Genomic DNA, 120,832 nt, shown 5'->3' on the forward strand with positions numbered 1-120,832 from the left:
GGTGTCCTTATAAAAAGGGGAAACAGACACGTAGACAGCCATGCACAGAGGGAAGAGGATGTGAAGAGACACAGGGAGAACACCATGGGAAAACTGGAGTGATGCAGCCACAAGCCAGAGAACATCTGGAGATTCCAGAAGTTGCAAGAGTCAAGGAAAGATCCTCCCCTACAGGTTACAGAAGGAGCAGGGCCCTGCTGACACCTTGATCTCAGACTTCTAGCCTCCAGAGCTGTGAGACAATACATTTCTGTTGTTCTGGGCCACCCAGTTTGTGTGATTTTGCTACAGCAGCCTTGGAAACTAATACAGACTGTCAGCTTGAGACTCAAAATTATCTACCACAGTAAGGAGCACAGAAATAGCAGAAAATTTCGAATTAGGCATGAGCATGAATTTTAGGCCAGAAAACAGTCATTTTTCAGTGCCTGCTGTAGACAAGGCCCCTTGCAACCTGCAGCATGCTGTCCTTGGAAGGCCATGGGCCCCAGGTTAGAGACCTGGGTTTGGGATCCAGGCTGTATCTCTATTAGGCTGTATGGTCTTTGGCCAGTAACTTAGCTTTGGGCGTCTCTGTTTTTTTAACTGTCAAGTGGGTATAATAATCTACTTAATCGTGAGAATTAAATGCAAATGCATGCATATGAAAATGAGCACCAGTTAAAGTTCTATCTATATGTGCTCTTAGGCTTTGGTATTTGCAATCCCATTTCCTATTCTCCCCATTTTAAGTGATGATGAAACGGAGGTCCAGAAATAGTTAAAAATAAAAAAAAACTTTTTTAGGTTACACAGCACCTTAGAGTGCTCAATAAATATTAATTCCTATTTAAGAGTGACTCTTAAACATGTCATATCATTTATTATTATGCCCATTTTTACAGATGAGGTAACTGAGGCTCAGAGAAGCTAAGTTATGCCCAAGGTCACAGAAAAGTAGAAATTCCTACTCAGATCTGCCTGCTTCCAACACTGCAGGTGACAGTCTGGGCAAATTCAAGAATCTTCAGTCCTGGGCCTGAAGGGAAGAGGGTGAGCACCAGTGATTTCCTAAGGCCTTGTAGGTTCTTTTTTTTTTAAAAAGTATTTATTTATTTATTTATTTATTTATGGCTGCGTTGAGTCTTAGTTGCGGCACGCAGGCTCCAGAGCGCATGAGCTCTCTAGTTGCACCACCTGGGCTTAGTTGCCCTGCGGCATGTGGGATCTTAGTTCCCCGACCAGGGATTGAACCCATGTTCCCTGCTTTGGAAGATGGATTCTTAACCACTGGACCACCAGAGAAGTCCCAGGCCTTGTAGGTTCTTACTCACTGTTATTCAGGTAGGAGCTGTTATCTGCAACTACTTTCATCCAGGCTCAGTGCTTCAGGATAGCGCCTTGGAGAAGCCTAGCTATGGCCTCAGGGGAATTCCCTGGCAGTCCAGTGGTTAGGACTCCATGCCTTCACTGCCGAGGCCTGGGTTCAATCCCTGGTCGGGAACTAAGATCCAGCAAGCTGCTGGTGTGGCCTTAAAAAAATAAATAAATAAATAAAAAAGGCTATGGCCTCAGAAGTCTTAGGTACCAGGTCGCACATCCTTCATCTTCCCATAGATGGGAGAGGGGCACCCCCTGGTTGTGACAAACAAAAAACAAAAAACAAAAAAATCTCCAGACATTGCCAAATGCCCCCCTGGAGGGAAAGGATGTCACTTGGAGAAACTCTGATCTTCTGGAAGAATGAAGGAACAAAATATGTCAGGTGAGATCTGGATTTAAACAGTCCTATATGCAAATTGCAACTCTACCAATTATGATTTTGGGTAAATTACTTCATTTCAGCCTTATCCAGTTTCCCCATGTATAAACAAGGGATATATACCTACCAAATAGGGTTTTGAAAAAGATCAGAAGAAGCATGCCAGGCACTTTGCAGAGTACCTTATATGGTAAGCGCTTAATATATGGCAGCTATTAACATTGTTCCCATAGTTGAGACCGTAAGTATTTCCTCATGTCCTTCACTTATTCATGCAACAAATATTCAGTAACTGGTGTCTGTGTGCCAGGTCTTTCTTAGTAAGCCCTACCTGAATTTTTCTTTCTCAAAACCTTATCTGGTATGTACTATTACCATCTCTATTTATTCTGTGTGAACAGCACTTTTAATGCCAGCATAATATTCCATCACGTCTATTTTGATTCCTGGCCCTGGCCTCCTTTCTGAGGTCCAGACCCATACATCTACCTGGATGTCCCCCAGGAATGTTAACAGCATGTTTGGCCAATTAGCCCAGTGCCTGGCACCTAGCAAGCCCTCCATAAAAATGAGCTATTACTGGCCATCAGTGTCATTTTTAGCCCCTGCTGATCCACCTCCTCTTGCTACTCCTCAGTGGGTTCTCAGAGTCACTTATTTTCTGTCAGCAGTCTTGGCCCTGGGTTAAAGCCCTGATTTGTTGTCCCTGTGGGGAGCCCATAGGAGAATCCAGCCTAGTTTTCCCACCTGCAGGGAAGAACTGAAGCAATGAAAATAGACACTCCCACGCTAATCAGAGTGCCCTAAACAACCAGTTTGGTGGGGAGAATTTGCTAGCAGTAGGCAAGACATAAAGTTCCCCCACGGCAGCCTGGCAGCCTTGCTGAGTGTGCCAGCAAATGATTCCTGGGGCCTGGCTGGTGCTTCACGGGCACCGCCGGGGCCCATGGAAAAGAGCTAATTTATGCTATTAGTATAGTTACAGCAACAGTGTCTGCTGAGTGTTCCAAAACTGTAGTTCATGGTCTTGGGGCCAGAACAGGGAGGAGCAATTTAGAAGCCACCACCAGGGAAGCAGAGCAGAGTAGAGGTAATACCAACAGCCTCCGGGTGAGATAGGCCTGGGTTTGAGTTCCAGCTTTGCCCCTCACTAGTTGGGTGATAGCCAGCAAGTAGCTCTGTCATGCTGAGCTTCTATTTCTTCACCTGTAGGGTTGGGGTGATGCTAATGATAGTTATTTGTGGAATGCTTCTTGATCAACCATTCAGGTATTCAACCATTAAGAGTTATTCAAAAATAGGATTTTTTTTTTAATACACAAAGTTATACTTCCCCACCTCACACACACACACACACACACACACACACACACATCCATATAACCCTTGATGACATTAAAAAAATAAATAATACACGTATATGATCCGAAATAAATTGGAAATCACACAGTATAAAATGAAAAATGCTTTTTTTTTTTGTCCGGGCAGTGGCTTGCGGGATCTTAATTCCCCAACCAGGTATTGAACCCGGGCCCTCCAACGTAAAAGTGCGGAGTCCTAACCACTGGACCGCCAGGGAATTCCCCCAAAATACTTTCATTAAAAAAAAAAAAAAACTACAAAAAGAGCAATTTCATAGGATTCAACCTAATATGACCAGCCACCGTTCTAAAGCTTTATAGTCCTCAACAACCCCATGAAGTAGGAACAACTATTACTCTCTCCCTCGGTAATAATTAGAATTTCTCCTAAAGAGAAGCAGAAGGACTTGGGAGGAAAGTGCCGGCTACCTAAACGGCCTCCACAAGTGATTTGAAAGTTTGAGAAACAGAGGTCAGTACATGTAATTAATTAAGTGCTAAATAGGATTATCCGCCTGGTGTCCGAAACACGATCCCCTGGGGCGCCACACGCGGCGCAGACTTGCTCCGAAGGGCAGTCCCTCGCCGTACCAGGCGTGACCCGTCTCTCTCGCCCCTGCACGAGCCTGTACGTGTTTTCCCGGGAAAGGCGAGCCGGGCTCCGCCGCCTCAACCAGTCTTGCTAGAGTAGGCTTACCCCTGCGAACAAAAACATTCGGAGAGACTGCCGCCTCAGCCAGTCAACGCCGAGCCCAGGCCGGCGCCTCCAATTAGATCTGAACTTCCAATTGGTGAAGTGTTGTTGAAGACGGTGGGACAGAGCGGGAAAGTTCCTCCTCCCTCGGAGTTCTCAGCCAACCGCGGCGTCGGGGCGGCAGCCGCCGAGTTAGGTTGCGCCGCGTGTAGTGATCTAGGGGTCCCGAGGGCGGGGCGGGGAGCAGGCCGGGGGCTGCGGGGAGGGGACGCTTCCCGCGGGCGCGCGGAGTGAAGACGGTGACAGCCACGCGCGCACGTGCGTGCCCGGCTGCAGCGCGGCCCCGACGCCTCCCTTGGCCGCTGAGAAGCGCGCGGGGTCTGGGCCGCCGGCGTCTAGGGGCCCCGTCCCCGGGCGTCACCAGCGTCCCCGGCCCGAGTCCCGGAGAGCCGGGCCGTGCCCGCCCCGTCGGTCCCCGATCGCGATCCCTCCCTGTGGCCGTCAGGGTCCGCCCCCCAACTCCCATTTCGGTTCCCGGGGCAGGGTCCTCGCGGTCCATGCTGGCCGCTAGGGGCCCGCGCCGCTCAGTCAGCTCCCGGGCCGGCCGGCCGGCCACCATGGTGGCCCTGAGGCCTGTGAGGCTCCTCCAGGGAGGCTAAAAGGTCCAGAGCGCAGGCCTCGGGGCGCGAGGGTCCCGAACCTGAGCCCCGCGCCATGGCCGGGGCCATCGCTTCCCGAATGAGCTTCAGCTCGCTCAAGAGGAAGCAGCCCAAGACGTTCACAGTGCGGATCGTCACCATGGACGCGGAGATGGAGTTCAATTGCGAGGTAACTGGCTGCAACGGGCTGCGGCGAAGGGGAGCGCGGCGGGATCGGGCCGGGTGCTGGTCCGGCACCGACGCGGGCGCCCTTGCCGCGGTGACAGTGGAGGTGGAAGCTTCGGGATTCTGTTTATATCATCTCTGGGCAAAGATAGAGTCAACCAGAACTGGAAGGGGCCATCTAGGCCCAAATCCTCATGTTAAAGATAATCGCTGCTTTTTTTCAATGGGGCTTTCGGGTTTGGAAGCACTTCCTGAAGGTTTTCATTCATTGTTACTGCAAGAGTCTGAAAGCATTCGTGGTAGCGAATTCTAGTTTTCAGTGTCACGCTTAAGCTCCAGTTCTATAGAGTTTAAACTTTATTAGATAATATTATGTACCCCAGATAGTATAAGTTGCATCTCGTTTTATTGGAAAGTCTATAGTACTTGTTTCCCTTTTTCACAGCTTAAATTTTCTGGGAAAAAAAAAAAACTTTGAGGAAAGAGACGGTGTCTTAAACTTTCCATACAGTTTCTATCATGATGATAACAGTTATCATTTATTGAATACTTCCTAAATGCCAGATATTCATACACTTAATTCTCAAAACAACTCAATGAGGTAGGTACCCCAAACCATATATCTAGTAAATGGCGAAGGGGGGTTTTGATTCAAGATCTTAGCCAATACAGTACTGCCTCTCAAGTAGTTTAAGTCCTTGCTACTCAAAGTGTGGCCTGTGGACCAGCAGCATTGGCAGCAGTAACCTAAGTCAGGGGTTGGCAAACTTTTTCTGTAAAGGCCCACATAGTAAATATTTTCAGCTTTGCAGGCTTTAGGGTCTCAGTTGCAACTACTCAACTCAGCTCTACCATGGTAGCACAAAAGCAGCCTTAGACAGGATCAACTTCCAGCATGACAGGGTGAGGAACTCCACTGACCTGGTTCCCTGTAAACTGGTAAAACATTAAAAAAAAAAACAGTTTAAACCCTCTGGAAATTGCCCTAAGGGCAAACATCAAGTGAAGAAACAGCTACTCAAGAAAATCTATGAAAATTCGGTAAGAAAGGTAAGAGTTTGTGGTATTTGTTTTTGTTTTGGCAGAGAGGCATAAGGGATATTAGTTCCCTGACCGGGGATCGAACCCACGCCCCCTGCAGTGGAAGCGTGGAGTCTTAACCACTGGACTGCCAGGGAAGTCTCGAGAGTTTGTGGTATTTGAACCAAGACCACTACTACCGTCCCTGCTCCCAGCTCTCGACAATGGCTGCAACCCAGTACACTGGGCTCCCTCTCCCCCTAGCTCCCAGTCAGACAGCTTTCTTCCCAGGAGGAGCATGACTTTAGGGCTTCTCCTGCCCAAGGCTGAGGCTAAATCCTGGGTGAGTGAAGCTGAAAGATGGGGCTTCCTTCCTTCACCCAGCTTCTACTTATGGAATGGGAGCTGTACTCTGGGCATGGCCCACCGAGAGTACTGGGGTCCCAGTTGCTCTATCCCCACCCTCAGTTTGTGAGATGGTGGTACCAGCCAGGAGAGGCAAACTGAGAAGACCTCAAGCTAGTGTGTCTCCCCCTCCCTCCTTCTATCAACTGCTCAGAGATTTTGCCTGGAGGGAGAAGCAGGCTCCTAATCTCTTCCCAAAAAGTAGTGACTTCATTTGCAGTAGAGTGTGGAGAAATTTATGCCTAAGGGTGCTTTCAAGAACTGTGGAGGTTTTAGTGAAAGGTAATTGGGAGGAGATTTGTGGATTTAATAAAGATACAGCCTAGACTGTAAGCCAGCTAGTTTGCAGGAGAGAATAAGACAGCTGGGAAGAGCCTTCCTGGGGTCAGAACAAATATCAAACACTAATCTCAAAAGAGCCACCTTTTGATTGGATTACTTTGTAGAACAAGTTATGCCCCAGGGCATTGTTGAAAATAATAGAACAATATACCACAATTAGTGGAGTTTAACAGTTGGGTGTGACCAGGGAAAGAGAGGGAGAGTCCTACTAAGACCACTGTCATCTTGGGTGACTTTGGGCAAATCCAAAGATATGTCTTCCTGAGGAGCAACATCATAGGCCATAACACTGTGAGAGGGGAAATAGATTTCACTAAAACAGTCCAGCCAGTCACTAAACAAATAAACAAGCAAATAACAGTAACCAGCCCAGTTGGGTGGGGGGGAAGCACTCCCTAGAGTTGCTGTAAATATGTTCACAGAACTGAAAGAAAGCATGATTAAGAAGTAAAGGAAGGTATAATGACATTTTTGCATCAACTAGATAGTATCAGTAAAGAGATATGAATTATAAAAAGAGCCAAATTAAAATCCTGGAATTGGGGCTTCCCTGGTGGCGCAGTGGTTAAGAATCTGCCTGCCAATGCAGGGGACATGGGTTCGAGCCCTGGTCTGGGAAGATCCCACATGCTGTGGAGCAACTAAGCCTGTGCGCCACAACTCCTGAAGCCCGGGTGCCTAGAGCCCGTGCTCTGCAACAAGAGAAGCCACCACAATGAGAAGCCTGCACACCATAACAAAGAGTAGCCCCCTCTCACTGCAACTAGAGAAAGCCCGTGCACAGCAACAAAGACCCAACGCGGCCAAAATAATAAAATAAATTAAATAAATTAATTTTAAAAAATTCTGGAATTAGAAAATACAATGACTGAAATAAAAAATTCACTAGAGGGGCTCAAGGTAGATTCCAACAGGCAGAAGAAATAATTAGTGTTACTTGAAGATAGATTGATAGAGATTATGTAAGGTGAAGAGTAGAGAGAAAAAGAATGTAGAAAAATGTAGAGCCTCAGAGAAATGTGAGGATCATTCAGTGCACCAACATGTGTAATGGGACTACCAGAGGAGAGGAGAGAGAAAAAATATTCCAAAAAAATTGGCTGAAACTTCCTAAATTAATTGAAAAACAATAACCTGTATATTCAGGAAGCTCAATGAACTCCAAGGAGGATAAACACAAAGAGATTCACAGACACATCATAGTAAAAATGCTGAAAATCAGACAGGGAGAAAATCTGGAAAGCAACAAGAGAAAAATGACTTGACACTTATGAGGGAACCCCAAGAAGATTAACAGCTAACTTCTCAGCAGAAGCTGTGGAGGCCAGAGGCAGTGGGATAACATTCAAAGTGCTCAAAGAAAAAACTTATCAACTAGGAAACCTATATCCAACATAGCTGGATATAAATGAAAAGGACATTTCAAAAACAAAGTTAAATAAAGACTTTTCCAGATAAACAAAAACAGACTTTGTTGTTTAAAGACCCACCTTACAAGAAATATTAAAGGAAGCTTTTCAGGCCTAAAGCAAGTGACCCCAGATAGTAATTCAAATCCACGTGAAAAAAATCAAAGAGCACCAGTAAATGTAATTATATAATTATAAAAGTCAGTATAAATGTATATTTTCCTCCTTCTTTTAACTGATTTAAAATGCAATTATATAAAATAATTTGTATATAATATACAATATTTGTATATACTGTATTGTTGGGCCTGTAACATGGAAACGTAATATATGTTTAATAGCTGTGCCAATAACAGTACAAAGGAGGTGGGTGAAAACCAAGCTGTAATAGGCTAAGGAAATGACTACAGATGGTAAAGTAATAACTACAACAATGTATTGCTGGGTTTGTAACTTTAATAGATATAGTATACAATAATTATAATACTATAAAAAAGGGGGAAGGGAACAGAACTATGTAGAATAACATTTCTATATAATCACTGCAGTTAAGCTAGTATAAATCTGAAGCTGATTCTTTTTTTTTAATATATATATATATTTTTAAAATTTGTTTAATTATTTATTTTTTGGCTGCGTTTGATTTTCATTGCTGCGCGCAGGCTTTCTCTACTTGCAGCGAGCGGGGGCTACTCTTCATTGAGGTGCGCGGGCTTCTCATTGCAGTGGCTTCTCTTGTTGTGGAGCATGGGATCTAGGCACACAGGCTTCAGTAGTTGCGGCACGTGGGCTCAGTAGTTGTGGCTCGCGGGCTCTAGAGCGCAGGCTCAGTAGTTGTGGTGCATGGGCTTAGTTGCTCCGCGGCATGTGGGATCTTCTGGGACCAGGGCTCGAACCTGTGTCCCCTGCATTGGCAGGCGGATTCTTAACCACTGCGCCACCAGGGAAGTCCAATATATATATTTTTTGATGTGAACCATTTTTAAAGTTTTTATGGAGTTTGTTACAGTGTTGCTTCTGTTTTGGCCCCAAGGATCCCCAAGGATCTTAGCTCCCCAACCAGGGGTTGAACCTGCATTGGAAGGTGAAGGCTTAACCACTGGACCACCAGGGAAGTCCCTCTGAAGCTGATTCTGATAAGCTGGGATTATGTGGTTAAACCCTAGAGTAACCACTTAAAAAAAAAAAATCTTTAAAAATACAGTGGAAATGGGCTTCCCTGGTGGCGCAGTGGTTGAGAATCTGCCTGCCAATGCAGGGGACACGGGTTCGAGCCCTGGTCTGGGAGGATCCCACGTGCCGCGGAGCAGCTAGGCCCGTGAGCCACAATTGCTGAGCCTGCGCGTCTGGAGCCTGTGCTCCGCAACAAGAGAGGCCGCGATAGTGAGAGGCCCGCGCACCGCGATGAAGAGTGGCCCCCGCTTGCCACAACTAGAGAAAGCCCTCGCACAGAAACGAAGACCTAACACAGCCATAAATAAATAAATAAAATTAAAAAAAAAAAATACAGTGGAAAAATAAATAAATAAATAAATAGTGGAAAAAGCAGTAAGGAAATTTAAATGCTTCATTAGAAACTATTCACTTAATGCAAATCAAGTAGTAAAGGAGGAATAGAGAAGTAAAAAAGACAAGAACAACATAGAAAACAAAAAATAAAATGGCAGTTGTATCCCAAATAATTAGATAACTTAAATGAAATGGACAAATTCCTAAAATGAAACCAGCTACCAAAATTGACTCAAGAAGAAAGAGATAATCTGAATAGACCTATAACAACTGAAAGAGTAAATTAGCAATAAAAATACTACTCACAGTGAAAACCCCATGTTCTACCCACTAGTGGCCCAGGTGGCTTCACCACTGAATTCTACCAAATATTTCAAGATCAATAAATACCAATTCTTCACAAACGTTTCCAAAAAACTAGAAGAGGAGGGACCACGTCCCAGCTCATTTTATGAGGCCATCATTATCCTGATACCAAAACAAGACAAAGATAACACAAGAAAACTAGAGGTCAATATCTCTTATGAGTATGGAAGCCACAATCCTTAACAAAAATATTAGGAATCCAGCAACATATTAAAAAAACTATACTCCATAACCAAGTGAGATTTATCCCAGGAATGCAAGGTTGGTTTAACATCCAAAAATCAATTAATGTAATATATAATATCAATAGAACAAAAAGAAGAAATTACAAGATTATCTCAATAGATGCAGAAAAAGCACTTGACAAAGTCCAACAGCATTTCATGATAAAAGCACCCAACAAAATAGGAATAGAAGGGAACAGCCCAATATCACACTTAATGGTGAAAGACTGGATGTTTACTCTTTAAGATCAGGAATAAGACAAGGATGTCCACTCTCACCACTTCTATTCAACATTGTAGTGCTGGTGCTAGCCAGGACAATTAGGCAAGACATGAAATAAAAGGCATCTATATTGGAAAGGAAGAAGTAAACCTATGTCTATTTACACATAATATTATCTTGTATACAGATATTTAAAATTTTTATTTATTTATTTAACATCTTTATTGGAGTATAATTGCTTTACAATGGTGTGTTAGTTTCTGCTGTATAACAAAGTGAATCAGCTATACATATGCATACATCCCCATATCTCCTCCCTCTTGCGTCTCCTCCCACCCTCCCTATCCCACCCCTTTAGGTGGACACAAAGCACCGAGCTGATCTCCCTGTGCTATGCGGCTGCTTCTCACTAGCTATCTATTTTACATTTGGTAGTGTATATATGTCCATGCCACTCTCTCACTTCATCCCAGCTTACCCTTCCCCCTCCCCGTGTCCTCAAGTCCATTCTCTACGTCTGCGTCTTTATTCCTGTCCTGCCCCTAGGTTCTTCAGAACCTTTTCTTTTTAGATTCCATATATATGTGTTAGCATATGGTATTTGTTTTTCTCTTTCTGACTTACTTCACTCTGTTTGACAGTCTCTAGGTCCATCCACCTCGCTGCAAATAACTCAGTTTCATTTCTTTTTATGGCTGAGTAATATTCCATTGTATATATGTGCCACATCTTCTTTATCCATTCATCTGTCGATGGACACTTCGGTTGCTTCCATGTCCTGGCTATTGTAAATAGAGCTGCAGTGAACATTGTGGTACATGACTCTTTTTGAATTATGGTTTTCTCAGGGTATATGCCCAGTAGTGGGTTTGCTGGGTCGTATGGTAATTCTATTTTTAGTTTTTTAAGGAACCTCCATACTGTTCTCCGTAGTGGCTGTATCAATTTACATTCCCACCAACAGTGCAAGAGGGTTCCCTTTTCTCCACACCCTCTCCAGCATTTATTGTTTGTAGATTTTTTGATGATGGCCATTCTAACTGGTGTGTGGTGATACCTCATGGTAGTTTTGATTTGCATTTCTCTAATGATTAGTGTTTTTGAGCATCCTTTCATGTGTTTGTTGGCAATCTGTATATCTTCTTTGGAGAAATGTCAATTTAGGTCCTCTGCCCATTTTTGGATTAGGTTGTTTGTTTTTTTCATATTGAGCTGCATGAGCTGCTTGTATATTTTGGAGTTTAATCCTTTGTCAGTTGCTTCATTTGCAAATATTTTCTACCATTCTGAGGGTTGTCTTTTCATCCTGTTTATGTTTTCCTTTGCTTGGCAAAAGCTTTTAAGTTTCATTAGGTCCCATTTGTTTATTTTTGTTTTTATTTCCATTTTTCTAGGAGGTGGGTCAAAAAGGATCTTGCTGTGATTTATGTCATGGATTGTTCTGCCTATGTTTTCCTCTAAGAGTTTTATAGTGTCTGGCCTTACATTTAGGTCCTTAATCCATTTTGAGTTTATTTTTGTGTATGGTGTTAGGGAGTGTTCTAATTTCATTCTTTTACATGTAGCTGTCCAGCTTTCCCAGCACCACTTATTGAAGAGACTGTCTTTTCTCCACTGTATATGATTGCCTCCTTTATCAAAGATAAGGTGACCATATGTGCGTGGGTTTATCTCTGGGCTTTCTATCCTGTTCCATTGATCTATATTTCTGTTTTTGTGCCAGGACCATACTGTCTTGATTACTGTAGCTTTGTAGTATAGTCTGAAGTCAGGGAGTCTGATTCCTCCAGCTCCGTTTTTCTTTCTCAAGATTGCTTTGGCTATTTGGGGTCTTTTGTGTTTCCATACAAATTGTGAAATTTTTTGTTCTAGTTCTGTGAAAAATGCCATTGGTAGTTTGATAGGGATTGCATTGAATCTGTAGATTGCTTTGGGTAGTATAGTCATTTTCACAATGTTGATTCTTCCAATCCAAGAACATGGTATATCTCTCCATCTGTTTGTATCATCTTTAATTTCTTTCATCAGTGTCTTATAGTTTTCTACATACAGGTCTTTTGTCTCCTTAGGTAGGTTTATTCCTAGATATTTTATTCTTTTTGTTGCAATGGTAAATGGGAGTGTTTCCTTAATTTCTCTTTCAGATTTTTCATCATTAGTGTATAGAAATGCAAGAGTTCTCTGTGCATTAATTTTGTATCCTACTACTCTACCAAATTCATTGATTAGCTCTAGTAGTTTTCTGGTAGTATCTTTAGGATTCTCTATGTATAGTATCATGTCATCTGCAAACAGTGACTGTTTTACTTCTTCTTTTCTGATTTGGATTCCTTTTATTTCTTTTTCTTCTCTGATTGCTGTGGCTAAAACTTTCAAAACTGTGTTGAATAATAGTGGTGAGAGTGGGCAACCTTGTCTTGTTCTTGATCTTAGAGGAAATGGTTTCAGTTTTTCACCATTGAGAACGATGTTGGCTGTGGGTTTGTCACATATGGCCTTCATTATGTTGAGGTAAGCTCCCTCTATGCCTACTTTCTGGAGGGTTTTTATCATAAATGGGTGTTGAATTTTGTTGAAAGCTTTTTCTGCATCTTTGAGATGATCATATGGTTTTTCTCCTTCAGTTTGTTAATATGGTTTATCACATTGATTGATTTGCTTATGTTGAAGAATCCTAGCATTCCAGGGATAAACCCCACTTGATCATGGTGTATGATCCTTTTAATGTGCTGTTGGATTCTGTTTGCTAGTATTTTGTTGAGGATTTTTGCATCTATGTTCATCAGTGATATTGGCCTGTAGTTTTCTTTTTTTGTGGCATCTTTGTCTGGTTTTGGTATCAGGGTGATGGTGGCCTTGTAGAATGAGTTTGGGAGTGTTCCTCCCTCTGCAATTTTTTGGAAGAGTTTGAGAAGGATGGGTGTTAGCTCTTCTCTAAATGTTTGATAGAATTAGTCTATGAAGCCATCTGGTCCTGGGCTTTTGTTTGTTGCAAGATTTTTATTCACAGTTTCAATTTCAGTGCTTGTGATTGGTCTGTTTATATTTTCTATTTCTTCCTCATTCAGTCTCGGAAGGTTGTGCTTTTCTAAGAATTTGTCCATTTCTTCCAGGTTGTCCATTTTATTGGCATATAGTTGCTGTAGTAATCTCTCATGATCCTTTGTATTTCTGCAGTGTCAGTTGTTACTTCTTTTTCATTTCTATTTCTATTGATTTGAGTCTTCTCGCTTTTTTTCTTGTTGATTCTGGCTAATGGTTTATCAACTGTGTTTATATTCTCAAAGAACCAGCTTTTAGTTCTATTGATCTTTGCTATTGTTTCCTTCATTTCTTTTTCATTTATTTCTGATCTGATCTTTATGATTTCTTTCCTTCTGCTAACTTTGGGGGTTTTTTGTTCTTCTTTCTCTAATTGCTTTAGGTGTAAGGTTAGGTTGTTTATTTGAGATGTTTCTTGTTTCTTGAGGTAGGTAGATGTTACTTGTTTCTTGTATTGCTCTAAACTTCCCTCTTAGAACTGCTTTTGCTGCATCCCATAGGTTTTGGGTCTTCGTGTTTGTTTGTTTTAAAATTTGTTTGTTTAGTTATTTATTTTGTCTGTGTTGGATCTTCGTTGCTGTGCGCTGGCTTTCTCTAGTTGTGGTGAGCTGGGGCTACTCTTCATTTCTGTGCATGGGCTTCTCACTGCAATGACGTCTCTTGTTGCAGAGAATGGGCTCTAGGCACGCGGGCTTCAGTAGTTGTGCCTCACAGGCTGTAGAGCCCAGGCTCAGTAGTTGTGGCACACAGGCTTAGTTGCTCCGCGGCATGTGGCATCTTCCCGGACCAAGGCTCAAACCTGTGTCCCCTGCATTGGCAGGTGGATTTTTAACCGCTGTGCCACCAGGGAAGTCCAGGTCGTTGTGTTTTGATTGTCATTTGTTTCTAAGTATTTTTTGATTTCCTCTTTTATTTCTTCAGTGATCTGTTGGTTATTTAGTAGTGTATTGTTTAGCCTCCATGTGTTTGTATTTTTTTACAGATTTTTTCTTGTAATTGATATCTAGTCTCATAGCGTTGTGGTTGGAAAAGATACTTGATATGATTTTAATTTTCTTAAATTTACCAAGACTTGATTTGTGATTCAAGATGTGATCCATCTTGGAGAATGTTACATGAGCACTTGAGAAGAAAGTGTAATCTGCTGTTTTTGGATGGAATGTCCTATAAATATCAATTAAGTCCATCTTGTTTAATGTATCATTTAAAGCTTGTGTTTCCTTATTACTTTTCTGTCTGGATGATCTGTCCATTGGTGTAAGTGAGGTGTTAAAGTCCCCCACTATTATTGTGTTACTGTCGATTTCCTCTTTTATAGCTGTTAGTAGTTGCCTTATGTATCGAGGTGCTCCTATGTTGGGTGCCTATATATTTGTAATTGTTATATCTTCTTCTTGGATTGATCCCTTGATCATTATGTAGTGTCCTTCCTTGTCTCTTGTAACATTCTTTATTTTAAAGTCTATTTTATCTGATATGAGTATTGCTACTCCAGCTTTCTATTGATTTCCATTTGCATGGAATATCTTTTTCCATCCCCTCCCTTTCAGTCTGTATGTGTCCCTAGGTCTGAAGTGGGTCTCTTGTAGACAGTATATATATGGGTCTTGTTTTGGTATCCATTCAGCGAGCCTCTGTCTTTTGGTTGGAGCATTTAATCCATTCACGTTTAAGGTAATTATCGATATGTATGTTCCTAGTACCATTTTCTTAATTGTTATGGGTTTGTTTTTGTAGGCCCTTTTCTTCTCTCATGTTTCCCACTTAGAGAAGTTCCTTTAGCATTTGTTGTAGAGCTGGTTTGGTGGTGCTGAATTCTCTTAGCTTTTGCTTGTCTGTAAAGCTTTTGATTTCTCCATCGAATCTGAATGAGATCCTTGCCGGGTAGAGTAATCTTGGTTGTAGGTTCTTCCCTTTCATCATTTTAAATATATTGTGCCACTCCCTTCTGGCTTGTAGAGTTTCTGCTGAGAAATCAGCTGTTAACCTTATGCGAGTTCCCTTGTATGTTATTTGTCGTTTTTCCCTTGTTGCTTTCAATAATTTTTTTTGTCTTTAATTTTTGTCAATTTGATTACTATGTGTCTCAGCATGTTTCTCCTTGGGTTTATCCTGCCTGGGACTCTCTGCTTCGTGGACTTGGGTGGCTATTTCCTTTCCCATGTTAGGGAAGTTTTTGACTATAATCTCTTCAAATATTTTCTCGGGTCCTTTCACTCTCTCTTCTCCTTCTGGGACCCCTATAATGCGAATGTTGTTGCGTTTAATGTTGTCCCAGAGGTCTCTTAGGCTGTCTTCATTTCTTTCTTTTTTTAAAAATTATTTATTTATTTATTTTATTTATTTACTTTTGGCTGCATTGGTTCTTTGTTGCTGCACATGGGCTTTCTCTAGTTGCAGCGAGCGGGGGCTACTCTTTGTTGCACTGCACAGGCTTCTCATTGCGCTGGCTTCTCTTGTTGTAGAGCGCAGCCTTCAGTAGTTGTGGCTCGTGGGCTCTAGAGCGCAGGCTCGGTAGTTGTGGTTCATGGGCTTAGTTGCTCTGCGGCATGTGGGATCTTCCCAGACCAGGGCTCGAACCCATGTCCCCTGCATTGGCAGGTGGATTCTTAACCACTGAGCCACCAGGGAAGCCCTGTGTTCATTTCTTTTCATTCTTTTTTCTTTATTCTGTTCCGCAGCAGTGAATTCCACCATTCTGTCTACCAGGTCACTTATCCGTTCTTCTGCCTCAGTTATTCTGCTATTGATTCCTTCTAGTGTATTTTTCATTTCACTTATTGTATTGTTCATCTCTGTTTGTTTGTATTTTAATTCTTCTAGGTATTTGTTCTTTAATTTTTCTAGGTCTTTGTTAAACATTTCTTGCATCTTCTCGATCTTTGCCTCCATTCTTTTTCCGAGGTCCTGGATTATCTTCACTATCATTTTCTGAATTCTTTTTCTGGAAGGTTGCCTATCTCCACTTCATTTAGTTGTTTTTCTGGGGTTTTATCTTGTTCCTTCATCTGGTACAAAGTCCTCTGCCTTTTCATTTTGTCTGTCTTTCTGTGAATGTGGTTTTCCTTCCACAGGCTGCAGAATTGTAGTTCTTCTTGCTTCTGCTGTCTGCCCACCTCCTTATTTATTTTCATTTTGGATGATCTGTCCATTGGTGAAAGTGGGGTGTTAAAGTCCCCTACTATTATTGTGTTACTGTCAATTTCCCCTTTTATGGCTGTTAGCATTTGCTTTATGTATTGTGGTGCTCTTATGTTGGGTGCATAAATATTTACAATTGTTTTATCTTCTTCTTGGGTTGATCCCTTGATCATTATGTAGTGTCCTTCTTTGTCTCTTTTAATAGTTTTTATTTTAAAGTCTATTTTGTCTGATATGAGAATTGTTACTCCAGCTTTCTTTTTTTTTCTTAATAAATTTATTTATTTATTTATGTATTTATTTATTTATGGCTGTGTTGGATCTTCGTTGCTGTGCACGGGCTTTGTCTAGTTGCCGTGAGCGGGAGCTACTGTTCGTTGCGGTGCGTGGGCTTCTCATTGTCGTGGCTTCTCTTGTTGCAGAGCACGGGCTCTAGGCACGCAGGCTTCAGTAGTTGTGGCACGTGGGCTCAGTAGTTGTGTGTTGCAGGCTCTAGAGCGCAGGCTCAATAGTTGTGGCACACAGGCTTAATTGCTCCGCGGCATGTGTGATCTCCCCGGACCAGGGCTCAAACCCGTGTCACCTGCACTGGCAGGTGGATTCTTAACCACTGCGCCACCAGGGAAGCCCTGTCCAGCTTTCTTTTGATTCCCATTTGCATGGAATATCTTTTTCCATCCCCTCACTTTCAGTCTGTATGTGTCCCTAGGTCTGAAGTGGGTCTCTTGTAGACAGCATATGTACGGGTCTTGTTTTTTTATCCATTCAGCCAGTCTGTGTCTTTTGGTTAGAGCAGTTAATCCATTTACATTTACGGTAGTTATTGATATGTATGTTCCTATTACCATTTTCTTAATTGTTTTGGGTTTGTTATTTTAAGTCTTTTCCTTCTCTTGTCTTTCCTGCCTAGAGACATTCCTTTAGCATTTGTTGTAGAGCTGGTTTGGTGGTGCTGAATTCTCTTAGGTTTTGCTTATCTGTAAAGGTTTTAATTTCTCTGTTGAATCTGAATGAGATCCTTGCTAGGTAGAGTAATCTTGGTTGTAGGTTTTTCCCTTTCATCACTTTAAGTATGTCCTGCCCCTCCCTTCTGGCTTGCAGAGTTTCTGGTGAAAGATCAGCTGTTAATCTTATGGGGATTCCCTTGTATGTTAATTGTTGCCTTTCCCTTGCTGCTTTTAATATTTTTTCTTTGTATTTAATTTTTGATAGTTTGATTAATATGTGTCTTGGTGTGTTTCTCCTTGGATTTATCCTGTATGGGACTCTCTGCCCTTCCTGGACTTGACTTACTATTTTCTTACCCATATTAGGGAAGTTTTCAACTGTGATCTCTTAAAATATTTTCTCAGTCCCATTTTTTTTCCTCTTCTTCTTCTGGGACCCCTATAATTCGAATGTTGGTGCGTTTAATGTTGTCCCAGATGTCTCTGAGACTGTCCTCAATTCTTTTCATTCTTTTTTATTTATTCTGCTCTGTGGTAGTTATTTCCACTATTTTATCTTCCAGGTCACTTATCTCTTCTTCTACCTGAGTTATTCTACTATTGATTCCTTATAGAGAATTTTTAATTTCATTTATTGTGTTGTTCATCATTGTTTGCTTGCTCTTTAGTTCTTCTTGGTCCTTGTTAAACATTTCTTGTATTTTCTCCATTCTATTTCCAAGGTTTTGGATCATCTTTACCATCATTACTCTGAATTCTGTTTCAGGTAGACTGCCTACTTCCTCTTCATTTGTTTGGTCAGGTGGGTTTTTACCTTGCTGCTTCATCTGCTGTGTATTTCTCTGTCTTCTCATTTTGCTTAACTTACTGTGTTTGGGGTCTCCATTTCGCAGGCTGCAGGTTTGTAGTTCTCGTTGTTTTTGGTGTCTGCTCCCAGTGAGTAACGTTGGTTCAGTGGGTTGTGTAGGCTTCCTGGTGGAGGGTATTGGTGCCTGTGTTCTGGTGGGTAAGGCTGGATCTTGTCTTTCTGGTGGACAGGACCATGTCCAGTGGTGTGTTTTGGGGTGTCTGTGAACTTATTATGATTTTAGGCAGCCTCTCTTCTAATGGGTGGGGTTGTGTTCCTGTCTTGCTAGTTGTTTGGCATAGGATGTCCAGCACTGTAGCTTGCTGGTCATTGAGTGGAGCTGGGTCTTAGCGTTAAGATGGAGATCTCTGGGAGAGCTTTTGCTGTTTGATATTACATGGGGCCAGGAGGTCTCTGGTGGACCAATGTCCTGAACTCAGCTCTCCCACCTCAGAGGCTCAGGCCTGACACCCGGCCAGAGCATCAAGACCCTGTCAGCCACATGGCTCAGAAGAAAAGGGAGAAAAATAATGAAGGAAAGAAAAATAAATAAATAAATAAAATAAAATAAAGTTATTAAAATAGAAAAAAATTATTAAAAATTAAAAATTAAAAAGTACTAAAAAAAGAGAGAAAGAAAGAAGAGAGCAACCAAACCAAAAAACAAATCCTCCAATGATAATAAGTGCTAAAAACTATACTTAAAAAAAACAAAAAAAACAAAAAAAAACAGAGTCCTAGGACAAATGGCAAAAGCAAAGCTATACAGAGAAAATCACACAAAGAAGCATACACATACACACTCAGAAAAAGAGAAAAATGTAAAAAATATATATGTATAAAAAAAGGAAGAGAGCAACCAAATCAATAAACAAATTTACCAATGATAATAAGCTCTAAATACTAAAGTAAGATAAACATAAAACAGAAACAAATTAGATGCAGAAAGCAAACCCCAAGTCTACAGTTGCTCCCAAAGTCCACTGTCTCAATTTTGTGATGATTCGTTGTCTATTCAGGTATTCCAGAGATGCAGGGTACATCGAGTTGCTTGTGGAGATTTAATCCGCTGCTCCTGAGGCTGCTGGGAGAGATTTCCCTTTCTCTTCTTTGTTCGCCCAGCTCCTGGGGTTCAGCTTTGGACTTGGCCCCGCCTCTGCGTGTAGGTCGCGTGAGGCATCTCTTCCCCACCCATACAGGATGGAGTTAAAGGAGCGCTGATTAGGGGGCTTTGACTCACTCAGGCCAGGGGGAGGGAGGGGTACGGAATGCAGGGTGAGCCTGCGGCAGCAGCGGCAGAGGCAGAGGCCGATGTGACGTTGCAACAGCCTGAGGCATGCCGTGTGTTCTCCCGGGGAAGTTGTCCCTGGATCATGGGACCCTGGCAGTGGCGGGCTGCACAGGCTCCCGGGAGGGGAGGTATGGATAGTGACCTGTGCTTGCACACAAGCTTCTTGGTGGCTGTAGCAGTAGCCTTAGCGTTTCATGCCCGTCTCTGGTGTCTGCACTGATAGCTGTGGCTTGCGCCCGTCTCTGGAGCTCGTTTAGGCAGTGCTCTGAATCCCCTCTCCTCGTGCACCCCGAAACAATGTTCTCTTGCCTCTTAGGCAGTTCCAGACTTTTTCCTGGACTCCCTCCTGGCTAGCTGTGGCGCACTAGCCCCCTTCAGGCTGTGTTTACTCAGCCAACCCCAGTCCTCTCCCTGGGATCTGACCTCCGAAGCCCGAGCCTCAGCTCCCAGCCCCTGCCTGCCCCAGCGGGGGAGCAGACAAGCCTCTCAGGCTGGTGAGTGCTGGTCAGCACCCATCCTCTGTGCGGGAATCTCTCCACTTTGCCCTCTGCACCCCTGTTGCTGTGTTCTCCTCTGTGGCTCCAAAGCTTCCCCCCCCCGCCGACTCCCTGTCTCCATCAGTGAAGGGGCTTCCTAGTGCGTGGAAACATTTCCTCCTTCACAGCTCCCTCCCTGAGGTGCAGGTGCCGTCCCTATTCTTTTGTCTCTGTTTTTCCTGTTTTCTTTTGCCCTACCCAGGTACATGGGGAGTTTCTTGCCTTTTGGGAAGTCTGAGGTCTTCTGCCAGCGTTCAGTAGGTGTTCTGTAGGAGTTGTTCCACATGTAGATGTAGTTCTGATGTATTTGTGGGGAGGAAGGTGATCTCCACGTCTTACTCCTCCACCATCTTGAAGGCGCCCCGTTGTGTACAGATTTTAAAGAACCTAGGGACTTCCCTGGCAGTCCAGTGGTTAAGACTTTGTACTGCCAGTGCAGAGGACACAGGTTCAATCCCTGGTCAGGGAACTCAGTTCCTGAATGCCACATGGCACAGCCTAAAAAATAAATTAAAAAAACAAAGAATCCAGTAAACTATTAGAACTAATAAATGAGTTTAGCAGGGTTGCAGGATACAAGATCAATATACAAAAATTAATTGTAGGGACTTCCCTGGTGGTGCAGTGGTTAAGAATCTACCTGCCAATGCAGGGGACACAGGTTCGAGCCGTGGTCCAGGAAGATCCCACATGCTGTGGAGCAGCTAAGCCCGTGCTCCACAACTACTGAGCCTGCGCTCTAGAGCCCGCGAGACACAACTCCTGAGCCCACGAGACACAACTCCTGAAGCCTGCGTGCCCTAGAGCCCCTGTTCTGCAACAAGAGGAGCCACCGCAATGAGAAGCCTGCACACCGCAACAAAGAGTAGCCCCCGCTCGTTGCAACTAGAGAAAGCCCGCACACAGCAACGAAGACCCAACGCAGCCAAAAATAAATAAACTAATTAATTAATTAATTAAATTAATTGTAATTCTATATACCTGCAATGAACAATCTGAAAAATTAAGAAATTCTATTTATAATAGCATCAAAAAGTATAAAATATTTAGGAATAAATTTAACAAAAGAAGTGCAAAACTTATACTCTGGAAAATTGTAAAACATTGTTGAAAGAAATTAAAGATGATCTAAATAAATGGAAAAACATTCCTTGTTCATGGATCAGAAGACTTAACATTGTTAAGAGGCAATATTCCCCAAATTAATCTACACATTCAATACAATCCCTATCAGAATCCCAGTTTACTCCTGTGTAGAAATTGACAAGCTGATTCTAAAATTCGTATGGAATTGCCAGGGACCAGAATAGCTGAAACAGTCTTGAAAAAGAAGAACAAAATAGGAAGATTTGCCCTTCCTCACTTCAAAAAAATACTACAAAACAACCATAATCATGATTGTGTGGTACTGGCATAAAGATAGACATATAGATCAATGGAATAGAATTGAGAGTCCAGACATAAACCTATACATCTTTGATTAACTGATTTTTGACAAGGGTGCCAATACCATTCATTGGGGGAATGAATAGTCTTTTCAACAAATGGTGCTAAGACAATTGAATAGCTGCATGCAAAAGAATTAAGTTGAACCTGTACTTTACACCATATACAAAAATTAACTCAAAGTGGATTAAAGAGCTAAATGTAAGAACTAAAACTATAACACTCTCAGAAGAAAACATAGGGATAAATCTTCATGACTTAGGATTTGGCATAGGATTCTTAAGTATGACAACACAAAAAGTATGAGCAACAAAAGAATAAAATACATAAACTGGACTTCATCAAGACTGTGTTTTGAAGGACATCAAGAAAGTGAAAAGAAAAAAATATTGGCAAATCATGTATCTGATAAGGCTGTTATGTCTAATATGTATGCAGAACTCATAGCTCAGTAATAAACAGGCAAATAACCCAATTAAGGAATGAACAAAGGATCTGAATAGACACTTCTCTAAGGAAGATGTAGAAATGGCCAATAAGTACATGAAAAGATGCTCAACATCATCAATCAGTCATCAGGGAAATACAAATCAAAAACAACAGAGGGGATTTCCCTGGTGGTCCAGTGGCTAAGACTCCGTGCTCCCAATGCAGGGGGGCTGGGTTCGATCCCTGGCCAGGGAACTAGATCCTACATGCATGCCGCAACTAAGAGTTCTCATGCTGCAATGAAAGAGCCTGCATGCAGCAACGAAAATCCCGCGTCCTGCAATTAAGACTCGGCGCAGCCTAAATAAATTTTAAAAACAAAACAAACAAAACAACGAAATACCATTTTACCATAATGAGAGCCAACCAGTTGTATGACTAGAATCAAAAAGACATATAGGGACTTTCCTGGTGACACAGTGGTTAAGAATCCGCCTGCCAATGCAGGTGACACGGGTTCGAACCCTGGTCCGGGAAGATCCCACATGCCGTGGAGCAACTAAGCCCATGCGCCACACCTACTGAGCCTGCGCTCTAGAGCCCACGAGGCACAACTACTGAGCCCACGTGGTACAACTACTGAAGCCCACGCACCTAGAGCCCGTGCTCCGCAACAAGAGAAGCCACCGCAACGAGAAGCCCGCGCACCGCAATGAAGAGTAGCCCCCGCTCACCACAACTAGAGAAAGCCCGTGCACAGCAACGAAGCCCAATGCAGCCAAAAATAAATAAATAAAATAAATTAAAAAAAAAAAAAGATATAATAACAAGTGTTGGTGAGAATATGAAGAAATTGGAATCCTCATATACCGCTGGTGGTGATGTAAAATGGTGCAGCGACTTTGGAAGAGTCTGGCAGTTCCTTAAACAGTTGAACATAGAGTTACCATATGGTCCAGCAATTTTACTTGTAGGTAGCTACTCAAAAGTGAAAACATGTCTATAGAGAAGCTTGTACATGAATGTTTATAGCAGCATTATTTGTAAAAGCCAAAAGGTGGAAACAACCCAGATGTCCATCAGATGATGAATGGATAAACAAAATGTGGTCTGTCTGTACAATGAGATATTATTTCGCAATAAAAAGGAAGGAGGTAACAATACATGCTACAACATGGATGAACCTTGAAAACATTATAAGTAGAAGAAGCCAGTCACAAAAGATCATATATTATATGATTCCATTCATATACAAGTCTATTGTAGGGATATCTATAATGAAAGTAGATTTGTGATTGCTTAGGGCTGGGAAATTAGGTGCGGGGATAGGGGCACTATAGCTAAAGAGTATGAGGTTTCTTTTTAAGGTGATGAAAATGTTCTAAACTTGACTCTAATGGCTGCACAACTCGGTGACTATGCTAAAAACCATTTACCTGTACACTTTAAATAGGTGAATTTTAAGGTATGTGAATTATATCTCAGTAGAGCTGTTTTTTAAAAAGCAGCCTTTGATAAAATTAAAAAATAATAGACATGACTTTGTTCCAATAAAACTTTCTTTATGGGGCTTCCCTGGTGGCGCAGTGGTTGAGAATCTGCCTGCCAATGCAGGGGACACGGGTTCGAGCCCTGGTCTGGGAAGATCCCACGTGCCGCGGAGCAGCTGGGCCCGCGAGCCACAATTACTGAGCCTGCGTGTCTGGAGCCTGTGCTCCGCAATAAGAGAGGCCGCGATAGTGAGAGGCCCGCGCACCGCGATGAAGAGTGGCCCCCGCTTGCCACAACTAGAGAAAGCCCTCGCACAGAAACGAAGACCCAACACAGCCATAAATAAATAAATACTTAAAAAAGAAAAAAATCCCCACCTCCATCCTACGTGGTGCCCGCCATCATTTAAAAAACAAAACAAAACAAAAAAACCCCCAAAACTTTCTTTATGGACATTGAAATTTGAATGTCATGTAATTTTCACAAGTGAGGAAATGTTATTAAAATTTTGGGGGGGGGGAATTCCCTGACAGTCCAGTGGTTAGGACTCCACGCTTTCACTGCCGAGGGCCCGGGTTCGATCCCTGGTCAGGGAACTACAATCCCACAAGCCGCACAGCATGCCAAAAAATAAAATAAAATAAAAAATTTTTTAAAATTAAAAAAAGTTTTTTTCAGTCATTTAAAAATGTAAAACTCATTCTTAGTTCTCAAACTGCAGTGGGTTGGACTTGTCCTGTGGACCACAGTTTACTGACCCCTGATCGAAGTTACTATTTGATACATGTTGTGAGAGACTGACCCACAGGGAAAGGAATTTTTTGTGACATTTGTTCGGCCATAATTTTGCAATGAAAAACTCTTAGTTTTTCTTCTTTAAACAGACCCCAGGCCCAAAGAGGATGGACACTATTATCAGCAATGTCGGGATTTCTCAACCTTGGCACTATTGACATTTTGGCTGGAGGGTTCTTTGTGGTGGGGACTGCCCTGTGCACCGTAGGATGTGTAGCAGCATCTCTGGCCTCCACCCATTAGATTACAGGAGCACCTCCTACCTTGCCCCAGTTGTGACTACTAAAAAAAGTCTTCAGACACCGTCAACTGTCCCTGAAGGCAAAACACCCTCCTTTTCCCTCCACCCTATCCTCCACCACATTGAGAACCAGTGGAAGGAATAATAGTAGTGATATTCAGAGAGACAGACTGTTACAGCATACAGCCTGTCAAGCTTTAATGTACACATAAATGACCTGAGGATCTTGGTAAAATGCAGATTCTGATTCTGTAGTTCTGCGGTTGACTGAGAATTCTGCATTTCTAACAAATTCTCGAGTGATGCCAATGCTACTGGTCCAGGGACCACACTAAAGTAGCAAAGCAGTAGTAGTAGTAAAAAGTAGTAGTAGAGGGCCTCCCTGGTGGCGCAGTGGTTAAGAATCCGCCTGCCAATGCAGGGGTCATGGGTTCGAGCCCTGGTCCGGGAAGATCCCACATGCCGTGGAGCAACTAAGCCCGTGAGCCACAAGTACTGAGCCTGCGCTCTAGAGCCCACAAGCCACAGCTACTGAGCCCACGTGCCACAACTACTGAAGCCCGCATGCCTAGAGCCCGTGCCCCACAGCCAGAGAAGCCACTGCGATGAGAAGCCCGCGCACCGCAACAAAGAGTAGCCCCCGCTCAATGCAACTAGAGAAATCCCGCGCGCAGAAACGAAGACCCAACGCAGCCAAAAATAAAATAAATAAATTTATAAAAATAAAAAAAGTAGTAGTAGAAAGTGCACAGGCTTTGAAATAAGACAGACCTGGGCTTGAATTCCAGCTAAACTACTTAAAGCTTGAATAAGATACTCAAGCTCTCTGAACCTCAGTATGCACATCAGTAAAATGGAACTACTATTACTGACCCTGCAAGGTTGTTCTAAGGACTCATGGAATGCTTAGTGCTGGGCAGAAAGGAAGGGACTATAGTCGGCCTAAAGCAGGAGGCTTGGGTCACCATTGGCACTGACTGCCCTGTTGTGATTTGTCCAGCCATTGTATCTCATCAAACCTCAAATTTCCAGTGAAAATACCTCTTTGTAAACCATGTTCAAATATTCTGTCGAAAGTAACGGTAGTTTGATTTATGATGATGGAGAGAACTCTGAGAAGCCACTAGTCTTGCTCTCCTGCTCTATTTTTATGTTGTACATTAACTGAGCAAGATGCTAATGCGAGAAGATGCTAATGCAAAGATGCATTTTGAAAAAAAGAGAGATGGTACTTGAGGAATTCTTGGTTTTATTGAGGTCAAATGTAGGTGGCTTTCTAAGAAGGACTCAATTTCAGAACCAGTGGTAGTTAACATATGAATCATGTTAATGATACTAATCATTTCAGACTTTTTTGCTGCAGAGATAGGGGGGAAAATCTCTTTCTTGCACCACTTACTGCATTGCACAATTGGCTTGATGCTTTGGAGGATTTTTCCACTTGAAAGATTTGATAGTTGTCATTTTGAGAAAGTGGGTGCTGAACGTAATTTGCCAGGAGGCAAAACGGTTCTGTTATTTCTTTTCTAGGCAGGAATTTTACTCTAATAATTCAATCTATCAGTAAGAAGAGCCAAATATGAAAAATTTCTCGAAAATGAGTTGTGAGAGATCCTAATACCATCTTATATCAAAACCAAAGCCTCCTTCTCCTGTTTGTTGGCATCCCAAACATTTTCACATACCCAAGCAGAATTATGATTGGATTAAATACCAACATTACAGATCATTCCAGCATACAAGTGGACATACAGTGGTCCATGACGGGTGGAACTTTCAAAAGGAGAAGACAGAAAGAACAACTCTGGTGATTTCAGTAAGATGTTAAATCCTAGACACCCCAAGATCGAGGCAAATGATTCCCTTCCAGGATGTAAACTCCAGGAGGGAGTTCAGACTGGTGTTTGAACCCTGGCTTCTCCGTGGAGCTCTTCTGTGACCTTGGGCAAATCTCTTTTTTCTCCCAGGCCTCAGTTCTTCCACTGTAAAACAGGGGGAAGAACTTGATTTCAAAGGCTCTCAGCTTCGCATCCTATTTTAGGTGATCTGGGCAGAAGAAGCTCGGTGTGCAACTTTCTGTTTCATAGTTCCTTCTTAGGTAGGAAGTCATTTCAGGGTTTGAGCATGTAGGTATGAGAAAATCTGCTAGAGGACAGAACAAATATTGCTTAGGGAAAAGAGCCAGCATCCTGATAGAAGGGGTAAGTTGGCTTAGGTGGAAGGAAGACCCACCACTGCCCCTGTCTCCCTGATTGATCTTAGGCTTACCTCTCTAAACCTAAATACTATTATTCTAAATGAGAATAATAGTATTTTCTTATAGGATTGTTTTAAGGCATGAACGAGGTAGACCTTTACAGGCACTTAGCCCAGGGCCCGACCATAGTAAGCACTTGGTAATCATTAGCTTCGTATCATGAGTTGGGAGTGTGAGAATAAAGAGGAAAGGTCTCATGCTAGAGGCACTGTAAATTTTCTCCTTTAATCATCTCCTTCATTTTCTCTGAATCTTCTTCAGGTTATCCATGGCTTTGTAATTGTAGACCCTCTAGATTCCACAATTAGTCTAAATATAATGAGCTTTACCTTACCTTGCCATATACTTAAGGATCTTTTTTGTAATGTGCTCTATAACTGGTCTCTTTTTAGCTTGATGTCCACTGTGATAGCAGGATTCCTTTCTGATTTCACCATGCTTAATTATTCTCCATTCCTTTGTCCCCCATGTGTCATTTTGAAATTTTTCTCTTTTGTTTTTGATGACTTCTCCAATTATTCATGCTAGTTTTGCATTCTTCTCCAAGAACATTTTTGGTGCTTGTTTATTCTTAATTTCAGAAGTTAAAAAAGCATTTGCGGTCTTAAAAACCCAGAATTGAGCTTTCTCAGAGCTGGTAATCATTTTAGCCAGCTGATGACAAGGCTTCTCTGGTTTGTGACAGGATGATGTGTTCCATCCTCCTGTCTGTGCTTTGTCTGATTTAGATTCTAAGTCCACATGTTTTAGTACTTTTTAAAAACAATTTTTAAATTTTTGGCTGCGTTGGGTCTTCGTTGCTGCGAGTGGCTTTCTCTAGTTGTGGCGAGCGGGGGCTGCTCTTCATTGTGGCGCGCGGGCTTCTCATTGCGGTGGCTTCTTTTGTTGCGGAGCGCAGGCTCTAGGTGCACGGGCTTCAGTAGTTGTGGCTCGCAGGTTCTAGAGCGCAGGCTCAGTAGTTGTGGCTCATGGGCTTCGTTGCTCCGTGGCATGTGGGATCTTCCAGGCCCAGGGCTCGAACCCATGTCCCCTGCGTTGGCAGGTGGATTCTTAGCCACTGTGCCACCAGGGAAGCCCGCTTTAGTACATTTTTGGCAAGCAAAAATTTATTACCAACTTAGTGCTGGCCTCAGGAAAAAATCTTTAATCAAATCTTCAGTCACCTGTGCTGAGTTGAGGCACTTGTCCTAGTTCAGGAATCACTCCAACACCACTAGGTGGGGTCAGAGCACATCATTTCTAAAGGAATTGGCCTTTTTCCTCTCCTTTTTTTGAAGTACTTTTAAATATAAATTACAATTTTCACAGAGTCCAGTGCAGGAGGAGTTAATCCGCTGGGTAACACTTAGTCATAGGTGGTGTTTCAGAGTCTGTTCATTTTACTTCATGTTTAGGCATTTGAAATTGAGCTTTGTGCTGCCAGCACTGAATTTACTATTGTTTCCTATTCTCCTATTCATAGCTCTTCGCAGAGTTCTTATTCTCAGTACTTGAAACATTTGTAATCATTGGTAATTGCTGAATATCAACAGCATGCTTGGTGCTAAAAAACTTGTATTTTTCATTAGCATGACAATCACCATTTTTGTTGCATTAGAGAGTTCATTATTGTAAGTCAACTCCTGATTATTAGTAGTAAGGAACATGATCGCAGTGGCAGTACCTGAGTAAAGGAAAGTAGAAAGCACACAGAAATTAAGTGTTAAGGGTCATTGACACCCCCCAAAATGATTTTAAGATATAGAATGGGATGTTAAAGGATTAAAAGAAAATGATTATAGCAGTGAAAAAAGTACTCCACGGTTTATACAAAACCATCTCAAGCTCGTAGACTCAGAGGGTATTAATCCTGAAAGCCCACTTGATGAGTGTGGAAGCTGAGACCCAGAGAGGTTAAGCGACTTTCCCAACACAGCGGGTTTGGGTGTTTTATAGCTATTTGACAAGGCCATGATTGCCCTCATGTTGTGAGTTAAATTCCAAAGATAGAGATTGTCTTCTTTACTTTGGAGGGATTGCATTGCTTTTATAGCATATAACTATTGTTTCTTTTTGCTTTGTCATCTGTCAGCCAACTTTCAAAGCTTCAAGCCTCTCATCTTTTTTCACAGCATTATAAAATTTGGGCCTTGCACGGGGGCACAATTGATTGACAGGTGAAGAAACTGAGGCGCAGTTGAGCTGCGTGGCTCACCCAAGGTTGTGCGTGGTGGAGGGGGGAGTTTAGGACGCAGATCCCCTCTCTGGGCTCATGGCCGCTGCCAGAACCTGTCTCCACTAAAGCAGGCAACGTGCCAGGAGCTGCAAACATAAGGACTTTTCTCCCCCCAAAAAATCTATAATTCATTTTGTCTTGAAAGACTTCTCAGAGTTTAAAACCTCCGTTTTGTGGCTTGCCGAGGCGCTGTGATCTGTTTCTTACTGGTCTCTTGTTCTGTGGAAATTTTTCTTGGTTGGCTCTTTGAGATTTAGATTTCCTTGCCAAGGTATTTTTAGAGAGTGGAGATCAGTATGTGTCCCCAAAGTGGGGGGGGATATATACCTTCAGGCCCAATTATGCAATTAGAATTTTAATGAGGAGTGTCATAAATTCTTGCTTCATTGCAATCATTACCTAGAAGGCTGTTCTACTCAGAAGGCTCAGCTTAGGTATCATCATCATTATCATCATCATCAGCCAACCACAAGCATTTGTGAAGTGGCCACAGATTATGCAGCACTTGCGTGGGTCCTGGGAGACTTAGAGAGAGAGAGAGAGAGAGAGAGAAAGAGGAAGAGAGAAAGGGAGCGAGAGAGAGAGAGAGTGTGTGTGTGTGTGTGTGTGTTAGCCCTTGCCTTCAAGGAGTTTATGATCTGCAGAATTGCAGGAAGGACAGGAGTCTTGGGGAAAGATAGACACCTCATTTTTCCGTGTATGTAAAGTACATACTAACTCACATATCTGGTATTGTATGCAGGGGAGGGAGACAGTGGTGAGATAAAGAAGGGATCTTAGAAAGGTCTGGTTGTGGGTAACTAGAAGCATGTAGGTTTGCTGACCAGGAAGGGCACAGGCTGCCTTGTAACAAGGCAGAGCAGTTGGTTGGAGGAGAGAGGAAGTGATTGGTGGAGGGCCTTGAAACCAATGATTTAAATAGATTCAGCATACTAACAGCGATGATTGGAGGGCTGGGAGAGGAAAATTACTTGCTGTGGTTGATTATGGCAGAAACTGACAGGGCAAGATTGGAATTGAGTTTTTTGTTTTGTTTTGTTTTTGCAAAAAGGAGGTTTCAGGTTTGTGAGATTTTGTGCAGATTGAGATAAGGGATTCGGGGGTCATGATTGGTAGAGCAAAGAGACGAGTCTCTTTTTTTGGCTAAAATATTGTTTCTATTTGGAGGGTCTCCTTTTCCCTCAGAAATAATGGCTGATTAGGAGTGGTGTGTGTGTGTCCTTAACCACGACAGGAAACACAGACATGAGACACAGAACCTGCTTCCGTGGTATGAGTCGGGGAGGGTCGGTTTTACACCCCTATTACTGCACTCTTTTATCCTCTTTGATTAACTGGAATAGATTTTAATGGGACTCATTATTCACTACTGCACGGCAAAATCATTTTTATAACTCTTTCCATTGTGTTTATCTTGTAAATGGAGGTGTTTGGCATCTGTTTTTTCAAAACAGACCAATAAAAGTTGTATTTAGGTTTGGATCTGGCACATCAGCATCTTAAATTCTCAACTCTTCTCTGAAATCGGTTCTCGTAGGGCAGCCACGACTGCAAAAGTCAATTAGGGGTGAACGTGGAGAGGGGAGATCACAGCCCTCCTTGCTCTCGCATTCCCAAAATCATGGTAAACATGCTACATGTGTCCTGAGTCCGGGGAGGCACGGTTCCTTCTATTGCTCTGTCTGTAAGGGAGCTAACCTTTCAATAGTTTTTATGGAAAATGCTGGGGCAGCTTGTGAACTAATTAGAAGAAACCCTGATAAGTGAATGCCGGGTCTGTCCGTCGGTTCTCTTTCCTCTTCTGTGGAGTAGACAGCCAGTCAAATAGCATCTCTTGTGTGGCTGATAATCCTGTCCCCCAACATCTATGAAATGGGATGTCGCTTCTCTGCTAGCTTCTCCAGGTTTGAGTCTTCTCTGTAAAGCTGAAGTTTCTCTGGGGCTTCTGATTCTCAGGCATTTCACACATGGCAGCCACATTCGGTTCTCTGCACGGCCCAGAGAAAGCAGTGCAAGAAATGCAATGCGAAGGCTGCCAAAGCCAAAAAAACAAGAGGTAGCTTTAGGGTTGTGAGTCTAAACCGGGCCTGTTGTAAGAAGATGTTGCAGACGTTATTCAAAATGCTTCCCCGGTTAATAGACCCTGATCAGTCCTGTAGGTTATTGGTGCCAGTTGCTTCCAACAACAGAAAAGTGCTGCATTCCAGCTACGTTCCTGCTGCAGAGCGTAAGTGCTTAGTGCTATTTCCTTAAAACATTCGAGGTTGATAAATGACAAGCACTTCACTCTGGGTAAAGCTCATAAATCCAGCCCCTACAAAAGATAACAAGCTGACAGCACTTAGTCCTGGTTATAAAGTTCATACACATCCATCTGTGATAGAGGCACGGGATGGATCTGGGAAATAGCACCGCAGCCCGTTAAAGTAATGCAAGAACACAGCCACGATGCAAGACGCGCCGTGCGCCCAGACTCCCTGCCATTTGCCCTGCGCTTCAAGGGCATCTGGAGGCCGAGGCCCACAGAGCCGGAGCCCACATGCCATGGAGTCCGGCTCCTTCCTGCAAATCTCCTTTCTCCCTCCCTCCACCGCTCCTTTTCTGCCTGCAAGATGAGCCCCTGCCTCATCGCCTCCCTCCCTTCGCTGGGCTGAGCGGAGGCGGGGGGGTGAGGGGGTATGTGGAGCAGTGGAACACTTCCCCCAGGGCAGAAGAGATGAGTTCAGGTGAACATTTCATCAGCACCAGGGGCTGTTCTCTTTTTGGCAATCTGTTCAGGAAAAATGACAAACCCTCCAAAAAGGCCTGTAAGTAGCATAAGTGCAAAGCCTGAATGGCTTATGTGCTAGCAGGTGTCAGAAGAGAAAATGTTTTAATAAAAAAAGAAACACGAGACTCATCCCACTGGTCGTGGCTCCTTAGAGACGTGGCAGGTATTGTTCAGGGGGGCCTGGGTGCTCAGAGCAGGGACTGAACGACCCAGGCCCTGAGTGGCCGTGGTGGGTGAGAGCTGTCACACGCGTGGGGCTGAAGCCATGTACTCAGTACCGCACTGAACATTCAGTACTGCAGATAGGACAGTCACGCTGCTTGTCAGATACCAGAAGAGCGCAAAGAACGTTCCTTCACTTGACAACAGCCTGGACCCAAGCGGCAGACATGCTGTTCCCTCCGGCTGGAGTGACCTCTCTTCCTTCAGCCCCTTCACCAGAGGACCAACTGCTGCCTGGCTTTCGAGACCCATCTCAGACAGCATCTCCCCAGGGAAGCCACTCACCCCACAGACCCCCAGGCCCGAGCTGTGTTCCCTCAGTCCTCTGTTCTGTGAGCATTTGCCAGGTTGCACTTTCCTTATCCGTTCACCTGTCTTCCCCATCAGCCGTGAATAGGGACAGCGTCTTGTCCCAGATTCATCATTCATCTCTGGGGCCGAGTGCAGTGACTAGGATGTAGTGGGTGCTCAATAAATATTTGTCAAGTGAGTGATGGTATGGTTAACACGATGAGAATTGATGGTGCCCTTTCTGATCTGCCATCCATCATGCGAGGAGTGGAACACAACTGGAGGCTTTAAACGATGCCACTTGAGAATATAAGAAGAGGCGGGGTTAGAATGAGTAATCACCACCTTTTATTGAGTATTTACTGTGGCACCTTCTTAGGCTTTTCAAATGTATCAGTGCACTTAATCCTGAGATCAATCTGCTAAAACAGGTTCTGTTTATTATCCCTGTTGCAAAGTGCAAGGAAGTTCAATAACTTGCCCAAGGTCACACAGTGGCAGCACTGAGATTCATACCGATGTTGGATAACCACTGTTTCTCTCTGCCTTTTAGACTGGTTCCTGGAAGGAATTAAGCCCTAATCTTCGGAAACATCCATCTTATGTAATGATTTAGCTTCTCTCCTGTACATCTAGAATGTTACGAGTTTTCTTCCATCCTAGGGAAAAAGGAGAAAACAGCCACTCAGACAGCTTTCTGTGGTTCACACAACACGTCAGAGTTAGGAGACAAAGAATTGGTTTTATTTTTATTTTATTTTTATTTTTTATTTTTTTTGGCCATGCCATATGGCTTTCGGGATCTTAGTTCCCCAACTGTGCCCCCTGCAGTGGAAGCGTGGAGTCCTAACCACTGGACTGCCAGAGGATTCCCAAGAATTGATTTTAGACGGTAGTTGGAAGCACAGCAAGTGTTCCCCAGCCTCTGTTCTCCAGCCAGACTGAACTATAATACTGTCATTTCCTACAAGAACCATCTAGACCTCTAGACCTTCGCATATGCTCTTCCCTCTGCTGTAACACACTTCCCTGCTCTCTCCTCCTTCCCCAAGGCTGGTCTTCACTTGGCTTCTCTTTCCCACCAGTTTAGATGCCATTGCCCACCCCTTCAAGATAGAGGGTCCCTCCAGTTCCTGATGTCCCTGTTGTGGCACTGGGTGCTATAGTGCTGACCACCACACCCGGAGTTGATTTGTGTGTGGGGCGAGGGGAATGATTATCTGTTCCTGACAGTTTCACACCCTGGGCCTGTTGTCTTCTGTCCCCCATTTATCCCCTGCACCTCGGCTGGTGCTCGGACACAGCGTGTGTTCACTCAATGTTTGTCGAAGGAGTGGACGAATGGGGGTTCATTTTGCTTTACACTTTTGAGCCTCGGGTTTTTTGAAGTGGTCAAGTCTGTTCTGTCGCACAGCCATTGTTTGCCACGTCTTGTGTGTACACACTCGGCGGGTGCCGTGGGGAGTAGAGAGATGACCGGTGTTGCTCTTGTTCTGAGGCCCTTACGATCTAGGGAGATGCTTAGGTGGTCACATCACCTTCCCACATCAGCACCGCACGGTGGACCAGTGATAGAACTGGAGGCGGGCGTGCTAATGCTCTCGCGAGTCGGCAGCACCAAGGAAGCCCCATCGCAACCCAAGACCTCCCGTCCACAGGGTGTCCCAAGAACCACCAGGAGCAACTGTGACCGGTGGTTCTTGTTTGTGAAGAAGTAGAATCCCAAATTAGGAAGACTAAGCAAGCCTCATACATTTGGGGAAGGCATGCTGAAAAGTGCACCCTCATCTAGGTAACAACACATTGGAGGTTAGATTTAGCCCAAGAGAAAAACTTAATGACTTAAAACTAGAACACTTTATTTTGTAAATAGAGCTAAGACTTAAAATCAGGTGTATTTAGGACATCTCTACTTGGTTTCCTCAGGCACCCTATCTTACTTTGTCTAGAACTTAATTACTCATCTGTTTCCGTCAAAATTTGCTGCTCCTGCTTCTCCTGTCTTCCATCCCTCCTTTACTGGAACCACCTGATGCTCAAGCCAGAAATTCAGGTGTTTCTCTTGATGCTTTTCCAGTTCTCAGGCTTTCTCTCCTTCCCACTGCCTTCATCAAGGCGGGAGTTGGCCTCCCTTCTGCCCTTCTTGATTCCAGGCTCCTTTCCTCCAACCCATTCTCCACCCTGTTGTTAGTGCACATTCTAGAATGCAGGTCTGGTCCCATCATTCCTCTGCCTCAGGGTATATGGAGAGTCCTGGTCCATCCCCACCACGCCCACTGAGTTCAGGCTGTCTGTTTCACCTCTGCCAGATGACATGCAGTTCCCTGTAGAGATCATGATGTTTGTTTTTAGACTTATTTCCTTTTCTCCTTTAACTAATTCTCCGTTGTTCTTTAAAGCTTTTTCTAACCTTGGTCGTTACTTGAGTCTTCGGCAGGGAACATTCTTCCAGAAGTTCACATCCTCAGTGTCTAATATTGCTGGGCACATAGGATGTGCTGCGTAATGCTTGCTGAAAGATTAGCTGAGAGGATGGGGAGTTCCCTGGTGGCCTAGTGGTTAAGATTCCAGGCTTTCACTGCTGTGGACAGTGTTCAGTCCCTGGTCGGGGAACTGAGATCCCACAAGCCTCGAGGTGCAGCCAAAAAAAGGATTAGATGAGTGGAAGCAGAGGCTTTAATTCACATTCAGCTGTAAAGGAGCAATAAATACCTGGCTCTTCTGAAAATGGGTTTTGTTTTAAGGTGGGAGAAGAGTGTTAAGATACCAGTTACTTACTGGAAAAGGTGGCTGGGGAGTGCTGGAGGAGAGCAAGATGAAAGGAACCCCACAGAGCAGAAAAAGAGGCGATCTGGGGGGTTGCCTACCTTAGACCGTCAAGAAAAAGGCCAGTGCCTGCTGTAGCAGGCTGCCAAAGAATGTTTCCTTATACAAGAAGGGGACAGGTCCACTGTAGGTAATTAATTACTCAGACTCATTTCCAATTTGACACCCTACAATTCTTAAAGTTGAATATCTAAGCCAGGCATTCTGAATCGGTGTGAGAATTTTTCCCCTCTCTTCACTTTATTGCAAGCTCCATAGTAGCAAAGACATTGTCTCTGCATTCAACAGAGATAATTTTGCATTTTAGAAACAAGGAAGTAGAAAACTGCATTAATATGAGATTATGTTTGAGAATTTAAGCTCCCAAGTCAGGAAATCCACTCAGCATTCTCTTGGTAGCTCTCGTTTAGATACACCACACACCCACTTGCAGACAGCCCCTTCGTGCCAGAGCCTGCCCTGCAGTGGCTGTGGGTTATGGCGGATTGGGGATCATTACCTTGATCTTCTTGGCCTTTGGGTATTTCACTTCTCCAAGTTAATGTGTGCTCTTAAGTGTTACATTATCTTGTAGCAAAGTAGTCATTTATAATTTATATACTATGTACTGGCTTAAAATAGAAACAAGAAGATAATCAGCATCCTGAAGCTCCTAGTTTTCCAAAATAACATTTCTTCAGAGAAGTCTGCCTGTAGGAATTAAAACCTACCGTGAATTAAAAAACCCTTTGTCCCAGTGTCAGACTGGGACACAGGTGTGCCAACAAGCATTATTAAGCCTTATAAAAGGGGAAGGAGATCATTTTTTTAAAATAAAACATTTTATTTTATTCTACTCAAAATAATTTCTAAAGAACTCAACCTTTGTAGTGTTGCAGGGGGCCCACTGAAGTCACAGAGAGGGGACTGGGGCAGAGCTAGAGCGTCTTTTGGAGAAGGACAAAAGCTAATCCGTATCTCCACCCCGTGTCTGCTGCAGTTTTGGTGTCCTTCCATCTAGGCTGCTCCTTTGCTCTTTGACTGTGACTATACACATGGAGAAGGATGGGCTTTCCTGTTGAGTTCCTCGTAGGGAACACGCCGTCCATTCACATATATTAAAAATAGAAGGCCTGCTTGAAAAATCCTCTAGAATCAGGTTTTAGCAAACACCAATCAGATTTTAGAGGTCTAACTTATTTTTTTTCCTTCTTGCTTTTATAAGAAGTCTCTGAACCCTGAACTTTCCCCAGTTCCTTTTCATTGTGCATCTTCAGTGTGCCAGGACCTTGGGTGGAAATTTCTAATGAGAGCAGGAGAAGGACAGACGCCCCTGCAGTCAGGTGGTCTTCCTCTTCCAATGTCTGGCGACCTTGTATTTGAATCCACCATCTGTGACCACCATCTCCGTGATGTGTCTCGTGCTCATCCCTGTACACAGGCGTCCATTTGAATGTCCACCTGATACTTGGGGGCCACTGACTGGGGTCGAGGCGAGCAGCCGCTATGGGTACTATGGGAACATCCTGGGTGATTTAACTTAAAAGCCATGAGTGGCAACATTTACTAAGCTCCTGGGTATTTTATTCCCCTATTATGATATTGAATCTGCTTTTCTGGCCACAAGATTGAAGAGCTGAGAAATGGGTTTAGCAGCCATTGCTTCAGGTCCTTTTGAAAATGAGGCTACGGGATTAGCACACTACAGTATATTCCTGTCTGTTTGTCCCCTGGGTTTCGATACAAGAATTTGAAGTTGCTGCGTGTGGCTGTGGGTGGACACCTCCTCTTTGGCCTCGGTTACACATCATGACGGGGAGAGACCCGTGATTGGACTGGCTGGTCTCTAGTGGTTCTTTTTCCCCATGATTTGTGACGTCAGTTACAACTTCTTACCCTATGTTGCGTTTTAAAAAAAATCAAGTAAAACTAGTCTTTACATTTTAAAAAGCTAGCCTTTTATTAAAGGGCAGAGTCATGATTAAAAAGAAAATCAACAACAAAATCTTGAGGAAACGAATGTCTCTAGAAGCTAACCTTGGATTAACGGGGAGAAGCTTGACTCTCCTAAATGTGGACGTTATTTAGCAGCTTTCCTAAATTAGCAGCTTTGGGCATATTAAGATCTGTAAGGAACTGTCCAAGGGAGGTATTGTGTATGCTTTGCAGTGATTAAGCCATTAAGCTCTAATTATTATTTTCCCACTCATGGTTTTGTGTAGGAAGGTTTACAATTATTTAGGAATTCTTTGCTCCTCGGCCATCTTAGCGTCATCCCCACCTTTCAGAACCTGAGGTGGAGGGAGCAGAGAAAAGGTTTTCCTGCGAGCTGCTTACCACTTGGGCTCAGCTGTCTTCCCCTGTTGGTTTGTTCCCTTGCAGATGAAGTGGAAGGGGAAGGACCTGTTTGACTTGGTGTGCCGGACCCTGGGGCTTCGGGAAACCTGGTTCTTTGGCCTGCAGTATACAATCAAGGACACCGTGGCCTGGCTCAAGATGGACAAGAAGGTGGGCCCAGACCCTGATGACACCAGTGGGGCTGGCATGGGCTCTGGATTTCCCCTGAGCATGTGTCTAGCTTATTGCTCATCATGGGGCATTATGGTACACAGCAGAGAGAGGGGTGGGTTGCAGAGGAAGTTATACGGGACAGGATGCGGGCCTGGGGAGGCCCCGCCCCTGTTCCTCACTGGCTACCCCGGGCCTGCAGAACCACCCAGGACTGACCTGCCGCCATCCCTGGCTTCTTCCTTGTTGTCACCGGGTGTCACCTGATTGCTTCAGGCTTAATGCCGTTCTGTTGACTGAGCCATGAGTCAGGCTTTGTGGATAAAAATTACTATTGTATTATCGTTTTGGGTTTTTTTCCCACAATTTATGTCTTTGAAAGATTTTCTTGGGGCTCCTGCTCTTTAGGGAATTTTTAAGAGTCTTTTTGAGAAACACCATGGCCCAACTCAATTTATTCATTAACATGATCTAAGGAATAAAGAGTGCCCTGGTTCCTGCAGTGAAGGAAGAATGTCTATTTTGTTCTCATGATATTCTGGGGCTTCTGAGGCCTGGTGGACAAGTCTGGACTCCCAGCAGTTCTAATGTGGCTTAGAAATGGATATTGCCTCGGGGAACTGCCCTCTGTGTGGGTTTGTATCTGCTCACAAAGACGCTGTCACCTACTTACCTGCCAACCTATCCATGGAGACACTGAGAGCAGGGCTGTATGTTTTAGTCAGTGACTCCTAAAAGGCCCCTGAATCTCCGAGTAAGTCAGTGTCTCATTTTTACCCCAAATTACCCCCTGCAATTGCCTACCTCATTCTATTACCTACTACTTGGCATAATAAACAGTGAAAGCCTGCCGTCTTCTACCAGTTTGACTCTAAACTCAGGTGTTCAAATTGTGTTTACATATGTACGCAGTAATCTGAATCTTCACGTTGGGGTCCCTGCTGGTTATAAATTTCACATGGTAATTCCCAACGATCATGAATGTCCATGTGCTGCCATGCCAAGAAGAGCGTCCTAGATCAGGTTTATTTTGAATCTCTTGGGCACCACGACCAGGAATTTGGGCAGGAGCCTGGAGAGTTATCTATCAAAGACAGCGAAACCTTCAGTATCATTTTGTGACTCTCGGCAAAGTAAATTTGAAATCGTACCTGAGTGTTGGCCAAATGGATATTAGATTGGGGGCCTCAGGAGCCATGGAGCCTGCTGCTCAAAGGAAATAAATTATGACACATGTTAATGGAGACTTGTAGCCTGTCACATGGCATGTTTATGTCCTGAGATGAAATTCATTCTGGAGAGCAGATGGCTCAAGCTTTCCAGTGGGTGGATGAAATTGTTAGAAGATTAAAGACAGAGTGGTTTACTGGCTGTGCTCAAGTATTTCGTGGGGCATCTCTAGAGGTTCCTTGAAACAAAGGGTTGCCATGATGGACGTGTTTCACTTTTGTTGCTCAGTTAATGTTTAGATGATTTCACAGATATCTAGTTCATCATCTCTAAGCTCCATTCCAGTATGGACCTAAATGTTGGAGGTAGTCAGCAAGACAAAAGAATAAAGGAAGATTCCACTACTTGAGAAAATTAAAAAACCTTCAGCCTACCGTAAAGGATAGTGCCCAAGGCCTTTGAGTTATAAATTTCTAGTTTTTAGCTATCTCTGTGGCCTTGAAAACATTTGTGCCTGAATCATCTTAGCTCCACTCACCACTTGGGGATATTGATTAATTTGATTAATTCACCATGTGAAGTGAATATTACCTCCTGTTATAGATGGCTTTGTGAATGCTTCAAACTGTAGAATCACAACCTTTGGGAAATGTGATAAATTTAGAAGGGAGAAAAATGTTTATATACTCCCTGCAGAAGGTCCTTTGATGGTGGCCTGGGAGGGAGAGGGGCGAAACTAGCTTGTTTTTCTTTTGCTCTGCAATTCTGCAGGTGCTGGATCATGACGTTTCAAAGGAAGAGCCAGTCACCTTTCACTTCCTGGCCAAATTTTATCCTGAGAATGCCGAGGAGGAGCTGGTTCAGGAGATCACGCAACATTTATTCTTCTTGCAGGTACCCCTTTCCATGCTACCCCCCTGATCTTGAGAGAACCGCCCCCAGGGGTAGCGGCAGAGGCAGCCTGGGCCAACCCCTCGGATTTGACCACAAATGCCTCCACATTGTGAAAATGTTCTCCCTCTGGAAAGCCAGTCCCTTTGGTTCTGTAATGAAAAACAGTCTTCAGGACAGAACTATACTTGAGTGATGAGAATTGGTGTCAGATGAAATTGCAAAAGTGTGATGGCGAAAGAACACATACAAGTAGCTCCCTAACTAGAAACATCTTTGAAGATGGCTCCTCACTAACTTAAAAGTACTCAATAGTTGCCCAGGAAGTCTAAAAAGAGAGCCTTGCAAAGAGTAGTTCTTCCAGAAATTTAAAATCTGCTTTCATGAAGGCGGGACTTCAGAACTCCAGTGACACTTGGTAAATCCCACACACGTGGTACTTCAAACATCATGTTTCATGCCACTCTTTGTCTATAATTGTCTTATTTTCCACTTACTCCCTCATTAGACTGTAAGCCCCTTTAACGCAAGGCTCATTGAGTGCACGGTGCGCACCCTGTAAGTAATTGTTCCACCGAATTGAAGAAATTAGGAGATCCATAATTATAGGTTCAAAGACAGCGAGTTGACCGTCTAGAGGTGCAGCTAGGGGGACTGGTGTGAGGATGAGAACCTTGGCAGTTTTGCTTGGGTTCCTACTGCTCGCTCAGAGCACTTCCCGAGTTTCACGGTTAGTTATGGTGCTTGGCGCTGGAACGGCTGCTGTGTCCGCCACCGGTGACAGAAAAGACCCCAGTGGGGCGTTAATTACATGATTGCCCAGATGTACACATATAGCCTGGCCTCCTATAATTAGTTTGAGCCTCAGATTATTGCATTAAGTAAATATTAAGTTAAATGTAATAACCCCCTCCAATAATTTCTCTTGCAAAAAAAAGTTTGCCAAAAAAGTGTGTGTGTTTGTATATCCCCTCTCCAATATTTTCATGTCAAAGGGAAGCCCTTTCACTTTTTCTGTAGTGCAGCTTAAAACCGAAGGATTAGAAAGTTGCCCTGCTTTGAATGAAACCACAAAATGACCTCCTAGGCCCCAGAATGTTCTAGCCGTATAGAGATGGCTTTCTTGTAAGTGCTTGGAAGCAGTGCCCATTCTCCATTTGACTTTGGCCTAATTTCCCCTCCTACTGAAATGTTGGAGCGCTTTCACGGCTGAGCAAGGCAAAATTTACTACTTTTATGAATCTGGTGACTGCTGACGTCTGTGAAAGAGAGCTGGCTTTCCCGTTGTGTTTATTTCAGCATGCCCTCACTTCAGGAGGCTGTCTTGCCTCTGTGTCTGGAACATCACCCACCGTACCAGTCTAAGAAATTAAATGCAATGAGATATGTTAATTCAACATTATGGCTTAAGAATTATATTTCCCGGACCTCAAGTGGACTTAAAGGTTTAATCGATCAAACTTTATTGCTTCCTTTTTCCTTAGAGCAGGCATATTGAAAGTGATGGGTTTTTTTTCCTGCAGTCATAATTCAGTGGCCTCACTGACTTTGGTCTTGTGTTAAGACTTAAAAGCAGACTCCATTTCCTCTGATTCTGCGTGTGCTCAGCTGGGGCCGAGGCTGCAATCACCACCAGAGCCGCTCCTGACATTTCCCGAGTTCACAGCTCTCCTCCGTCACAACCCAGATGTCAGTCTCTTTTTTTAACTACGAAGATTGTTTTTCCTCTTCGGCATTTGATCACGAACAGAAGAGATTAAGGGTTTTTTTCTGCGTAGCCATCTTACCAATAACTTCTCAGGGACCGAGCTCCCAACCTGTCGGCAGCGGTAAAAAGAAAAAATCGTGCCCTTTGTCAGAAAATCATTAGCAGGCTGGGTTGACAGGCCTCATTAGAACACGCTGCAGTGTCTTGCTGTGACCAGCCTGCACGGCTCCTGTCCACACACATGATATCATGTCTCCCCTGTTGCCCCTTTCAGGTAAAGAAGCAGATTTTAGATGAAAAGATCTACTGCCCTCCCGAGGCTTCTGTGCTCCTGGCTTCTTACGCCGTCCAGGCCAAGGTAGGCTCAAAGAAGGAAAACGCATTCTTCCTGGGCATTAATGCGTGTCACAGGATCACATCAGTCATCTGTTTCTTTGGATCTTCTAGGCTTCAGAGACTTTCCCCAGCAAGTGGGATGCTATGGCACTTGTGGACTTGGGGGACCACTCTCACTGTTCCACTGCTGTATCATCTTGTGAGAGTGTCTGTGTGTGTACAAACAATAAGTGTACAGCTTGATGAATTATCTGTGTAATCTCACTATGCACATGTGGTTAATTACATTCACCCAGCCAACCTCTCTTTTTATTAACCAGGAAGAATGAGTTTATCGTCTCCAGTTTTGGCCAAACATGGCCTTGGGGTCAGAAAGGCCCAGGTCCTCATTGCAAACTCATCTTCTGAGGACCAGCGGCCCTATGCCTCGGGACCATGTCACACCCTGGGGAATGTCCTGCTTCATCCACCTGGATGGGTGTGCTGGCTGTGCTTACGGTCAGGCACTGCAGGCTCTCGGCCCCACCAAGCCCAGCTGAGCTGTCTGGTGACCTGAGAGTCTTTCACAGAGAAATCGCTGCAGACTGGGAGTGGTGGGAGAGGGAGACCACTGGTCTTGTGCTTCTGTCCTCTCTGTTTTTATAAGACTCACTACAGGGTCTGCCCAGGGTGCTTCATGCCCCTCAAATTTCCGACTTCAATCACATGCCACTTTCTCCTGATCCCTCTGCTTACTACCTTTCACTGCAGCATAAGATGACCTCAGAATTGGGACACCTGGGTTACTTTTGTGATTTTGCATAATCTTTTCAGTTATTATTTTCCTTTTTAGTTAGAGGTATCCATAAAGCAATTTCCCTGAAATGTTAGAGAAATTAATAAGACCCTCAACTTCTTAGCCCACTTTTTGGGGTAGCTTAAGATAATCTCAAATCAAAGCCAGGAAGTGTAACTGGCCTATCATTTGGAGGAAAAAAGGGTCTGTACGTGCTCGTCACACTAACAGAAGCATCAGGGTCATTTGACGACTTGTCTAATATTTGCTGAGTATTCACTGGCCTGAGGGGAGGTTGTTGACTCTGTTACTGATACAGACACGAAGTGAGTATCTGCCCTCAGTGATTTGCCCAAGGTCATTTGGGCAATCTTGGGTAAAGCTAAGGGCAGAATTCATGGCTTTGGGAATTCATGCATTTTGTGCCTCCCCTATTCCACTGTCCTGACAAATGAGTAATTGAGAAAACAGAAAATGGGCCTTGATTCAACTAAAACATATGCTTCCTTTTATGCTTTGATTAAGAATATTAATAACAGGAAAAATGTGTCCTTTCAATCAGTATCGCCCTGACAGTGATGAAGCAGTTGTTGTCACTTTCATTAAATCTGAGCACTTCCTGGCCCGGAACTGAGCTTCTCTCTAGCATGCCTTCTCCCCGGCTGAGAGGAGGCCCAGGTTCTCAAAGATACTACCTCTCTCTGAAGGACTTTAGTCTCAAAGGCTACATTTTCTTTGCATAAATTTTGGGCCACAAATTCAAAGGCCACCTGTAGAAAAAAAAAACTTTTCAGGGAACCAGCAGATGTTTGCTTAAACAGATTTCACTGTAGGAAAGCCCTCCTAATTTGGATCCTGCTAACTTAGAGATGAAAGTGATTCACAGACAGCATATGGGGTTCATATGGAGGAGTGTGCTTTAACTGTTTTTCCCGGTGTAAATTGTCAGGAACCTACAAATAAAGGTAATCTATGGCTTCAAGTCTGCATTTGGGAAACTAAGGATTATTATAACATGCTTCCAGTTTCTAGGACAGCTGTTAATATTAATAGGGTGTCTCTGATTACAATATTGATCAGATCTTACACGCCTGTAGTGTTTTACAGTTTTACAAAGCGTTATAACATGAATATTTCTTGCGATACTCAATGGAGTCTTTTATGTAAACCAAAGAATGTAAGGCTCAGAAAGGACTAATAATTTGTCTAAAGTCACAATACTTGATGTTAATTTTTTTTTTTTTTAATAAATTTATTTATTTATTTATTTTTGGCTGTGTTGGGTCTTAGTTGCTGCGCACGGGCTTTTCTCTAGTTGCAGTGAGCAGGGGCTACTCTTCCTTGCGGTGCGCAGGCTTCTCATTACGGTGGCTTCTCTTGTTGCAGAGCACAGGCTCTAGGTGCGCAGGCTTCAGTAGTTGTGGCTCGTGGGCTCTAGAGCGCAGGCTCAGTAGTTGTGATGCATGGGCTTAGTTGCTCCGCGGCATGTGGGATTTTCCCAAACCAGGGCTCGAACCCGTGTCCCCTGCATTGGCAGGCGGATTCTCAACCACTGCGCCACCAGGGAAGCCCGATGTAAATCCTTTTTTAAATGGAGTTTGTAGCCCACTTCTTGATGGACAGGATTTGAAGCAGAATGGAGCTGCAGAATGGAGCATGGGTGAGAACCCTAGTGTCTGGATTGCATAATTTAGCACTTGCACTTGCCCTCACTGTGAGAGGGGTCTCTGGGTACCACACACTACCTTTCACTAAATTCCAGGTTCATTTGTATGGTCACATCAGTCCAAACTTTTCAGTAAATCATCCTGGTTCCTTCCATTATATTCCATTTCTTTTCTTCCACAACCTTTCTGAGACAGATAGGAAATGTAAAAGTATGGTGGGGAAAGTGAATTGAGCTCATGAACACATGGGATGTAATTATGCACAAATGTATTCATTACAGTATTTCAGCTGTTCAACTGATATAGACAGTTCATTCCAAAGCATAAAGAAACAATTACCCTTAAAGCATAAATACAAATATTAATCACATGGTTCAGTTAACAAGAACCATATTTCTTAGTAGGAGTTTAGGTTATTTTTGAATCAGAAATATAGGCTGGTTTTTTTGGCCCAGTCATGTGACACACCAAACCATCTTGCAACATCTTAAGCCACCTGTTGGATTTTATATTGACAATTTGGTGTTTGAAATGTGTTCTTATTAAAAATGACTTTGGGAGAGAATGGTATGTAATTCCCCAATCTTGCAGGGCTGGCCAGCAGATTCCTAGTGTTCAGAGAGAGAAAAGACTGGTGGGAGAGGAGGCTTGTTGTTTCCTATTGCTCTTTGATGCTAATTAGGGGCAGAGTGCCAAAAGGCAACTAAGAAGTTGGGTATATGTAAAGTATAGGTAGAGTGGCAAGAGTTGAGGCTGGAGAGGTCTGCTGGGGGTCAGATCATAAAGGGTCTTAACTTTATCTTGTGGGGGTTGCAGAGCCAGTGAAGGGTTTATATTTTAGACAGATCCTTTGGTGGCTGTGTGAAGGACAGATTAGAGTAAGACCAGTTTGGAAACAGGGAGTCCTGTTAGAAGGCTGTGGTGGTCATCTGGCTGAGACTATGGGGTTCCCAACTTGGGCAGTGGTCAGCTGGATGGGAGGAGACTAACTTTAAAATAATCCAGGGAAAAAAAATACCCAGGAGGTAAAAGTTGATATAAATGGTACTGTCCTTTGCATGTCCCCCTTTCTGGGGGGCTTATCCTTTTACAAATGGGTATTTTCTCTCACTCAATGTCAATTTTGAGATGTATCGTGTTGTACGTGTCGATGTAGCTCATTGATTCTAACTGCTGTATGGTAGCCATTGATGAATAAGCCTAATTTATTTTTCTATCCTCCTGAGGAGGAGGTAGGTTTAGTTTCTGCTGTTTCCCTATTATAAGCAGCGCTTTACTGAGAACTCTTTTATATGCTTCCTTGTGTACATGTGCAAAAGCTTTTTCCCCTTAAGGTAGATTTCTAGAAGTAGCATTGCAGATATATCCCTGAATATAAAGATCTCTTAAGTTTCTAAGAAAAAAGCAGAAAAGTGGGAGCAAAGGGTATGAATAACAGGCAATTTATAGACTATGAGAAGAATCTGTAAATACAAAAAGATGCTCAATCTTATTAGTAATCAAGAAAAAGAAGAATTAAAGCAACAATAAGGAAACATTTCAAACCCATGAGATTGGCAAGGATTAATATAGGATGGATAAAGAACAAGGTCCTACTGAATAGCACAGGGAACTATATTCAATATCCTGTGACAAACCATAATGGAAAAGAATATGAAAAAGAATATACATATATGTATAACTGAGTCACTTTGCTGTACAGAAGAAATTGACACAACATTGTAAATCAACTATACCTCAATTAAAAAAAAAAAAAGTAAAATAAATAAATAAATTGAATAGAAGCTCTGAGCTCATTTCCATGCAGGAAGAGACTGTGAATTGGCATAAGCTCTGTGGGGTGATGGGTATGGTAGGGGCCTGTCAATGAGGAGACACCCCCTCCCCGAGTCCCCGAAATCCCACTCCTAGGCCGCCACTCTAGAGGAAATCCTGCATAGTGCACCCTTTTCACTTAAAACTGTCAGAAGAGGGTTCTTAAAGTACTCAGTTTTTTAAACTATTGAACTGTATTTCATAGAACAGAGGGGCTGTGGTTTATTTAAATATCTTTTTTTGTTGTTTTGTTTTTTGTTTTTGTTTTCTTTTTTTTAATTGAAGTATGGTTAATTTACAATGTTGTGTTGGTTTCAAGTGTCCAGCAAAGTGATTCAGTTATACATATATGTATATATTCTTTTTCAGATTCTTTTCCATTATAGGTTATTACAAGATATTGAGTATAGTTTCCTGTGCTATACAGTAGGTCCTTGTTGTTTATTTAAATATATCTTTATTGGTAGATACTTAGGCTTGTTTTTCTTTCTATTACTTTTCTACTTAAATGGGTGCAGTGAACATCCTTGAGTACGCCTGTTTGGGCACATACGAACAATATTTGTCTATGATAGATATCAAGAAATGGCATAAATGGGTTGAAGGATAGGAACATTTAAAATTTAAATAATGCTAAGTGAAAGAAGCAGACAGGAAAGGCCACATATTGTATGATTCCATTTGTATGAAATGTCCAGATGAGGCAAATTCATGGAGACAGAAGGTAGGTTGAGTGGTTGTCAGGTGACAGGAGGAGGAAATTAGGACTTACTGCTAATGGGTAAGGGATTTCTTTTTGAGGTGATGGAAATATTCTGGAATTAGACAGTGGTGATGGTTGTACAACATTTTGAATGTACTAAAAACCACTGAATTATATGCTTAAAATTGTGAATTTTATGTATGTAAATTTTATCTCAAAAAAAATTTAAATAGTTATGACCAAATTGCTCTCCAAAAGTTCCTAATTTAACTTCTACCAATAGTGGTGAGAATATCTGTTTTTCCATATCCTCATCAACAGTGGTTGCTATCAGCCTTTTAAATTTTTGCTAATTTGACAAAAAAGTAGATTTTTTAAAAGTTTTCATTTCCTTGATTACCACTGGGGCATCATTTTCATAGACTTATTGGCCATTTGTATTTCTTTCCTCTGTGAATCAAGTGTTTATGACTTGCCTGTTTTTTCCACTTTATTGTTTGTCTTTTTCTAATTGAGTTATAGGAACTCTATATATTATGAATATTAATCTTTTATCTTTTTTTTACATGTCAATCCTTTTCATGTTTTGAGTGACTTTTGGAATGACTTCACCAACTTAATATACACATGTTCTTCTATATTTTATTCTGGTGTTTTTATGGATTTTCATTTATAGGTTTAAGTCTTTAATCCATCTGGAATTTAGTGACTGGTGTGCAGTTGGGATCTAACTGTTTATTCTATATATGTATTGATTAGACCTTTATGTTTTGTGAAATCCTATTCAGAGCATTTGGTCTAATTTTTCATACATATAAGCAGAGGAAAGTATTTGTCTCTGTTTAAGAAGTGACTCTGAGAGCCCTTTAAAAGGTGAACTCCCTTCTTGAATTTAAATTCAATTGGTTTATATCAGGGGTGGATCCAGGTTTTGTGGGCCCTGAAGCTTATATAATTTAGGGTGTTCTTTTAATGCAAGAACACCAAATTATGAATATAAAATTAGGTACAGGCCCATGCAGGTGCAGAGACCTGAAACCCAAGCCTCATTAGCTTCCCAGCAAATTCACTCCTGCTTATGTTATTGTGACGCCTCTGTACATAAAATGAGGAGGAACAGCCATCTCCATCCATGGAGTGGTCTGACTTTCTTTTATATTCACCAGCCACCACAACTTGAGGATTTTCTTCTTCTTTTGTTTTTTAAAAAGACATTTAAGAGCAGACACATACCTCAAGGTGGCTTTAATGTTATAAGTGGAATTAGTCCAGTGGAGAAGTTCCTTCAGCAGTGTCTTTGCCACCTCCCCAGTGCTCAGATGTAGCATTTGATCAATGGAGTAGCTGGGAGCTCAGTATGACAATGTGGATCATTAATCTTGCAAGCGTTTGGAGCCTGAATTTACAGCTTTCACTTTGCATATCTGCTTGCAAAAGCACTAGAGTTTGGTCAGCACTGTTGAGAGTTTTGCAAGTACAACTCACAGGGCTTTCTTTATCATCCTCCCCCTTTAAGAATCTGACAGGCAAAGAGTAACCAGTGTCATCATAAATAATGCAGCTGATGACAATAATACCTGACTCATTATGAGCTGGGCACCGTGCAAAATGCTTACCTGACTGTCTTCATCCTCGTCACCCCCCAGGAGGCAGGCACTGTTCTGACCCTTGCTTTCCAGATGGGGAAGCTGAGGTTTAGAGAGAGGGTGCCTCACTCGGGGCCTCAGGGGATGCTGCAGAGCCACCTCCCCTTCAAAATCCTCCAAGACAAATGCTCTCGTTTGACAAATTAGGAAACAGACTTGGAGAGGTGACATGACCTGAGTTTTTAATCTTTTGACATCAGGTTGTATTGAATGCTGTGTGTTAATCATAGTTTTAAAATTTTTATGGGTCGGGACATCCCTGGTGGTCCAGTGGTTAAGACTCCACGATCCCAATGCAGGGGGCAAGGGTTTGATCCCTGGTTAGGGAACTAAGATCCTGCATGCCTTATGGTGCAGCCAAAAAAATTAAAAAAAAAAAAAAATTTCTGGGTATTTCATTTAATCCCCACAAGAATCCTATAAGATAAATACTGTTCTTATTCCCATTTTACAGATGAGAAAACTGAGACACAAAATTTCTAAGGTCACAGCTAATAAGTGAAGGAGCTGGAATTGAACTTTAAGCAGCCTGCCTCCCGTACCCCCTCCCCCTCCCCCCCAATTTCAGGCTCCTACCTGCACTCTCCGCAGAAAGTACTGTTAAAGCTCATACAGTTCCTGACTTATTACACCCCCCTGGCCTTTCAGAGATCCAGAGAAACCAGTTTCCTTCATTTTTTTTTTTTTTTAATTTTTTTGGCCGCACCGAACAGCATGCGGGAGCTTAGTTCCCCAACCAGGAATCAAACCCATGCCCCCATGAAAGTGTGTAGTCTTAACCACTGGACCACCAGGGAAGTCCCTCCTTCAAGTTTTTTAAATGAAGAAATGCATAGACATGGTTAAGTATTTAAGTTTGACCAGTTAATTTTTTAAACTGAAAAAACAATGCAATACAATTCTGTTATTTGCAAGGTAATTATGAGATTCATAAGAGATATTAATCCTCGGGGCTTTTATAGAAGGGTAGTATGGGAAGAAGTCATGATTTATAGTTGATGATGAACATCTCTTCAATCTCATGAGTGTCTGTTGGAAAACTCACCAGAAATCTAACTTAAGGTTCTTTGGGAATGAGGGTGGGCCATGTCCTCACCCGATTTGGTGGGATGTAGAGCCAACAGCCTTGTGCCGGACCTTTCTTTTGTTTTTCCAGTGTTGGTGGCAAAAAGGATAAATGTTTATAGAAGATAATACTAAAATACTGAGCTTTGTTGTTTTGGGTCAAAAGAAAAGCCACTGAATGCTGATTGACAAGAGACAGGCTTTGATCTTCTATATATTTTATGGTTAGTTTCTTTTAAAAAATTCCTTCATTTCTGATTATTTCCTGGTCAGACTAACTTTCTAGGAAAGAAAGGGGTATTTGTTTGTTTGTTTGTTTTTTTATAAATTTATCCATCCTATTTATTTTTGGCTGTGTTGGGTCTTCATTGCTGCGCGCAGGCCCTCCCTAGTTGCAGCGAGGTGCGCGGGTTTCTCATTGCGGTGGCCTTCCCGCTGCAGAGCAGGGAGGGGTATTTGTTTTGAAATCAGAAAATAAACTTCAAGTTATTGTCCCTGGTGAGTACATTAAAATGCAGGCCCCAGAGTGATTTGCTCTGCAGCTTCAGGAAAATCTGTTAACATTTTACTCATTTCTTTGTACGATAGAAATGACAGTGTTGGCATCAGATTTTTCCAAAGCATTTTTCAGAGCCTTGATTGAAAGGTATTAAAAATATTGCCGGCATTATCCCCAGCTCCCACCTATCAGTTGGCTCCAATTACCAGCCACTTACAAGCATTTATAGGTAAGACTCTTATCACTGGTTGCTAATCACAACTTACACAGTTGTGTTTTGTTGTCTCCTTTCAAAAGCTGTTTTGGTAGTGACGGCTTCCTTCAGGAGTTAGAAAACTCGGCCACATTTCTCTACAAATGTCACATTCTTATTAGCATGTCACCCATCCATCCCTTACGGGATTATGCGACTCTGTTCACAGATATAATCAGTTTTGTATTTTCATCCAAGGATAACAAACTAGCAAGGTTGCAATCTTGACTTGTCATCAGAATTAAATTGCTCCCTGGAGCTGGGAGGGACAGAGGCTGAGTCGACCTGTTCAGAAACGCAGTTGTCTTTAGAATCTCAATCCCACGCTCTCCTTTTCCTCTCCTTCCAGTACGGTGACTACGACCCCTCTGTTCACAAGCGGGGATTTTTGGCCCAAGAGGAATTGCTTCCAAAAAGGGTAAGAAGTCAAATTCCCTGTTTGGGAAGACATAACCAAAGGACCGGAAGGAATATTGGACGTAGGTGGCAAGAACATTTTTATAAATGTTTTGTAATCAATCTCAAGTAATGATCTCTGTTAAGGACATTAAAAAGCAAAGGTTCGTGGGATTCGTTTGGGGTTGCCAGGATAGGCATGGCCTGCGGATGGTCCTTTCTTTAAAGGTGGGGGAGCATCAGTGATTCCTAGGGAGGGGTGTGGAGCAGCCTGAGTTCAGCCTGGGGAAATGAGCTGTTTGCAGCTGCGCGGGGCGGGGCGGATAGACAGGATGAGTCGGGGGTGGGCATTATAGCTTTTAATCCTTGGTGGTGTTCATCTTGTTCATTAGCCTCAGAAGCAGGCCTTCCCTGCCTTTTGCTGCTTCTGATTTTATAGCTCCACTGCCCTGTCATGTGTGATAAAGGTCTGCTCCTCACCTTCCCCTGACTTTACCTGCTCCTCTGATGGTTTCTGCAGAGGCAAAGGCAGCAGCACGTACAGCCTGGCCCGCGGCCGGCCCGAAATTAGTGAGCTCTGCTCCTGAGCAAGGTCCTCCCTCTGGGCTCTATGGCCCAGGAAAGAGGGGTGCTGCCAGGCGAGGGGTGCCCTGCAGCCTGAGAAATGGTGCAGCTTTCCGAGTTGTGACTCAGGTTGAATGGTGCTTATTTACACACCCACCTCTGCATGTGACTGGCTCCCTGTATGTGGCTTTTTAAAAATAGCTTTGCTGTTTTGTAAAAATGATGCATAATTATAAAAATACCAAACAATACCAGAACTTTCTTTGTGTGTGGGTTTTTTATTTTGCTCTCTTTTTTGCTAGGTAATAAATCTGTATCAAATGACTCCAGAAATGTGGGAGGAAAGAATCACAGCCTGGTACGCAGAGCACCGAGGCCGAGCCAGGTGAGGCTGCTTCATCACTGATTTATATTACCTTACGGGCCTTTTTTCTTTTTTAAGGAACTACAAAACTGGGATGTGTTTGTTGAACAAAATGCAGTACCGAAGTATATAGGAAAAAAAGGGAGAGCTGGCAGCAGTGCTGGTCTTCAGTATTGTGTGTGTCCTTTTCTGGTGCATGGGGGCGTGGGTACTTACTGCCTGTCAGGATGTACAGACCTACTGCATTCAGTGCTAATTTATGTTCATTTTAAGAATTCTGTTGAGTCCCTCCCATCAGGAAACTTGCACAAACCTCTTAGATAGCCTCATCCACCAGAGGGCAGACAGCAGAAGCAAGAAGAACTACAATTCTGCAGCCTGTGGAAGGAAAACCACATTCACAGAAAGATAGACAAAATGATAAGGCAGAGGACTATGTACCAGATGAAGGAACAACATAAAACCCCCGAAAAACAACTAAATGAAGTGGAGATAGGCAACTTTCCAGAAAAAGAATTCAGAATAATGATAGTGAAGATGATCCAGGACCTCGGAAAAAGAATGGAGGCAAAGATCAAGAAGATGCAAGAAATGTTTAACAAAGACCTAGAAGAATTAAAGAACAAACATCTAGATGAGTTAAAGAACAAAGAGAGATGAATACAATAACTGAAATGAAAAATACACTAGAAGGGGGGCTTTCCTGGTGGCGCAGTGGTTGAGAATCTGCCTGCCAATGCAGGGGACGTGGGTTCGAGCCCTGGTCTGGGAAGATCCCACATGCCGCGGAGCAACTAGGCCCGTGAGCCACAACTACTGAGCCTGCGCATCTGGAGCCTGTGCTCCGCAACAAGAAAAAGGCCGCGATAGTGAGAGGCCCGCGCACCGCGATGAAGAGTGGCCCCCACTTGCCGCAACTAGAGAAAGCCCTCGCACAGAAACGAAGACCCAACACAGCAAAAATAATTAAAAAAAAAAAAAAAAAAAAAGTAGCTGATTATTCTAAAAAAAAAAAAAAAAAAATACACTAGAAGGAATCAATAGCAGAATAACGGAGGCAGAAGAATGGATAAGTGACCTGGTAGACAGAATGGTGGAATTCACTGCCGTGGAACAGAATAAAGAAAAAAGAATGAAAAGAAATAAAGACAAGGCTTCCCTGGTGGCGCAGTGGTTAAGAATCCACCTGCCAATGCAGGGGACACGGGTTCGAGCCCTGGTCTGCGAAGATCCCACATGCCGCAGAGCAACTAAGCCCATGCACCACAACTACTGAGCCTGCGCTCTAGAGCCCACGAGCCACAACTACTGAAGGCTGCGCTCTACAACAAGAGAAGCCACAGCAATGAGAAGCCCGCGCACCGCAACGAAGAGTAGCCCCCGCTCACTGCAACTAGAGAAAGCCCATGTGCAGCAACAAAGATCCAATGCAGCCAAAAGTAAATAAATAAAATAAATAAATAAATAATTTTTAAAAAAAGAAAGAAATGAAGACAGCCTAAGAGACCTCTGGGACAACATTAAACGCAACAACATTCGCATTATAGGGGTCCCAGAAGGAGAAGAGAGAGTGAAAGGACCCGAGAAAATATTTGAAGAGATTATAGTCAAAAACTTCCCTAACATGGGAAAGGAAATAGCCACCAAAGTCGAGGAAGCGCAGAGAGTCCCATACAGGATAAACCCAAGGAGAAACATGCCAAGACACATAGTAATCAAATTGACAAAAATTAAAGACAAAGAAAAATTATTGAAAGCAACAAGGGAAAAACGACAAATAACATACAAGGGAACTCGCATAAGGCTAACAGCTGATTTCTCAGCAGAAACTCTACAAGCCAGAAGGGAGTGGCACAATATATTTAAAATGATAAAAGGGAAGAACCTACAACCAAGATTACTCTACCCGGCAAGGATCTCGTTCAGATTTGACGGAGAAATCAAAAGCTTTACAGACAAGCAAAAGCTAAGAGAATTCAGCACCACCAAACCAGCTCTACAACAAATGCTAAAGGAAATTCTCTAAGTGGGAAACACAAGAGAAGAAAAGGACCTACAAAAACAAACCCATAACAATTAAGAAAATGGTACTAGGAACATACATATCGATAATTACCTTAAATGTGAATGGATTAAATGCTCCAACCAAAAGACACAGGCTCGCTGAATGGATACCAAAACAAGACCCATATATATACTGTCTACAAGAGACCCACTTCAGACCTAGGGACACATACAGACTGAAAGGGAGGGGATGGAAAAAGATATTCCATGCAAATGGAAATCAATAGAAAGCTGGAGTAGCAATACTCATATCAGATAAAATAGACTTTAAAATAAAGAATGTTACAAGAGACAAGGAAGGACACTACATAATGATCAAGGGATCAATCCAAGAAGAAGATATAACAATTACAAATATATATGCACCCAACATAGGAGCACCTCGATACATAAGGCAACTACTAACAGCTATAAAAGAGGAAATCGACAGTAACACAATAATAGTGGGGGACTTTAACACCTCACTTACACCAATGGACAGATCATCCAGACAGAAAAGTAATAAGGAAACACAAGCTTTAAATGACACAATAGACCAGATAGATTTAATTGATATTTATAGGACATTCCATCCAAAAACAGCAGATTACACTTTCTTCTCAAGTGTGCTTGGAACATTCTCCAGGATAGATCACATCTTGGGTCACAAATCAAGCCTTGGTAAATTTAAGAAAATTGAAATCATATCAAGCATCTTTTCTGACCACAACGCTATGAGATTAGAAATCAATTACAGGGGAAAAAACACAAACACATGGAGGCTAAACAATACGTTACTAAATAACCAAGAGATCACTTAAGAAATCAAAGAAGAAATCAAAAAATACCTAGAGACAAATTACAATGAAAACACGATGATCCAAAACCTATGGGACGCAGCAAAAGCAGTTCTAAGGGGGAAGTTTATAGCAATACAAGCCTACCTCAAGAAACAAGAAACATCTCAAATAAACAATCTAACCTTACACCTAAAGCAATTAGAGAAAGAAGAACAAACAAAACCCAAAGTTAGTAGAAGGAAAGAAATCATAAAGAACAGAGCAGAAATAAATGAAATAGAAACAAAGAAAACAATAGCAAAGATCAATAAAACTTAAAGCTGGTTCTTTGAGAAGATAAACAAAATTGGTAAACCTTTAACCAGACTCATCAAGAAAAACAGGAAGAGGACTCAAATCAATAAAATTAGAAATGAAAAAGGAGAAGTTAAAACAGACACCGCAGATATACAAAGCATCCTAAGAGACTACTACAAGCAACTCTATGCCAATAAAATGGACAACCTGGAAGAAATGGACAAATTCTTAAAAAGGTATAAGCTTCCAAGACTGAAGCGGGAAGAAATAGAAAATATGAACAGACCAATCACAAGTAATGAAATTGGAACTGCGATTAAAAATCTTCCAACAAACAAAAGTCCAGGACCAGATGGCTTCACAGGTGAATTCTATCAAACATTTAGAGAAGAGCTAACACCCATCCTTCTCAAACTCTTCCAAAAAATTGCAGAGGAAGGAACACTCCCAAACTCATTCTATGAGGCCACCATCACCCTGATACCAAAACCAGACAAAGATATTACAAAAAAAGAAAATTACAGACCAATATCACTGATGAATATAGATGCAAAAATCCTCAACAAAATACTAGCAAACAGAATCCAACAACACATTAAAAGGATCATACACCATGATCAAGTGGGATTTATCCCAGGGATGCAAGGATTTTTCAATATACACAAATCAATCAATGTGATACACCATATTAACAAATTGAAGAAGAAAAACCATATGATCATCTCAATAGATGCAGGAAAAGCTTTTGACAAAATTCAACACCCATTTATGATAAAAACTCTCCAGAAAGTGGGCATAGAGGGAACCTACTTCAACATAATAAAGGCCATATACGACAAACCCACAGCAAACATCATTCTCAATAGTGAAAAACTGAAAGCATTTTCTCTAAGATCAGGAACAAGGCAAGGATATCCACTCTTGCCACTGTTATTCAGCATAGTTTTGGAAGTCCTAGCCACGACAATCAGAGAAGAAAAAGAAATAAAAGGAATACAAACTAGAAAAGAAGAAGTAAAACTGTCACTGTTTGCAGATGACATGACACTATACATAGAGAATCCTAAAGATGCCACCAGAAAACTACTAGAGCTAATCAATGAATCTGGTAAATTTGCAGGATACAAAATTAATGCACAGATATCTCTTGCATTCCTATACACTAACAACGAAAGATCAGAAAGAGAAATTAAAGAAAGAATCCCATTCACCACTGCAACAAAAAGAATAAAATACCTAGGAATAAACCTACCTAAGGAGGTAAAGACCTGTACTCAGAAAACTATAAGACACTGATGAAAGAAATCAAAGATGACACAGACAGATGGAGAGATGTACAATGTTCTTGGATTGGAAGAATCAATATTGTGAAAATGTCTATACTACCCAAAGCAATCTACAGATTCAATGCAATCCCTATCAAATTACCAGTGGCATTTTTTAGAGAACTAGAACAAAAAATCTTAAAATTTGTATGGAGACACAAAAGACCCCAAATAGCCAAAGCAGTCTTGAGGGGAAAAAACGGAGCTGGAAGAATCAGACTCCCTGACTTCAGACTGTACTACAAAGGTACAGTAATCAAGACAATATGGTACTGGCACAAAAACAGAAATATAGATCAATGGAACAGGATAGAAAGCCCAGAGATAAACCCACGCACCTATGGTCAACTAATCTATGACAAAGGAGGCAAGGATATACAATGGGGAAAAGACAGTCTCCTCAATAAGTGGTGCTGAGAGAAAACTGGACAGCTACATGTAAAAGAATGAAATTAGAACACTCCCTAACACCATATACAAAAATAAACTCAAAATGGATTAGAGACCTAAATGTTAAGACCGGACACTGTAAAACTCTTAGAGGAAAACATAGGAAGAACACTCTTTGACATAAATCACAGCAAGATATTTTTGATCCACCTCCTAGAGTAATGGAAATAAAAACAAAAATAAACAAATGGGACCTAATGAAAGTTAAAAGCTTTTGCCAAGCAAAGGAAACTATAAACAAGACAAAAAGACAACCCTCAGAATGGAGAAAATATTTGCAAACGAATCAACGGACAAAGGATTAATCTCCAAGATATATAAACAGCTCATTCAGCTCAATATTAAAAAAACAAACAACCCAATCAAAAATGGGCAGAAGGCCTAAATAGACATTTCTCCAAAGAAGAGATATAGATGGTTAAGAAGCACATGAAAAGCTGCTCAACATCACTAATTATTAGAGAAATGCAAATCAAAACTACAATGAGGTATCACCTCACACCAGTTAGAATGGGCATCATCAGAAAAATCTATAAACAACAAATGCTGGAGAGGGTGTGGAGGAAAGGGAACCCTCTTGCACTGTTGGTGGGAATGTAAATTGATACAGCCGCTATGGAGAACAGTATGGAGGTTCCTTAAAAAACTAAAAATAGAATTATCATATGACCCAGCAATCCCACTACTGGGCATATACCCAGAGAAAACCATAATTCAAAAAGACACATGCAGGGACTTCCCTGTTGGCTCAGTGGTTAATCTGCCTGCCAATGCAGGGGACACGGGTTCAATTCCTGGTCCAAGAAGGTCCCACATGCCGCGGAGCAACTAAGCCTGTGCGCCACAACTGCTGAGTCCAAGCTCTAGAGCCCACAAGCCACAACTACTGAGCCCGCGTGCCACAACTACTGAAGCCCGTGCGCCTGGAGCCCATGCTCCGCAACAAGAGAAGCCACCCTAATGAGATGCCTGTGCACTGCAATGAAGAGTAGCCCCCGCTCACCGCAACTAGAGAAAGCCCGCACGCAGCAAGGAGGACCCAACGCAGCCAAAAAATAAAATAAGTAAATAAATAAATAAAAATTAAAAAAAAAAAAAAGACACATTCACCCCAATGTTCATTGCAGCACTATTTACTATAGCCAGGTCATGGAAGCAACCTAAATGCCCATCGACAGATGAATGGATAAAGAAGATGTGGTACATATATACAATGGAATATTAGCCATAAAAAGGAACGAAATGGGGTCATTTGTAGAGACCTGGATGGATCTAGAGATTGTCATACAGAGGGAAGTAAGTCAGAAAGAGAAAAACAAATATCGTATATTAACGCATATATGTGGAACCTAGAAAAATGGTACAGATGAACCAGTTTGCAGGGCAGAAATAGAGACACAGATGTAGAGAACAAATGTATGGACACCAAGGGGGGAAAGTGGCGGGGGCGTGGTGGTGGGATGAATTGGGAGTTTGGGATTGACATACATTCACTAATATGTATAAAATAACTAATAAGAACCTGCTGTATAAAAAAATAAAATAAAATTCAAAAAGAAAAGTTCTATTATATGCATATCCCATAGCTTTTGCGTCCATTCCTCTATTGATGGTATTTGGAGTAGCTATAGGTCTTTCACTTTTACAGAATGTTCTGCAGTGTACAATCTGATATCATTATGTAATTGTATGAGTAGTTCTGAGGATAGATCCTTTAGAGGAGTTGCTGAGGCAAAGGATGTGAGCATTTTGCGTCTTGACAGGTGCCTCCAAATTGCCCTCCGACAAGGTTGTACCTATTTACAAGCCCATCGGCAGTGTGTGAAAGTGTTCCCCGCCCCCATTCTCTCCCCAACACTGGTTTTTAACCAATCTAATTTTTGTGATCTAAAAGATGAAATTTTGTATCTTAAGTATTAATTAGCATTTCCCCGATCACTTTAGGAATTGATCATCTTTTCATTAGCCTTTAATATTTGTTTTCTCTTCTTCAAATCAACTTCCTATCACATGTTGTTTTTAACTCTTAAAAAAGTATACCGAAAAGTGGACAAGTCGTAAATATACCACTTGATGGATTCTTGCAAAGTGAAAACACCAGGTAATACCAGGTGACAAGAAAGCACGTGCCCCCGATCACTCCTCCCCAGAGGTAACCACTCTTCTAAATCCAACTCCATGGATTAGTGTTGCCTGTTTTAAACATTGTATAAGTACAATCAGACAGTTTCTGTTATTTGTGCCTCACTTCTTTTATGCAGCATGATATTGTGAGATTTGGGTTTGTGGCTTGTAACGGTGGTTTTTTCCGTTTTCATTGCTGTGTAGAATTCCGCTGTATTCATAGACCACACATTATTTATCCATTCCACTATTGATGGACATTTAGGTTGTCCCGTTGTCCCCTGGTTTTTGCTGTTACAAATAACATCAAACAATTTTCCAAAGCAATTGTATCAATTTACATCAACAACGTGTGTGATATCGAGTTGCTCCACCTGCTTGCCACTGCTCCTCCTCTCAGGTTGAATTTTTAAAATTCATTTGAGACCATTTTGAGATGGGAGAGAAGGAAGAAGGCAAGGTCATAGGGAGACTTGAGTTAAGATATTTCAACACTGTACCTATCTGGGAGTTTTCTGCAAGTCATTGCTACTTCAAGAGCTTCCTTTAAGTCTGACTCACAACTTAGAAGTGGGTGACCAGGCTTGGGTTTGACAGCCTGGATAGCTCTTGCCCTAACCTCCCGCAACATCCAAAGGATTAAAATCAGAAAGGTGCCTTAACCTCCAATAACACCCAAAGGAATAAAATCAGAAAGGCAGCTCTCAGGTAGCTTGCAGAGAGAGATACATCATTACCAAAACCTTCTAGGTGAAGAAAGTACGCAATTAGATAAAGCAACAGCTTACGTAAAATTCAAACATCCAAATCCATTTGAGGGAGCAGATGTACCACGTGCTTGTCTTGAATTACTCAAGCCGGGTGTCACTATTTACCAAGGGTAAAGCGTGAAATTGAAGCCAAGAGACACTGTAATGAATCTATTCTCTTGTTTTCACGGGGATGGGAAATTCTGCTTCACCTCTGTGTGGTGTGGTTAACAGACTTGGGACCGGGCAGAGCTTGGCGGGTAGCTGCCTGGCTCGCGTCTTCCCGCAGGTTCGAAGCTCAGCTCGATGTGCGCCGCCCTCCAGATTTCTCATTTCCGCGCCAGTGACGGTGTCTCTCATTCTCCTCGCAGGGACGAAGCTGAAATGGAATATCTGAAGATAGCTCAGGACCTGGAGATGTACGGTGTGAACTACTTTACAATCCGGGTGTGTGGAAGCCTCTGCGAGTTTCCGGTGTGTGGGTGGAGCCTGAATGAGGGCAGACTGTTAAAATGGGTCCCTCCCCATCCCAGGGCAGTCGACACTTCGACAGTTCAGTGGGGAACAGGGGAAGAGGAAGGGGAGGGTCTAAGAGCCTCATTTTCTATATTGGGACTTAAGTTAGATCCTAGGTAATTAAGTATCAGTGGAGCCCGGGAGGGCCTGGTCCTGCCTGGGCAGAAACCTGTCTGAATGCTCTGGTGTAACATTTGATTATCTCTGGCTCTGTGAGATCCGGGTCCACAGGGAACACCTGTAAATATTTTCCTCCCCCAGGACACAAGGAGAGTAAAGCTGCTTTTACAGATTACTGATTTGTTTGGGTGGGGACTCTCCCTGGCAGGCTAATTGATTTTCTATGCAGACCATTAATAGTCCGCTGTCCTCTGGGAACCCGCTGCTCCTGCACCGGAGAAGCGTTTGTTTTCAGCCCCTGTCCGGCCTTTCAAGCATCTTTCTCCTGAGGCTCTGCTGCTGGACGCAGCTCCTCCCAAAGGAGTTCATGCGATTTGCTGAAGTATTTCATTGCCGGTTCCAAACTGTAGATGAGTAGACAGTAAAACAGCCATCATTATAGTTAAGGCTTGCTTTCCTTTTCAGGGTTTCGATAAATTTTGTATTAAATTTAGGTAAATTGAAACACATTTAAAATAACCTAGGGATAGCTTTCTACTTTGTTTTCTAAATACATATTTTTAATGGATCATTTGCATAAAATAAGGCACACTGACAAATTATGTCATTTTTGTATAGTATACAAATGCCTAAAAGATTTTCCCTAATAACGCCAAAGGTTGTTTTCTAAAGTTTTATTAATTTGTATTTGCTAATTGTTTGGTTTCTTTAAGGTCAGACTCATTTGACACATTTCTGTGGTTTTGTCCATATGAATCCTCTTGCCCCACCACCTACATTCTAGAAAACTAGTGTTTTATAACCCTTCAAAAACAGCTTCTTATAAGGGAATATTTCTACAGCAGTCAGACTAAATTATACTATTTTGTGCGTGTGTGTCTTGTATTGCGCGATAGATGAGGCTAATGGATATTTTAGTGTCTTTGTGTTAAAGTTCCTGAAATTTCACCATCACCTAAGGAAGACGTGTGCTTAAAACAATTTAAAAGGGGCTGCTTGAGTCCCCACTTCTCTGTTTATTCTCTAGAACAGTTGGAGCCTCATGATAGGAGGCAGAGGGTGCAATCCATTTTTTTAAAAAACTTAAGCTAGAAACATAATGAAACGTCTTGTTTTCTAAAACGTACTATAGATTTTTAAAGCACAAAGCCTCACTTGTGTTAACACAGTGGTTTTAAGAGCTCTGCAGACGAGCAGACGACTCTCCCTCATGGTTTGGTGATCACATGTGACTTCAGGTGTCAGCTGGAGTAGAAGATTTATCTCAGAGTGCTCACTCCTCCTCCTGATGCCTGCTGTTAGCCTTGTACTTCTCATCACAGTCCCCGCACCTTCTCAGTTTGCAGACCTTTTTTCCTGCCCTGGAGTCTTGGGTCCGTTCCTTGTTGTCAGCAAGGGGTCAGGTGTGGGGAGATTCCCCCCACTGCCGTACGAGGACCAGACTGCAGCACAGGGGGATGGGCCTGCAGCCCGAAGAGGTGGCCTCCAGGTGCACACTGGTCAGTGACATGGGGGCCCAGGGCGCTTGCCCTATGGGTGCCCTGGCTGCTGGCCGGACTGCCGTCAGAGGTACAGCCTGCGTACAGTCTATCAATTAAATTTTTACACTGCTTTATTAGGGTACAATTTATATATAATTCATTTTGATATATTTTTCCGATATTTTGTAGTAAAAAATTTCCAACGTGCAGGAAAGTTGGAAGACTTTTACAGTGCATACCTATGTATACCCACAGCCTGGATTCTACAGTTAACACTTTATACTTGCTTTATCACATTGAAACTACATTTTAATGTAAAATAAGGCCATCTGATCCCAGCACTTAGAGTTTTCTTTCTGGTAGTACAATAACCTTTTCTTTTAACATAAGAGGTGTTTAATCCTACAAGTTTTTATTCTACATCTATGAAAAGCCAGTTATTTAATTAGCGGTAACAATGTTTCGATTACCTCTACTTTAGCCATGGAGCCAGTGACAGGAGCCCCCAGTGATCCTCCCGTGGGACACATGACTCACAAGAATGGTATCATTTTGCCTCCACCTGCCCCAGTTCAGGAAGCTGGAGGCCCCCTGGGTTCTAAGACATCAGTGACTTCTGTTGGGACCTGTTGAAACTTGTCACATGTAACAGTCTATGCCAGGTTCTTTGGGAAGTTGAATAAAATCTTGAGCCTCAGCTGGAGCTGACGGTGGCTGTTCTTTGTCAAATCTACAGAATAAAAAGGGCACAGAGCTGCTGCTCGGAGTGGATGCTTTGGGGCTTCACATTTATGACCCTGAGAACAGACTGACCCCCAAGATCTCCTTCCCTTGGAACGAAATCCGAAACATCTCGTACAGCGACAAGGAGGTAGGACCCGTCTGCACTGTAGATGCCCTGGCGGCCCAGCAGGTTTTTCCCCATCTCTCCTCCTTCTGGAGTGGCCCCAGCCAGACTGCTCCTTGTTAGCAGCAAGATCCTTTAATTCCCAGGCTTTGGGTTTTTGCTTGTTGATTTTTGTAGTATTTACAGAACAGTACTGGCATCCTATTTTCAAACAGCATCACTAAACCCCTCTGCTGACTAATGAGAGGCTGGGAAGCTCAACTGTCAGGACTAAACCCCGGAGAACAGTAAACAAACCAGAAAGTAACCCTTTCTTATTACTTGGCTTTCTATTTCTGGTGAGAATTCTCTTTGTTTTTTTTTTTTAAATAAATTTATGTATTTTATTTATTTTTATTTTTGGCCGTGTGGGTCTTAGTTGCTGTGCGCGGGCTTTCTCTAGTTGCAGCGAGAGGGGGCTACTGTTCGTTGCGGTGCGCAGGCTTCTCATTGCGGTGGCTTCTCCTGTTGTGGAGCACAGGCTCTAGGCGCACGGGCTTCAGTAGTTGTGGCACGTGGGCTCAGTAGTTGTGGCTTGCGGACTCCAGAGCGCAGGCTCAGTAGCTGTGGCACACGGGCTTAGTTGCTCTGCGGCATGTGGGATCTTCCCGGACCAGGGATCAAACCCGTGTTGCCTGCATTGGCAGGCGGATTCTTAACCACTGCGCCACCAGGGAAGCCCCTCTCTTTGTATTTTAAGTGTGGTGTATATTAAACCCTCTCTCTGTGTCCAGTGCTTGATTCATGGGATGCAGAGATATGTGTGTGTGTATGTATATATATATATATATATATATATATATATATATATATATATATATACATACACACACACACACACCTCTCCATAACATGTATGTGAATGTATATGTATTTTATATATATATATAGTATATATAATATATACATATCAGCAGTGATATAAAGAAGGATATCAGGCCAACTTGCTTACAAGAATTAAAGAAAAATTAAGTTTGAATAACTCAAATGAGCACTCTAACTTAGAATTCAAATATTACTATATAGGATTGTGACTTTTCCCTAATGCTGTAATCCTATATTCATTCATTCATTCTTTGTTAATTTTTTAAATTAATTTTTATTGGAGTATAGTTGCTTTACAATGTTGTGTTAGTTTCTGCTGTACAGCAAAGTGAATCAGTTAAACATATACATATATCCACTCTTTTTTAGATTCTTTTCCCATATAGGTCATTACAGAGTATTGAGTAGAGTTCCCTGTGCTATACAGTAGGTTCTTATTAGTTATCTATTTTATATATAGTAGTGTGTATATGTCAGTCCCAGTCTCCCAATTTATCCCCTCCCCCACCCTTTCCCCCTTGGTAACCACATTCATTGTTAATTTTAAGGGGGTTTTTGAGCATCTCCTTTGCGTTAGGTTTTGTGGGAGAAACAAAGATGTAGAGAATGCAGTCTCAGCCCTCAGGGAAGTTATAGTCAAGTAGTGACTCAACTGCCGTGATACATAACCTCAGTGTGAGCGGCTGGTGACAGAGGTGGTGATGATATGGTACTTTTCAGCCTGCCAGCAGCTTTGCCCTGGCTCTGATTCAGTCTTCACAAGAACACTGCTGTGAGAGTAGGGGCTGTGTTCTGGTTGCTCTGTGTCACCTCAGGAAGCGGAGATGCAGAGGGATCAGGTGACCTGTGTCTGGTGAGAGGAATAGCAGAAGCCACATCCCCTGAGTTTCCAGGGAAGCACAGAGGACGGGCCCTGAGACTCACTGCACCGGGCTGAGGAAGGCAGGCCCGGGCATGGAGTGAGTAACAGAGATGGCCCACGTGGCTGCCTGCAGAGCCCCCACCCCGTGCAGGTTTCCTGCTTTCTCTTTCCTCGTGTAGCAACTCGAGGAAAGGAGCACCAGGCCCCTGGTTGCCAGTATGTGGTTGAGATCTACTCGGCCATGCTTGATGAGACAGATTGAGCTTCTTAATTCAAAACGTTTTGGCTTCTCAGATTTTTGTAAGTAGCCCAGGAGATGAGCATTTAGGTATTTCTCTTTTAAAGCACTTAAACTGAAAGTTCTACGTGACTTAAAGCAGTAGGTGTGCTGGTAGTTTTTCATCTCTAATTTCATAAAGTCTATTTACTGCACATCCACAACTTCGCATGCTAAAGGCTCCCAAAACACTCATCCTTCATGGAAGCCAAGGAGTGAAGTCTCCCCTACTGCGATGGCTCGACACAGTAAACTAATATTCCCTCTCCCGGGGCAAGGCGCCCCCGAGTTCCGTCACGTCAGTAACTCGCACAGTGCAAGGGCCCCAAGCTGACTTGACATGATGAGAAGTAGTCTTGGTCGTTATATACAACGACCGTGCTGTCACAACAGAAGTGCTGGTTTATTTTAAGTGAGCCATTGATTCTGTGTGCATGCCCTGGCATGGCACAGAGCCTGTGGTTTCCCCACTCCTTGAGGTTTCCCACTGACAGCTCTGGGCTTTGATAGCAAGGCCAAAAATAAGCTCACAAAATTCATAAATAGCAGCCTACACAAGAGCAATACTGCTTCTAAGTTCACTTGACCAAAAGCGAAACAAAGGACCATTTTTCTGTCCTCTGTGTGCTAAGCCCTTGTTGGACAATATAGCATGTGAAAGAAATACCCAAGAATAGATCTTCTTAAACGATTTCATCTGCTTAGCAAGTCTTTCTTGGGAGTGGATATTCATGTTTAAAGTGCATCTTTGTCTATGACATAAATCGCAGCAAGATCCTTTTTGACCCACCTCCTAGAGAAATGGAAATAAAAACAAAAATAAACAAATGGGGCCTAATGAAACTTAAAAGCTTTTGCCAAGCAAAAGAAAACATAAGACGAAAAGACAACCCTCAGAATGGGAGAAAATATTTGCAAATGAAGCAACTGACAAAGGATTAATCTCCAAAATTTACAAGCAGCTCAGTATCAAAAAAACAAACAACCCAATCCAAAAATGGGCAGAAGACCTAAATAGACATTTCTCCAAAGAAGATATACACATTGCCAACAAACACATGAAAGGATGCTCAACATCACTAATCATTAGAGAAATGCAAATCAAAACTACAATGAGGTATCACCTCACACCAGTTAGAATGGCCATCATCAAAAAATCTACAAACAATAAATGCTGGAGAGGGTGTGGAGGAAAGGGAACCCTCTTGCACTGTTGGTGGGAATGTAAATTGATACAGCCACTATGGAGAACAGTATGGAGGTTCCTTAAAAAACTAAAAATAGAACTACCATACGACCCAGCAATCCCACTACTGGGCATATACACTGAGAAAACCATAATTCAAAGAGTCATGTGCCACAATGTTCATTGCAGCTCTATTTACAATAGCCAGGACGTGGAAGCAACCGAAGTGTCCATCGACAGATGAATGGATAAAGAAGATGTGGCACATATATACAATGGAATATTACTCAGCCATAAAAAGAAACGAAATTGAGTTATTTGTAGTGTGGTAGATGGACCTAGAGTCTGTCATACAGAGTGAAGTAAGTCAGAAAGAGAAAAACAAATACCATATGCTAACACATATATATGGAATCTAAAAAAGAAAAAAAAAAAAGGTTCTGAAGAGCCTAGGGGCAGGACAGGAATAAAGACGCAGACGTAAAGAATGGACTTGAGGACACGGGGAGGGGGAAGGGTAAGCTGGGACGAAGTGAGAGAGTGGCATGGACATATATACACTACCAAATGTAAAATAGATAGCTAGTGGGAAGCAGCTGCATAGCACAGGGAGATCAGCTCGGTGCTTTGTGACCACCTAGAGGGGTGGGATAGGGAAGGTGGGAGGGAGACGCAAGAGGGAGGAGATATGGGGATATATGTATATGTATAGCTGATTCACTTTGTTATAAAGCAGAAACTAACACACCATTGTAAAGCAATTATACTCCAATAAAGATGTTAAAAATAAAAAAATAAAATAAAAAAAATAAAGTGCATCTTTGAAATCTAAAATCTGTCCAGTCTCATCAGGAATGAATGAGAACAACAGTTGCCGTTTTTTCTTTATATTTGACCCTGCCTGGTAGTCTGGCCCTGGGTTCTCCTACTGAGCTACCCACCCACCCACCCACCCATCCGTAGCATTCCTCTTTCTCTCCCCTTTGATTTTTGTAGTATTTTCCTTTTCTACTACAGTCCATTCTTTGTCACTCTTTAACCGTATTCTTTCTATTAACAGCTTTCATCAAACCATCCCCATGTTTGGAAATCTGGGGTGACGCCCTGTATGCTGTCACGTCAAATCTAAGCCCTTCTGACTGCCCATCCCCAGCCTACCTCACCAGCCCCCACTCCTGCCTTCCTCCCAGTCTAAACCCATGGTTTTATCTTAGTCATCAAAGAGTTAATAATGCCACACACAGACACACACACACACACACACACACACACACACACAAACGCTAACACTGCTCATTTCCCCATCTCTGCCTTATCTCTATTGCTTGCCCTGTCCAGAATGCCCCTCCATCCTACCTTTTAGCTTCTCTGTCATATTCTTTGTCTAAGACCAGCTTATGTCCATCCTACCCTGAGGATTTGTGATTTGTGCCACCCAATGAGGCACTAACACGTGATGTAATCTCTTGAGTAGTTGACTCTTGTTGGTCTAGTTCCAGCCAGGTGGTGAGCCTCCTGTAGGCAGGGCTGCCTCTGCGGTGGCCCTCCCAGTGTTGGCCTCAAGGTTGGGCCTGTCAAGGGTTTGTATTTCAGATTTCCAAGCCTAAGATGGTGCCGAGAACCCAGCTTCCAGGATCCTGAACTTCCTGGGCACCATGAAGCCAGGACAAGGCATGGCCTCGTGCTGGATCTTTGCCTGGGGGTTTGCTGCTTTTGTGGAATTTCCCAGTTGGTGACAATGTTCTAGGCTATCAGACTGAAACTGTTTTCTGCTTTTTCCTTTCAGTTTACTATTAAGCCATTGGATAAGAAAATTGATGTCTTCAAATTTAACTCCTCAAAGCTTCGTGTTAATAAGCTGGTAAGTTGAGATCCTGGTTTTTGTTACACACTGTAGCTTTTCTGTGAAATTGAAAGCCCTTTTTGAACCAGTATCAGAGTGACATGTTGTGAGGTGTAGAATGATCACTCACTTGGTACGTGCTTCTCTGATCAGCCTTGAAAGATTTCTCTTTAGCTTAACCTAAAGAGTCAAACCTACATTTTGTGATGAGGAATTTCTAAAAGTTATTTTTATTGAAGTACTTCATACATATGAAAGGATATGTATAATGTATACATGGGCTATAAAGAACAACAGAAATAAACAGCTACTTACCCACCACCAAGCTTTAAGAAATAGCACACTCCCAACACTGTGGAACCGCCCCCGCATTAGCACCTTGCTGTCCCCCCTCTCCCCGAGGGTGACCACCATTCTCAGCTGTGTGCTTAATATCCCCCTGCTTTTCATCAGAACTTTAGTTCGTAAACGGCAAGTTATGTATGTTTTTGAAATTTATATATGTGCTATCAACTGTGTTCTTCTGTCACATGCCTTTTTTACACATTATTTTTTGAGATTTATCTATGTTGATGCTCAAAGATATGGTCCTTTCATTTCACTGCTGTATAGTATTCCATTATATATTCTGTTAAAAAAAAAAATATATATATATATATATTTTTTGTTCTCCATTCTCCTGTTAATGGACAATTAAGTGCTTTCTGCGTCTTGTATCTGCCCACTGGTGCGCGTGGGCAATCGCTTCCCTGGAGTCTAGAGAGTGTCTTCACATAGCCCTGCATGTGGTATATGTCCAAATTCAAGGTTATGTCACGTTGTTTTCCAAAGAAGGTGAATTAATGTACAGATCCAACAACCCTGGGTGAGACTTCCTTTTGCCTTATATCCTATATCCTCAGCAATTGTGTTATTAGCCTTTAAAAATTTTTGCCAATCTTGTGCATTTAAAATGGTATCTCAGTGTCATATTAATTTGCATCTTTATATTTACTAATGAGGTTGAATATCTTTTTGTATATTTATTGGCCAGTCTCATTGTCTCTTTTGTCAAACTTTTTTCTTGTCTTTTGGCTGTTTTTCTTTTGGGTTGTTTGTTTTCTTTATTGGTTATCTCTTCTTCCAGTTTGTGTCTTATTTTTCCTTTTTTTTTTTATGCCTTAACAAATTTTAATGTAGATAAACGTATACATCTTTTCCTTAACTATTTGTGCTTTTTGTGGCTTGCTTGACATCTTTCCTTATCCTGTGACCATCAAGATATTCTTCTATGTTCTCTTCTAAGAATTTCCAGGGCTTGATCTTTGCACTTAAGGCATTAATCCCTCTGGAGTCGAGTTTTGCATGTGGTGGAGGTGGGGGAATCCAACTTACTTTTTTCCCACGAATGACCTGTCGTCCCAGCCCTGCCTGTTGAACATGCTTTGCCGTCATCTTCCCTGGTATGCAGAGCCACGCACTGACTCCGCAGAGTGAGGGGCATCAGAAGACAAGCTAAATGGCGCCCCTTCCTCTCTTCACTGTGATTGTCTCCAGAGCTGAGGCCTGGAGGCCACAGGGAGGACGTTGGTATTTCCCTCCATACCTTCTCTCAGGTTCCCCACAAGAGCCCTTGGACCAAGATGCTGTAGCTGCTGTGCTATCTCAGTGGAGTCAACGTGTGGGTATAACATTTCTCCTGCTTTCATCGCACAGATTCTCCAGCTGTGTATCGGGAATCACGACCTGTTCATGAGGAGGAGGAAGGCCGATTCTTTGGAAGTTCAGCAGATGAAAGCTCAGGCCAGGGAGGAGAAGGCCAGAAAGCAGGTGAGCAGGTGAACTGCCGCTGTCTCCTGGTGGTGGTCTTGGCCCGGAGGTAAGGAGTGTTCATGGGCTCACAGGAGTCCTTTGAGCACGGATCTGCCTACTCTTATTTTATTCCTGTTGGGTCTTTTTGGCTGATGAATAAATGATGGTGGGACGTCAGCTCTGGAAATGAGGAATAAACTCTAACAGCATATCTCAAAGACACATCCCTAGTTATTTCTCCAGTGAAGTGAGTGAAGTGTGATTAATGCACGTTGTGGGCAGAGATAGCCAAGCCCACATGTATCCACCCACCTATCCACCCATCCATCCATCCATCCATCGTCCATGCAGCTAAGCTTTCATTCTTTCTGCCTGCCTGTCTCCTGTGCCCAGACTTCTCCTTTTCTAATTAGATGGTGATGGAATGCAGGGCGGCATCTCTGCGCCCACTGCTGGAATTGGACTCCGGCCGCACTTCCCCATTGCAGGTCAGCCCAGGCGGCACATCGCCCACAGCGAGAGGTGCCAGGAGCACATTATCAGCAGCCTGGACGATCTGCATCATTGTTTTCTACTCTTAGACCTTTTTGACTCACCGCAATCCGCACAGCTAATCTGAGCCCCGCTGCTGAGAATATCAATCGTGGCTTTGGATGAACTACTAGACAGAGTAGCAGCAGCTGCAATCGGCTGCCCTTAGGACTTGCAGGCTTGGAGGGGTAATAATTAGTCTGTGTGCAGCTCTCTAATTTGGGTCCTCCGATGAAGCTGGCTCCCGGCCCTGAGATTTAGAATGAAATGCCCAGTTTGATCCATTGTGCTCTCGGCTCCGTCTCTGTGCTCTCGGCTCCGTCTCTTTGCTCTCTGAGATGGCGGGCCACAGATGTACTCTTCGGGATGCTTTGGGGTGGGGTGGGGGACAGTGGAATGGGTTTTGCTGGACAAAGAAATGCTCCTGGGCCAGCACAGGGTCATAGTGGCAACTTCAAGAAGAGCCCTCTCTGACCTCTTTATCAGCAGAGGAAAGCTTAGAAGTGAGAGATCTGATCACGGCAAGGAGCGTGTAAGCCTCCAGGCTGTGCAGAGAGTAGCTTGAACACACCCCTGGACCTGCATTGCCTGTAGGATGGCAGATGCACATTCCTGGCATCTGGCAACCTCAGGTCAGGGGCTTCATGGCCCAGCAGTACAGACATTGACCTTGGAGCCAGATGTGAAACTTAGTATGTGACCCTAGTGATTGACCTACCTTCCAGATCTCGGTTTTCTTATCTGTCAAGTGGAGCTAAGGATCTCTCTTCTGTGTCTCAGATCAGAGGACACACTGTACCTGAAGGTCTTTGTGAGCTGAAACTGCTTTGCAAACAGGAGGTCCCTTATGATTGGGATGGAGGTCTCAGGGAGGGTGCAATGCTGAGAGCAGAAGGGGATTGTAGACTTTTTTCAAGTGGAGGATAATGGGGATCTAGTCATCCACCTAATGGGAATGGTAATATGATGGAAATTAGAGAACAAATCGGCCAAGCTTTTCATTGACCTGCAAGAGGAAAACTGGAGAAAAATTTACTGTATTTTATTGCTTGTCTTTGCATTATTCCTTTGAGGCCCAATGCATTTTTTTGACTTACTATTTAGAAAAAGCAGCAATCTTAAAAATCTTGTGTTTGGGAGAAGATTGAAGCAAGAAGTAAGTAATTAAATGTGCTTTAATTATTTAAGGAAGAAAATAGTGCAGTGGTCACTTCTGGCTCCTGCCTTCTGAACTCAGCTAGAGCCCTAGGATCACAGAGAATAGCACTTGTCCTCTGCTTGTTCCCCTTATTAAGCTCGGCATGTGGCCCAATTAATACAGTGATCCAGAAGGCAAGGGAGGCGGCAGCAGCTTAGTGCTGGTGCCGTAAGGATCAGGGCCGCGTCCCCACTCCTCCCCCCGGGCTCCCTCCTGTCGCAGGCCTGGCTCAGGAGTTGCTTGCGCTTGAGGCTGTGGGGGTCTGTGCCTGGCTGCTGCCGCCTCCCGCTGTGAAGTACAATGTGTGAGCTATTGATGCATCACACGGATGATTCCATCTTCTCCGAGGGTCAGAAGCAAGAGTGGAGCTACTGTTGATGAGATTAGAGGTGTGGGAGGGGTCCGTGTGGATAAGAAGCGGCACGGTGGCTCATGGTGGTGGAGAGGGACACGTGGTCTATCTCTGGAGCTGCCCCTTGGGGAGAAGGAGCCTGCATTGTGTCCTGTCAGCTGCAGGGCAGAACCACTGGGGTCTCAGGCACATTGGCCAGGTAGCTGTTTCCGTACCCAGCGTGTACGGATGCACCCGTACATCCAGGTGGAGACTGGCTCCGTGTTCTGCTGTTTGTTCATTTACCACTAGATGATTTTTCAAGGAGCACGGCTTTCCACTCTACAGCTGGTTTAGAAGGATGGAGGGTGGTGGGCGAGGAGAACGACACTGGTACCTAAAGTCCAGGGAAGAAAAGGGTCCCCAGAGGGGAGACCCTGGGCACTGGCCGTCCTCGGATCTGTGGCACAGCAGGTTATGGGCCCTGTGACCAGCAGCCGCTCATTCCCCCCAGATGGAGAGGCAGCGCCTCGCTCGAGAGAAGCAGATGAGGGAGGAGGCTGAACGCACGAGGGACGAGCTGGAGAGGAGGCTGCTGCAGATGAAGGAAGAGGCGACGATGGCCAACGAAGCCCTGGTGACTTCCAAGGGGCTGGGTCCTGGGAGGCTACTCGGACTCCCTCTGGCTCTGGAGTTAGGCCCCCAAGGACCACGGATTAGCCACATTTACTTTGACATTTTGGCTTAAAAAAATTATTGTCTTTCTCTCCGCCTGTGTTTCCAGGAGCAAATTTAGATTGAGTTCAACCTCCAAGTGCAGGCAGACTCCACTCACCGTGGGTCACCTTTCCCGCAGTGTGTCTCAGCCCTGGCCCGCCCCACCTCGGGGCCAGGTCATCCCCTGGTGGGGGCCATCCTGTGTGTTGAGGACTGGTTGCCTGTGTCCCTGGGCTCTGCCCACTAGATTCCCCCATTTGTGACAATCAAAAATGTCTTTAGACATTGTGACGTGTCCCCAGAGGGCACAGTCTCCCGTGCTTTTGAAGCACTTATTTAAGGAGAAAGAAGGACAGAGTTAAGTTGGGTTTCTCCCTCATAAAGTGTAGCCTCAGCTCAAGTGGGTCCCCATGGAGGGACCCTGAAGGGCCTTCTGAGAAGTTGAAGGGTGTGGCTTGGGGACACTCAGTGGCAGGGCCCCAAGGAGTCCAAGACCTTGGTCCTTGCTGACCTGAGTGTCTGAGGCCTGATCGGGGCGGGATGACAGGCACAGGACTCCTGTTCCCACTGACCACGCTCTTTTCTCCAGATGCGGTCCGAGGAGACAGCCGACCTGTTGGCCGAAAAGGCCCAAATCACTGAGGAGGAGGCGAAGCTCCTGGCACAGAAGGCGGCAGAGGCCGAACAGGAGATGCAGCGCATCAAGGCCACGGCCATCCGGACGGAGGAAGAGAAGCGCCTTATGGAGCAGAAGGTGCTGGAGGCCGAGGTGCTGGCGCTGAAGATGGCTGAGGAGTCCGAGAGGAGGTCAGCATGGGGGCGGGGAGGCCCTGCGCTGGGGCAGAGCCTGCTGGCAGCTGCTGACCCGTCTCCCGGGCAGGGGCAGAGGCTCCTTCCCGCACAGGCCGGTGGGGCTGGAGCTGGATGGGCACAGGAACGTAGTTCTCTTGTCCGGTGGACTCTGGTCGGGCTGTGCCTTTGCGATGAGCCCCCGTCTCTGTGATGCTTGTGTTTGCAGGAAAACCATCGAGCTTGTCCACAGGCTGCTGTTAGCTGAGGAGACATGAGGAGGCTCTTCTGACATTTACAGAACGTGCTTCTTTTCCCTTTTGGTTTGAGGGGCGTGTGGGGAGACAGCAGCTATTCACCTTTAATGCTTCCCTGAAGATGGGAGGGGAGGGCAGGGTGCCCTGGCTCATGACCAGGTCGAAGGATGGGACTGTAGTCTGTGCTTTTCAAAGACAATTGGAGGCTCTGGGCTGTGCTGGTTCCACAGTCGTCAGATAACCCTGGCTTATTACTCGCGGCACTCGGTCTGTGGGTTTAGAACACCTGAATTTGGCTTTTCACTGCCAGGGTGCAGTCGCTACAGTTTCCTCTCCATTCTTTGCGTGTCATTCTGGAAATACGGTTCTGTGTTTCCCACCCTGCCCTAGGCTCCTTTCTTTCCATGTGCCGTCACTTCCCCGCGAGTGATGTGTGTTGGGCTGGGTCGCCTGGGTCCAGTGTCCTGACGAGGCACGAGGCCCTCAGCTACGTGCTTATCTTCCTGCCCGAGGAGGTTGTTTCACTTGGGGGCCCTGAAGAATCAGTTCTTTCACATCCTGCCCTTTGTGATCCAGTATGACACCTTTGCCCAGCCCACTCTCACCCAGAAAGAAGCAGAGGAAGCTTCTAGCCCCTCCCCCGATTTCCTTCCCCCTCCCCCAGTTGCAAAGGTTCATCCTTGACTCTTCTGGCCACCTGCTTCACTGCTCTCCCAGTTTTGATTTAAACTGGAAATCAGTTGAAATGAACAATACCTGGGAATGTTGTTCCTGCTTCGGAAGTTCTGATTTCATGTAAATCCTCCCCCATCCCCCCACCCCCGTGCTTGTTTGCCTGGTCTGGTGCCACCCTCAGGGTTAACCCAGCTCCCTCATCTCCGGGGGTCAAGGGGGAAGAGGGGTCTCTTTCCTCCTCCTGTCATCTTCTGTGGAGCTGAGGGCCCCTTCTCTCCTTGCAGGGCCAAGGAGGCAGATCAGCTGAAGCAGGACCTGCAGGAAGCCCGCGAGGCAGAGCGAAGAGCCAAGCAGAAGCTCCTGGAAATCACCACCAAGCCCACGTACCCGGTGAGCCTGGAGCTGCCAGCCGCGCTGCTTCTCACCTCGTAGCGGTCCCTTCCCTCCCAGCCCTCCGGTTCCCCTGGTGGGGCCTTCAGGGCGACTGTTAAGCAAACACATGGTGGAGCGAATGGTGCAGAATGTTCTAGGGCCTTGAGAGATGGGACGTAGGGAGGTGACTTGGTTTAAGCAAAGTAACAGAGGTGGGAAGCAAAGTGGTCCAAGGGGTAATAAATGATACCATTGACGATCTTATAGGGCAGACGGTGGGAGAAGTAGATTGGGGCCATATTTTAGACGACCCTCTGATCTGGGAGGAGAAAGTCCTCAAAACAAATCTAACTGCCTCACCCTCTGCTTCAGGGGTGGGCACGCTGGGCCCAGAGCCTTTGTGGCCTCTGGAGGGGTGAGTGGTTGACGCAGCAGTGCCCTCTGTTCTTGTGGAACCGAACCTCCTAATCTGATTTCTCCTTCGTAGCCCATGAACCCACTCCCAGCCCCGCTGCCTCCTGACATACCAAGCTTCAACCTCATTGGTGACAGCCTGTCTTTCGACTTCAAGGATACTGACATGAAGCGGCTTTCCATGGAGATAGAGAAAGAGAAGTACGGAGCCCCCTCCCCTCCCCCGTGCCCCACGTGGGCAGCCTGGCACTAACTCCTACAAAGGTTTGTTCTGTCCTCACCCACCGGGAGAGGAATTTCCTAATTGGAAATGAAGGGCGACAGACCAGCATTCATCTTCCAGGATAAAAATGACACTTGATTGGTGACCCGGAGTTTATAGTGGCTCCAGAGCTCACCTGAAGTCTAGGACTGGTTGTCAGAGGTCTCCAAGCCAGTCAGACCGCTGTTCACGTGGTGGTCCGTGGTGGTCGTGTTCTAACCTGGTGATGCGACACGTTTCCTAGTTGTGTTCTCTGGCGGCTGAGCTCTGTGGCGGGTCCCATGTCTAGAACAAGGGCGAGAGAGAAGAAACTCAAGCTCAAGGCTGAGGAGGGCAAACGGCTGGGGCTACAGTCAGCTTGAACGGCCCTGCCGTGGGAACCACACATTGAGCCCAGCGTGCCCTGAGCTGTCCTCCTCCTTCACTTTATGGTCAGGGGACGTGGCTCTGAGATGGAAGGGAGCCCCACTGCAGAGGGCATCTAACTGAGGTCCCCTAATCAGGGCCGTCGGTAAATCGGCCATCTGTGCCATGGCTGGCCAGGGAAATGTCACAGTAGCTGCCAGGCATGGGGTGCCTGGGTGACAGGGTCCTTTATCTTTTATCTCATTTCATTCCCACCAACTGACTTCAAAGGTAGGTTTAGTGTTCCCATTTATAAATGAGAACCCAGATTTAGAGCATTTAAGGAGCTCACCCAGCACCCCACAGCTGATGAGGGACAGATCCGGGGTTCAGCGCTTCGTCCATCTGACTTTGCGGCCCATGTGCTTTCACCTTGTTTGGTGTCCTCAGGTAACCCTCTCCGTGTCCAGCATGGGCAGCCACAAGCCGGGCAGTAAGTCTCTCTGGGCTCGTGTCCTGAGGATAGAGGGACCCAGCGTCTCTGTCTGTGGCACCCGCAATCCCCTCCACCCGTGGTGGAGTTTCCCTCTACCCTTCACTGTTTTCTAGGCATGCTCAGCAGTACATGGTTGTGTGATCAGGGTACTGCTTTTTTACAGTTTATGTTTTCTTACTCATTACCTGTACGCACCAGGCACCACCCGTGCGTGGGAATCACTGCAGAATGTCCCTTGTGTCTGTGATGCCCGGTTTGCCTGGCTGTGCCCGTGTAGCTGGACACCCTGAGGATGGCTTCCTTCATAAATAACCATGTGTGCTTGCAGGTGGTGGTGGGCATCTTTCTATCCCTGGTGTTTGCTGAGTGAGCTTCGGTCATCTTTAGGAGATTATGTCCCAAAACAAGTAGGGGTGTGGCCATGGCCTATCAGAAGAGGTCACTAGAATGGAATTACTTCTCCGAGAAGTGTTGAGACAAGACTGTTTTGGATGCCAGGAGGCTTGTTTCTTGTGTTGTTTTCTGTATAGAACTAAAAACTATCTGTTATCCATTACAACTGGTATGAGTTTACTGAGGCTTTCCTACACTTCCTTCTGTTTAATCCTGACCACAGCCTTGTGATCATTATCCCTATCTTATGGATGAGGAAACAGATGCAGAGCAGTTTAGTGACTGGCCCAAGCTTCCATGGCCCGTGAGTGGCCGAGCAGAGATGTGAACCCCAGGCTCAGACCCTGGGTCCCAGGCCAAGCAGCGTGTGGGTCTGGAGCCTCTCGGCCACGGTGCGCCTCACTGTTTGCCAGACCCCCTGATACTCTGTCCTCTCTCTGGCAGAGTGGAGTATATGGAGAAGAGCAAGCACCTGCAGGAGCAGCTCAACGAACTCAAGACAGAGATCGAGGCCTTGAAACTCAAAGAGAGGGAGACGGCCTTGGATATTCTGCACAACGAGAACTCTGATCAGGGCGGCACCAGCAGCAAACACAATACCATTAAAAAGGTACCGAGTCTCTTGTCTTTTGCTGATTAGGACAGTCGTTAATGAAATGTGAGGTTGGCATCTGGTTTCCTCAGTAGCCGAGTCATTAGACTGTTGTCATTTTTTATATGTACTTAGTTGAGGAAATTTTTTGACTCACGCCAGAAAGGGAATTTAATCTGCCAATGACTGTGAACCCATTGGCTCGATGGAAGGGGAGCTTGTGTTAAAAGCTCTGATGAAATGAATCACGGTTACAGGACAGGTTTTGATCCATCATTTAGCAGTAAAGCAGTTCTGTCTTTTAAGCCGAGGGGAGTTCTGCCCAGGGAGCTGCCTTACTTAATGAGAAAGCAAAATGAAAGGGAGGCTGTTGAGAATGGACTCTCCTTCTCGTCTTTTTGTGTTTTTAAGTGGCAAAGACTGTAAAATTCTGTTCTTGATTTAGAAACCAAATTCTGAATTTTTAACTTTTTTCAGACTTGAAAGGGAGTATCTAGAAGAACCTTAATGTTTTAAAAGATGAGACTTCATTTATGTTGCTAACAGTTTCATGTCTTTCTCCACGGATATTTTGAGCTTTCAGCATTTTGGAGGAAGTTAAATTCCATGCTAACTATCAGCCCAAGAGTGTACATCTCTTACGCTGGGCAAAGCGGAAAGGTCCTCTCCTGCCAGGTGATGTCAGCTCCTGTCTCTTCCCCCAGGACCAGGCTAACACCTGTAAAATGGGGGTCAGTAAGACAAGACTCTTCGTTGAGTTTAGATGGTGATAGTTAGATGTGTTTCACTTTGTACGCTTTAGCGTAGTCTTTAAATTGGTCTCCCGGTTTGAGAACTGTTTGTTTTCAAGAGATCTGTATCTACCTGCCATCGTTGAGGGGTACAGTCGGGAGGCCCGAATCCTCCCTCTTGACTCCAGTTAGTATTGGCACCGAGTAGAGAATTCCTTTTAATAGGGTGACCTGGAGGGAGAGACCTTTCCACAGTCCACGTTCTTCTTTCCTCCAGCTTCTGTAACTTACCGGGTTTCCCTTCCAAACCAAATTCTGAAACAGTTAGCATAGGGGAGCTGGAGTGAGGCCTCAGCCAGTGAGCAGAGAGGAAGAAGGATGACTGGGCCAGTGAGCCAGTCGGGCCTCACAGGAGCTGCCTCGGACCCCTCCCTGCCCCACTCCCTCCCCCGGCGCCGGGCACAGGCTCATCTTTGCCACTGCTGCCGTGAGCCGGGCCCTCGACCACAGGGCCCTGGGGTGCTGAAAGCTGGGGAGACCCGTTTCCAAGCCATAAAAACACACAAATGAAGTCACTTGTCACAATTTCAGGCCTGTCTGAGCATTTTGCAAATGGCACATGTGGCATTGTTGATATCACAGGGTATGTTTTTGTTTTTCTTCATTTTATTTTGCTGGTTTAGCCTCAAGCCCAAGGCAGAAGACCTATCTGCATTTGAGCCCTCAAAGTAGGTTATTCCCAGGTACTCTGTATGTGGTGATGGGACTGCCCTCTGTGATACTAACCCCTGCATGAGCTTGCCTGTCTCTGTCCCCGGGCCGTGCCGAGCCCTCCCGAGGGCAGGTGGCGCCTGGGGACTGGCCGCAGCATGCTTCGAGTCTGAGAGCAGGCATCGCCCTGTGGGGCCAGGACAGCCTCCAGGGTCCAGAAGGCTGCCTCGTTCTGAAGAGCATGTCCTGGGGCTGTAGGACCGGCCGTCCTTCACATCTTGTGTCATTGTCGGGCTGGGGAAGGTCATGGCTTCTTGTCCGGTCAGGTCTGTCTGAAGTCCTTTGTCTTGGTGGCGTACTCCTTAGATAAATAACCCTAGCATGGAAACGGGGTCAATTTGGGTGTTCTTAAGACTGGTGCCTTTAACACAAGATCAAGACCTTTCATGTGGTGACAGCCTCTGAAGACCTGCAGTCATACCTGGTGGCTTCTGGTCGTGGGATGAAGGGGCTGCCCGTGTTCCCTCATTTTCCTCTAGAGCCTCCCTTTCTGTACACATCTATTCTCTTTTCAAGTACAGCAAACCAATAGCACAGGGGTCTGATATGCAGTCAGGCTAAGCGGACTGTCTGTCCGCCGGCGCGCTAACGGCCACCTCTGCCTGGGCTTCTCCGCAGTCTGGGGCGCGGTCGCAGTCGGCGTGAACTCATGTCGGGACAGAGCAGTCCGGGCACCCAGCAGACGGGCAGTCAGTGCTCGTGGAGTGAATTAATTGAATAATTGCTGCTTTCCTTCTGCAACAGTTCATTATTCTCCCAACAGGCCTAGGCAGTGGAGAGAATTTATTACGCGCAATAATAACATCCTGCCTCTACTCCTCGCCTGCTCCCCAGTAGTACCCCTGCCAGCGAGCCCACCCACACAGTCACATGGGATGTGTCCTTTGGTGTCCTCACCGTGCTTTCTGCTCCTAGAATAAAATAAGCCCATTGGAAGCTCTGTACCAAAAAGTGCGTTCTGGCATAGGATAGATCCTATTTGTGGTTGCTATTAAAGTCCCAGATGGATCTCATTAGAAGATGGATTCGATCTGTCAGTGGTTCCAGGAACCCGTGGCGTGAACCACAATTTGTGTTTGACACTTTTGTTTAGCGGGCTCCTGTTTCTTCAGCTTTCATACCACACGCTGGCACTGAACACGCCAGCACCAAGCGGCGCATGCTCTGCACCGGGCAAGTGTGAAGAGCACGGAGTGGGCCAGCTGGGTGGCACCTCTGCTCAAGGGATCACCCCGTGGTACCCAGAGGACCCTGGGGTGGCTCCACTGTGGCTTCCTGGACCCCGTGGCAAGCACAGGGGCACGCAGGAAGTCCCTTTTTGTTTTAGTCTATTCTGTCAGATATTCTCTGCATGTGACCGTCCTGTTCTACCTTGATATGATTTCATCTCTCTTCTTTCTGTAATGATTCAGAACGCTTAAGTTCTTCAGGGACCCAGTTCTGACCGTCAGTTCTCACTGAGCTGTGATTATAGACAAATGATGTTTGATTTGTAGTCAAATGTGTACCACTCCTAGGACATGCACAGAAGCCTTTTTTTTTCTTTTTTTTTCCTTTTTTTTTAGTGTCTTGATGTGAACTTGTTTTCAAAGTATGCTGCCAAGCTCCAGTTAATCAAGAATTCTGATTAATCAAGGGTTAATAAAATGGAGTTGGCTCTTAATACAGCTGGACTTAGTATCACCAGATTAAATAGCGGCAGCTTTTGCTACACGTGAAGTTGGATGCACTTTCCACTTTCTAGACTTTGGTTGTCCCTGTGGCCAGTGACCAAGCCTGACGGCCAGTCACCTGCTGTGCTGGGGCAGCTCTGGCCTTGTGCCTGCTGTGGTCTGGGCTGAAGTGAGCCTAGCTGACGAGAAATACCACGGCGGGCTTTGAAGTGTGGGCACCTAGAATGTCAAGGGCACGGCTCCATCTAGAAAGTCTGGGATGAGAAATGCAGACCGGTGGTGAACTGGAGAGTTTCCATTGTCCTGAAACTTGTCATTAATCTTGGTTCAAACCAGCCTGCATTGATTTTTGTTTTGTTTTTCATATCTTTTGATCATAGATTTCTTCAAGGAAAGACTGGTTCTCCTACCTCCCGCGATCCAGGTGTACCCCTCCCCCTTGCTGTCTGTCCTCTCCTGCCTCACCTCGAGGCCGGTGTCTGACCCTGACTCAGCAGGACCCTCCGGGGCTGGTGACGCATAAGCTAATTACAAGGGTTTACCCACGGGTTACCATGGGAATGCTGAGAGGCAGTCCAGTTTGCTTCACGGGGGTTGCCGCTGCTCTGCCACTTACTATCTCTAAAATTCTTACCTTCTGTTAAGGGTCAGTGTCCTCACCTTTAAAAAGGGAATAAAACAGTTCGTTCCCCCCCAGGATTGTTATGAGAATTTAGTGAGTTCACTGTAAGGACTCAGCGAGTGCTTAAAATTATATAAAGAAACAAATCTGCTTGTGAGCCTGGGCCGAGGGACGCACCACCGTTACGTGCACAACTTGTGACACGCGTGTCCAGTAAGTGTTTTAGTTTCCGTGTGTTTAGAGGTAGAAACTTTTAAAAAGCCAGAATGAACTCCGCTGACTGTACCATCTGATTTGGACTTGCAAGGGTGTATTTTTCTCCTCCTGCTAATCTTAACTCCACATTTCAATTTTCTCCCAATCGATAATCAGTACAACTGGTTTGGCATTTGCATCTGAGTCCCGAGTGGTGCTAGTGATCAGAAGCTGCCCTTGGGAACGTAGATTTGTGGCATTCTCGGGGGGAGTGACCGTGACATGTATTCCTGGACTCTGGGTCTTCTGAGCGAGGGCGTGGGGTCTGGCAGTGAGGCTGTGGGAGGGGGACACGGTGTCTTGGGCTTGAACCTCTTGCCTTCAGAACCACTGCACTGATGAAGTGAGTGGTGGCCAGGTGTGACTTAGCTGGGCAGCACATTCTGGAGGTGACAACACGTTCGCACCCTTTATCCCCTCTCAAGGGACAGCTTCACTCCCCAATTCTGGGCTGGTCTGAGCGCCAGGAAACTTGTCTTTGTTTTTTGTGCCCATGGTCTCTGAAGAAGCAGAGGATTTCAAAGGCAGTTGACAAATGAGAAATCCTGGGGGTCATAGAGCTTAGAAAGCTTATTTTTTTCGTAAATGGTGTGAACCATCGAGGTCTAGCTGTGGTTTCCGCTGGTGGAGGAGCAGGAATGAGGAGCCTCGACATTTATCTGAAGCTCCAGCCGCCTCTCTCAGATCAGGAAGACATAAAAGTCCAATGTCATCTTCAATTTGCATGGACTCCCTTTGGAGATGCAGGGCTGGCCGAGTCAAGTGGAGCACTTAAAACACCAGGGAGGTGATAAATCACAGGGCGAGGGTGAATATGCGTGAAAGGCGTCTCCCACAGTTAAAGCAACCAGCCAGGCCTCCCTTGTGACCTCCATCAGCATCGCCTGCCTGGACGGGGGCAGCTCCACAGGCTGCGCTGCCCGTGTGGTGAATACGTTCAGCACCACCAGACCCCGCTCAGGGACCCACATGGCTCTGCCTGCTTCGGAAACCCTGCGTGTCTGGTGGAGCGTCACCTGCCTTGGCTCCCTGGCTCCAGAACTTTCCCTTTGTGAGAACAGGGCAGAGGTGGGGGGGGGGTGGAGAAGAAAGGGGAGCAGGAGTGGAGTGGGGAGCAGGGGTCAGCAGAGGCACCGGGTGTGGATGCAGAACACAGCAGAGAGGGCACTGGCTCCGTGGGAAGCTCGGGGGAGGTGTCGCAGGAATGGGCTGGTCCTGGGGCGCCCTCCTCCTGGACGTGACGCCTGGGCTCATCCCTGAAGGCCACTCCCACCTCACGCAGACTGAATGTCCACGCGCCTCTTAACTGTCGAGCGCTTCCAGTTTCCTTGCTTGTTCCTGGTAGCTCCCTAGGTAGAAGATTCTACCAACCTCTTTGCCAAAAGACCACGATCTAGTCCCTCCCTTTGGTTGGTGGGCTTTACCTGGTCAAGCAGTTGCCCTTTGGGAGGCGTTGAGGAGCGTGCAAAACCTGCCTCTCCCTTCTAGGGTATTTTACCACCATTTGGAAGTGTCTGAGGACATTAGTGGGCCTTATTGGATGCAGTAAGACATCTCATTTGGTCCCTCAGCACTGAAGATACGTTTCAGTGCAGCTTTCCTCCAGCACCTGATTTGTCACCGCAACAGCGGGAGGGAAGAGTCGGGATGCAAACTCATTCTGTGGGCTCGAGGTTCTATTCTTATGATCCTTGCTGTGATTTCCCTTCTGATATTGGCAATTTGAAATGACATCGGTCTATCTGCCCCATTCCCCGAAGGTGCTCGTTCAGAGTGCTCTGTGCCCATCAGTTAGCCTCCCCTTGCCCAGCAAGGTGAATCAGGCCGATTCGTCCATTTTCCAGGTGGAGGAATGAAGTGAGGCCCTGCCAGCATCACACGGGCAGCTTGAGACATGGGCAGATACCGGTTTCCAGGCATCATTCTGCCACTTTAGGTCCCTAAAGGATTAATAAACCAAAGGCACCCTCTGGGTTTTCCCAGGCATATTTCTCTCTAGAGCAGATACAGTAGCTGATACCAAATTGGATTTGTTAATTGTGGTGGACTCGGCCCTTCATCCCACCTCTGCTTAGGGATAAGTGTGTGGACAGCTCTCTCCCCATGCACATCACCAGATGGCATTTGGGTACAAGCTGTCAACTAGCAAGACAGCAGAATAGCTTAATCTGACCAGTTTATAGCAGCCATCCTCCCTCACCGGCCCTGCCCCCTCAGCTTTGATTTGGAAGGAGAATGTTTATCACACCCCAAACCAGAGATTATGTTAGAATTTGCTGCTGCTGGATTTGGCTGTCACCTTCCTGCTCCTGGTGGAGAATCTGCCTGTCCTTTTGTATCTGCGCCCTCCCCCGCTCCTTCGTTCTCAATATGTAGTGGTGGAGAGGAAGTGTAACATGATTTTAGGGCTTGCATTTCAATTCCACTGCATTTTTATGGGACAAGCAGAGTCTCAGCGCCTAGAGTTATTAGGTTAGTATCTAAAATGGGTTCAGCGTTGTGGGTCTTTTTGTTTAAAATGAATTAGACACTCCCCCACCCCTTCTTCTCTTCTCCCCCCGGGATGAGTCGATTGAGGTGAGGCCCCCAGAGACTAGTTGGAGGAATCCTGGCGCTCTGATTAGTTTTCTTCTCCCAGCTTAATTGTAGAGCTTCTTCTCTCTCATCATTGATAGCCGAAGTGGCTCTGTGTCCCGCCCACCCCCTTTTGCTTTAGGAACAAGATTATCACAGTGCGGCCTTGTGAATCAATTTCTCTGTGCTGATGAAAGTGTAATTCATTCTTAATCAAACAGCCTTGCTGCTGCAGGCTCTGTGCCAGAATACATTTAGTTCTTCTCTCTTCACTTTGGGAAGCAATCCCCCTCAAAAGGACTTTTGGAGGAGAGCTGGAAGGAGGGAGCTGGCAGCCAGCCTGGGGCTGTGGTTTTCCAGCAGGGGGCACTCCTGGGAGTGAGGCCGGAGGAGCTTCGTAGCTGGAAGCCTTCACTGCAGAGCAGGCCAGGAAGGATCCGCGAGCCTGGTGCTGGTCTCAGTGCTTCCAGGCTTGCTGTCTCTAGACCCTGGGGCCCTCTCTCAAGGGCAAGCCAGGTCCTCGTATCTAGATGGGCTGCCTGAAACCCTCGCCCAGTGAGTGGGAGCCCGTGAGTCTGCATATTGTATGCATGCCCGGGTTCAGGAGAGGCTGCTGGGTACCAAGTCCTTCCCTAGGGTTGGGGGAGCCAGCCTCCTGTCTTTTTAAGGAGACAGAAGTGTCTCCCGAATCTGATTCATTAGCTGGCGGAGGTGTCTGTTTGGTGATACCGCACACAGCTCGGGTGGTGTGAAGAGGTCTCGCCCTGCCAGGAGGCTCCCCGTCCTGCCCTTGCACAGCCTGGTGGCCGTCACAAACAACGGGCAGTGTGATGGGGAGGTGGCTGTGGGGGAACTCTTCCAGGCTGTGCCTATCAAGGCTGGGCAGGAAGAAGGGGCCAGGCCACAGGTGGACCAGAGCACCCCGAAGACGAAAACCACACCATACAGATATGCAGCCGAGAAAGAAAAGGAAGTTTGTCTCCTCAGAATGGAGCTGGATTAGTGACAGACTTGAACAGCCGGTTCAGTCAAGAGAGAACTTAATTCCTCCTGTATTATTCACACGGTGGATTTTAATCAGATGTGAGGAGACAGCTGCAAGAGAGAAGCGGGTCAGTCCCGTGCCTGGTGAGGAAACTTCATGTTCTTTTGTCATCTTCAGGGAACTGGTGAGAGGAACATGGGGTGCAGAGCTCCCGGAGGGACTGGACGCGGCCGCCAGGACTCCCTGGCCACCTCTGTCTGGACCCAGGGGGAGTTTTGGACGGTGCGGGGCAGACGTGGCCACCAGTCATGCTCGGGCAGAACTCTACCCGCGTGTCCTCAGAAGGATTCAGAGAAGGTAGACCAGACTTGCCAGGTCCCAGAATGAGGCAGCCACTGTCCAAGAGGCCCTGCTTGTCTGTCCGCGTCCTGAGGCCTTTCTGCTTCACCACCTACTGAAATTCGGAGTCCACCCAGCATGGCACCGTGGTCATAGAGCCACGTTCCATGCACTTGGGGAGTCCCCCACCGGCACCGCCCCAGTCCTGGAGGTGCTGCCCCCCGAGCAGTGGGTCTGGGGTGATGATGGGTGTTGCTGGATCACCAAAGGGGCTACAGGGTGGTGGGTGGCCCTCGCGGCTGACTCCGGCTCTCACCATGTGACACCGCAGGATGCGAGGCCCAGGGTGGCGGGTCATCTTTGTGGTCCCTTTGCTGCGCTGTGCGGAGAGCCAGGCCCGTCCCTGAGCAGGAAGACGGACCAAACGCTGACGTGGCTTGTACACCTTGGGGTAGGAGAGGGTGGCGGGAATCCAGGATGCTTGTGAGCTGATTTCCAGGAGTCTATGAAGACGACCTGCAGAGGCAGTTCCCTTTATGAAGGGCTAGCTTTGTGCCGTTTCCTCTAAGCCTTCCCCTCCTCCTTTAGGGATACCTCCTGCCTGAGGCTACACGGTCAATTGACAGTCAGTGAGCTTTCTAGAAAGAGCAGGTGGTGAGGGATCCCACAGGTGAGGGGAGGGCTGGGGTGTGGGGCGGAGCCGGGCTGGGAGCGCAGCTGGCAGTGCCTGAGGGGGAACCTCCCTGCCCCTGGGCTTGAGTCCCCACGTGGAAGAAAGAAGCTCAGGCTTCTCCCCACGGACCGTCCTCACTGCCCAGCTCCCCCCACCTGCGCTCCAGCACGAGCAGGTCCTGATGCCTGAGATGAGGGACGCTGCGGAGGTGGGGCAGGCGCGCCAGTCAGCTCGTGCGGGATTATCCTCTTGACGACAGGCTTCCTGTTGGAATTGGAACCACCACAAACTGTACAGAAAGGGTGAAAGGCGGGGGCGGGGCAGCCAGGTCTGCCTGTGGGCCGAGGTGGGATGCTCCAGTGCCCTTGGTGTCAGCAGCCACGTCAGCCACCTCTGTCCGGTGGCTCTGCCCTTCCCTCCAACAGCCTGGAGACCACGGTACTGTCTTCTTGCCGAGGCTGTGCGTCCAGGGTGCTCTCCTGCCTCTGCACGGCCAGTGCTCGATCTCGTGCCGCACCTCTCCTTGGGCTGGGGTGCGACTGCTGCTCTTGCGAGATAAGAGGTCAGTGTGGGCTGGGATCCAGGGCAGTGTGTTGCCCACCCGAAGAGGGCTTTGCCTCCCGACAAGCACACGCTCAAGTGACTGGAGTCTGGCACTGCCAGAGCTGCCAAAACCCTCCACTGGCACCTCGAGGGGAGAGCCAGCACGCAGCTCCGGTAGGAGGATCCAGGAATTCTTGGAGCCATCATTGTACAAACGGGCAGGAGGCTCTCGGAGGCCCCCACAGCCCGGGCTCTGTGCCTGGGGAAGAGGCCAGGCCTCTCGGGGGCATCTGCTCTCCCTGCCTCAGAGGCTGTGAACCCTGCCTTCACCCTCACCCCTCCGAACCTGCCCTCTGCCCTGCTCCCCCCGGAAGGAGAGGAGCCGGAGCTGGGGGAGACGGGACGTGACACTGCTATTAGTAACACCAGCTGTAGCGTTTCACCGCGCGCCAGACACGGCACCGAGCGCTCCACAGAGTTTCTGTCCCCCCGCACGTCACCCTGTGAGGAAGGAACTGCCACCACCCCTGCTTCTCGGTGGGAACTGAGACCAGAGGGAGTCAGTGACCTGCCCAGGACCACCCAGCCGCTCAGATGGGCTTTGGGTCGGGCAGTCTGGCTGTGCCTGTGAGTGATTCAGTGTATGGAAGGAAGGGCTGCGGCAGAGCCCCCGTCCCCTGCAGGTCCCCTGTACCCTGAGGAGCCAGCCTGAGGTCTCCCCGGGAGTGTGCGAGGAACCCAAGTGGAGACGCGGGGTTTCACACCTTTTGATTCACGCTCCCCCAAGAGCCTTTTTGTCCCAGCGGCTCTCTGGCTCTCTTTCTTTCTTCCCGTTACCATCCTTGTTCCCATTATCACAGAGCGCGTAACTCCCGGCCTGTCTCCTCTGCTTGTTTTTAGGGAGAAACCCATCCTTCTAGAGGGAGTTCCTTTTCAGCAAAGAAATGAAAGCTCTCTCCATTCCCGTTGGAGCTGGGCTTTCCAAAGGGTTTCTGAAATTGGTTCCACTGAAAAAAAGAGCTCAGATGTCTCCCTGCATTTAGCTTGTTAGTCAGGAACTTCAAGGCCAAAAGATTTGGCAGGATTTAAAGAGCTGGCTCTCAAGCTGTCTCATTTTGAGTGTACTGATGCTGTGTGTCTTTGATGGTGAAGTGGTTGGTTTGGAGTCTTCTTCCCCCACCCTTTGGAGAGCCAAGCTCTCTTTGGATTCAGGGACTGCCAGAGGTCGAGGGAATGGGCCAGACCATCCAGCCTGCCCCCATGGTTTAACTCCAGAGAAAAGCGGCTCAGAGAGGTCAAGGGTGTCCACTGAGGCTACACAGCGAGCTGGTGACGGGGAATTAGCGCCTGGGCCTTCTCAGCCCCAGGTGGAGTTCTCGACTTTCCATGTATCTCACCATTTCGTTATCATTATCACCTACATCTTATTCACTCAACAAACTGAGCTCCTGCTATGTGCAAAGCACTAAGCTAAGTGGTTTGAGGGTATGAAGATGAACAGTACGCACTCTGTGTCCCCCCTCCCTGAAAACACTCCTTAGCAAAATCCCAGAGCTGGATATGGAGCACACAGTCTCACCTAAGTAACTGATTTCAGGAGTAGAGCAGGAAGCAGGGCACTGGGGGGGGCGCCCATGCCAGATGCTTCTGTCTGGGGAGATCCTGGGAAGGGGCCTCCCGAGTTGGGGGATTGGGGTTTGGCAGCCTGGGAGGTCGCTTTATCTGCCAAACCGAGAGCTCCACCGCCGATCCTCCCTCTCCCTTCCACGTCTTCTCAAGCTTGTGCCGCTCAGGACAGCATTCCTGGGAAGGCCTCACAGTTTCTGCCCAGATCACCGCCCCATGTGCTGCGCCCTCCCTGCCTAAACCAGCCCTACCTGGAAAGCCCGTTGCCTCCCAGTTTGTGGATGGAAACCCTCCCTCAGCTGCCAGGTCACGGGCAAGTCTGCTTTGGGGCCACCTGGGGAGCCAGAGTGGAAAGGACAAGCTCTTCCTCACCTGACACAGGCCTGCCCTGCCCGAGGCCATGTCTCCTTGCCCCAGCAGCGTGCCCAGGGCATGAGGACTGAGACGCTTGCATTGCTGAGCTGGCCCTCGAGCCCTGGAGCGGATGAGCACCCAGGCTGGCACCAGCACGGACAGCACACCAAGAGGCATCGTAGAGACTCCTTTGTAGACGGGGATGTGAGAATCTATTAAAATGCCCAGGGTTCCCCTGCCCTCTGTGAAAAGGCGACATTGATGACATTTCCATGCTGACATGCTTCTGCCCACCAGCCATCCCTCCTGGCATGTCCTCATTTGTCACCTCCTAATTTGAGTTCCTGGGCAAATCTGGAAACTTACTTGGGATTGACCACCAGCTTCTTGAACATCTACTTGAACTGTCTTCCCTTTCACTCCCAGCCACCTTTGAGTTTAGTCCGGGAGGCAGGAGGTCATCCTGTTGTGAAAGAGCTGAAAGCCAGCCCCCCTTTCACCTTCTTCTCTGCTTCCTTGCAGCTCACCCTGCAGAGCGCCAAGTCCCGAGTGGCCTTCTTTGAAGAGCTCTAGCAGGTGACCCAGCCACCCGAGGATTGGCCACTTCTGCTCACGGCACCGATGGGATGGGCCTGACACCGAGGGAGCCATCCGTAGGCAGGCTGGATGGGGGCTTCCTCGGGAGCTCTGGAGCTTTTCCTGGCTGAGCGGAGAGCCCAGCCCCCTTCACGTGCAATTGCCCTGAACTATGACCCTGCAGAAGTATCTCTCTTGGGGTTCTAGTTCTCCTGACCTGAGTCTTTAAATTTTTTTGAGTATTTGTCTTTCCTTATCTAATGTGGGATTCCGTGCTTCCTTCGTCCAAAGCGCCCTGGGGTGTGTGTCTTACTGTCCACTGCTGACCTCCCAGCCCTGTCTGGGAAGTGGCTGTAGGAAGTGAAGTACACAGGCCCCCTGGAGACCAGGAGGCTGGTGCCATCCCCCCCTCACCCCCCCGAGGTTCCAGAACATTCATCTCCTTCACTGGTGAGGAACTGGCATGGGAAGAAGCATGGCCGCCCAAGCCCAGGCCCACAGCAACCTGCATGCTACACGTCATTGGAGAGGGAGCCAGGCGATGGGTCCTCGGCCTAGGCACCCCTGAGATAGCGCTCTGGCTGCCAGCTGGTGGGGAATGGGAAAGGCAGCTGTGCCTGGGGGAAGACCCGGCAGAAGCTGTGATGGAGGGCTGGCTGCCAGCAGAGGGCCTGGGAGGCCAGCAGAGCCGTGTAGGAACCTGCACCCTACAGAACACTCGCTGCCTTTCTCCTGCCACCTCAGGCCAGGGTCCAGGAGGCAGGCGGGGCCCTCTGCAACCGTAGCCTCTCTTGCAGGCGGCAGGCGGGGTGGGGGGCTCCCCATCACTCTAGTCAGCACCTGGCAGCCCAGCCGTGACCGGGGTCTCTGTAGGGCTCTGAGGCCCCGACACCCAGTTCCACTGGCCCCAGTCTGCCTCGTTGATCTGAATCGTCTTTCCTCCCGGCCACACGCCAGCAAGGCCCTCCCACCCATGGCTCTACCTGGGCCTCCTTGGCTGTTGCCCTCGTCTCCTTGAGAGCCCTTCTCTTTATGTTCTCCCCTGGGCCATGTGAGGGTGGGGATGCAGGTGACCCCTCACAGTCAGTGCTCTGCACCTGCTGACACGCGACCCCCGGCCATGCCGGGTGGCAGCAGGTCACAAAGCCACCCCACAGCCCATACTCACTCCTTGGTTTGGGGCCGCTTTCCTGCCCTTTCTTCCTCCATGGCTGGTGGTGCTGCTGTGACCCACCAGGCCATTCACATCCTTCCGATGAGCCTGCTGTGCTGAGCTGGGGATAAGTGCTAACCAGTGAAAAGATGTGTATTAAATGAAGGCGTGGGAGGGCCTAGGGATTTCCCGAGGGCAGAGGTGGCCTCTGGCAATCCTGTGTGGTTTTGAGAAACAGAAGCTCGCAGAGATCCTGCCAAATTCCGTGGTCAAGCTGACCTAGTGGTGTCCTGGGCTGGCCGCCACCTTCTTGGGTCACCTTGCACGGAGGAAGCCAGCCCTATGTGTCCCCCCGGCCCCTCAGGACATGCAGGGTGGGACTCCGAATCTGGACACTAAGCATGAATGGCTGTAGCTGGAAGGTTCCCTTGTGTCTCTCTGTCCCTCCGAGGCCTCTTCCCCTGAGACACGGTCCTGGCGGGGGTCCTCCAGCCGCGTTTGTAATGTAAGGTCTGACAGTTGTGAGGCTGTTTCCTCAGGCTCACCACCCATCCCTGACCCGCACATTTAGTCTGTAACAGTGGCTGTGGGCACAGAGCATGGTGGTCATTTATAAAAATGTTGTCAGGCTTTGTTTTTTTATTATTTAACTGCTGTGTGTACGTCTGAAGTCTGGGGAATGCCGAGCCATGCAGCCACAGGGCAGCCGGCTGGGATCTGAGCTGTGGAGGGAGCCGACTCTGGAGGGCCAGCAGGGACAAGGCAGCTCTCCTTGGGGATGAGAGCTGGCAGGTACCTCCCAGAGATGAACAGGCGGAGAGGATGGCGGCCCTCAGAAATATCTTGAGCCCCAGTGGAAGAAGGAATGAAAGCAGAGCTTGGTTTTCAGGGCATGTGCCAATGGCCGAGGTGACTGTGTGATTTGTAAGTGAACGAGCTTAGGTCTTATTAAGTAAGGAAGCCCCTGACCTCCATTGAGAGCAGGGCCCTGCCCGGATTGTTTCGTTACAAGTGCTCCTGATGGTCCTTGGGCAGAAGCACCGTGCTGGTAACACTCAGCGAGGCTGCGCTGGCAGCCCCTGGCGGGTCCGCACAGGGCACCTCGTTGATCTGATTGAGGCTCCACCTCAGCCCCAGCGGCTCTGCCCTGTGCTGTCCTCACAGTTATTCAGTTATTCGCGCACCCACCGGGCCCTGCTGGACAGCACCCCACGGCATTACATAACGCTTCCTGAGTGATTGCGTTCTGTAGTCTTGGGGACAGGTTTCTCTCTCCCTTTCTTTTCTCTTTCAAATTAAAACCGCAAGTCCTGAGGCTAACAACCTGCAACTGGCTAAGCTTCGCCCGCTGACAGGGCTGGCGCCTGCAGGCCCCTGGAGGGGGCGGCCTTGGCAGGGAGATGGCCTCTCCCAGCCGCCCGGGGGCCAGGCTGGCCCCTCTGGGCTTCCAGGGAAGCTCCATCCACCCGTTTTCAAAGACGTCAAACCACCCTTCTTCCTATGGGGCCTCCTGTCAGGGCCAGACCAGGGAAGGCTATTTTCTATTCTGGGGGATTGTTGTAATTTAAATGATTGTTTTAATAAAAATTCTAAGTTGTAAAAAGTTCGTCTTGGGCTCCCTCAGTTTGCTTGTTGCTCTGGCCATTGAAGTGGTGACTGGGGCTGGGGGGTGGTGGCTCCCTGATGTCCGGGACCTCAGCTCAGCCCCACTTCTTTGGTGGTGAAAGGGTCCCCTTTTCTGGGCTGACGACAGCACCCCGACTGTGCCTTCACCAGGGCACCCCTCGTGCTTCCCATGAGGCAGGCCCTGTACTGGGTCCCAGTCTCTCCATGTCCTTCCCACACCCCTCGCCTGTCCTCAATTCTAGACCTGAAAACTAGGGCGCCGCACTGGGCAATCGCTCCAGGCACTCCCGCTCTGGAAGGGGGGGGTGGGCAGCATGCAGAGCCACTGGGGGCCCAGGCACAGCCTGCAGGACAGATGAGTCCCCGCTGTGGTCACAGGGCCACATGCCATTCACACTTGGAGTTGGGAACTACCACTGCAGAGCTTTGGGGTTTTTTTGCTGGTTTTATTGTTTTAGTCAACAAAAGTTCTTTATTAAGACCAAAACTACTATAGGATAATTCTATCCCAAATCACGCAGCCTAAAATAGAGATTCAGGTGGCACAATGTGTTCTCAGGACTTCTGAGGGTCCACAGGGCTGCCTATCAAAGTACACAAAATTTTCCAAGAGTTTGAGTTAAATATAACCAGCTTTTTGTATATTTTGGAAAGATATGAAGTTGTAAAACTAGAGAATTTTGAAGTTTTTAAACAATGTTTTGTTTTAAATGTATAGAATTAGTAACTAATTCAACTTTTGTTAGATGAATAATATGAAACTGCTGCGTTTATTATTTTTTTTAGTTGAAGTATTGTTGATTTACAATGTTGTGTTAGTTTCAGGTGTGCAGAAACTGCTGCATTTCTTAAATGTAGGTTATGTTATTTTCAGTGATTGGAAATAGTTTTATTTCCTACGTAGTCCAAGCTAGAGAAAATACTGTATAAATACTGGTCATTTGAAGCTGTCCAGACAATATTTTTACCTGACTTTTTTTTAAAAAGCCAACTCCTGACCCCCAAAAGATAGTAAGGCTCTCACAGATCCCAAGGGCTCCATTCAGTGGGGTTAGAATTAATAATACTGATATTTGGGTATTGGGGAGACAGGTTGAATTCTCCTCTGCTTTTTTTGGTTTGTTTTTAGTTTGTTTTGACCGTGCTGTAAACCCAAAGCTGCAGGCCGGACCTGGGTGTTTAATTGTGGCATTTGCAGCCCAGCCCCATGGGGTCCCTTAGTGGCGTTCCTGCCAGCACTTCATCCTTTTCTGTCGTCCTCGCCTGGGCTGAGCACCTGGCAGACGTCCCCAGGGCTGCCCACCCCAGAAGCCTTCGCTTTGGAGGAGTGGGTCGGGAGCCACCCACGTATAACAACGAGTTGGCAGCCAGACTCTGGGGGGAAAGCCTTCGCTTTGGAGGAGTGGGTCGGGAGCCACCCACGTATAACAACGAGTTGGCAGCCAGACTCTGGGGGGAAAGGTATCGGTGAGAAGATTGCTGCAACCATGTCTAATCTAATCTCTTGAGCGTCTGGAGAAGAGTCGAGCCGTCTGTGTGTTCTCCATCTCCGTCTCAGACAGCCCAGGCAGCTGAGAGAGGCCAAGGGCTCCTCTCCCCTCCCGGGCCGCGGCGGGACTCCCTGGCAGCCTGTCATTACTGCATTACAGCAGGATGCTGCGGCCACAGTCCCGGCGCTGGTAGGGAGTCCAGAGCTCACTTACACGGAGGAGGCTCAGGGCCGTTCAGCACTGCCAGGACCTGAGCTGTGACTCAGAGGAACCCCCACCGGGTCCCCACCCAGTTCCCACTTGATGCCCATTTCCCACTGGGGTAGTAGCCCCAGAATAGCACCTGGCATGTTGCCTCTGAGCCAAAGAAATCAAGACATCTCCTGGAGAGGTCCGCAGCCGGAGCTGCATGCTTGCTCTGTGCCTCCTGGCTCCCCCTCTGTAACGAGGGTTGGCAATGACGCCTCTGGGTACCTCTGAGATGTTGTCAGGATAACATGAAGAACAGACACAAAAAACACTCAGATTTCTAAGGAAAAAGAGATGTGTAGCAGTACCACCGTTATTTACAAGTAACAGAAGCAGTACACACGAAGAAACATGAAATCTTTTCTTTACACCCAGCCATGCAGAGGGCTAAGGAAACCACACAGCTGAGGGGCTCAGGGCCCCCAACTTGGAACTCAGAAAGACCTGGTTTCAGTCACTTAGCGGCCATGTGGTCTAGGCAAGTTACCTAAGTTTTGGGCACTGCAATCTCTTCATCTAAAAGGGGAGTTTTATAGGGTTTTGTGGGGATCGATCATGCCTGGGAATCTCTAAGCCTAGTGCCACAAGGGGAAGGTGACTCTTTCTCTGGATGCTTCCTTTGGGGGGGTGGGGGGCTTACAGGAGGAAGCAGAAAAAAGAGCAAGTGGACACCCAGAGGAAGCCCCAGGTCAAGAGGGACGAGGCCCACCTGTGGCCCCCACATGGGCCCCATCCCTCCACCTGTACCAGGAGCTTAATTACCTGCATCTGGCCTATTTGTCCTCACTGTGTTTGCCCAGTGCCAGCTGCAAAGCCCAGGAGATGATAGATAACCCAGGCTGGGGCTGCCTGGAAAGGATGTTCTGGCTTTGTCACATTAATACCTGCTGCTCAGGTCAATAATTTACTGGAGGCTCAGGGTGGGAGAGCGGCTGGGTGGGCAGCCCTTGGCCCTGCACCTGGAGCAGCTCCCTGAGCCCGTGGGCACCTGGACCATAAAACTCACTGCAGACGCCGGGGGTTGGGGCCGGGGTTGGGGGGGGGGTGGCGACAGGCACGGCAGTGACCTAATTTTCTCTTATCAGGCATAAGGAAGAAGTCCCCATGGAATCTTGCCCATTTTCAATATAAATAATGTAATTCCCCCGCCTGCCTGCTCAGGGAGGAAGGGGCAGCCTTTGATCCAAAGGAATTAAGTCAGTAAACGAAAGCGAAGAAGGCTGCGGAGGTGTCTCCTTGTAGGCACCTGCTGTGCCATTTACCCGAGAGTGGATTGGAGTTAAATCCAGAACGAGAGAAGTGGACCGGTGGGGACAGCCTCTCTGCCGCCCACCCTCCCCCTGGAGCTCCCTTCATCCAGAGACACCTTCCAGTCCCCCCACCCTCCCCAGCAACGGCCCAGCTTGGCCCTGCATAGTTTCCAGGGGAGGGTGATTCCGAGGGAAATGCGTGTGCAGAATTGGAGTGGTCTGGGATTGTCTGGGCTGGAGAAGGGCTCCCCTCCATGGGAGGAAGGGGCCTGTGGCTGGCAGAGCCACCCAGACTGATTGTCCCACCCTGGCCTGTCGGGGTCCAGCCTGCGCTTCAGGAGAGCAGCTCCCTGCTTCCAGCCGTGTGGCCTTGAGAAGGTTCCTTCCGCTCTTGTCCTCGGCTGTAGGTCAAGTTTGGACCAGAGGAACCCAGACCCCTTCCAGTTCCAGCCGTCTACGAATGTCATGTTTCTAAAAGAATTCCTCAGGCTGGTCTGTTTCACCCTCCAGGGAGCCGAAAAAAGACAGACCCAGGATACCACAGGGACAGCCCGCAGCGCAGCTGGTCTTGAACCAGGCACCCTGCAGGGCCAGCCAGCCTCACCCCATCCTCTCTCCCAGCTCCAGTCTCCTCTGGCACAAACTGGGGAGTGGCAGTTCTGGTGCCAGCCCCCGAGTTAATGTGAAGGGCAGTGGGCACCATTGCAGGGGCCTGGCACTGCCACCTGGGCTTCCCCGCAGCCTCCTGCCCGGCAGCAGGTCCAGCTCCTGACAGCCCAGGTGGTGGCTGGGGCAGCCGAGTGCGCGTCGGCCAGGCCTGCTGTGACAGGTGCTCTGCTCTAAAACCCAGGGGACCCCGCCTTCTTTGTCCACGCCCACACCCCTCCCCCAGCCTTCCGCTCCCAGCCGAGTTCCTGAGGCAGAATCTATTAAGTCCTTCATATTAGCCGGCAAAGGGGGAAACGGCCCTCTTTCATCTTAACTGGAGTGAATTTGCATTAACACCTGGGGAGTTCTGTTTGCCTTGAGAAAGCACATTACTATTCTGAGCTGCACACGCCGCGAAGTATCCGTACAGCTTTTTCTCCTCCCCCCTTTTTTCCCCTGGAAAGGGGAGAGTAGCTGGGGATGCCAAGGCTCCCCGCTCCACGTAGGAAGGTCCCCGGAAACGCCGAGAAGAGGGAGCAGGGAGTAGCTCTCAGGGGGCGCAGGCGTGCTCCCCTTGAGGTGCATTTGTGAGCTGTGCCCCCCCCCCGCTCCCCCCTCCAGGAGGCCGTTAGGCTCCAGGGGCCGCCCCCACCCCAGTGCCCTCATTTGCCAAGCTCTGCTGTAACCAGTTCGTACTGGGCGTCGGGTAGAGAGGCCCAGCAAGGCAGCAGTCTGGGAGCCGGAGCCCCACCCCAAGGTGTCCTTAGTCAGGGAAGGGGGCCGGGTGATGCGGATAACTCAGGGGTGGCTCCCACTGGGCGGAGGGGCCCCCGGCAGTGACGACGACGTGGAAGTCACAGCGTTCCAGGTAGGTCTGACCCTCCGGTGGCAGAACCGGCGCCAGCCCACTCTCCCGTCCTGTCACGGAGGCAACTTAAGAGTGTTCGCACCCAGGAACTATGGGGTCTAGGCGGGGGGTGGTTGGGCATGGTTGTCAGGTCTCAGACCTGGAGATGGAGGATCTAAAAGCAGAGAAAAGGGAGGAGGGCAGGGGAGGGAACGGTGCACAGGGAAACACCCCCCCTCGGCCCCTCGTGCTTTCCAGTCCTCCAGGAGGCCCAGCTCCTCCTCCCAAACCTGGAGAGGATGTGCGCCCCCCTCTCCCCCACTCTGGCTCCCATGGGCCGGGAAGCTGAGGGGGGCTGAGAGTCCCATGATGAACAGGGGAAAAGCAACACCCCCTGACCCCAGGCCACCCCCACCCCACCTCCCGCCTCCTGGCGATCCCAGGCGATGGGGAGGGGAGGAGGATGCAGGGCAGACAGGGGGTGGGGGGGCCAGGCCCCATCCCCTCTGGGTTGGGGAGCAGGGCAGAGAGAGGGTCCCACGAGGACCGGGGGTGGCACCACAGGGCTGGTGGGGGACAGTGCTGCTCGGAGGAGAGGGCTTGGCCTTTCGAGCTCCACATTCCTCTTCTGCAGGATCGATTCAGTTCCCAGCCCACCACAGGGTCATCATGGGTAGCAGGTTCTGAGCCAGCACCTGCCACAGCGAGAGTTTATTAAACAAGGCCTGCCGCTGTGCGGTTATAGCTCTTCACTATTAGCTCGTCCTGATTCAGGTATCAAAGGAGACAGCTCAGGGCAGCAGGGGCCGTTGTGGGCAGGGAGGGCTTCTCCCACAGCTCTGCTCCCACTCCTGAGCCCTGGGCAGCTGTGCCCCTCTCCAGACCACCCTGAACTGCCCCCCTCCCATGAAGAGAGGGGCAGGGTGTGACCAGCCACAGAGAACCCTCCCTGCCCTGAAGCTGGGGCCCTCACGGGTTGACAGCAGGAGAGGGGCTGGTGGTTGCAAATATCCTTGAGTGGGTGACAGCTGCAGCTGCCTGGGCACAGCCTTTGGGACTTGGGGGAAGCCTGGAGGGTCTGGGAGCCCTGGGCCGGCATCAGCATTCCATGGGCATCCCTGGCCCCTCCGGCAGACTGCCCGCCCCCACCCAAGACTGGGTCCATGCCAGGTGCCACAGCTACTCTCTCCAGTGACATTTACCAGCTGGGAAGTGGCCACCGAGATGTGAAATCAGGGCCGGCCTGGGGCTGGCCCACTTCATTAGAGCCGGCTCTGCTCCACTGGGTAGGTCGGCACAGGCCAAGCACAGCCCCACCCCCCCAGCCCTCCAGCTCCTCCCAGCCGGTCCAGCCCCAGTGCCTGGGTCAGGGGAGCAGGCCCGGCCCACCCCCCGCCCCAGCACCGACCCTGTCTGCTCTGGCCAGGCCCCGAGGAAGATGAGATTTACTACAACAGTGATCTGTGTTGGCCTTGGCACACCTGGCCTGTCTCTAATCCTCAGCCGTCCCAGCAGGGACACGTTCACCACCCTACACACCAGGCCCAGTTCATGGCAGCGGCTCCCGCTTCGGTCCTGGCTGCGTCTTGAGGCCGCATGAGAGCCCTGTGCTGTCACCATCGCTCCCCTGTGGGACAGGAGGAGAGTGAGGCTCGGAGAGGCCACGTGACTTGGAGCTGGGGTGCGAACCCCGTTCTACCTCCGCCTGGGCTGTTCTGCTCAGCTTCCCAGGAGAGGCTCTCCCTCGGGCCCAGCCCAGAGGCGGGTGGGACAGAAGTCCTGCCCTCACGTGACCTGGGTGTGGCCACCGGCCCCCTGAGGGGGCTCAGCAGGGGGACAAGCCCCGGGGGCAGGAACGGTTTGGGAGGGGCTGTCGGGTTGGGGCTGGATTCTGGGAGGGGGGTCCTGGTGCTGGCCCTCACCCCCACAGCAGGGGAGGAGCTGGGGATGCAGGGTTGAGCTCGGTGCTGTTGGGGGGGCACGGGTTCATTCACGAGCCCCCCCGCCAGGCACTCCTCGTTGAGCCTGTCCCTGGGCCGCGGTGTGGCCCTGGCCACATGGAATGAGTGCAGGTCTGAGGCGCAGATGTGGGCGCCTCCCTCCTCCTCCTCCCAGCTGGGGGGGCCTAGGCAAGTCAGGTCACCCCTCTGAGCTCCAGTTTTCGAAGCTGGAAAACAGGGTCACCGATGTCTGCCTTGGATGACTAAATGAGAAGGCACTTTAAGTGCAGACTGTGCCTGGCACCGAGGGTGCCATCGCTGCCAGGGAGCACACGCCACAGCGGAATGCTGTCTGCCGCATTCCCAGTATCTAGCATGAGGGATGCAAAACCCAGTCCTGTAACTTCCAGGGTGCGTGGGGCAAGCATGCGGCCGAAGCCTTCTTGTCTGATTCCCTGGCGCCCAGCACAGAGCCTGGCCCAGAGTGGGTGCTCAGTACTTAACTGCTGGGTGAATGGGTCTCAGGCACCCCTATCTGTGAAATGAAGATCTTTTCTTTTTCTCAATATTTATTTATTTATTTAGGCTGTGCTGGGTCTTAGTTGCAGCATGCAAACTCTTAGCTGCTACATGCATGCGGGATCTAGTTCCCCACCCAGGGATCGCACCCAGGACCTCTGTATTGGGAGTGTGGAGTCTTACCCACTGGATCGCCAGGAAAGTCCCTCGAATGAGGCTCTTAATGCCCAAGGATCTCACCCCACTCCCTAGGCCGTTGTGCAATTCAGGTGAAATGATGGCTCAGAAAGCATTTGTTTTGATAATTAATATGCTGAGGAGGAGGGGGAGGGAGGCAGTGACCTCCCAGCAAACCGGGTGAGGGCTGGGAGAGTCCAGGCCACGATGTCCCCCGGCCAGCTGGTTGGGTCAACTGAGCTGTACTTACCGTGGGGCCTGGTCGTCACTCAGCCACCCCCACCCCCAGCCCTTCTGTCCCAGAGGAGCATCCATCAACGTCTCCTTCGCCCTGATGGCCCAGACAGTTAGCCAGTTCTGCCTGAATCTGATGGCCCTGCCACTCAAAGCCACCACCACTGCTTTGCCCCTCCTCCGCCAGGGGCCGGGCTGGGGGTCGGGGGTAGGAGTGGGGGGTGCGAGGCAAGCACGGTGCCTCATCTCTGTGAATCCTCTCCTCTTCTGGGTCAGGGGGCACTGCGGTGTCCCCATTTTACAGATGAGGACATTGGCTCCCAGAGGCCAGAGATTTGCCCAAGGTCATACAAGTGAGGCCCGGAGCTGTCACTCAAACACAGATTGGTCTGGCTCCAGGGTCCCCACTTTTTACTTCTGCCGCCCTTATCCAGGCCTCAGTCTCCCCTGTGCTGAGAGCTGCAGACTTCCTGCAGGCTCCAGCCCCGCCAAGCCTGCTCACCCCATCCCAGCATCCCAGGGACAGCGTGATGGATGAGGGTCCCGTGGAGGGGCAGGTGCAACACGCCCACACACCCGCGGGCTGACCGTTGGGTGATGGATCTCTTCCTCCTCTCCCCTCCCCAAGGGCTCGGCTCCATCTGGTCAGGCACCGCGCCAGCCTGATGGATGGGCCGCCCACCGGGCCACCCTCGCTGTGGCTGCCACCCGCATCCTCGTAGCTGTGCTCCAGGGTCAGAAGGGCAGCTCCGCAGCCCCTCATTCAGTCATTCAACAAACACATGTTTATCAAGGGCCTACTATGTGCTGGAACACAGAGCAGGCAAGACAGATTAGGAAACCAGTTGTCACCCTCCAGTGTAACAAGTGTGGTCACAGGGCAAATAGAGGGCAGTTGTGAAAGCCAGAGGAGGCCTCTGACCCGAGGGACCAGGGTGATGGGTCTGACTAGGGCAGAAGGAGCAACTTGTACAAAGGGCCAGAAGTGAGAAAAGCAAGGGATGGTCCCACAGCTGTGACAGGTTCAGAATGACAGGCGTGGAGATGGGATGGGGCGGGGGCCCAGGGAGGCTGGGGACTGGGGCGAGGCCAGCTTGGGCTCGCCTCTGGATGAGGGGGAGCCAGAGCCAGGTTGGCGCTTCAAAAAGACCCCGCTGCTCCTGGGGGAGGGCGGCCTGCCGAGGGTCTGTAGAAATTCAGGAGCAGAAGCAGGCCCTGGCAGGTGGGACTGGAGGGGGCAGCAAAGGGGAGGGAGTGAAAGATTCTGGAGCCAACAGTGGTCAGTGGCAGAAGCCACAGGGGCGATCGCGTTAGCTCCATTTTATAGATGAGGAAACCAAGCCTTGGAGACGGGGCAGGACCTGCCCAAGGTCACACAGAGAGGGAGAAGCAGAGCTGGGCTGGGGGCGAGGTTGTGTGGGAGCCACTGGCCCCTTGAGCCCTGGCATCTGAGCCTCGACCCCAGCCTCAGCCTGGCTTGGTGAGGGAGTCCGAGGGCAGCCCCCACTGGCACGGACACCAACTTATTCAGGGAGGCAGCTGTCCCCTTCGTGCTGCCACGGACAGGAGCCAGGCAAGAAATATCGCATCATTAAAATGACAAATCCCTTCACTAACTGAACTGGAAGGCCTGCCTCCCTGCCTCATATCCCTCAGCCCCCTCCTCCCCCACCCTGGGCTCATCACCCCTCCCAGACCGGCAGGAGAGCATGGCGGGACCACTGCCTCGCCCCTGAGATGACCTTGGGTCTCCAGCCCTCCAGCAGGGACCCGGGAGGAGGGGTCCTCTCCATTCTACAAGTGGGGAAATAGAGGCTCGGAGAGGGGATGAGACCCTCCAGCAGGGGCTCCCTCCTCTGCAAGGGTCCCGGCTGTCAGCCCCCCACACCCCCCGACTTAGCAGCAGGGGCTCCCCAGGTGACCTCAAAGGCCACATCCAACCCTGGGGTTCTGCTCAGAAGAACAAGTCCAAAGTAAGAGTCACATTCCAGAGTGCTGCCATGATCTGCTGCAGAGCCTTTCCCATCTCTTACCTTGGGGGGTGCACTTTCTTGTCTGAGCCCCACCTTGTGAGGAGGACAGGGCACGGGTGGTTCTCCTGGATTTACAGGCAGGAATCCTGGGGGCCTTAGGCAGGCTGCTGCCCTCAGTTTCCCCATTTGACAATTCCTTTGGACCAAAGCTGAGGCCGAATTGTGCGGGGCCTGGTGGGTGCCGAGTGAACACCTGTCTCTCCCCACGCCCACCTGTGTACTCCCACACCTCATCCATGCTTGCGTGTCCAGAGTGGCCCACACGTGCAAAGTGCATTGCACACCCAGACGCGTGTGATGTGGGCCCCAGCCCTGGCTTCTAGGGGCCCAGGTGCTCAGACCCCTGCACGTGCCTATCCACCCTGGCACACACGTGTGCACACACACTTGGCTACAGACGCACATGCGCAGGCCCACACCCCTCATGCGTCCAGCAGACCTGTCCACGTCCATCTGTGTCACGTACCCACAGCCGTCGGGAGCCCCACGTGGAGTCCGGGCTCCTCTGGGGAGCGGGGCAGGTGAACAGATGCCGGGAGATGCCGCCTGCCTCCACAGGCAGCCTGGTTCCCAGAATGACCCCCCCACTCCCCAGCCCTCCTCCAGGCCCAGCCAGCAAGGACGCGCCGTCCGTCCGCCCAGTGTCCTGGTCTCCTTGGATGCAGACAGATCCCACGGAGGCGTCTGGCGCATCCTGACTCGGCCGCAGCAACTGCACCAGCCCTCCCGGCCCCCTTCCCTGTGCCCAGCGCTGTCCTGCCCGTCCTTCCCCACCTGCTGGGCAGCGGCACCAGCCCCTCGCGCCCCACCCTCCCGGGGTGGAGAGGCGACTTCTTTCAGGAATCACCATGAGGGGTCTCCCAAGCCCTCCCACCTGACCTTGGGCAGGTCCTGCCTCCTTCAAGACCTCAGTTTTCCCCTCTGGAAAATTGGAGGGAGGTTGAACTAGAAATTTGCCAAGGTCTTATACATCTCTGGCTGTGCAATTCTCCCAAAGGCCAGGAGAGGGAAGGTGGGGGAGGGGGTCGGGGGAGACACAGGGAGGAGGAAGCAGACTTTTAGGGATAGCCCCTCCTGGCCCAGCACCAGGCCTAACAGGGTTGGGAGTGGGAGCCCCCCTGAGTCCGGGGGCTGTGCGTGGAGCATTCTCTCAGGTAATCCTCCCTGCAACCTCCGAGTGGGTGCTTCATTGCCAGTTTACAGAGGAGGAAACTGAGGCCTGGAGAGATGCCAGGAGGAGCCAAGGGCCCCCCAGCTCTCTGCACTTCCCCACACCGAGGGCCACAGTGTGAGAGCCAGGCGGGAGACAACTCCCTCCGCACTCCCTGTCCTGCCCGAGGTCAGGGAGGGTGGCATTCCGGGAATGGCTTTCTCCAGAGCCAGGCGCCTCCCCACTGCCCGCTCCCGCTCCTGGCTCTGAGCCCACCCCTCGGCACTGCCCATCCATCTGCTGTCACTTCCTGGCAGGGCCACTGGGCCATACATCACCCAACGAAGAAGCCTGAGGCAGCCTGGCCAGGCAGGTGGGCTGGCGCTCGCCCTGGAGAGATCCACCCTGGTGCTGATGGTGGGGTTTCAGGCACTGACTCTTGCCTGTGAACAGGGAGCTGGGGCCAGCAGAGGAGGGGTCTCCTTGGAGTCCCAAAGCCCACCCCAGAGGTAGCCGATTCCAGTGGGAGGAGCACAAAAGTGGCAGCTGGAGGCCATGGGGTGACCCGAAAGGGAGTGTGCGTCAGGCTGATGGCCGTGCAAGTGGAGGGAACCAAGGTGGAGCACCTGGCAGGAGGATGGAGATTTTTATCTCCCCAGCCCCCATCTGCCGAGTAATTTGCTGATGTAGGTCGCTGGGGCACTGCTCCTTATGGAGCCATGCTGGGGGGTGGGGAGCCAGAGGGAAGGCTCACAGTTGGGGGGGTCTCAGTCACCACCCCACCCCACGTCAGCCTCCTGCCCCCCTCAACCTGCACAACACACCCCCGCACAACCTGCCCTCACCTCCCAGGGCTGCCTCAGTAGGGAGCCTCCAACTTGGCATTCATTCATTCATTTATTCATTCATTCAACAACTATGTATGAGCATCTGCTCTATGTCACAACACTAGGGATGCAGCCGTGAACAAAATCCAGCAACAGGCAAGAAAAGAAAGTCCACGGTGTGTTACGTTGTGGTAAATGCAAGCCAGGACAATAAAGCAGGGCAGTGGGAGAATAGGTGTGGTTTGTCTTTGTGTTTTGTTTTGTTTTTTTAAGCAAGTGTGTGGCCAAGGAAAGCCCATCAGGAAGGTGACTTTTGAGTAAAGACCTGAAGGAGTGAGCGATGAAGATGTCTAGGGGGAGAGCATTTCTAGCAGCCAACACAGCAAGTGCAAAGGCCCTGGGGCAGGCGTGTGCCTGGCACTCTGCCAGGTGAGGCAGCTGGAGCAGGTAAGCAAGGGGAAGAGTCGAGGACAGAGAGGTGAGGAGAGAGGTACATTGTGCTCCCTTGGAAGAAGGTGGAGGGAACCACGCCTAGGTTAGGAAAGTGACCAGTGGTAGTTTAGCGGACCAATGGGAGGGCCTAACATTGGACAGAGGCCCTCTGTCCATGGTCTGTCTGTCCTCCCTCCCTCCCTTTTCTTTTTTCTTTTTTTTCCCTTCATTTCCTTAATTAATCCAGCAAATGTTTATTGAGTGCCAGAAATCGTTGTAGCCTCTTGTGAACTCAATCCAAAGGATTCTCCACCCTGCCCCCCTGACAAGACACCTCACAACGTCTGCCCCGCGTGCCTGGGGTGGGGCTGGACCCCCCCTCCGCCCCTCTCCATGCTCCAGATGTCAGCCCGTGTGTCCCTCACACAGGTGCAGAATGGCAGCGATGTGTGTGCAGAAAAGCCACCAAATGCCGGTTTCCAGGGCTGGTGAGTCTCAGACACACATATGAGGCCAGCGTGGAGCACACACAGGCTGTCCCCTCCCCTCCCTGGGCCTCAGTTTCCCCATCTGGGAACTGAACAGGGAGAGAGGACCTAAGACCTCTTTCTGATTCCCCAGAGCCCTGGGAGCACAGGGAGGGGCTGGGCTTGAGGGAGCCCCTCTACCCCGTTCTATAGGGAACTGAACTTTGAACTTATAGGTCCCCTCGTGTCGTGCTCGCCAAGGCCTCCTCCTCTCCTCTCGACACGATGGAACCCCAGGTCTGAGAGGGGCATGTGTAGACCCTGGCTGCCCCCGCCCCACTCAGCTGCCCCAGGAGCCCTGCTTGGAAGGAGCGGCAGAAGAGCAGGAGGTCCCAGTGGTGACCCAACGCCAGCCAGGGAAGGGCGCCCCCCACCTGCTGCTCCCTGCCCCTGGCCCTGCATGGCCCCCCAGTTCACCCTGGCCCTCCATAGCTCTTCTAATTACATAGCCATAAAGCACAAATCTCTAACAATCCAATTAGTAACGCCATTACTGCTCTGTCCAGGATTAAAATTACCAATTAAACTGCTGTCGATTTTATCATCACTTAGGCTCGACACGACCAGGGCACTTCAGGCCACAGAGGCCCATTAGCGGCCCCTTGAGTGGGGTCTGACCAGGGCCAGGGCTGGGGGCCTAACTCAGCAGCTCAGAAGGAAGTCCCTCCACCCACCACCCCTGGCGTCCTAGTGCGCTGTCCCCAACATCAGGGACTCCAAAAGATCATAGCCTTGTTCCCTACGGAATCGGAAGCGGGCAGGGGAGGAGGGACTTCGGCAAAACCAGCCTCTACCTGGGCAGCGCCTCCAGTCTGGACCTCCCCCACGTTCCCCTCGTCAGACTCACTGTTTCATGGCCCCGTGTTGCAGTGCCAGGCCAACCTGCACAGCTGAGTCCCAGGACGAGGGGCCGTAAGCACTCATCTGAAAGCCTGGCCCCCACATCCCCTGCCCCCTCTCTCTGCTACCACAGTGCCCTCTGCCCACAGCCTCGAGGTGCCATCCTTACACGATATCCCCACTGTGCTGGGGGCACCACTCTGATGAGCTACTCACAGATCAGCACCGTCCATCTCCCAGGTGACAAGCAGGTGCTTCTTTGGGGGGCCCTCAGTGCCTTGTCTCAGCACAGGGGAGATCTTGGAGCACAAAGCCAGAGGCCAGGGAATAGGCAAGTGCTTGCCCTGCCTGGAGGTGGGGGGAGTGAGCTCCCCGTCCCTGGAGGTGTGCAAACACAGGCAGCACCCAGGCCGTATGGTGGCAGGTGGAGGCAGAAGCTCACAAATGGAGAAAGGTAAATGTTGGGCTGGATGATTGAAGCCAGGTAAGTAATTTGCTTCTCCTGAGAAAGAATTTGAGATGTCAGGATCTGAGAACCCCCTTGGGAGGGCCAGAGGGTTCAGTTGTCTGATCTCCAGCCCTTGCCCTGGAGGTGCTTCCACAACAGGGGAGGGGCAGGGGCAGGGGAGGGGGCGGGGGGGAAGGGCCCGGGCAGCTGGAGACAGGGAGGTAGGCACCAGCCTGAGAACTCAGCCTGGTGTGCTAAAGGCTGCCGGTCCCCGGCATCGCAAGGACCCCTCTGAGACACCACAGGAGCAGTGACGGCGAACGTTTGTGCTCTGCCCTGGACCCCGGGCTCAGTGCCTTCCCTGTCATCCTCCTCCTGTGCTCATCCTGAGAAATGGGTACACTTATTCCCAGGTGAGGCACCAAGACTCTGAAGTCCAACAACTTGCCCGAGGTCACACTGTTTCCCTCTCAGGTCTGATCCCAGAGGACATGTCGTGTGCCAGATGAGGCCGCAGAGCCCACCCGCAAGGTCTGCACATTTCAGCACCTGTGCAGCTCCTTGTTCAAATGGAAGTTTATGCACAAGCTCTTTATGTCACACAAAGAAATGCAGAGAGGAGAGGCACCCTCGTCCCACTCCAGAGATGGCCAGAGCCTGCAAGGAGAGGCAACATCCTCCCACCCCCACCCTTGGCCGATGCCCGGGCCGGCAGGACTTGGGGCCTCTTCTGGAGGAGCGGCTGCCCTGGGCAAATCGGTCAAGCATCTCATCAGAGGCGACAGACTGAGGCAGGGATCTGGGAGCCCAGAGCAATTAGGAGCTGCCTCGCGCCTGTCTCCTGCCAGCTGCCACAGCTGTCACTCAGGAAGTGGGCCTGGAGCAGGGGCTGGGCCCCTGATGCCGCAGCCAGTCAGCAGCCTGCCCAAAGGGGGAGACCGAGGCCCAAACGGGACCAGGGGCAGGGATCACTGTCATTTCCTGGGTGGGACACCACCAAGTTCTTCTCGCCCCTGCCCAGACTCAGTTTCCCCGACCAAGCCTTCTTCGCTGGAGCAGTTGTTCTAACCCTTGGAAGCTCCTGGGAAGCTTTTTAAAAGTGCCCTTGCCCAGGCCGCAGCCAAGCCGACTCTCTGGAGTTGGGGGGGCCTGGGTGAGTGCCTGTGTCTGTCTCTCCCAGGCCAGGTTTTTTGCACTTATTGACATCAAACCCTGCCCCGAGGACTAGAAGCTTCTCTGCTCCTATGGCCATGCCTCCCTCTGCCTTCCAGACCATTTCTGGGCTCAGGGTAGTGTGAGAGCCAGAAAGGGAGGCTCTAAAGGTCCAGCCTCTCAGCAACGTGTCCCAGCACTGTGTGTGCCAGGGACAGAGGTACCAGGCACTGTCACCTTTGTCATCTCATCAGATCCCAGCAACCCTGGTTGGGTAGTGGCAGCGTCAACCCTATCTTACAGAGGAGGAAACTGAGGCAGGACTGGGTGTCACACCCAGGGCACAGAACTGGTAACAGCAGCCAGGTTTCATCCCAGCCACAATGGACTCCAAGTTCAGTGCTCTTTTTCTACCACCAAGCTGATTCTCAAGGAGTAACAAATTCAAGGACTTGTCCCTTTCACCCTGTTTCCCTCTAATGGACTCTGCCTCCTGCTCTGTCCTGTCTACCCCTGTCACCTGTGGGAGCTGGGCATCTAAGGGCTCAGAGATGGTGCTCAGGGCAAGGCAAGATCAGAGCAGACAGGGGCCTCTGGGTCCTGGCCTGCACCCCTCACGGCTGGGTCTGCCTCTGCAGGTCTATAAATTCCATTATTCATCAAGTGACTGTGTGAGTTTTCCCGGCCGATGAATATTTTATTCATCTCCACACACTGTCCCCAGCGGGTTCTTGGAACAATATTGTTCCCTAGCCAAGGAGCAGAGGCCAGAGCCTCTGCCCTCCCTGGATGTGCCTTTCCCCCACCAGCACCTCCCTGCCTCCCCCAGCAGTCCCCAAGTTTGGGCAGGGCTGTGGTCAGCGGCCCCGGCAAAACCTTGAGCTTGGTGCTTGCCCTCCCTCCATTTTGATATCCTCTTCTGGATAATGGGTTCATGTATTGCCTGTCAGGCCCTCCTGGATCCTTCCACAACTTTACCCGGTATGGCTTGGCCCTGGGCTCTGCCAGTAGCTCTCCCTGGTGCTGAATGTGGGTGGTGACAGGATGCTGGGGAACATGCTGGTTTTGAGAGGAGAGGGCTCCAGTCTCTGGCAGGGAGGCAGCCAGCCTCTGGACAGGGTAGTCCCCACTTCTCTCCTCTTGCCTCCCTGCCACTTGGTGGATTCTCCCAGAATCACAGATGGGTCACCTCTCCCCGGGTTTCCAGCACCCTGAGCCAAGGACTAGTGGGGGAAGTCTGTGGAGACCCCTCTCTGGAGGGCCCATGAGTCTCCTGGTGGCACCCCAGGGAGTGCAGTGTGATGGCAGCGGCACCTTCCCCAGATGGGGGAGTGACAGACATAATTCACACCCTGTGATCTCACCATCTGCTCCCCTGTGACGTGCAGAGGAGAGGACGGGGCTGCAACGCCGAAGGGCGGGTGGGCTGGTGTATGATCCTTCATTCATCCATTCATTCTCTCATTCATTCTTTCAGCAGATGTTCATCCAGCCCCTGCCACTTTCCCAAGCCCAGCCCAGTCCTGTGCCAGGCACTCGGAGCTGGGGGGTGTGGACCCGGACCCTGGCCTCCAGAGCTGAGTGGGGTCCTCGCACATCTCTGAGCTTTTGCCCACCCTTGCTCCTCCTCCTGGAGTTCCCTTGACTCATAGTAAGAGCCACCATGTTCCGTGCCTGAGCACTTCGCGTGCAGGAACTAAGCATTCACTCTGGGGGCTGGCTGTGTTCCTATTTAACAGGTGAGTAAGCTGAGGTTCAGAGACACCCAAAGGCACATGTCCAGCTCTGGGTTCTCCATGCAGAACTCTTACTGCTCATGGCACTGCCTCCTCAACCGAAAGCCCCGTTTCCATGTCCTTCCTCTGTAAAAACTGCCCCCCCCGCCACCTGCCCTTCAGCAGGCAATGAGCTTCGGCCTTAGCCATGCTGCCCAGCCCTCTGGTGCTTGCTCTGTGAGCCCCAGGTACAAGCAGCTCCCCCTTATCCTCTGACTCCCAGCCTGGCTTGCTCGCAGGACCTGGCACCCAGGGGCTGCCCCCCTGAGGGGCCGAGGAGGTCGATGAAGTTCCCAGAGGAGGCGGCGTTCCCCTGACCCTGAAAGGGCAGGGAGAGAGCAGCATGGCCCAGAGCCTGGATTCCCGTCCCATCCCTACCCAGCTCCTGCCTTGAGCTTGAACCCCAGCTCTATCTCATAACGCTGCATGACACAACCTGGTCCCTTCAGCTCCCTGAATGGGGGTGCCCTTGACCATGAGTGGGGTGTGGCCAAACTGCCTTCAGAGTCTTAGGGGACTCTGTGCAGGTCATGTGCACAGCCCAGGTGTAGCCTTGGTGGCATGTGGAAGCTCCCTGGACACAGCCAGCTCCATGGGCCATGGCTTTACACCAGGGGAGATGAGAGCGACTGGCCTGAGGTCAAGAATGACCCAAGCAGTGGGGTGCACCACGACCTTGGTGCTATAATCCCTTGGTGCTGTAAACCTGGAGGGTCCTGTCCCTTTGACCTGGTGGGAACCTGTCCCAGGGAGCAGCCTGGTCACAAGATGGTCACAGACCAAGGCTGAGGCCAGGAGGAGGGCCCATGTCTTAGCAGACACCCACACCTTCCCTCAGCACAGACCTGCAGGTAGTGCTAGTCAGACCCGCACAATTGATTTTTGCTTGATTTACTCGGGGACTGTTTCTGCCCGTCCTTTGAAGATTCTCTGCCTGGACAGCACGGCCGGGAGCCACAGGTGATGCAGTGGGAGCTCCGTCTGGCGAGCGCCAACATGCTGTGTGGCAGCCTCTTGGAAAGTCACCAGGAGCTGGGTTTCCCACCAGCCCCTCAGCAGGTTCCAGCCCACCTTCCCCAGACGTGGGGATCCTGATTTAGAACTGGCTAGCCACTCAGTAAACACCAAAGGATTGAGCTGCTGTCATTCACGCTCCCCATCAGTACGTTGCAGCTATAATTATTATTATTGCATATTCCTCGGGGGGGATTTTCATGCTAATAGTAAACTCCCAAGAGACACAGGGAGGCCCTGCCAGGCACCTCTCATATGTTACATCTCTTCATCTTCACACTGCCCGGGAGGTAGCACTGCCACCCTCACTTCACGAGGGAAACCGAGGCCCCAGGAGGTTAAGGGAGGTGACTAAGGTCCCACGGCAGCAGCCCCAGGTCTGTCTGGCTCTGAGGTCCAGGTTCTTTCTTCCCCATTCCTCTCCTCCAGCAGAAGACCCGAGGGAGCTCAAAGCACTCAGCTCTAAGGGTGGAATGTCAGACCCGGGACAGGTGGACTAGGAGGGCTTCGGGAGGGGCTTTTCTGGGGCCTCACACAGCCCCCAGCCCCAGGTCTTAACGGGCACCCAGCTGGCCCATAGAGGCTGGGGAGAGAGACAGACAAACAGCTGGGGTCCTTCCTGGCTTCTCTGCAGGTTGTAGATGCTGCTGGGAGCCGTGTCCACAGCCAAGTCCAAGAAGTGCTGGGGCCCAGGCCTGGCCCAGCCCAGCTCAGCCAAGGCTGGCATCTCTCCCTAAGCCCCTCTCCCCAGGCCATGAGACAGGGCTGTGATTAATCAGCGACAAAAGCAGAAAAATGTAATCAGCCTGGGAAGGGCAGGGCCGTGGAGGGCCGTGGCAATCAGCTTTCCCCCTGGGGCCGAGGGCTGATTGGACCAAAGGGGGCAGGGAGGTGGTTCCGATGGGGCCTCAAGGGGTGGGGTCCGCAGCTGGGGCCATGGCGAGGCCAGAGGGTCAATCCCTCCTCCATAAATATGCATGGACGTCTGCGAACACAGGCCCACACCCAGGGGCTGCACGCTGCCCCCCACCCGCCCACGGGTTCCTGCCCTCCCCTCCCAGCTTACAACCTTGGCACACACAGGTGTCCACACACACTCCCAACGTGCGTTCATCTGCGTGTGGACTCGAAAACACATGTACACACCCTCATGGATAACGGATACATGCACACGCATGCTGCTCCCATGAACACCTGCCCCCTCTCTCCACGCGCACACATGCTCTGGGGCCTGGGAGAGCCCTGCACAAGTATTGGGTCTAACCTGGAGCTACGTGAACTGACAAAGCCTCACACCAGTCCCTACAGGCACCCAGCCACCTCTCTGTCCCCCACTGCCTCTGGGGCCTGGCTCCCTCTCTGCAGGCTGAGCGGTGGTGAGGGCTTGGGAAGGAGGCTCCACTGTTGGAGGCAAGGTCAGGTGCGAGGTCTCAGCCACAGGGCAGGGAAGCCTGCCCCAGAGCTGTCCCCAGCTCCTGCCTGCCGGCCCTGCCCCATGACCTTGGTCAACGCCCTTCTCTCTCAGCCTCAGTTTCCCCACTTTGGAGCCTCTCCTGGCACCAACACTCTGTGATTCTCTTCGAGGACCCAGGCGCCTGGGGCAGACCTCCCCTCGCTGCCAGGTATCTGGTCCTCAGTTCCTGGCTCTCTGTTCATGGGGGTGGGGGCCAGCCAAGGGGCTGGAAGGAAGGGCCCCACCCCCACCTTAATGTAATCCTGGTGGCTGCGGACTTGGTTTGTATGGGCGTTGGTGGGGAGAGTGATCCTCCTCAGGGAGAAAGGGGAGCCCGGGGCAAAGGGGAGAAGGAACCCCCGGCGGGCGAGGGGTGGCCGCACAGGGGCCGGCGGCGGGAAGGGGCGGGCGGGGTGGGGGGGGAGCGTGAAGGGGGCGGGCGGCGGGCGGGGGAGGCGGGGAGCGCAGCCAGCGCGGCACAGAGCAAGCGAGCGAGCAGGGGAGGCGGCGAGAACCGGAGCGGCGGGCCGGGCGGCCGCGCCGGCGAGCTGACCAGCGGGCGGCGAGCAGCGCGCAGCGCGGAGCGCGCGGGGCACCGAGGAGCGGGAGCGGCGGGCGCAGCGCGCAGCGGCCCGAGCGGAGAGGCCCGAGCGGCGCCGCCCCCGCGGCCCCTGCGGGGCCCCCGCCGGGAGCCCGACGAGGGAGGGGACGGCATGGACCGGCGGCCCGGGGCGCGGGGGCGCTAGGCCCCCGGAGGGGCGCCCCCCGCCTCGCCGCCACTGCCGCCGCCGGGCCGCCCTCCGCAGCCGCGCGCCCTGCCCGCTCCAGCCGCCCCCGGGGCCGCCGCCGGCCCATGAGCCCCGACCTCAAAGTTTGCGGCGGGCGGGCGGGCGCGGAGCCTCCAAGATGCCGTTCCACCCGGTGACGGCGGCGTTGATGTACCGGGGCATCTACACCGTGCCCAACCTGCTGTCGGAGCAGCGCCCCGTGGACATCCCTGAGGACGAGCTCGAGGGTGAGTGCCCCGCCGGGACCCCCGCCCGCCGGCCCCCCTACCTGTGCGCCCAGGTGAAGCGCGGTCTAGGGGCGCAGGGGCGCAGGGGCTGTCTGCAGGTGCCGCCTGCCAGGTGGGCACTCCAGCGAACGGCTGCGCGGGGAGGCAGGACGAGTTCGCACCCCTGGGCGCCGCGGTGGGGGTCGCCAAGGCGGAGGGGCGGCCCAGCCCCTGCCCGCCTGGTCCCCCGCGCTGCGGAAACTTGCCGGGCCCCGCAGCGGGGTCACGGGGCCGCGCAATCCGCGGTGACGGTGCGGCAACGCGGCGGGTTGGGTTGGGGGTCTGAGCTGTGCCCCCTCCGCCGGCCCGGCCAGAGCACCCGCATCTTGATCCCCTCCGTGGCGCCCGCCCGCGGCTCTGCGCTGGCATTGACATTCCGCTCGTGTCGCTTTTAAAATCCAATCTGCTCGGGCAGCGAGAGAAGGGGAGAGGGCGACTGCCCTGCTCCTGCCGGCTCCCGGGCTGCCCGCAGCCCCTCTTGCGGCCGTAGCCCCTTCCCCACAGCCCTGCGGGGACCCCCAGCCTGGAGCGCCAGGAAGGCGGCCCGGGAGGTGGTGGCGACAACAAGTGGCCAGATTGGGCGGCTTGGTGGAGATAACCAAGCCTGGTAGGGAAAGGCAGAGAGACCAGGACCTAAATCTGTCCCCCTGGAGTCCCTCCACCTCTGGACGTGAATGGGGACCTTAGGCAGCAGGCTAGGCGAGATCAGAGCAGATGGCAGAGGCCAGGGTCCCTGGACAGAGGCTTCTGAGGAGCGATGAGACCCCTGGGGCCTGTGAGCTCTTTCCCTACTGGGCTGGGGACAGGTGCTCAGGTTTTCCCTCCCCCCAGACCTCCTGGGGTCCCATATGGAGTGGAGTGAGGGGTTCTGGGCTGATGGGAGTCTTGGCCCCCTGGGATCTGCTTGTCTGCTGTTGGGGGAGGGGCTGCGATCACCCAGAAGCTGGGCCTCTCTTCAGGTACCTTAGGTCCAGGGGTCTCTGCGATCTGGGGCTCAACAGGGCCTTTGCGGGGTGCAGCTGAGACACCAGCGCAGTCAGGGATGATGGTGGGAGCACAAGCCATGGAGAGAGATCCAGACTCATCCCCCAGCGCTGGAGGGAGCAGATCCTGGGGGAGTCAGACGGGATCAGGGGGAAGATCAAGGGGAGAAGGCAGCTACCCCCACCCCACCCCCACCCCACCCCCACCCCCGCACTGCACCACAGACTATGAGCCGCCTGCTTCTCACCAAGTCCCCCCAAAAGCCTCCAGAGGTTGGGAGAGCCATGGAAATAGAGCCTGATGTTTGAGGCGGGCAGGACAGATGGATGGGTGCCGCTACTGGGTCTCTGGCCTTGAATTCCAAAGCCCAAGTCCCTGCCCTGTCTGGGCCGAAGCCCAGGAACAAAAAGTCTCATCCAGGGCCTGGGAAAAGGAGGGAGTATGATGAGGGACAAGAGGGCAGGGGATGGGGCATAGGCTGTCTCTTCCCTAACACTGTCTTCTCCTGCCCTGGGCCACCGCAAACCTCTTAACCAGTTTCCCCTCCACAGACCCTCATCCACACCTTCCTCCTGGCCACGCGGGCAGGGGTAAACATTGTCCCCCTACACCAGGCAGCTTTCCCCTCATTCCCTCCTCTTGCTCCCAGCACCCCACCATGACCCTGGCAGCCCTGCTATGGGCCTCACTGGTCCCTCCTCTCCTGATCTCCCAGCCCTGGAGTGCAGACCCCAAGGAAGGGGAGAAGCTGAGGAGGCTGGGGTGCAGGGGTGAGCAGGGCACAGGGCGGGCAGTGCAGGGGCAAAGAGGCCGCAGGCTCCCCTTGGACCGCATGGCGGACATGCTGGCAGGAGCCCAAGAACGTTAGTCACCAGCAACACCAAAACGCACTCCCTGCTTCTCTCCTGTCCACTTCTCCTGGGCCCTGTGAAGCAGAAGGACCTGGCACAGGGGGCATCTGAAGGGCAGAGCCCTCCCTGGGGTGGGCGGGATGGGGCGTCATGGAACAAGCAGATGCCTGGTGGCCCCAGCCCATCTCCCGGCCTGCGGGCAGCCATGGATGAGGACAGGAAGTCCTCTGTGATCGGCCCCCTTCTTGGCTGCAGGCACTCTGGAAGCCCTTCTCCTAGGAGACCAAGTCTCTGCAGGCCCCAGTGGGCCTTGAGTGCCAGGGCTGGGTGGGAAGGGTGACCATCCACGGCACAGATCACCCCTCTGCCCCCTCCACCTCCCCAGTGCCTCATCAGTGCTCCTGCCCCAGGGTAGTGTGGGTAAGACCCAGGCTCTTTGCTGGGAGGATGCCCATCACTGGGCGAGCCACACGTGCCGAGGAGAGGGAGCCCGGCAGCTTGGGATGAAATGCTACAGACAGTATGTGCCTGCCTGCAGAAATCCAGGGGGTGGTTAGTCTGAGGGGGAGGAGGACTAGGAAGGGAGGTGGAGAGCACCGGGTTAAGGTGAGGGCTTCCTAGCCAAGCAGTGGTGGGTTCGAGTTCTCTGTTCCTTCAATTTATGGAGTGACCTTGGGCAATCACTTGCCTTTCTTGCCTCGGTTTCTCCATCTGCAAAAGGGGGTTGACATTGCCCCTCCCCAGGGCTGCCAGTGACAGAGGATGTGATGGAAGTGCTCAGCACAGGGCCTGGCATGCAGTGGGGACTCGGGGACCGGGACGCAGCAGCAGGGAGGCTGAGGGGTGGGGGTCAGGGAAGGCCCATGAGGAAGGAACACAGGGTATGCAGGGGGGCCGGGCCAGAAAGGCAGGCTGAGGGAGAGGATGGGTGGAAAGAGCCTTGAAGTTCTGGCAGAGGCACTTGGGGACCCCTGGATGGCAGTTGGCAGGGTAGACGTGGCTGGGCAGAGCTGGTCTGGGTCCCCCAGCCTCCCTTGAGGCGGAGGTACAGGATCTCCCAGATTCTCCCTGAGATGCACACAACAGAGCCCCCCTGGCCTGTGGCAGTGCTGAGGCTGACCCCAGTGGCATCGACGGGCTTGAGCACCTGAGGGTGGGAATTGGGGCAGCTGCAAGCCCTAGCCTGGCCCTCCCTCTGAGAGAGGAGAAGGAAGACAGACGGACAGGCAGACAACCACCAGGGCAGAGGTCTGGGCTTGGCACTTGACCTGCTCAGTCAGATGGTGGAGCCTGCAATGAGAGTGGCCAAACGGGGTCATTCGGGGTACGGGGGGACAGAGGAGTCCCTTTTCCTGCCCCTCTTCTCTGCAAGCCCAGCAGCCGCCTCTGTCAGGCTGGAATCTCGGGGAGGCCAAAGTGCTGGGGCGTTGGGCCAATGCCGCGGAGAGTGGCCGTCGCTGCAGAGGACAGACACTGCCCCCCTCAAAGTGACCTCCAGCCCACGCACCCCCTCTCTGGACTCTGGCTCCCTGACAGTGCTGGCATCCCTTGGGGACCGCTGGGGACTCAGGCCCTGACGCAGCTCCTCGGGCCGGGGAGGGGATTGAGGGCGTCAGGCTGGAGGTGGCAGGTAGGGACCAGTGTCGGCCCAGAAACCCAGAGGCCCTGCCAGCCCTTGCCTGGGCCAGGCTTCCCCATGCCAAGATGGAGCACGGCAGGCTTCCCCCGGCCTCATGGGGAGCGAACAGAGCGAGGCTTTTGGGGAAACATGCCCAGCTGGGATGTGCCGATGGCGGCAGCAGCAACAGGAAAGCCATGACACCCACCCAACTCTGGGAGCCCCCAGCAGAGTCCAGGCTTCAGAGATGGGGCAAGAGTCACGTTCCCATCTCAAAGGCGAGGCTCTTGAGGTTCAGAGAGGGAGGTGCCTTGCCCAGGTCACTCGGCTGCTGAGTGGCAAAGCCAGACTCCAAGCCCGGGCCCCCAAGTCCTGGCACCAGCAAACAGGAAGGCCGGCCTGGTGCTTGAAGCTCCCCTAGTCCTCCCTCTCCTTCCGGCTCTGCCAGAACGTCTGGGATGTTCTGATTTATAGCATCCTGTTCTGAGCCAGGCCCAGCCCCAGCCAAGCACGTACATGCTTGATTTTCTTATTTAGTCATTTCCGCAGCCCCATTGTACAGGTGAGCAAACACCCACTCAAGGGCACCTGACCAGGATGCGGGAGAGCTGGGATCTGACCCTGAATCTGTGTGACTTAGTGCTGATTCTCTGGCCGAGAAGGTAATCCCTGAACTTGGCCTCAGAAATCAGCTGGTGCTGGGTCACAGCTCTGAGCAAGGACGAGGACACAGAGTAAGACTGAGGTGTGAGCCAGGCGTGCCAGGGAGGAGTGGCTGAGGCGACACTTGAATGAGGAGGTTGTGGTCTTTGGATTGATCTAGTGGTCTTGGAAGGTTAGTCCTGCCTGAGAAAGGGCTGCCCCTGGGCCTGTCACCTGCCCATGGACCCCAAGATTCACCTGCCCTCCACTGTCTCCTGTGCGTTTTCTCAGGACTTTTAGAAGGAGATCAGGGGCTCCAATTGGAGCAGCCCTGGGCTCTGGGAGCCACACTTGGCCCCTGTCAGTGTGGGACGGACAGCCTGGACCCCAATTCATTGCAGGGGAGAGAGCCAGCACCCACTGCAGCCCCACTGTGGGTCCAGGGTTTTGCCATCCCACCCTGAGCTCTCCCGACCAAGGACCCAGAAGGATGGGGTGCCTGCCTTGGGTTCCCCAAACCAGCCCCTGACCTGGTGGGGTCTGAGGATGGTTCCCCCACCCCTAACTTCGGCTTGATCCCCCTCCTCTGGGTGGCCCATGGAGTGAGGGGGTCCTTAGGGACTGCACAAGGGGACAAGCAGCATCCTCAGCCTCCCTTCCTGCTTCTTGCCTGCTTGGGGAGTAGAAAGCAAACGCTTGCCCTTACTAGGATCATTTGTAAACTAAGAGTAAATGGGCTCTGAGTGATGACCCCACACCAAGTAGAGCATGAACTTCTGGTCAGCTCCTTTGTGTGTGTGCTCCAGATGGGTGGGCTCCCTGAATCAGTCATTCATTCACTTAACCACTTATTAGCAAATGGTTATGCTTGAATGACAGGCACTGTTCCAGGTAGCGGTGAACAAGACTGACCTGGCTCCTGCTCTCATGGCGTCTCATAGTTCACAATCTGGTGTGGTCAGGAAGGAATCCTTGGGGGAAGAGTGGGGTCTGTGGGAGCCCAGAGGAGGGCCAGAGTCAGCTGGGGGGGCAGGGAGGGCTCCAGGGAGGTGATGCCATCCACGCTGGGAACCAGGGATGTATCAGAATTCACCATGGTGAGGGGAAGAGCATTCCAAGCAAAAGGAGCCTCATATTCAGAGGCCTGGAGGTGGAGCAGCCCTGGTGCCCACCATGACTGAAAGGGCCCCTAGGGCTGGAGTTCAGGACACCTGAGGTGGGCAGAGCCCGTGGCTGGGTCAGGAGGCCAACAGTGCCAGCCAGAAACCTAAGTGTGTGTGTGGAGGGCTGGGCAGAGGGTGTGCCTGGCTGCATGGTCAGTGCCTTCCTCTGAACCCAAGGACTCCCAGGTGATTGGAATTCCCTCAGCAGCCTCCGTAACTGCTGGGCCTCTGCTCACACACCTCTGGGGATGGGGAGCTCACTACCTCCTCTGTGGCCCTGGAAAATTCAGGTGGGAGTTGGCCTGGAGTTCCCAGAGTCCAGGGTTTACAGAAGCCCCTGGGCCTGGCCCAGATCTCCCTTCCCAGCTGCTCTCCTGGCCGAGGGGCCACTGGTTAGGAGACCAGGTTCTCAGGCCCTGCCTGGGATGGGTAGGGGGTGGTCCAGAGTCAGAGGGTCTGGGGGCCTAGGCAACTCAGGTGTGGCCCACTGACTCTGTCTTGGCCTGCATGTCAACTGGAACCTCCAGGCATTGGCTGTAGATGCCAGGTGGGAGGAGCCTGATGAAGTTTGGGGCTTCAGCCCAAGCCACCTTGCCGTGTGGCTTGGGACACATGGCCACCCTCTCTGGGCTATAGTGGGTCCAGCAGAATCAGGGGATGACCCCAAGGTGCAGGATCCCACAGTTTCAGGGGCTCACAGACCCTCTAGGCCAGGCCTGGGCCAGCCTAACTCCTGCCCTCACCAGAAACAGCCCTGACCCCACACTGGCCACCTAGCCTCTCTGGGCCTCATTTTCCAGGTGGGCAGCATGGAGCATCTCATCTGTCTCTCCTTCCAAATGCACGCTTGCACGCACACACGCACGCACATGAGCTCACCTCTGCCCGCGAATTGAACAAGGAGACCCCCCCGGGAGCTGGAGCAGAGAGGGTGGGAGTGGATTGAGATTCACTCCCCACCAACGGGAAATGTTCTGTAGGACCCTTCTTGGGCTGAGTAACAATGAAGGGACAGCAAACAGAGAAACAGAGGTTAAAAAAAAGGGTGAACGGGGAGAGGTTAGGACCCTTCAACCCTCAACAGTTCCTGGATGTCCTTGGTAAAACCCTTTCATCGTTACACCATTACCGCCCATTTTACTGTGGGTAAGACTGAGGCTGGCCCAATGTCACTCACGGGGTTGCTTGTTCCCAGGCTCCCAGCCCAGTGCCTTGCTCCCCACCCCTGAGTCACCCAGGTCCTCAGGCCTGTCTCCCCCTCCATACAATGGGTGGGGGGAGTGACCCCCCGCACCTGAGCTGGCCCGGGGCTGCTCCATCCATCCTCTGTCTTCCCCCAAACCTTGGGCTCCGTCTGGGAGGCAGTCTGCACTGAGCTGTCAGCCCATTAGCTTGGAGCCACGGCTGCCTCACGTGGCCGCCATTAATGAGTGTTGGCCGGTGTTAAGGAGCTGAGCCTGGGGAGGAAGTGCAATGGGGATGAAGGGAGGGGGGATGGAAGGGGGGTGGGCAGGGAAGCCTTTGGCAGCTCACAGAGGACCGGCTGCCTAGCCCGGCGTCCTCCCCTGCACCGTGGGACCCGTGGTACCGGCCACACGGGGTCGTCGTGAGCACGCCTGGAGAGGCTGTGGGAGCCTGGCTCGCGGAGCCGGAGACCCCCAGGGTGGTCTTGTCACTGCCGCGGGGCCTGGGCACCTTTGCTGTCTGCTTGGCCTGCCCTGAGCTCCAGGGAGGCAGCGCTGTAGTGGACTCTTGAGCCACCTGCCAACTGTCTCTGACCAGACCTTCGGGCTCTAGAGGGGAAGGGGGTATTCTCCATCCCGGGCTTAGGCTGTGGCATCTGGGATCCTGGAGGTCTGGGGAGTGGGCTGTCGGGGACAGGAGTGAGGTCTTGACCTGCTCTGCTCCTCCCACAGAGATCCGAGAGGCCTTCAAAGTCTTCGACCGCGATGGCAATGGCTTCATCTCCAAGCAGGAGCTGGGCACGGCCATGCGCTCCCTGGGATACATGCCCAATGAGGTGGAGCTGGAGGTTATCATCCAGCGGCTGGACATGGACGGTGAGCCCTGCCCCCTGCCTGTTTCCTCACCCCTCACCTGGTGGGGGGGGCCAAGTCTGGGGCCTGAGCCACCGAGACTGAGCCCATGGGGGGACCTCTCACTCTCCCCACTCCCAGCCAGCCTTCCAAGCCCATGGCTTGGGTTTGCAGCCAGGTCTGGCCCCATTTCTCAGCCTGGAGAATTGAGGCTAGAGAGAGTATGACAGCCCCAGCCATACCCAAAGGTTGGAGATTCTGCCCCTCTCACTCTGTGTTCCAAGAAATTTTTAAAGTACAAATTTTTAAAGTAGAACGGATATACTAAATACCCCACTTCCCATCACCAAAAATAAAAAATCAATTTAGTTGTAAATATTTGCCACCTGGCATTTAATCAAGGAAAAACTCATAAGAACCAGTAATGCCCAGTGCCCTCCGCTCATCCTCCTGTGGCTGCCTCCCCCACCTCATCTCCACCCAGAGAGCAGGTGACGACCTGGGCAGGCGGTCCCCCATCCTGAGCTTCATTTCCTGTCTGTGTGGTGGGGAGGAAGTCCGGCCCCACACCTGCTCCGGGACAGCAGCAGGGTGCTTCGAAGCCATGTAGGGTTCAGAGGGAAACGTGTCTCCCACACGCAAGGCCTGCTCAGGGCCCACCTGCTGCGCGCCACCCCCCCCCCCCCACCCCACCTTGTCAGGTGGGGCCTCAGCACACTCGGTGGCTTCAGCATCAGCCCAGAGACTGGCACATCAGGCTCTGAGGAGAGGACCTGCCTGAGGTCCCATGGTGGCCCAAGGTGCCCAGGTGCAGCCTCACCAGCTGACTGGAACTGTGCCCGCTCTAGGTGATGGCCAAGTGGACTTCGAGGAGTTTGTGACCCTCCTGGGACCCAAGCTCTCCACCTCGGGGATCCCAGAGAAATTCCACGGCACTGACTTCGACACCGTCTTCTGGAAGGTACTCCCTGGCTGACTGGGACCCAGGGCTGTGTGCACAGTGAAGGGCTGTACTGGGCCAGGGAAGGGTCGGGCCCACACCATAAAGGGGGGGATGACACCCCCAGGCTCTGTCCACTGGACGTCTTGTCTCCCAGCGGGCTATGGGGTTCCCTGGGGAGGGTGGTGTTTGTCGAGGACTCAGAGAATGGAGTGAGTGGTTCCCAGCCCTCCAGAATCTGGAGGCTTGTCGCTGGCTTGTGTGGCTGCAGGTGCTGGGTGGGGACCGTGGTGGTGCTGGTGGCCAGAGCGCTGTGTCTCCCCCAACCCAAGTGTGACATGCAAAAGCTGACCGTGGACGAGCTGAAGCGGCTGCTCTACGACACCTTCTGTGAGCACCTGTCCATGAAGGACATCGAGAACATCATCATGACGGAGGAGGAGAGCCACCTAGGCACGGCGGAGGAGTGCCCCGTGGACGTGGAGAGTGAGTGACCCACCCCGGGACCCCACAGGCGGGCCGACTGCTCGGGCAGGGGAGGAACCAGGGGCTTGCAGAGGGGGGCTGGGGGCCTCCTTGCCTGCCCCAAACCTTGCGTCCCCGTGTGCCCCGCGGGACGAGCCCATGTGCAGAAGTGCAGGCGGCTCCTGAGTCCATCGCTTGGCTGTCCCCTTCTCTCTCTGGTGCTCCCCGGCGGCGGGCGGCCTCAGCCTGCTCCAACCAGCAGATCCGTCAGACGTGCGTGCGCAAAAGCCTGATCTGCGCCTTCGCCATCGCCTTCATCATCAGCGTCATGCTCATCGCAGCCAACCAGGTGCTGCGCAGCGGCATGAAATAGGCGCCACCTGGGTGCCCCGTGGGGCGCGCGGTGCATGGAGCCCCCTCCACACCCACCGCCGCCCACAGTCCTCTCCCTCCACCGACTCCCTGGGCCACCACCGCGTGTACTTCAGGGCCTGGGCGTCCAGCGGCACCACCCCGCCCGCCCCACGGGCCTTGCATGGAGCTGTGGCCCAGCTGCAGAGGGCCTGGTGGTGGCTCTGAGGATGGCCCTGGCCCTGCCTGCACCCTGCCCGTGCCCCACCCTGGCCTGTATGTAGCACTAACTTTTCCCGCTGTGCAAGGGCTCCTGGGAAATTAAGGAGGAATTTATACAGGGCCCAGTAGCTGCAGGTCCCTTGGGCAGGAGGAGGCATTGTGTGCCCAGGGCCACACAGCCAACCCAACCCTGGTCCCTCAGGTCTGCCCAGGGCCATGGAGGGGAGTGCAGGGGACAGAAAGCCTCCTCCTGGAGGGCAACATGAGGCTGGGGTCTCCTGGGCCCTTCTCCCTGGCATGGCCTGAGGAAGCCCCCGGCCTTCTGCTGAGTCCCTTCCTCTGACCTTCCTTAGACTCAAACCCAGCCCTCCTCCACACACCCACTAGGGCTAGAGAATCAGCCCATTTCAAAGATGAGGACCCTGAGGCTCAGAGGGCTCTCAGATTTGGCCTCAGTTCCCCCATCAATGGTGATTTTTAGGCAGGGCAGAAGCTCACGGAAGATGGAGCATCTGAGGTGGCCCAGCTGCCACCTCACCCATTGGGCCCCCCACCAGAGGCCCAGTGACCTGAGGGCCACATCGCCCACCAGCACCCCAGCACAGTGGAGTGCAGTGGAGGCAGGAAGCAGAGCTGGGGCCCAGAGGCTGCGAATCCCCTGAGCAGCCTATGTGGTCTCCCTACCGACTGGGGGGCCCCTCCAGGGCAGAAGCCAGGAAGCTCAGCCAGGCCACTCTCCCAAGCTCAGGGCCCGTCCTCCTGGGTCGCCCACTTCTCCACACCATCCAGGCCGGAGACCCAGCTCCCAT

General features: G+C 49.2%; 2 protein-coding genes across 6 annotated transcripts; both read left to right on the top strand.

The window, feature by feature from the left end:
• Positions 1-4,508: 4,508 nt before the first annotated feature.
• On the top strand, positions 4,509-90,669 carry NF2 (NF2, moesin-ezrin-radixin like (MERLIN) tumor suppressor). 5 transcript variants are annotated; one of them, XM_061170307.1, is made up of 17 exons: positions 4,509-4,624; positions 37,267-37,392; positions 39,334-39,456; positions 41,436-41,519; positions 50,270-50,338; positions 51,183-51,265; positions 59,404-59,506; positions 61,886-62,020; positions 66,972-67,046; positions 68,724-68,837; positions 71,394-71,516; positions 72,186-72,403; positions 73,602-73,707; positions 74,177-74,304; positions 76,044-76,209; positions 77,606-77,650; positions 87,860-90,669. In XM_061170307.1, the coding sequence occupies exons 1-16, from the start codon at positions 4,511-4,513 to the stop codon at positions 77,639-77,641; spliced, it is 1,803 nt and encodes a 600-aa protein (XP_061026290.1). In that variant the 5' UTR covers positions 4,509-4,510; the 3' UTR covers positions 77,642-77,650; positions 87,860-90,669. The 5 variants fall into 5 exon arrangements, with proteins under 5 accessions (XP_061026290.1, XP_061026292.1, XP_061026289.1 ...); XM_061170309.1 differs by having other exon boundaries at positions 59,404-59,479; XM_061170306.1 differs by lacking the exon at positions 77,606-77,650.
• A 19,934-nt stretch (positions 90,670-110,603) lies between these two features.
• On the top strand, positions 110,604-119,823 carry CABP7 (calcium binding protein 7). Its single transcript, XM_061170153.1, has 5 exons — positions 110,604-110,712; positions 117,926-118,069; positions 118,894-119,006; positions 119,318-119,471; positions 119,696-119,823. The coding sequence occupies exons 1-5, from the start codon at positions 110,604-110,606 to the stop codon at positions 119,821-119,823; spliced, it is 648 nt and encodes a 215-aa protein (XP_061026136.1).
• Positions 119,824-120,832: the final 1,009 nt, after the last annotated feature.

This window comes from Eubalaena glacialis, chromosome 15, assembly GCF_028564815.1.
Source record: "Eubalaena glacialis isolate mEubGla1 chromosome 15, mEubGla1.1.hap2.+ XY, whole genome shotgun sequence".
Taxonomy (NCBI): Eukaryota; Metazoa; Chordata; class Mammalia; order Artiodactyla; family Balaenidae; genus Eubalaena; species Eubalaena glacialis.

Excerpts from the sequence above, each read along its gene's own strand:
- NF2 (XM_061170310.1), top strand. The coding sequence starts at position 4,511 with ATGGCCGGGGCCATCGCTTCCCGAATGAGCTTCAGCTCGCTCAAGAGG. Across the intron at positions 41,520-50,269 it reads CTTACGCCGTCCAGGCCAAG|TACGGTGACTACGACCCCTC; the intron begins GTAGGCTCAAAG and ends CTCTCCTTCCAG. Across the intron at positions 74,305-76,043 it reads ATGGAGATAGAGAAAGAGAA|AGTGGAGTATATGGAGAAGA; the intron begins GTACGGAGCCCC and ends TCTCTCTGGCAG.
- CABP7 (XM_061170153.1), top strand. The coding sequence starts at position 110,604 with ATGCCGTTCCACCCGGTGACGGCGGCGTTGATGTACCGGGGCATCTAC. Across the intron at positions 118,070-118,893 it reads CCAGCGGCTGGACATGGACG|GTGATGGCCAAGTGGACTTC; the intron begins GTGAGCCCTGCC and ends TGCCCGCTCTAG. Across the intron at positions 119,472-119,695 it reads GTGCCCCGTGGACGTGGAGA|CCTGCTCCAACCAGCAGATC; the intron begins GTGAGTGACCCA and ends GGGCGGCCTCAG.